Raw genomic sequence first — 120,765 nt, forward strand, 5'->3', positions numbered from 1 at the left:
AACTGGATTGACTCTTATCTTAGGCCACGCAGTTGTAGTGTAAGTGTAGAAACTGCTGTTTCAACTCCACGCCCATTACAATGTAGCGTTCCTCAGGGTAGCTGTTTAGGCCCCTGGCTCTATCTCACTTACGCAGGAACTCTATTTAATGTCATTCCCCAGTCAATATCAGTGTATGGGTTTGCTGATGACCATATTGCCAACAAACGCTTTCGACCAACTTCAGTTGAAAATGAGAAACAGGCTATTCAAGAACTTGAAAACTGTGCATTCACCATTGATAACTGGATGAAACAAAACAAACTTAAAATGAATACGTCAAAAACCGAATTCATCTTATTCGGTAGTAGACAGCAACTTGACAAATGTTCAATAACAGAAATTGACATTGCTGGTGACAAAATCAAATCAGTACATTGTATAAGGTACCTAGGGGCGTTCTTAGATGAAAATCTTACTTTTAAGGATCATGTCAAGAGAAAATGTCAGACCGCAATGGTTAATTATCTTAGAATAAAAAATATTAGAAAATACCTTACTAAAGAGGCTACTGAAATTCTGGTATTATCACTGGTCATTTCACATATAGATCATTGCAATGCAATATTGTATGGTATTCCTCACTGTGAAATTCAGAAAATGCAAAGGATACAGAACATGTGTGCCAAACTCGTTTTAAGACTCAGCAAGTACGACAGTTCAAAACAAGCTTTGTTCCGACTACATTGGCTTCCTATCAAAGCTAGAATTGAATTTAAGATTTTAAATGCCATGTTTAATTGTTCAATCGGCCAAGCTCCATCTTACTTGACTGAATTATTACTGGAACAAGTACCAAAACGTAGTTTAAGGTCGTCAGACTCTGTTACAGGTTGTTACGAGGTACCATTTAACAAACGTAAAACATTTGGCGACAGAAGTTTTCAAACTGTAGGGCCGAAACTATGGAAAAAACTACCAGTAGAAGTGAGAAATTCTGATTCGGTAGACACTTTTAAGAAAAAGCTCAAAATACTGTTTTTTTAAAAGCTTTGAATCATGGTTCTGATTATTTCTCTGTTGGTGGACTGAATATAGTAGAGACGCTGAGTATACTCTACTATGTAGTGTAATCGACGTATGCTTTATACGCAATGTTGTAATTTGCACTGTACAGAAATTTTGTCAAATATGTCGTGTTTCATTGTTTGATACCATTATGTATATAATTTATCATGATTTTTCGTTTTTAATTTAATGTACAACGCCAGTGAATATATTATGTGTAAAATTAGGCGTTTAATCAAATAAAGCAGATTCAGTTTTTTTTCAGTTTTATATTTGTATGTGAATTATACTGATGAAAGCGTTAGCCGAAACGTTGATGAGATCAAAAAATATATATATACATGATACGTGTTGTTGTTGAAATACCTATCGCATTATAAAAACATCACTGCATAAAGTAGAAAAAAACATCTGAACACGTATAACTTGATATTGCGTGCACACGTAATACCTAACACGTACGCATGTATTAGTTTAAAAAACATCACCGAACGTATTGGTATAAAAAACATCAACGCACATATAAGTATAAAAAACTTCTGCACACGTATAACTTATTGCGTGCGCACGTAATTCCTAATAGTATTAGTTTAAAAAACATCACCGCACGTATTGATATAAAAAAAAACATCAGCGTACATATTAGTAGAAAAAAACATTTGCGCACGTATAACTTATTACGTGCGCACGTAGTAGATAATACATGCGCACGTATTAGTTTGAAAAAAAAACATACACACACGTATAACTTATTACAAGCGCACGTAATAGCTAATACGTGCGCACGTATTAGTTATAAAAAACATCGGCATACGTATTGGTATAAAAAAGCATCAGCGCACATGCAAGTTAAAAACACCTATGCACGTATTGGTATAAAAACATCTTCGTACGTATAAAGTAATACGTGCGCATGTAATAGCTATTACGTGCGCACGTATAAGATTATACGTGCGACGATGTTTCTTATTCTAGTACGTGTGCACGTACTATATGTGCGCTGATGATTTTTATACTAGTACGTGCGCACGTTTTAACTATTACGTGCGCATGTATTAATATAAAAACATTTATGTCACCTCTGAGCCACCGTAGCATCAAGGGATGAGCACTGATATCGTTCCATACACTACTGAATTCAAATACCATTAAACATGGTTTAAAACCCTGTAAAATATCCATTAAAGTAGGAAAAACCGTTAATTAACCCCATTAATTCTTGCATCACTTTATTTAACAGGTTTCACAATATTAATTGGTTACATGTTAAAATACCATTAAAACACCAATTCTTGACCATGAATCATGCCATTAAAAATTTAGTTTGGTAGCTGAAAAAGTTAATGGCTTTGAAAAAATAGTGAAATTCTGTATATTTTGAATTTAACAGGATTATTCATGGCCCTTAAATTTGATTTAATGCCCATTAAATGTTCAGGTTCTGTACGATTTCATTTAAGAGTAAACTTAATGGCTCTTAACAGCAACGTGATGCCCATTAAATCCTACATTCTGTAAAATGTGATTCGTATATTTTTTTTTTTGGTTTTTGGCGTGCACTCCCATTGAATGCTTAAAATTATAAAACGTTTTATTAACAGAGGTTACGACCCAACTGTTTTGAGACATACCGCATGTTTAGTGTTCAACCCGTTTACAGTTGGACACTACGCTTCCCTCTTTGATTGTGTCTGACGGAAGAGGGGGAGGACTCTATGATGAGCAGTTTTTAAATCCTACCAGGACTGAACTGGTTTGATATCTGTCTTCTGGCCTGTTTCGTCGGGCCCTTAAGGGTGTTTCTCTTGTTGCTCTGTCTTCTGAAAAGGCATTGAGTACATACTTTTTTTGGTTCTAAAGGTTTGCTTTTTATATATTTATACACGAGCATTTTTGTGTTTTACATGCCATGCCTTTTTGTTTCCATTACGTGTGTTAGAGATTCACCTGGAGGGGATTACTTTTATTTGCACTGTCCCGTGTCTTTGGAACATGGTGGGGGGGGGGGGGTAAGAGTGAGGTTGGGTGCGCACCATAAACCGGTTTAAGCTCCCCAGTGGTGTTTTTGCCACTGACCGTTCCAAGGCGGTGCCCCACTGTGTTCTTTTGTTTGTTCGTTTTGTCATCATGTGTTGGCTTTGTGTGTGCGCGCGTGTATGTGTATGTGTGTGTGTGTTTGTGGTGTGCACGTCTGCGTGCTGTGGGTTTCGTTTTGGGGAGGCTGCGTTTTTGGTACGTGGCATTCCCTGTTTGATATTTGTCTTTGTTTTTTCAGTCCCATATTGTTCTAAAATGGACTTTAATCACAATAAATACATACTACGCACACATCGTCTATAATATATCATGATGTTATATTTAGTTGCATTAAAGTTATTTCCCCTTGATGCAGTTACGCCATTTTTTTTCAAATGTTTGCCAAATTGTGTTCCTACTAAAATTCGGATTTATTTCAATGAAAGTCGGATGAAAACATACTAATTAATTTGATAACATCAATCTACATTTTTTTGGTGAGGGTAAATACGTATTGATGCATGCCACTTTTTCTGGGTTTTTTTTGTTGTTGTTTTTCCTGTCCAAATAATCAGCATTTGTATAAGAAAAAGGGTGGGGTAAGGAATTTACATTATAAAGTGTGTTCAGACCAGTTTAGATTTTCAAATTTTCCAATCCTTGAGTAGAAACTAAGGTTTATAGAGAAGTGAACAGTACACATGATTATGAAGATTTACAGTCTGATTTAAATTCATTTGGGGTATGGGCAGATCAATCGCTTCTTCGTTCCAATGAATCAAAGAGTGTGGTACGTTTGATTTTGGAGGAGTGGAAGCTACTTGTGATGGAATCCCTCAAACATTTAATCTTAGCTGTTTAAGTGCATGCATCTGAGCACAAAGTACTGAAGTAGAGCTAAATTGTGATTGCCCATTGTGCGCTGACATTGTCATCAACAGTTGCTTTTTGAATACACCTGATGCCTAATGTCTGTACCAATAAAAACTTGGTCAGAATGTTTGTCAATATTATAATGTTGAATAGTTAAAACTACCCACATGGTCACTTGATCTATTAAACCGGTACCTGTAAACCCTTCTCAGTACAACACAATACAATACAATATTCATTTATTTTCTCATTTCATATGAACATATGACAGAATAAGGGTACAATATGATAAATGTTTGTACGAGGCTGTTACATGTGTTTACATTACAAAATAATGAGAGAAAAAAAGAAGAAAGAAATATTCTTTTAGCATTTTACAAAACAGTATATATGTATAAATACTGTTGCATGTGTAGTAATACGTAGTTTAAATCAATACGGCAAATATAAATATGAAGTTGATTATCTTAAGATGTCTAATTCTGATGGCAAATTTTCATGGCACTTAATCTGATATACCATTAAAAAATTACGAACCCATTAAAATTGAATCTGACATATTTAATGAGACCATTAATCAATTGTTTAATAATTAACGGTCATTAACAGAGTATTAAAAAAATTAATGGCCCCATTAGTTCTTACTAATTAATGTGGAATTAAGGGGTACTTTTTAATGGCACATTAATTTCATGCCAATTAAAATTTTTTATGGAGTTTTAAGAAGCCTGTTAACTTATTTTAATGGTTTATTTTAAGCAGCTTTTCATGGCCATCAAAGTCATATTAACGAGGTATATTTTACCAGGGCTTTTATATACTTATTTCATGGCTTTTTAATATATGGCATTAAAACTATGGTCATGAAAATCCCATTAAATAGTAAGAAGTAATGGGTGAATTTTAATTGTGACCTGTTAAATCTCTGTTAAAACGTTTGAAAAAATTAAGGCCAATTTCATGACCCTTTTAATGGCATGTGCATCTAGTAGTGATAGATGCATTACTATATACTAAAGCTCAATTTCTTTGAAATAGCTACGGGTTTCTTTTCGCGACGCCGGTATTTGGCGAATTCAGCATATATTAACTACTCAGTTTGAAGTTAATATGATTTTTTTTCATTTGTTATATGTTTTGCAAAAATGTATGAAATATGCATTTCTCATAGCAAAAACGAACTTGCAATGGCAAATCGATCTTTTGTTATGGCAGAGTATCTTGCTTGACAAGATAATTCTGCCACGGCAAGAAAATTCATCATTTTGCAAACTTTTTGGACATATGCTAGATTAAGTAGAATTAAAAGGTTTTGTTTCATTATCTCGTTTTCTTTCTTAAATATTGCTATGGAAAATTTCTCCTTGTCATTTTTAGAAAGATATATATGTTTACTTCTAAAAAAGTCATAGTGGGGGCTGCTAGGACACAGCTTTAGGTCTGAAAAATGGCTTCAAAATTGCTGCCAATTACTTGAAAATGTCACTTACCCTTATATATACACTACCTACTACTTCTTTATGTCTAAAGACATACTTTTCATAGTTTTAATCACTTACTGATGTGTTATATTCATTATTTTAAACAAAACAACAATTGACTTTTAAAAAATTGAATTTCTGTTGCAATAAATTAATACAACAACAACATGTTTTTTTTTAATCTAATAGTATATTTTTCATTTTAAAAATTCTGATAATGGGACTTATCTCGATATTTTTACTGAATACGATTTAAAACACTACTCAAATAAGCTAAAGAGATCTCATTTTTGTGAATCATGCGAAATTAATTTGGGTGCACATTCAAGTACTATTAGCCAACCTCGCACAGCTTTTTATCGATAGTATTTATAATTCAAGTTTATACGTATGGCTCATATTTTATTTACATTATAATAGATAAGTAAACTCAATAAATAAGAAATTTTGTTGTTTTTTCTTAAATATGTGAATGAAGTATACAAAGACTAAAACCGGAATTGTAACAGTCTTCGGATAGTCACTATCATCCGGATTTTTCATGATTAATTTAGACATGTTCTTAAATATGTCACTTTATTACAGTAATGTACTAATGTCTATCTCACGGCCTTTTCTTATCTATCTAACACTTTACGTAGTAAATATAAATGAAAACAGATCTACAAATACCAGACTTTTCAGGACAAAAATGTGTATCATTACAACACTACTTTATGAAAATTATATTTGCAATTGTTATGAGAAAAATATAAGGCAAGTTTCTGGTGGAAAAGTGATAAATCTTCCTTAAATGCAAAGTCCAGAAATTTATCACTGGTTATAGAAAATGAAGACAAGCCAGCAAAAATATCCAATCATGTATGAAGATTATCAACAGTTTTGAAAAGTAACTCATTCCTACATATATTCTAAACAAAATATGATGATGATTATTTTATGTACTATAATGTCTTCAAACACAACAAAATAGAAAATATAGTGAGTGGATTCAGAATGTTTCCCTGAAGCAATTTTGAATTTAATTTAAAGCTCACGTGTTCACGTGAGTGTACAATTGCCACATACACATGTTCAAAAATGGGATATAGGAATATATCTTTAATTGAATTTTAATTCGCCAAACATAAAAAATATGAAACGCTCTGTAACAAATACACTTAAAAGATTATATTTGATAGTTTTTATCTGATGATATTTAAATTTCTTATAACAATTTTGTTATTACATTTTTGTATTCCATACGTCCATACCAGGTCACACGTAACCCTCTTCAACCGTCCCACATCCCTTTTATTTCTTGTATGTTCATTTCATTTAAACGTCTCCACCTTTCTAATATCTCAAATGATTTTTTAGAATGCCTCATACCCTTTCCCAACACAATTTCACAAATATTTTTGTTTCTTTTTGTTTTGACATTATTTTTTTTCACACTGTATCTTATATCGAATATTGTTTCTAAGTACTTCCAATACCCCACCCACAGACACTTCTAACGTTCTTTTCTAATGACGGTTGTTATGTTGCTTCTTAGTACCCAACCCAGCATTACACTCGTTTGCTCTTTAACTTCTTGCTCTTTATGTCAACGAAGTCCAGGTGAAGGAATGAATCACATTTGTCACGGCTCTAGTAAAGTATTTCAATAGCCAAGGAAAGTGACCAGATGAGCTAAAAGTTATATTATACATGAAAGGGAAATATAGTTATTTTTGTAAAAACAATAACTTTCAGAATTAAGAAATACAATTTAATTTATCTACTTGTAAAAGATGTAGAATGTAGTAATATTTCCTACATAAAAGCGTAATGGTATGATAAAAAACAAGCAGACTATTCACCCATAGTTACTTTTTAGGCTGAGTGGTCACACATACATCCGTAACAATTTCTGGTCTGTATAACTTCTGGCCGCAGGAAATATTTCGACTTGGACTAGCTTTGTTTTAATGTACTGTTTCTATACAGTATCACTTCAGCGCAAAAACGCAGTTATCTATTACACAACTAGTGCGACAGTGGCGTTGAACCTAATGAAGGGTCGTTTTCTCTTCTCGGAAAAGCTTTCTTGATATGCTTTTATTACAAAGTACATATTATGCATGTTTATGGTTACAGTGCACTTGTAATGTACTTGCAAATAATGCCACTTAAATGTTTAAGTACGCTTCTTTATACTGTGAAGCGAAAGTGATAGTAACAGGCGCAGCGACTGCAAGGCGGCATCTCCGATACATGTATATATTTTTGGAAAATAAATGTTATTAACCAGGTTTTCAACGAAAACCTGAGTTATTAGATTGGGGTATGTCGTTGGTTGGGCGGGCGGCGGCGTCAAACTGGTGTTTCCGGTCAATAACTTTTGTTTCGGTAAAGATATTTGAATAAAACTTGGTATGTATGTAGCTTATATCAAGACAAAGGCTGGGATTGATTTTGGGGTTTCTGGGGTCAAGGTCAAGGTCACTGTTACTTAAAATAGAAAAAGGGTTTCCGGTCAATAACTTAACTTAGGAATGAGCTATCATGATGAAACTTGGTGTATAGAAAACTTATATAAAGTTGTAGCTTGGGATTGATTTTGGGGTTTCTGGGATCAAGGTCAAGGTCATTGGTACTAAAGTTAGGGTTAGGGTTAGGGTTTAGGGTTAGGGTTAAGAGTTAGGGTTTAGGGTTTAGGGTTTAGGGTTAGGGTTGTGCTTTAAAGTTGTGCACTGTGATTCAGTATACTTTTTTATTCTTATGAAAAGTGTTGAAAACCTGGTTTCGTGGCATTGCCGCGTTTCTTGTGTTCGCATTACAATTAAATGTAATATTATTTTCCTTTTCTAGAAGACAACTACCCTCTCAGCTTATAATTAGAATGCACTATTTTTCATATTTTATCATATGAGTCTCGTTCAAACTGAAACTCGGGCTAGCCTGAAATACTGTTCTTATTCCGTTTTCTGTTAACCAAGCAGCTTGTTTAGAACTTGCTTATTTGCTGACCAGATAACTTAGAAGACTTTTCCCAGGATATATAGCTTTGCTTATCTTGTCTAGACACAAGCTTTTAACGATTTTTGCGAATAAAGTTTCATAAAGCGGTGTACGTTACCTTAAATGTTTAAGCAATACCGCCAAGACATAGTATTCATTGAAAAGCATTGTAAATATTTTTTCAGTATTTTGCTACATCAATGATAGTTTGCCAATATAGCACAATAAATATATGTTTATGTTTTACTCCTGATATATAATAATGTTATTTCCTGAAAGTAATATATTCATTCAATTAATGTTTCTGTAATTTCTTTTGTCAAGTAATACTGGTTTATTGTTTTTCTGTGTTTTTTTTTTTTTTGGTTTGGTTTTTTGTTTTTTGCTTGAAACCTTAACTATATTACCGCATTTTCTTTTGCGAATAATATTTTTATGTTAATTTTAAAGTCATTATTTCTAATGTTTCAATTACATTATTTTGTTTATTGAACTTAAATTTTATTTCTATGTACACCAGTTACATTTTAACGAAAAAATCAGTTGCATCTGTGTTACAAAATAGTGTCACTGAGTAACACGATTTCTTTTAAGACAGTAAAATAAATAAATAAATGAACAGATTCAGTTTGTAAAGGTATTCTTTACAATAAATACATTTGTTTACTATGTTCAAAGGTTAAAGAAAAAGAAACACTAATTAAATTTCTTATCTTATTCTACAGGTTCGAATGTATTTCTTGAACAAAACGAACTGTGCGTTGCAATGGGCGATTCAAAACGAGGCAAACTTTGGAGGGAAACTAATATGCCCGGAAAAGGTGTTCCTTTTCGACGGAAATGAACTCGACATGTTTACTGAAACCAAGTATGTTCAATCTGAATTTTAAAAAATAAATCAATTACATTCCATTTGAATGTTTAAAAAGGTTTATAATAGCTTTGTTTATAATATATAACTCCCATATTATTTGTCATGAGTATGCAGTATATTAATTCTTGTTATAAACTATTTTTTTGGTAAGTGTTGTTTTGGTATTTTGCCAGAGGCTTGAATATGTGTTTATTAATGAATCCACTTTTCTTGATTTCTCCATTTATTGCGCTGAATGTATAGGTTCGTGTGCAGCATTGACAGCGCATTTCTAGCCATGTGGTTATGCATATTCTCTCTCTTGGATAGCTGCTTTATCTGATTTTCCTTCCGTACAAAAATGAATGTTTTATTGAACTTTAATCCTTAACACATTTTCTTATACGTCGAAAGACGACAAAAGTTTAATTAATATGCGTTTACATGTAATAGAAATTTTATAAGAAAGTGTATCGCTTTTTTTCAATGATGCATTTATTGCAAATATGTCTCACATTCAATTGTTACAAACTTTATTATCTGAAGACTGTTGTGACTAAGCTACATACATGGATATGCAAAAATAAATTTCAATTTTTACCGCAAGAAAAAAAAACTAATTCAATTAATAAATAAATTATCTAGTCTGTTTATTTAATGAAATCAGGCAACAACGATAGAAGTTCAATCCCGGAACTATGTACGTAAATTCATTTCAAACGTACAGATGCCGCCTGTTTGGCGTGTTATAACATTTGCAACTTTCCGAGGGATTGGTTTTAGGAATCCTTCATATACTAAAGTACTGAACAAAAATTCATTAACACTAACATGTAAAAGGCTAAATTAAATTAATATATCTTTCAGCCATCCTTTCTTTCAAACTTGTTTTAATTATGCGTTACAGAACCGTAGCATGTTTATGTGTTGGGTTTTACGTCACACCGTCATAATTATAGGTCTCTTCTGCATAAATCATAATATAATTCGTCGAAACAAAACAACATTAGCTTAAAATTAGTATGTATTTGCATTAAACTATTGAAGCTTGAAGTTTTCAATTTATCATTGGCATCTTTCGAAGGCAGTGAAATCTCAAGCGAAGAAATGTACATGTACATTGCTTTTTTAATGTTCAAAATCAGAAGGTCATTTTGCCAATTGGCTTTGGTAATAATAATCATTTTAATATCAGTAAATATCAACAGTGTCTTTAGGAGTGAGTGGTTTTGCACTTTCAATTACCTGTTAAGAACAGACTCAGACTCACTGCCATTAACTTGCCTGGTTGCATTCTATGGTTTTAAAGGATCTTCTATTAGATTTTATTAAATACCACAACTTCAGTTTTTAAATCAAAAGTGGCGGTTCTGTACTTGGATTCATTATTTTGATATTTTCTAGTCCTATAGGATCATTGAGTTGATTCATTATATGTATTATAGAATTCTACTTAAGCGGGTGCTAGGGAGCATTAAGGATACCTCTAATGAACAGACTCAGTAAAACCGAGTTTGCCATTATTTTGCTTTTTTGGATTGTGTGCCTCCCAAAGTTCTATTTTGTTATTTGTCAACGTCATCTTTATAGATTTACTCGTATTTATCTTTTTATTCAACTCATCCACATTCTTATGTTAACAGCATTGACTTCTTTTTCAGGTATATGTCTGACGGATGGGAGCTAGTCGACAGCCAGAACAGTGAGAAAGTCTCTTTTATCAAAATTTGGCATGGTCAGTGTCCACACATATCAGTTTGCTTCCGTCGGTCAACGCAGCAAACTCCAAGGACAACATCACTTGCTATAGAAATGAGTTTACATGTGTTTACGTTTCAACGAACTTTAGAGGAAAATGGCGAGAAAATGTTCATTCAAGTTTTTGAAGATGAAAAAACGCCTTTCACACAAAATGAGATCAGGTGTAACCACCAAATAGAAATTCAGATAAACAACTATAACGATAACAGTTGTGAAACAACTAAACTGAAAACTAGTCATGATAACATGGTAGCTGAAAGACCACTGGCTTCGACGGGAGGAGAATTGCCGACGAGATTGGCAGAGTCGAGTTTAAACTGTGATAAAACAAACAATGCTGATAACCTCAAGTTTGTTATAAATAACAAATTCTCCGCTTGTTCAAAGACGGAACATTATAGCAGGGTGCTCACTGATGGTGCTGAACCGCGGTTGTTTCCGCATTATCTCCGACAGCGTTTAGTACTATTATTAGATCCGCCAAAGGGTCCATATGGTCAGGATTGGAAGGACTTAGCTTCAAAATTAGGCCTGGATGCATGTATCCCAAAGTTACAAACACAGATGCACCCAACTGCTGAATTGTTGAACGTGTTAGAAAATCAAGGAAAATCGTACACAGATGTTATAGCTTTATTTAATGATATTGGGCGTATGGACTGTGTTGAAGAAATGAAGAAGTATTTCGAGACAGGAGTGACACACGCTCATTTGAGTTCTCGCGAACCAATCGAAAACACATGTAATGGTTATGAACGAGGAGAAAGTCACCTCCGGTCGGAAGAGTCCCCTTGGACAGGAAGTTCAAGGCATATTTGGCCTAGTCAGTTTTCTAGTCGTAAAAGTATTAATGAAACTTACAGCAAAGACATATCTGACAGTCATAATTAAATAAACACTCTACCATACATTGTTTATAAAATCATATCATTCATATATGGCACTTGTTATGTTTCACACATACCATTAGACTAAGTGTTAGTCTTCTTTCTGTCAAGCTTTATAGATTTTTGGTAATAATTAATATTGATTTTTGGCTGAAACTTCGTAACACGGGTTGGTAAACTCAATCTTGGGCCTTTTCAACTTCGTTTATCATTGATTAAAAGAATAAGTTCGCTTGAAGATAATATTTTACATGTTCGACTTCAAAGTACAGGTTTATATACGTGAATTTGTTTTAGATATATTAGCTAGACTATGTGCATCTTTCATTCATTACGTTGGGACATTCTTTTCTGTATATAAAAGAAAAGTCATAATAGCGTACATATTTGTGTCAGTTGCAATTTGTTTATTTCCAGGGCAATCACTCTTGAAAAAATAAACGAAAAAAAAACAGATATGAGTTTGACTTCTAAACTAGTCAGCTGGTCGCCGGGTTGATGATATTACTATTAGTCTCTCCTATAAAAACATATTTGAGTCGCATAATGAGAAAACCAACATAGTGCATTTGCGGCCAGCATGGATCCAGACCAGCCTGCGCATCGCTTTCAAAGCCTATTGCAATATGAGAAACCGTTAGCGAATCGCAAATCTACTTGGTTTTCTCATGGTGCTGCTCAAAATATCTTATTAAAATATGATTTTCTAATATACTATACACATCTATGTATATGTTTATTTAAAATTGAATTCAACGTGAGGAAAATATCTGTAAATGTTGTTTCAATACGTATGTTCAAAAATGCGTGCTTTCTTATGACAAGTTTTAAAGTTAATTATTATGTTCATTACCAGTGAAACAATTTGACAACTAAGTAAGGTTCTTAGCGGGTCTGTCTCTGTATGTCCTTGTATAAAGCATGACATTGGCAGTCTTTTTGTGGTTAAATTATCATCATCTACCTCCTTAAGCGGAAAGCATTTGGTAAATTACTGACTTTCTAAATTTGGTGTATGTTCCACTCTTATTACAGTGATATTTTCTTGAATAAATGTTATGCATCAATCCGACTTTTCCGGTAGGCAACGGCCTGTAAGAAGTAGTTGGCACTCAAATCTGGTACAATATTCAAAAGGATAAAATAATATGACATAAAAAGCATAGCTCTCTGTGAGACGAATTTAATATATTCTTCGAAAATAATATTTACCGAAAAGTCATAAAATCGGCAATAAGTTTGTTCACTTTTTCTTGCATAGGGCCATTCATCTTTGTAAGTTAGAAAAACAAACTGTGGAAGGTCTCTGTATTGGTAGATTGAAATGATTTGCTGCCATTATTATTTCATCCCTTAAACCTGCAGAGGAGGGTAAAATAATTTTTATATGAACCCTACCACTGAAATTAATTCTCAATAGTTTACATTGTTTACTCATACCCGGAAATACATGTTTTTACTTTTATTGTATATTAAACTTAAGATGGTAGTTTAAAATAAACAAAGATTCTGATGTCACATACATACTTTAATAAGAAATAGGTACATAGGTCACGGCATTATGTCCCAACTATTTAAGGTGGCCGGTGGTCTAGTGGTAACACGCTTGACTGCCAATCCAGAGGTCCGGGGTTCGAATCCCGGTCCAGGAACTGGACATTTCTGAGATGCTTTTGAGTGTCTCCCACCTGAATGAGGCCTGTACTGGTTCTTCCCAGGTCTTCGCGTGTATCGGTGCTATACACCAGACTGTCTATTCGCAAAGAGCTAGGCTAAATTAGCCGGACAGGCCTGTATCTCTGTCTGTCTGTATCTCTGGGGACTTTATCTCACTCTGTACCTCTGGTCAGATCGCTCTGTGTCTGTACTAGTAGAAGATGAATTTCGCACCCTGTGTGGCTGCGTTTACTATATGTAAAGCGCCTTTGAACGTGAAAAGTGAAAAGGGCGCTATATAAATCTGTTATAATAATAATAATAATAATATTTAATGTAGCGCTACAGTTCTGTGGGTTTGTAACGGTGATTCGCGCAAATGTATGACGAAATAATATATAGAATGGAAAAGAAAAACAACCCCAATTAGTGAACATGACCTTAAAGCTAGAGTTCTTGGCCTTGCTACTCTGAATGTTTGTCTTGAATACAAAAAAGACAATAAATCTTAAAGAATACAAATGAGAGTTATGTTTCTGTTTACTGTGAACATTTCAAGGCTCCTGTAGGCTGGTATTGATGTCTTATGCTCATGATTTTGTTTTAAACTTGAAACTTAAGTAAAACTCGCTTAAAACCGTTGAAAAAATATGAAGTAAATATATGTTTGTTTTCCACGAGAAAACAATTTTTCCTTTCCTTTTGATCGACATATTTTTATGGTAAGATCTTGTATGTAACATTATAATATAATATAATATAATATAATATAATATAATATAATATAATATAATATAATATAATATAATATGATATAAATTTATTTTCATGACAAATACGCTCAAAGGCGCTTTGCATACAACAGCAGCCACTCAGGGCGCCAAATTCAACCCCACCAGTACAGACGCTGAGTGATCTGACCAGAGGGACGGAGCGAGAGAGAGAAAAACAGAATAAACACACCGTATTTCAGTATCCCAGAAGTATTTTGGTGCTAGACCGGATTTTGAACCTCTAGATTTGGCAGTCAAATGTGTTATTACTAGACCATCGGGCCATAATATTATTTGCATAAGATATTTCGATCTTACACAGCAACAAAAAAGTGCAGTGTTGAGCATTATAATGCTGGTCACGATTGATTCTGTCTTTGCAACCAGTTTAGATCATGATTCTGCATTTGCAACCAGTGTAGATCATGATCATCCTGCACATGGGTGCAGTCTGATCAAGATCTGCACTGTTAGACATTCAGTCAGTATATTTTTGGTTAGCATCCCTTTAAACAGTTAATGGTACTGTCCAAATTGAAAGATGGTACTGTCCAAATTGAAAGATGGACAAGTTCATCATAGAAATTTATATTGAAACTGGTTTATGGAACCAGCCTGTTTAAACACCAATGTAACGTTTTTATCTTGTTACGTCAATGCCACATATACACTTAACCAGAACCGAACTGAAAAATAAAAAACCTTACTATCAATGGGCAATATAATATATGTGGAGACGGAATCGAAAAGTTAATTGAAACAAAAGCGAAAACATAAACGCATAGAATTCTGAGTTGGATCAGCGAAATTGGTCCGAAAAGGTGAAAATTGTCATTTTTCCACAAGATATTCGATGTTTTCTTTGCATATGATAATACAAAAAGTTGGTCAGAACGTCATCCATGATACTCATGCAATTTCTAAACATGCTTGCGATCTTCTCTTAATTTGTCTCCTTATTTATGGATCACATGAATCCGTTTCATTCCCTGTCGTCGGTTTTGTCACATTTTTATGATTAATATCCAATCACTAATCATTACCACCTATATATGAAGGTCAGTTTCTATTATAAAACTACTAGTGCGTTCTGCATATTTTTAGCCGAGAGATTAGGATAAAAATTCGGCGTACATATGGAAGCCCTAGCCGAATACGAAACGAAAAGTAAATTACATCGGTTAAATTAAATGAAATTAATTAATGAAGGACTTTAATGAAATTAATTAATGAGGGACTTTGCTGAGTTTCAAATTGTCTCCCTAATTGGATAACGTCCAAGATGATAAGTAAGTAAGTAGGACCCATCATTTGGAAACCTCTGACTTTATCGCTGTTTTGCCTACGAGATATCTCAGTTCTAATGTATGAGATATCTTGCATTTTTGTTAAATGTCTGGAATGTTAAAATTATACACTTGTATCTTTACAGAATATGTAGTTGAAGGAATTTTCAAATCAACAGTCATGATCTTCATTTACATCATATTGTTACAAATAACATAGCGATAACAAACGAGTAATCCAAGTGAAAGGACCTACTAACTTTAATAGAGTATGAAAGGGATATAACTGTCCAAAGTCTCCCATTGCATTCTATCCTTACACATGATCCTCTTACATTTTCAAGTATACTTTGACTGTTTCGCCGTATAATGAAGAGGAATATGGTTGTGGCTCTAACAAGATATCATCAGAAATATAGACTATAACAGATTATTCTATACCTATTTTATCTATCCAATCGCGAACGTTCATTTGCAACACGTGACCGTACAATATATTACGGTATTTGGATGCACGTGCGTACAAAAATCCTGTATTTTCTGTATTTGGACGCACGCACGTACAAAAAGTCTTATATTTTCTGTATTTGGACGGTTCAACAGTCCCATGTTAAACATAGGATAAAGCCCGAAACGCGTTAAAATGTTCCGAATATAAATCAGATGAAGTAGGCGCTCTATGTACAGAGTTTGAATATGCGTTTTAAAATCTGGATTTGGGTTTTTTTGTTTACAACACACAAAAACGATTCAAGGGATAACAATGCTATCTGATTCAGGTATTAAAACGTTCGTTAATAATAAAAAACTTAAAAATACAGTAAAAGGATCATCAAATGTTGGAATATTTGAAAAGTCGCTAAAAGAAGCCGTTCCGGACGAAACCTAGAAATTGGTATCAGCCCTGACTGTCTGAATAGCTACATTGTACCCCAGCAGTTTTTATTTAACGGTTAAGAAACAAAATGGAGAAGATTATGAATGGCAGCGGACGGGCGGTCAGCATCCAAAACATGCCTGCCCTATAATTCAGTTTTCGTCGGCTCTTCACCAAACTTGCTGACAATGTTTGTGGGCATTACATCTCGGCCACTTTCGATAACCAGCCAAGTTGTACCAGCCACTCTTTGATTATAGTCCTTGAATTACTCGAAAAACGGGGAATTTAGCCTTGTCCGCTCTTTTAAGTCGAACAGTTTTCATCCGATCTTCACCAAACTTGCTGACAATGTTTGTGGGCATAATATCTTAGCCAAGTATTATTACCACCCAAATCGCCAAATGGCTGTTGTAGGGAGGTTGCACCATATACTTTTTTTAATGATGATACGCAGAAAAAAGCAATATTTAATGAATTACGTATATTTCGTATGAAGTGAAATAAATATAGAATAAAAAGGTTATTTAAGGTCTAACAGTGTTCTGTATAATATATAGTTGCACTCATACCAAGCTGGGAAAAACTAGAAAAGGCAGGAATACAGTATTCAGTGAAACATTTTTAATTTGAACTATTATTATAGTAAGATAAAATAGATATAGAATAAAAAGGTTATTTAACATTGTACTGTACAATACGAGATATATTTGGACTCGTACCCAGCTGAGAAAACCATATTGAACTCGCCTAGCGGCTCGTCCAATATGGTTTTCTCAGCTGGGTACTCGTCCAAATATATATCCGTATTGTGCAGAACAATGTTAAATAACCTAATAGTATAATGTAATAACTAATCGAGTATGTAGAGCTGCAATCACAACGAAATGTCATGAAGTACTAAAAACTATTTTATCAAAATTAGTGGCATTACGTGTTCCTACTCTGTTCTCATGTCTATTATTTCAATTGTTGACCACATATTCAAGATATATATTTACATGTATTAGACCTGCTGTGTAGTTATTGTTCATATCTTCAAATATAAAATGTTTGGCATACACTTTCTTTAAATTTGTGTACATATCACGGTTTTTACCGTCTAAGAACCAAAACAGAGCACAACGCTTCCATGTCAATATGATTGCCTCGGTCTTTATGCTAAGGAGGATTCCGGAGATGACCGAGGATTCTCGATTGGCTTACATGTATGCAAATTTAATAAGAATACTTGTACTGAATTGGTTATATCCATTTAATAACGTATTCTCCGTAAGCGATTTCGGCATTTTCCGGTTGGTGATAGTCTAAGATAGAATAAGTTAACGGCCGAAGAATATCGAAGTAGAATTCGAAGATTACGTAATCACACGGAAATTGCCGAACGTCATAATGGGAACACTACCTAGGACTTTATATGAACTACCTGTTTCATTGTGTACAAATCAAACAAAGATGTGAAAGAAGGATGATGAATTATTATTTCATACGTTAAAATTCAGAAATAGAATATTTGTATGGTAGTATTAAGATAATGTCAAAAGACAAAAGCATAAAAGTCTTATAAATGATTTGTATAAAGTTATTTTCGAAAGTCATTGAATACGTTTCTGAAGTTTCTAGTCCATGTTCCAGTTCGTTTTGCCATCCATATCCATCGGTTTACTCGTCCTTTAAGCCTGAAATAGATATAGTAAGTATATATTACACTTTGCTAGAATGAACTAAATATAAACAAGCACTGGCATCATCTTAGCATGTCTTTAGGCAAATTATTTAATTGAAAGAATGTGAACTGAATATCTAGTGTTGTAGCTCATGTTGTTTGTCGATTGTATACTACGTTAAATACAAAAGGGTCACGGCCCTAGGTAGCTTATCTTAGATACATTGCTTGCTTTTAATTATGCAAGGGAAATATCTGTGAAATTATCATGAAACAGTATATTTGTACAATCTTTGCAAAAGACCAGGAGTTTCTGACAATGAATTTAAAACTGGGTCTGCCGTTTCTGGTAAGAACAGTTTTAAAGTTTGCAAAATTCACATAAAAGGAAGACGTGACCATGCACCCCGGTGGGCATTTTTTTACAAATCAAAATAATGTGAACACTCATTTCATGGTAGAGGGTAAACAAGTACCATTTGTTTGAAGGTACTTTAAAATCAGACATGCTATTCCATACAAGAAGATTTTTAAAGTTTCCATTATATACATATAGGCAAAAGTGACTATGCCCTCTGGCAGCCGTGTTTTTGACGAATCAAAATAATTTGAACAATTTTGTTAGAGATCGAGTCACAAAAAGACCACTTGTGTGAAATTATTTTGAAACTAGGCCAAAAGGTTCAAATTAGAAGATTTGTAATGTTTCCAAGGCATACAGGATAAAGTGACCACACCCTCTGGCGGTCATGTTTCTGACGAATCAAAATTATTTGGACAGTCTTGGTTGAGAGTCACAAAAGGACCATTTGTGTAAAATTATTTTAAATTCGAGCCAGCTGTTTCATTCAAGAAGACTTTTAAAGTTTCCAAAATATACATATGGAAAAGTGATAGAGGGTTACATAAGGACCATTAGTGTGAAATTATTTCAAAATCAGACCAACCATTTAAGAGGAGATGTTGTTTATTTTTTTCTGCTTTTAGACCTGACGGCTCCTATATGCAACCAAGCGGAATAATCTGAACAACTTGAAAGGGAACCACGCAAGAAATGTCCAGTTCAAATTTCATCAGCTTCCACCAAATGGTTTCAGAGGAGATGTTGTACGACTCCGGACGGAAGTCGGACGGTGAGTGTTCACAATAGCTTATTTCGAGCACTTCGTGCTCAGGTGAGCTAAAAAAAGTAAAACCCATATCGTAAGAAAACGATCTTCCAAGTTTCCCTGTTTCAGGATCGCAAGAATGTTTAAAGTTATTGATGAATATATTATCAAAGTGCTGATTCGGAATTTTCTTTAAACGAATGCTTCTTACTTTCAGAATTAAGTTATTCATTTAATTATAAAAAGTAAACAAAATACAAAACAATAAATTGCATGTCATCCTCTTGTGATGTAGCGTCCAATCAGAACTCGTAAATGTTTTACCTTTAATTCTTCAAGTTTCTGGAGCATTCTTAGCAGTTCTAACTTCTGAAGTAGACGTTTCCTTCTCACAATGCCTCCTTCGCTACCATCGCCTGCGCCACCTTCTTCTCCTTTTCCATCACCACCTTCTCCTCCTTCGCCACCATTACCTTCTCCTCCTTCTCCACCACTATCTTTTTCTCCTTCGCCACCACCACCTTTTCCTCCTTTTCCTCCTTTTCCGCCATTACCATCGCCTCCTTCCACAAAATTACCTTCTCCTCCTTCTCCACCGCCTTTTCCTCCTTTGCCAGCACCACCTTCTTCTCCTGCGCCATCACTTTCTCCTCCTCCTCTGCCACCACTGTCTTCCCCTTCTACGCCACCACTACCTCCTCCTACGTCAGTGCCTTCTCCACCTTTACCTTCATTTTCTGACATTAGCTCATCAGCCAACCTTTCCATGTCAGCTTTAGTATTTTGTAAGCTTGTCGCGACAGATTCCACACGTAATCGTAATTCTTCGGTTTTCACTGCATTCATGTCTAACGCATCAAGTACTGTACTAATATGCTTCTGTGCTTCGGTGATATCGTAATCTTTGGTTAATGCTTCAATAAATCTACTAATTTTTTCCTTTATTCTCTCCCAAACTTCTTGTAGGTCATTAAGGGTATCTCCCTGTTCTTCACCAGCTTTTCCACTTGTCGGTCCTTTTTCTGAATCCCCGTCTTCAGTATTTGTGTTTGGACCTTTACCATCTGAAATGTTATATACCTTTAATTACTGATTACTGAAAAATACAGTTTTATCAATTCTGACACAATAAAATACATGCCTACTTACGATAACAACTGCATGTAAAATTATTTCCATTTTATATTAGTTTTCTTGATATACATGTAGTAAATTCATTTAGACATGGCTGCCGCTTCAAGTGAAAGTTATCATTGAAACACCAATTCATGTTTTTCAGATTCAAGTGATGCATGCATTTTAATACATGTCTGCTTAAAGTCTTATGAGATTTATAAATGCGTATGTTTAATAATTTTATTAACAAGAATTAATTCAACATGGTACAAAATGTTCCCTCTGATAAAATTTTGACAAATTGAAAAGGGGCGTGCTTCAATAAAAGATAAAACATGAAACTTATCACGGTATTCGCATGTGTTTCGATTTTCATTTGAAATGGTTTAAAAGTGTACAAAAACTTAGTCTAGCAAGGTTAAGATGTAGTTCTAATATTGATAATTCCAAAAAGGGTTATAAATCAAGAAACAGAAGAACTATGATAGTCCTAAATCACTCAAACAACTTTGATCTTTGATATTTGTGATGGTCCGTAGTATATTGACATAAAACATAGTGTGTTCAGTATAAAGCAGCAGGGAAACCAGACATATAAGATATATGACTATGCTGTTATCATTAAAGAAATAGAGATAAAATACTTTAAATCTAACATCAAGTTCTGTACAGAAAGATTTTCTTTCGGACAGATTGAAGTATAGACCTTTTTACCCAAGCTACGGTAACTATGCAAATTCCACGAATGTTTTGATTTTAACGCGCATGCGCTCTTTACGTGTGACAAAAAGACTCTCAACGATATGAAAACCTACACAAAATCACCATTTTATTACGAATTGTTTTGCCACTATAAGGTTGATTTCAGTCAAGTAATTTATTATACAGTATGCTTTGATTAAAGACATGTATGTTTTTAATCATATCTTACCTGAAAAGTCTGCTTTATTTATATTTTCGTCAGAAAAGAACAACCATTTCCAGTCCATTTCCACACATCTTACTAATATAAAACGTGTTCCTTACACTTAAAGTTTAAAAATGTCATATTTGAGTGTAGGACAAAATCCCCTGCGGACAAACCCCCTTCGCTCATTTTTGCATAGGCGGACAAAACCCCCTTCATCAGTTTTACAAGGAGGACAAAATCTCCTTCGCTGAATTTTACAAAGAGGACAAAAACCCCTTCATGTTTTTTAAAGGAGGACAAAACCCCCTTCGCGTTTTTCACAAGGGTGACAAAAGAAAACGCGAAGGGGGTTTTGTCCTCCTTGTAAAAAGCGCGAAGGGGGTGTTGTTCACCTTGTAAAATTCTGCGAAGGGGGTTTTGTCCTCCTTGTGAAAAAGATGAAGGGGATTTTGTCCGCCTTTGCAAAAATGAGTGAAGGGGGTTTTGTCCGCAGGGGATTTTGTCCGGATTGATGTACTTTAATGCATCCGGTCATCAGAACGCACTCAGATTAATATATCACGTGGCGGAGCCCGGTTAGCGGGGACAGGTGTTCTACTTACATTCTTCATCTGTTGTTAAACGATGTTCCTATTCTTTGCGGAATCAAAGTTTATCTTAATTTTCTATTAATTTACGGGTAACGCACGATACATTTTCGATTTGAAAATGATACAGCATGTAAACATAGAGATAAAAAATAGAAATTTATATTAGGTATTTTCCTTCAAAATGTAGTAATTGTCCTTCGTTTGATTCATATCTTACGAATTTAGATTTTTTAAACCGCTTTCATCGTTATAGAAGGAAATGTCCATCAAAGTTCCAAAGTACATTCTTATAGATTTTAAAATACTAGTCTAGATATCACGTAAAGTGTTTATTTTTGATTCACAAAACAGCTCCGCCACGTGATCTATTAATCCGAGTGCGTTCTTATTATGGCATTGATGACCGAAGGCATTAAAGTATGTCACATCAAAGCCATCTTATATGCTTCAGTAACTTTTATGTTCCACTCTAATTAGGGGACACCATCGAAATTAAGTTAGGGTCTTGATTACCTAGGTGACCTATATTTTATCAAGCCATTTGCATAATAGTTCCGTAATAATTTCCGGTAGCAACTTCAGTGACGTGGAGCCATGACCCCTATGTAGATATTATTCAAGTCGGAGAAAAATATATACAACAACTATTTGAAGTTGTGGAAAAAAATAGATGAAATGAAAGAAAATATGACATTTTTAAATGTAAGGAACAACTTTTATATTTGTATGATGTGTGGAAATAGACTGGAAATGTTTATTCTTTTCTGACGAAAATAAGAATAAAGCAGGCTTTTCAGGTAAGATACAATTAATAACATACATGTCTTAAATCAAAGCATACTGTACAGTAAATTACCGACTGAAGTTATCTTTATAGTGGCAAAACAATTCGTAATATAATGATAATTTTATGTAGGTTTTCTTATCGTCGAGCGTTCTTTTGTCACACGTAAAGATCGCATGCGCGTTAAAATCAAAACATCCGTGACATTACATAGCGACCAAAAGTTTGTGTAAAAAGGTCTATATAAAGGTTAATTTTGATTGACAGGAATCTGTAAGTGGAGTTGAGTTAATAAAATAGTTTAACAGACTGTCTGACGTACAGACTGGGTCTTCGTAACTTTGGCATAAGAATAGCAAGTCCGAATAATGGCACCACTGACGATTATATCAATGTATATTGAAATCCCACACGAACGCATGGAAATCTCCTATATAAGTGACCCCCCCCCCCCCAAATACCAGACTTTTTAATCCCCAATATACAAGATCCTGTCTGGTCCACTCTGATAAGGGTCCATAAAACCCCTGTAGACTTGACATGTAGCCTAATTATTGTCAGAGAATCATAAATTTTATTGCCTACAGGTAAATTGGTTATTTCCTGTGTTTTGCATTTTATTAATTGAAATGCTGTTTTTGTTTTTTTTAGTCTTTTTTCAGAATGTACACAAAATTATTTTAATTGATAAGATACTAATTTTGATTGCTCAGTCATGTTGAGTTATGTCCTGGCTAATTAAATTATAACTCTTATAGCAAAGCAATTCTCACTATAAAATAATTATTCAAAACTTAATAAGAGACATTACAAGTTTGTTTACTCAATGATTTTGATCTGTTTATCAAAAGTAACAAAATAAAAACGAAAAAAAGATAATTGCTGGATTTTATTAGAAATTAAAGAAGCGTTCAGTTGCATTTTTAATAGATAAAGAAGGTATATAGACAGAAGGATGTTATATATTAAAAATGCTTAATTCCTCTTGTGTTGTCTAAATAATGTTAACTTTCTTTTATGTATAATAAAATCCAGCAATAAAGATATATCATTGTTCAAAATACACATTCATTTATTACTTCTAACAGCTATGTGCCTGAATGCATTTTTTATATTTTTGGTAATAAAAAACAGCAATAATGCGATGTAATTGTTAAAAAACTTATACTTTATTAAAAATATGATAAAACACTGTTGTATCTTATCACTTTGTTTATTTAGCCCTAATTCAATCAAGCTTTCTAAACTCGTTATAAAGGTGAGAACTGATTTGCTATAAAGGTGAGAAATATCACCTGCAATTTATTTACTGCACAGTAGCTATACAGTAGCTTATTATGATAAACAGAAGCAAGTCTACCAATGGTCCTGACTTGTGTATTGGCCCTTATCGCCAATACGCAGACCTTATCATCTCCATAGGCCACATACCAGGCATACCAGAATCAGTGTCTTTAATATGTGACTTATGTATCGTTTGACATGTTAAAATGCCTTTTATTTTTGTTGACTTTATCTTTTCAAATACTACATTGCAGTGAAACAATGATAACCGAAACATTTCATGAAAATGATAGCCATAATGTTTCTGTAACAACCTAAAACAAAACAAAAAAAAACAAAAAAAAAAAAATATAAAAAAATAAATAACTTCTCTTAAGTTAAAAAAAATTGAATTACATTAGGCCTACCTTACCTTTTTTAAACCAAACACTCTTTTTCCTACTAGAGCAAAAATACTAAGATAATTTGTATCTAACAGTAGATGGTCTGCTGTTTGTAAGGTTATTTGCCAGTACCGGGCATCATTAACTCAAAGATGGCTGCTTCCACGATGATACAAAAAATTACTTGTTTGTTGAAAACATCCACCCGAAAATCATCCAAGTTAAGATGCTTAAACCATGTCTAGTCTTAGCATTTGTTTACGTAGCTGCCTTAGAGCTGTTGTTGACCAGAAAAAAATATCCATACAATTCCTTTGCTTTGGAGTGCAAGGCTAATCATATCTCAGGTGTTCAAGTGTTTTTAAGTGTTAAAACATTCATATACAAATGGTATTTTATGTATATAAGAATATATACGAACAAGCATATAATTTGCTTCTATTGACGGTTTCCAAAGTTGATAAAAGTCGAGAAGCAGTCAATGAAATAACAAGGTAATTCTGTATCATAACGAACACAAAGTTTGCTGTCATGTTTATTATAATCACTGCATTTACAGAGAACACTTAAATATATTTGCGAAATACTTGTTATACATCCTCGCCTCAATTTTCTTACACACTTAAGGTTAAACTAAGAGCTCTGTGGATGTAGGACACGGATGTTTGTATCCTGTAAGAAAAGGTACTTTGCCAATTTAGTCTAAACCATAAATGGACCTTGTAAAGGGCATGCTGCTTTGTTTAAAGTATAATATAACCAGTAAAGAACAAAGAACCTTAACTATTCGACCTTTAAATGTGACCTTGCATTCCCTTTTGAATATTCATCCTTGTTTAACTTTCCCCTTCAACCCCCCTACCCCACACCCTTTCTACCATTTACCCCTCCCTCTCCCTCTATCTATATTTTGCATTAATATCAAAATGTACTTAGTGGATTTTTGAAGCAACTCGTCTGTAACATTTTTCCGTTACAGCCTCTTTTTGTTCTTTGCAAATGCGTTACTCTGATGCTGCGTTTGTGGTGCTCTATGCTTCCGAGAAATCTACCCTTACCAATTATCTTTTATGTTATGTTGAATGGTTTTGCCACATTATTTAATTATCAATCCATAAATACAGAAGTTAAAGACCAAACAAGAAAAAAATAAGTTAAATTTTTGGCCCCTGAGTATGTTAAGTAAATTCAATCTACATCCATTTATAAAATGGTAGATACTAAATTTTAGACTTGCCTGTGACATTGACCTTTCAGCTAGGAGTCTAGGTCTTGCAAGCAGCACATTGTCAATCTAAGCCAAATGTAATATCCATTCTTTCACACAAAAAGGTATATATCGGACACGTTTGTTAACGTACAGGTGACATTTACCTTTAAGAAAGATGTCTGTGTATTGTGTGCGACATATGGTATAACTTATGGTGCAGGATTATCCCGAGTTATTTGAATATCAATGCAGTCAGAAAAGTCATAGAACGGAAAATAAAATTGATCTTAAAACTTAGACCTCTAAATGCGACATTGACCTTTGTGATAGTGTTATAATAGAGAAGTTTGTGCCTAGTTATTTGAATATTTATACATGAATACACGGAAGTTGGTAGCACTTTTTCTATATGAACCCTAGTTACTAGTGTTGGGGTTGCTGCATAAAGAAACAAATTGTTGCCTTTTGTACCATTAGGCGTATTGGTTGGAATAACAGTCATACAAAAACAGAATTCCTTCACAAAAAAAAACATAATTGTGATGCCGCTTTTAAATATTATATGATATAATATAACATTTGATAGTAATTTATTATCCGTAGGTTGCTACATGTGATAAAAATTATTGCTTTACTTTTGAATTTTATATAGTAAAGAATCCTAATATTCACATATTAACATGAATAAATAGTATCAGATCTGTAAAATAACAATGTGTAAATCTGTTCCCATGGTTATAATAAGAAATCATGTTAGGAGCATTTTAGTAATGTACATTAAATGTTTGAAAAATAAGCTACAACCATTTCGGACTAAATATCAAAAGTAAATAAACACGAACATTCTAGCATTAACATTTTATGGACGAAGAAAGCCTTCAATTTAACACAATTTAACCCAAGAATTGGAAAGAGTCCATAATCAATGATATGTTTACGTAATTTTTTATTGATCCTTAGCATAAAACACACATTAATTACATATATATTTAAGATCCATACTTTTACCTACACTTTACGTTGTATAAGCTGGCACAAAGTAAAAAGTGACAATATATTAGTGATTCTACACTAAAAACAACATTTTTAGGCTTCTTTGCAATTTTCAATCTGCTATAACTTTTGAACCGATCCTCCAATTAAGCTGAAAATCGGAGTGCTGCATACTATTTTTAAATGACATGGCGATTGCTTTTTACAAACTGATGAAAAAACTTCTTTTACAATTGTATTCAATTCTCATTCCTTCTAGAATACCAAAACTACAATCTATCAATGTAATCAAAATGAACAATATTCAAAATAAAGCAGTTATTAAAAACACACGTATAATGAAAAAGAAATCAGGTGTTAAATACTCTGATAATTACAAGCAGCAGAATAAAAGAAATGTTTATGAAACTAGAATATTTCTTAAAACGAAAAATAGAGGTAATAGTTTCCACACTGCACTGTGGTTAGTAAGTCTGCGTGCCAGACTAAAGTCATTAAAAAACAAACTTTCATATTTTTCATATCTTTTCAGGTAGCTTTTACGTAAACAACGATTTCCTCTGTTGGTACTGCTTAAGTAGCTTAAGTGCATGCAGACGGCAAAGAATACAAACAACATTCACTTTATATTTATAACAATTACTAACAAGGCGATCAGTACCAATGATGGATGCTCCCCGAAATCACTGCACACAAGGGGCTTTTCAGTCACGGAGGCTATGTTAAGAAAAAAGAGTACTTGGTACCTTTAATACTTTTTGAGCTATCCTTCCGAAAAGAAGTGTGACTGACTGCCAGACGGACAGAAATACGGACGGATGGTCAGACAGACGGTCAGACAGACGTACAGACGGACAAGATGGCGACAATATTCCCCCGTTTGAGAAGCATAAAAATGGTTTCTTTTTCCTTAGGTTGATTTCTATATATATCTTTAACCTAACAACAAACATCTGTATAAAAAAGAGCCGTTTGTTAAACACCATGACGGCTTTTCGGAAGCAAAAACGTAAGTGTTGACCTTAGAAAAAAACAACTAGTACTACCTCATCTACTGACTACATGCAACAGTCCTATTTATATAAATAACCAGAGCGCTCTTTGGATATTCCACATTGACCTCTGATCTACAAACACCCAAAACAATTGGGAACATCTACTGATCATGGATAAACATCCTAAGAAATTTGACGGGCGTAGGCTAAAAAACTGTTGTGTTATTGAGCGGAAACCGTTTCCAGGTTCAAGGTCACTATGTAGTCATTGAGCGGAATCTATTTTCAGTCTTCAGGCTCTTGTGACTTAGACAACTGACCTACCGATACCCAATATAGAATAAATCCTCTACTGACCATATGCAATCATCCAATGAAAATTAACAACTTTAGAACAAAACAATGCTTTAGTTATTGAGCGGAAATCTATTTTAGTCTAAAGGTCTCTGTAATATTGACCTTTCACCCACCGATTCCAAATCAATAAGGGTCATCTTGTTACCACAGGCAATAATGCTATGAAGTTTCATTGATGTAAAAGTAAGCACTCTTATGTTATTGATCGAAAATCAAATGGTCTGCCCAATGTTAATGTGCAAAACAATATACACCCTCTCCGAAGGGGCTGGAGGGTGGGGATTGCATAATAATAAATGTATAACAACGTTTTGAAACTGCAACATCTTTAAGTCTTAGAAAATCTATAACAAGTATTCTCTTTATCATATTTGTATATGTGAATGAAATTATTATGAAATATGTAATCAATCGTTTACGAGTTTATGTTTCGTTAAAATACTGGTAATTTCAGAATGACAAACAATACAAATATTTAAAACACAATTTCTACCAAGATTTGTTGGACGTAGGATAGTTTTAAGAACACTGTTGTAATATACGTGGAATGCAAGATCACAAACATGTACATTACGTAAAACAACTATACACTGTAGACAATATGGCACTGTACGTAAAATATTAGGCAAATGAGCAAACCACGGCTACTAAACGCTAGCGCCACCACCAAATTGTGGTGATAACGAAAAGAGCTATCGACATTTCCGTGGTGCAGCTATCGCCCGTTTCTACTGGTAAACACATGAGTAAAATTTATATTTTATCTTATATTTTTATTGATAGAACTTTTTTCGAAAATCGGAGAATGTAGTTCCGCGTAACAACACTTTTACTACAGGTTGGCTGTAATTTCATTAAAATAATATGCAAATTGTGGTGTCAGGAGCTTTTCTCCCGAATCTGACAGTGGCACATTTTCATATCGGCCAGTATTCGAACACCATTCTGATGAATAGACACACTGTAAGAACATACCTGCGCATGCAAATGGTGCAGAAATGATAAATAATTATATACGCACACATCATGAATAATTGAATCTCGGGTTAAAAGAAATATACCAGGATTTTTAAAAGTGGTGGCGCTATAACTCTAGTGATGGCGCTATACAGTAGTGATGGCGCTGTTACGGCATTCAATAATACGAATTGCTGACGCGTCCGGAACAAAACAAACACAATATTCTCCTCTAACTGATAATTTTCCTGCAAGGAATTTTGTTACTAAAGAAAGAAAAACACGATCAAAGTTTATTTACCTTCATGAAACATTCTCTATCCAAGAAAAAAAAGAACAAAATACTCACAGACCCTTGGGACTCTTGTAGTCAAAGTAAATATTTTCCTTTGTTTAAAATGTTAATGTAGAATTATTTCTAACCTTTAAATATTGTACTTAAATACAGTCGTAAGTGTACTTTAAATTCAGGTCAAGATAAATAATAGCTATACCTTTATTTCAAACAAAGATTTGTGTCCAGGAAATAATTTGAAGATAGTGTAGAATTTATTTTTTATATTAAGATTCTGAAAGTTACTTCCCTTTGTTTTTATACGTCGTTTGCATGTCATTATAAACAAAATACCTTACTTTCACAATTCTTTCTGAAATGTGAGTACAGTACATTTTCAATTCCAATCGATTAAATATGATTAATCAATAGAGCTTAGATGTACAATCTGAATCCATAAATATGTAGATTATTTTGCGATCATATAGAGGTTACTACATGTATTTCGTTTAGAAACGTAATTTGTGTATAGTGTGGGATAGATTGATAACATCGATTATTGTAGAAATTTCCGTGGCTTGCAGACAGACATTTTCATAAATTAAAATTGAATATATTAGCCACTAATCATATACAACAGCGCCACCACTACTGTATAGCGCCACCACTTTCAAAAATAGTCGTGTTTTAACTTTTTACTGTGTTTTTCGTAATTCTTTGGTGTATGGGAATACGTGTAATTCATTTCTACACCTTTTGCATGCACAGGTATGTTCTTACAGTGTGTCTATTCATAGGAATGGTGTTCGAATACTGGCCGATATGAAAATATGCCACTGTCAGATTCGGGAGAAAAGCTCCTGGCACCACAATTTGCATAATATTTTAATGAAATAACAGCCAACCTGTAATAAAAGTGTTGTTACACGGAACTACATTCTCCGATTTTCGAAAAAAGTTCTATCAATAAAAATATAAGATAAAATATAAATTTTACTCACGTGTTTACCAGTAGAAACGGGCGATAGCTGCACCACGGAAATGTCGATAGCTCTTTTCCTTATCACTACAATTTGGTGGTGGCGCTAGCGTTTAGTAGCCGTGCAAACATGATTTTGTATTGCATTAAACAACAAAGTAGTATAAATGAAAATGTTTTGCATTTGATAACATGTAATAAATATTTTGGCACTGTCTTATCTATAGACAAACTAAATATAACAGATCAGTATTGCATATGAATAATATCATTAAAAGAGTGATGACATTTTAGATTAATATCTCATTGTATAACTGCAGTTTATGTAAAATATCTTAACCTTTTCAATGCTGACAAAATATTTTGAAACAATCTGCATATATAGATATTAAATACAATATAAGTGGCTGTTATATTTACCCCTTACGATTTTAACATAAAGCGATTTTACCTCTCTTTCGTTGTATGTGAATTATTCGAGTGCCAAGCGGTAGTAAACAACATTTTAAATATGATAAATAGTCGTACTTACGTATGTGCTGGGCTTAAACACTTGATCTTTATGATTGAATTTAATCAGTTATGCTTCAGCAGTAACATCATAAAAATACGACATAAAATTATGACGTCATACAAATGTGACGTCATACAAAAGAGAAGATCGTAACACAGGATCAAAGAACAAGATATGTACTTTTTACATTTGATTATACTATTCATAAATAGTTTAAGATCTGTAAGGTTATTAGGTTATAAATACTTCCATTGAAAAGAAACAAATATCAAAAAGTTCCGTATCGCTGAAAAACTTTTCAAACCGTGGGGTTTAATTGGAATAGCATATGACCCGAATACTGAGTTGAAAGTGTAATACTGTAAAGTCCGAATTATTTGCGTTGTTAGAATTTAGATAATGAATCTGCACCAATTATTTTTCCAACTAATAAACTATCGGCATTGTAACGCATCCGACCTCCTGAATATATTTCATTAACTAATAAAATATAGGAACAAATTATTATTCCTATATTCAAATTAGTTACTACAAAAAACTTCGAAGTACAGATAAGAAGAAAGTTTGTTATTTGGCACACCTCAAAATTGCAAATGCTTTGCGTATTTTGCACAATTAAACTAGAGCTGTCACAGGAGAGACGAATTTTACCCCCACAAAACGGCCTCGTCACAGGAGTAAGCCAATGCCAAAGTCGAATATCAAAATCAATAGGGTTCTTTTGCTAGTCCTGATCAACCTCTCTATTAGGTTTTCTCTTTATCATATTTATATATGTTAATGAAATTATTATGAAATATGTAATCAATCGTTTTCGTTTTTATGTTTTGTTAAAATACTGGTAATTTCAGAATGACAAATAATACAAATATTTAAAACACAATTTCTACCAAGATTTGTTGGACGTAGGATAGTTTTAAGAACACTGTTGTAATATACGTGGAATGCAAGATCACAAACATGTACATTTGTGTAAAACAACTAAACCCTGTAGACAATATGGCACTGTACGTAAAATATTTGGCAAATGAGCAAACATGATTTTGTATTGCATTAAACAACAAAGTAGTATAAATGAAAATGTTTTGCAGTATAAAATAGTGTTTAAAAAGCTTTCATTTAGTCATTGTTTCCATTAAAAAGAATCTGTCACTGGTGTAGGTATGGATGGAAACATGAGGTTGTCGGGTAACTGTATTTGCGGTAACCCGGCAGAGCCTCGTTACTGCCTTAACAGTTACCCTCGAGCCAGGTATTTCCATCCATTCTTTCAAGCAGTGAAAGATTCTTATAGTCTATAATAGATTTCTTCAGAACATATTCACAAATAGGCCGACTATAACTGTTTCCGGACTAATTTACAAAACAATGAATCCGAAGTGTTACATGCCTTTAACGTTAAAGGTGGTCAGACATATATGAGCAACATATTATAACATTTTTTTTTCTTATATTCGGTTTGAAGTTTATTTAAGGAAAAAAGCTCCGTGACATAGAATAAAATCCCTATTAGATAATAAATGTATAATAATTTTATGAAGTTTGTAATCATCTCCCCTTCATATGGAAATATTCAATATAAATTTGATTTTGCATTTGTATTAAGTAGATATTGGGACCTTTCAATAAAATGAACTAAAAGTCAACTTTTAAAACCATGCGTAGCTTCCTAATTCATTTTTCTCTATATAGTTTGTTTGCACAACCAATATATAAAGTTTCCTTGAAATAAAAACATATATCTAGAAAAATAATATATTGTTCCCAGATAAATTCATGGTGGCATATTTCTGCCGCTATCGCGATATTTCAAAAAGTTATCTTGATAAAGCGAAGATTTCTGGAAAGATTGTATCAACAGTCGGACGTTTCCTGGAATTATTATTGCGATAATTTTCTAACGTCACAACACGTCTGACGTCATGTTCGTTTACGCGTGTCTGTTTCCTGCGCTGAGATATAAAAAATGTTGCAAAATGCATATCTCAACGTAATTAAGCATAAAATAAAAAGAAAATTTGTTTGTTTTTCTTGAATATAGAATATCTCATCTCATTGTGAGAAAATTTTCATATTTTCGCGCTACGCGCTCATGAAAATATTTGAAATTTTCTCACATCTCAGTGAGATTTATTCCATATTCGCTCAAAGTAAACAGATATCCTCTATATCTTGATATTTCCAACTTTTCTGAAAACTTTATCTCAATATCCTAAAGTTTCCTGGAAATAAAAAGCATATATTGATAACAATAATTTATTACGATAATGTTTTCAGAAAAAATGCTCATCTTTTCTGAAAAGTTTAGAATGTTATCGTGATAGCTACCAAGTATCTCGTGGTAGTTTTAAGCACTAACATTCACAAATTTCTTGGAAAGTTTACCTAGCTATCTCGTGGAAGAAATGTGCCACCATAAAAACGCAAACAATATTTTTTTTTTAGAATTTATTAGTATTATCTTGATAGCTACCTAGTTACCTGGTGGCAGAAATAATTCCCGGCCAACTTCAATTCTACAGAGACGTATAGGATTTGACACACTTCTGCTTTTTTATGCGTTATTGGCGTTAAATTTCCCCAGAAAGTCAATTAAGCAGGCTAAAAATGTCTGAACTGTAGAGTTAATATGAAGCTATGCTCGGATAGCACCGACCAATTCACAAATGAGCAAAAAAATAATAATAATAAAAAAAAAAATAATGGCCGCTTATACATTTACCTGAACTCGACTGTGCTCCCCTAGAAAATGTTCCTTTCCGGCAATGACTTTTAGTGTGTCAGTTTTAGGACTGTACTCATACAAAGTGGAGACTGACGGGTGTTTGTTGTATAGAAAATGTGCTGCCTTTGCTACAGTAGTGTCTCCCTCCATCGCTATAATCGCCTGATGGTCATACCTTTAATTATAAAAACGAGAATTTAATCTAATGGCCATACCTTTTATCATAAAAACACAATATAGTCGCTTGATGATACATACCTTTTAATATAAAAACGGCAATATAATCGCCTGACGCTCATATCTTTTATTATAAAAACGACAATTTAATCTGATGGTCATACCTACGACAATATAATCGCCTGACGCTCATACCTTTTATCATAAAAACGACAATATAATTGCCTAATTGCCATAACTTTTATTATAAACACGACAATATAATCGCCTAATAGCCATACCTTTTATCATAAAAACGACAATATAATCGCCTAATGACCATACCTTTTATTATCAAACAATTTGATTTGTTATAAGTTCGATAAAAAAATAACTATGCTGCGCAAATGCACATTATAAATCAGGAGCCTTTGTTAGGGCCAGTAGCATGTACTATGATAATAGAAAAATAGAAAAAACTGTAATACAAGACGTTTCAGAACCGTCTGAATTAAACTCAGAAAACTCAACTACACTCGGCATCACTGACCGTTCTAAAAGCATAAAACTGGAAAAAAAGATTTTCATTTACCGTATGTCGGCTACCAGACATTATTCTACGTTTTCCGGATAAATGACGTTACGCCGTCACATCCGGTTAATCTACCCCAAACAATTTTTAACTGAATATTTAAAAATAAAGTTTACCTTGTTGTTGCATCTTTCAGTTGCACAGCTCGAATTTCCTCCGTTCTTTTGTCCATAATACTTCTCATGTTACGTATATCCTAGGGAAAAAAAGCACTAGTTTTAGCAAAGAATGTTGGCGAAGTTAAGGAAGGGTTCAATTATGAAAAATATATGTATTCTCCGATACAAGGAACAGCATTTATTAGCATGGTGGTATGTTTAGGACATGCGTTTTTTTTAAGATTAAATTATCTCTTGCGCACGACATCTTATCTCGAACGCACGACGTCTTGACATCTTATCTCGAACGCACGACATCTTATCTCGAACGCTATCTTATCTCGTGCGCACGACATCTTATCTTGAGCGCACGACATCTTATCTCGTGCGCACGACATCTTATCTTGAGCGCACGACATCTTATCTCGTTCAGCGAGTCGACGTTTGCCGGGGTAATATTTGGCAGGGCAAAATTCGATGAGGCGGGGCGACATTCGGCTCGGCGACGTTTGGCGGGGCGACGTTCGGCGGGGCGTCATAACGACGTTTGTCATTCTGTCGCAGCGACAGAATTAAATAACAAAATGACACAAGTCAGTCTCCATAACCAACATCTAAATATTTTAAATTCTTTAACCATTACTTTCATTTTTATCCTTTTGGGAGCAAGTTTCTGATTATAGAACTCTTAAACAATATGCTTCCAATACTTTAGTATTATACACCTCCGCACTTTAAAAACGCACCACTCAGAAAATGGGTCATAAAATTTTATTTTATATGACAATTCCATTAGTTTTATGTGATTACATAAATTCATTATCTGGTACACAAACAAGGAAAATTTAACAAAAATCGGTTAACAAAAACTGTTCATTTCGTCCTATTAAACAACACCACCCTCCAAGTCAAAATTCACAGACGACCAGTATTTTATTAGAGATCACGAATTTATCAATTTTATATTATTTGACAACTCACATGTACAGTGCACATGCAAACCGTGCTAAACGTCTTACCTGTGCATAATAAGTCACGGATGAGTGTTTTGAATAAATATAATTTTAATTAAGTGACTAGTGTATTCACCCTTGTTACCCGGATAATACAAAATGATATGATAATTCCAAAATACTACAAACTGGATGAACTGTCAAACTTGGTAAGGACATTGTTTATTTCAATATTTTCTAATTACTCATTCTGATCGTTTAAAGTGTTATAACTGATTCAAAATAGTTTACAAGCTGTACCATTTGTACTGAACAATCATATGGGACATATTATTCACTTTGGAAACCCTTTAACAATGTTTACATTTTGCTTTTGAGAACGAGTTTGGCGATTCAAACCGTTTTCAACCTCATTTTATGGACTTTCGGTAATGAATGTTATTTTGTAATTTTCAGTTAATATATAAACAATGATATGAACATGTTAGGAAGTTTTTATCTTAGATCAAATAACCCAGATTTACAAATATATAAGCATATGTATTAGTCGATGGATACTTACCAAAGTGTTCACAGAAATTTTGAAGATAAAGCCCAAAATGTTATATGGATAATAGTCAACATTGTAAACTGACACGAAAAAGAAACGCAACAAGTATTGTAATAGTCAATATTTATAACCTACTGATGTTTAGCCATACAAATTTATATGTGTAATCAAAGTAAACATAACAGAAAAAATTTTATCATCAAAAAAATGAATATCGTCTGAAATCTTATTTCTTTCCATGCTTCAACGTCAGTGCAGTCAATAACGCGTATAGCCACCATTTCTCTGTATGACAGCCTATACAAGGGTGGACTTGAAGGTGGAATTTATTGTTGCCCTTACTATGACTCTGCCACCATTGTACGGATAAACCTCACACTCACAGTTATTTGCGAAACGTTCGTTGCGGCGTCTGTATATTCTGACCTATCCGTCAGCGTGATGGAGATTAAATCTTGAATCGTCGCTAAATACGACAGTTCCCCACTGACGTCGTCGGTTATTTAGAGCCCAGCGTTGCTTTTCTTGACGATGACAAGAGCCTGACATCGAGTTAGAGGACGAAAATGAATCCCGCGTTTACGCAAACAATCTATGACTGTGTCACGGTGAATTGGTCGTCCGGGATTTTCAATTACAACATGTGACGTGGATTGCGACGTCACAAACACAAAGCTGTCACGTAAATGACGTTGACGTATCATATTATCTTGATATATGCTTGTCAGACGCGATGCAACTGAACGTGGACGGTCACCAGCTGTTACTGTAATGTTAACGTCAAAATTGTTAATTTTGAAAAATTGTATCTGTGAAATTCCACCGATTAAAAGTCCCAAAATTCGATTTCTCTCTGCCATATTTAGCCTTGGTATTTGAATAAGAAATTTAATCGGTGTTGAGTATACTCCTTGTAAATGAGGCAATGTATAGATTAACTTTATACATCGAGGCTTGTCTGCACTTTTAGGTCATAACAATACTGCGGTAAACACCGAAAATAGCGGTTAAGTCACGCCTAATTGGCGTTGAATTATACACAACAAAGTTTGTATTGATTCGCCTCGTGGTAAAATAGCATGAGGTTCACGAGCATTTTGTGCAGCGCCATTTAGATGACAGGAAGCGAAATATGGAATATAAGTACTGATGTATGCTCTTAAAATGAAATCGTGAGGAAATATAATTGTTGCCTTTATTTTTCGTGTAAGTTTAGTTTGATATTTGCATATGGTGTTCTTCAGGTAGAATTTTGTATATTAGATAGGTATGAAATGTGGTAACTTATTGCTGTAGCATGCTCAGTGCAATGTATTATACTCGTGGTCAGTAAGAGAGGTCTTGGTGTACCAATATGTACACCTAGGCATTCAGAATGTGAACAGGGTTTGTTATTAGTGATTATAAAAGGTAGTTGACAATCAAATACATGTATGTATTTTATATGGAATATGGAGACCGTGGGATAAAAAGGGACAGCGGGAGGAAATAATACTTATGCATTTGTGTACTTCATACCACGAAGGTGCAAGTTGTACACTGCGCCTGTTACCAGCATAAAATGTTAACAGACTCATATCATTATGTTGTTACAAAGAAACTTATCAAAACATGTCCACGCACACAAAACTGGTCAATCTGTAATGGGATGTCAATGAAAAAAAAATCAATTATGGCTATTATCCACTTTCAAAGACAACGCATGTAGGGCATTATCCATGGCCATTTTTGGCTATTATCCATTTTTCATACACAGATCTATATAAATGGTTTTGACATGAAAACGGCAAAGTAAACAACTTACTGTAAACTATGACAGATAGTGAAATAGTAGAGTCGTATATACAGTGAATTACAAGCATGAAAAACAATTCTAAATATTTTTTTTTATGATTTTTCAAACTAAACTTACATGGTTTTTGTAAACTATTTAACATATTGTGTATTGTATTCACAAAAATACAGTAAAATAGTTTGAGTTCCATGGAAACAAATCGCCATTCGTTCTTTTTGCAACATCTGGGGGTTAAAATCACTAATCAAGCCACAGCAACTTACCGAAAAACGTGAAATTTTCAAAATCGTTTATCGGCCATTTTATAGCATGTTGGAGTTATCACATCATCTTGTATTATCCCGGTAACAAGGGTGGTATTGGAAAAAAGACATTTGTTATCATTTAAATTAATATTGGTAGACTTTATGCGTGAAATAAGTAATAAAAAACCTCAAAATTCCATTTTGTGAATTTTGAAACTGAGGGGTACCAGATATAAACATCTTAAATAAATAGTTTTTATTTATAGATCTTTTTCATTTTTGCACATCTTATGGAAGAGATATTGAGATAACTATATAATACAAGAATGAATAAATTGGTCCACTCAGAAAGTGTAATTTGTGTATTTATTAAGTGGTGCGTTTTTAAAGTGCGGAGGTGTACTCGGTCTTAAATGGTATATATAAAAATAAACGTTAATTTTTATTGTTTTTTTTTTTCTTCATAATTTAAAATTTTAGGTACTATGTCTAAACGATCTTGCTATAAGCTGACTCCATTCACATTGGTTATATAGAATATATCACAGAGATGTCATAGCTCAATCACCACAAAATCGGACTGAATGGCTTGTACCCAAACATTTGTTTTGAAGACATCATGAAAACAAATGTAATCTAGCGTAACGACGTATTAGTTTTGATGTATTGTTTTTAAAAGTTCGTCAATGAGCCTGAAATTACAAACATCTCTTTTCACAAACTGAAATATTTGAAATCTATGAATCTTCTTATACTAATATTTAAAACAAGAGGGTCATGATGACCCTGGATCGCTCACCTGAGTAATATGAGCTACATGTTTCAAATGTCAAACTGATGATTTTTAGAAATTTTTGGGAAGATTTTCCGATGTACAATAAAGTAACCCCTGGGGCGGGGCCAATTTTACCCCGGGGTTCATGATTTGACAAAAGTTTGTAGAAGCCTACTAGGCAATGTTACATATCAAATATCTAAGATCTAGGCCTTCTGGTTTATTTTTAGCAAATTTATGAAGACCTTTCCCTATGTACAATCAAGTAACCCCTGGGGCTGGGTCAACTTGACCCCGGGGGACATGATTTGAACAAATTTTGTAGAGGTCCACTAGGCAATGCTACATGTCAAATATCTAAGCTCTAGGCCTTCTGGTTTAATTTTAGAAAATTTTGAAGATATTTTTATGTACAATCAAGTAACCCCATGAGGTGGGGTCAACTTGACCCCTGGGATCATGATTTGAACAAATTTTGTAGAGGACCACTAGGCAATGCTTCATGTGAAATATCTAAGCTCTAGGCATTCTGGTTTATTTTTAGAATTTTTTTTGAAGATTTTCCTATGTTAAATCAAGTGACCCCTGGTGCGGGACCAATTTTACCCCGGGGGTCATGATTTGAATAAAGTTTGTAGAAGTCTACTAGGCAACATATTACATATCAAATAACTAAGATCTAGGTCTTCTGATTTATTTTTAGCAAATTTATGAAGATTTCCCTATGTACAATCAAGTAAACCCTGGGGCTGGGTCAATTTTGACCCCGAGGGTCATGATTTGAACAAATTTTGTACAGGTCCACTAGGCAATGCTACATGTCAAATATCTAAGCTCTAGGCCTTCTGGTTTATTTTAAGAAAATTTTGAAGATTTTTCTATGTAAAATCAAGTAACCCCACGGAGCGGGGTCAATTTGACCCCGGGGGTCATGATTTGAACAAATTTTGTAGAGATCCACTAGGCAATGCTACATGTCAAATATCTAAGCTCTAGGCCTTCTGGTTTAATTTTAGAATTTTTGAAGATTTTTCTATGTAAAATCAAGTGACCCCTGGGGCGGGGTCAATTTTGACCCTGGGGGTCATGATTTGAACAAATTTTGTAGAGGTCTACTAGGCAATGCTACATGTCAAATATCTAAGCTCTAGGCCTTCTGGTTTATTTTATTTTTTTTAAAGATTTTCCCATAGAAATCTATGTAAAATCAAGTGACCCCTGGGGCGGGGTCAATTTTGACCCCGGGGTCATGATTTGAACAAATTTAGTAGAGGTCCACTAGGCAATGCTACATGTCAAATATCTAATCTCTAGGGCTTCTGGTTTTTGAGAAGACGATTTTTGACTCGGCTAAAGGCTGAAAGCCTTTTGACGAGTCCTTGCTGTTCAGCGATTCTCTAAATGGACCGAATAACACGTGAAGGGATGGAGTTCCATTAGATTTCTCAAACTTCAAACAGTTCACTGCATGAATGAAGTTAAGTTGTGTCAATTCCCTTTTCTATGACCAATATACGATGTAATCTGTCATATTTATGACTTGTAATTGTGCAATACTCGAATGTAACTCATTAAGCATAAATGTGCATTTTAAGAATTGCGCAGGCTTACAAAGCTTGGGTAACATCCAGCGAAAGACAAAAAATAGTTCCACAGGGCTCCAGATAAGATGCGTATTAGCGTAAATTACGTATAGAAATAATGCAAATACGCATGTCTAATAAGTTCTAAGCGTATAAAAACGTATATAAAATTACAGAAACGCACACAATGCTTTTTTAAAAACAAAATCTGAATCGTTTGGATGCGTTAGGTAACATAGCCGATCAGCCTTAATTCTCTCACATTGAACGTAAACACGCATCGTGTGATTTCTATAAACTTTGCGTGGGTTGAATTTTGCAGTCAGTAAACGGATAAATTGTCGGAAGAAGAAGCTCTTACTGGTTTGTTTAGTTACTATTGATATTAAAAATGATTTTAATTCTTATTTTTCGAGAATTAAACAAATCGGCGACACATTAAATTGTATTTTCTTGTAGTTTTTGAAATCGAAAGTAGATCGTCTATGTTTGGCTGCTTTCACGAAACGAAACAACTTTTTTATGAAAAGATTTAAATAAGAGGTAATTTAACCGTAAACTTCAATGTCAGATACTGCCAATTGCTGCTAAATGTCTTCGTATAATCACAATTTGTAAAATATATTGTTGAAACTGGAGAAAAGTGTAATCGTATCCGGATATAATATTTTGGGTAAATATCGAGCTGTGTTATGAAATTTTAAGAAAAAAACTAAAAACAAACTGAAACTGGTAGACTATACTGTCAGTACATCAATCATTAGCCGACTCAGGCCCTTCAGGCCTTTGATTGAAGATTTTCCTATGTAAAATAAAGTGACTCCTGGGGTGGGGTCAGTTTTGAACCCGGGGTCATGATTTGAACAAACTTGGTAGAGGTCTACTAGGCAATGCTTCACACCAAATATCTAAGCTCTAGGGCTTCTGGTTTTTGAGAAGGAGAATTTTAAAGTTTTTCCTTTCGGTTGCCATTGCAACCAGAGTTCTGCATGGAATTCAATTCTTTGAACAATTTTTGTACAGCTTCACCCAAGGAACATTTCTGCGAAACTTGGATGAAATTGGCCTAGCAGTTTATGAGGAGATGTCGTTTAAATTAAAAGTTTACGGACGACGGACGCCGGACTGTGAGTGATCAGAATAGCTCACCCTGAGCCTTTGGCTCTGGTGAGCTAAAAAAACAAGCGAAGTTAAAGTTGTTTTATTGAAGCATGATTGAATTCAAACACAAGCCGTCAGAAAGTCTCGATCAATCCACTATGCAGTGGTCTCCGAAATGTACCACAAGGGGAGGTAACCGCTGAGATGAGCTGCCGTAACGTGTTCAAACGCAATGTTCAGAAGCAATTGTCGTAAAAGTTGTTAAAGTGGATTGATTACGTTACCTTCATATTCCTAGCGATTTGTTTTTCGTCTCCATTCCATGTATTGTCGTTTTGAAAAACCCGCCATATCGCCTTTCTGGAAAGAAATATGATCAAAATCAAAGTTTAAAGATCATATCCTTATCCACAATGTGTACTTTTATGATTAAGTGAACAACTGAAAGTTCCAAAATTATGCATACAAATTTTATTGTCGCTGCAACTTCTCGTCAAAAAACAAATGATTTGATATCTCAGAGCTTAAAAAACCCTTACCTTGCTGAATTTCTACAATGGACTGGTCCATCATTCAATTTAGGCAGTACCACCTATTATTCAAATGGATGTTCACGGAAAATTTACTGACTGAATAGTGAACAGTGCTCTGAGTGCAGACCATGACCAGCAGGCTTATCTTGTTCTTCACTGATCGCAAAGACAGAATGCCAACTGCAGGCTAAAGGTTAAACTAAGTCAAACATTTATTTTTCCTTCACCCAAGGGTCTCCTAAGGGACATTGCAGACAAAAAGGAGGTAACATAAAGAACCTTAGGAAGAAACGGAGGATGGAGTGTAGAATTCTAACACTTTTAAGATTTTTTATATAAACAAGTGTATTGTCTTGTCGATTAAAACACGTTTCGCAAAATGATGTACTTTTGGCTATTCCGCTTAAAAAGGATTCCAGATTCGTATCCCTTTCTGGTATAATTCGAACGTATGAGTGGAAAAATATTTTAGTTTTGAGTGTTTTGTTGGCAAATAAAACACGTTTATTTGCTTCAGATGCGTCGTAATTAATTAGATTAGATTATTATGCAGCTGAACTCAAAACCGTGTTTTATTTCCAACAAAGCACGCAAAACTTAAATCTGTTGTTGGCAAATAAAACACGTTTTTTTTTCTCGATCAGATGCGTCGTAATTAATAAGATTAGATTACTACGCATCTGAATTCATAACCGTGTTTTATTTCCCCCAAAAAAGCACGCAAAGCTAAAATCTATTTCCCATTTTGAAAAAAAAAACATACGTTACCAAAATAAACCTCCGTTTGTGCATTAACTCTTTGGTTTTACTCTTGAAGTTTGATTATCATTATACAAATTTTGCATCCGTATATAATCAACGATCAGAATTATATAAGGAATCCATTGTTAAACATTTGAATTTTATAAGTATTTTTTTCTTTTTTAAAAAATTAGGTTAGAGACTACTAATTATTTTCCTATAGATTTCCATAAAAAATTATAGTGTGTATTACCTTCTAAAATCGCCACATGTATTATATAATCACATTTTTAAAGATCTGTCTTTGCAACAAAATAACTGATGAAAAACATGATAGTATCCGAGTATTTTTCGCGTGGATGAAATGACCTCCTATTTACGTCGTTGTCATGTTAAACTGAAAATGACTTTTCATAAATCAAGGATCGATGTTTTTATTTCACATTTGTTGACGAAATCGACGGTTTTTAGCAAAATGTAATGAAAATATATATTCATAACAAAAACTATTTGACATATATATGAATAATCTGTGTTGTACAAATGTTACATGGATATTACTTAGTCAGAAAAATATTTCCATATTTTTGAAAAAGGACAAGTGTCCAAAAATTCGAAATAAAGAGTAAAATATCAACACAGATTTGAACTATACTTGCCTTCGGAAGATTTACAGACATATTGTGTATATATGAAAACCTTGTTTTTTTTATTGATTATATAATTATTGGTAAGTGGCTTTCCTAGTCCTTTGGGATCAAGGAGTCCATTCAACATATGTGTTATAGAGTTCCGCATAAGCCGGTGCTAGGTGTGTGCGTGTGGGGGTGGGGGTGGGGGGGGGCGGGGTTTTGGAGGGGAGGGGAGTGAGAGGTGTTGCATTTTTCATTACCTCTCATGAACAGACTCAATTAAACCGAGTCTGCTATAATTCTTCTTGGTTGCTTTCTTTGCTTTCAAAGGGTCTTTTTACATATTCTATTTACTAAGGACACGCATGAAATATCCCCTTAGTTTATGTGAGCCACGCCATGAGAAAACCAACATAGTGGCTTTGCGACCAGCATAGATCTGAGCAGTCTGGTCAGGATCCGTTATGTTCGCTAACAGTTTCCCTAATTGCTATAGGCTTTGAAAGCGGACAACATGGATCCTGACCAAACTGCGCGGATGCAAAGGCTGGTCTGGATCCACGCTGGTCGCTTTCAAAGCCACTATTTTGGTTTTCTCATAGCGCGGTTCATGTATTAATTTACGGCTACCTCATATCGTCCGATCTGCTGTCATTCATGGCTTTTACCGTCAGCCGGAAGTTATGCCATTTCTCTCCAATTTCATGCCAATCTGCAAATAATATTTAAAATTATTAAAAACCTTTCAATTTCTTAGAGAAATGCGGTTTGTTTTTCGTAAATTTATACTAAGTGACGGAAATCAAAGTCACAATTGGAGTTAATATGTCGTAATTAAGAAATAAATTATAAATAGCAAAATAGTGCTTCAACACTTTTTATGCACGCTTGGCGGTTATAGGTCGGGCGTAATAATTGCAGGTGGGCGCAGCCCGAGTGAAATTATTTGTACGACGTATTACCACCCGAGTGTATAAATAGTGTGAAAAGACGGTCGTGCTATAAATTATTTCGATTCTAATATGCCCTTATTCTAAGGCAGTAGATACAATATACGAGCGCTCTTTTTTGGTCGCAGCTAAAACTTTGACGTCACTGCACGTTAACATGACGTCATTCTAGCGTAAGAGTGTTTTAACAGAGACAAGACTAGTTTCAACTTTTATGTCTTCATCAGAAAGAAAACAAAATATACCGTCGAATTTACGTCCGTTAGAGCTGCCGAAAAGGGCAAATATTGTTACAGTAGTAGATTTCAACGCACGTATTGATAGCTAGATAGGGGTCAGAATGATACGGCGGGTATTTAGTTACTCTTAATTATGCCTTGGTATCTCCTAATTAGAACTTACCATCTCCTTATTAGAACTTATTTTCTCCAATCTCCTAATCTCACTATCTCCTATTTATTGGTATTTCCTAATTAGAACTTTCTATCTCCTATACATCTATTGGTATCTCCTTATAACCTACTGTCTCTTAATTATGACTTGGCATCTCCTTATTAGACCTTAGTATCTTCTGAACAGACCTGAGTATCTCCTAATTATGACTTGGTATTTCCTATTAGAACTTACTATATCACAATTATGACTTGGTATCTCCTTATTAGAACTTTCTCCGTCCTAATTATGACTTGATATCTCCTAATTAGCACTCACTATCTCCTATGTATTGGTATCTTCTAATTAGAAACTTCTAATTAGAACTTACTATCTCCTATTTATTACTCGGTATCTCCTAGTTACGACTTGGTATCTCCTTTTATTAGAACTTATTATCTCCTAATTATTACTTTGTATCTCCTAATAAGAACTGAATATTGACCAGATGCGACTATTTTTACAACCTGCAATCATAGTTAGTCGTCAGAAATCCATTCAATGCTGACATTGTTCATACAAAAACTTTAATATGTTATCTAATTCTTTCATTTGGATTATTACAATACACTTTCAAGTTTGATATACATTCATAAGGTGTAGATCCCTATTATTAAAGATTTCACCTACAACGGAAGCTTCAGGAACGGCGATTACGGTGACAAACGACAGTGATATAACGAAGGCGGCATTTCTGATAAAACTGACCTCACAGACGCCGGCGATCATCCCGACGACTTCACTAGCATATGAACGAGTATATAAAGGGCAATTTCGAAACCGATTATATTGACAAACTGACAGTCCTCGCGTGCACATCTAAACAGCAGCTTCACGTTCCGACGTTGAACGTAACGTCGACATATATACCGGCGACTACAGTACCGACGGCGGCATTGTTGATGTGCACGATACAAACGACGACGCAAACGAAATGAACACAGATATGGACGATGACCTCCTGAAATTTTTGTACGATACTGACGAGGACAGCACAGGCAGCAACGGCGACACCGACGGCACGACTGAGTAGGTGAAAGGATAAAAGAGATAAAAGGACCAGTCTTGCTGTACATGAGTCACTAAGTTCAACTAAGAAGATACAAAGTTATAATTACAAGATACTTATTCCTAATTAGAAGTTTGAAAGTCATACTTAAGAGATAGCTCGTTCTACGTAGGACATAAAACTTAAAAGATCAACATACACTCGGAATTCAAAATAATTTTACGGCGTTTCGGCGTTATTCTTTTTTTTTTCGGCGCCGCCGTTTATTTTCGCTTAATGTGCAAAATAAGCATGTCTCCCTGGACCAATAAAAACTCGCCTTATCGTCTATGAAAAAAACAACGCGCGGGAGGGCCAGTAAGAAATCACATGTAATGTCTGTGCCGATTGGTCGAAACGTGGGATTCCCCGAGATTTCAGGTTCATATCTTCATATGTAAAATATTGTTTGGTTCACATGCGAGCTATTTCTTCTTTTTTAAAGTTCTAAATTAAAACATTTGCAACTGATACAGGAGATTAAAGGTGGGTGTTAGAATTCTGCCTTAACTGATCCGCGAAAATAATGTTTCAATTAAATCTAAATACATATATTGTCGAATTGATATAGCGAGGCAGAGAAGTAAAAGCACAAAATTACTTGGCCTAGGTCGAAACACAAAAACCTCCTGACCTGTGACGACATAAATGTAGTTACAGATATTGATGTGTTACTGCGCGAAATTTCGCTACCACTTTAAAGCATAATAAATCAATGATATTTGGAATGTAGATCTACACTTAATAATTAAAAAAAACAACACGTCAATAGAAAAGAAAGGTGTAGAAATTACAATGTGTTCAGATAAAACTAGGATTTTTTTTTTGAAATCCCAAGCCTCAGTTTGTGAATGGCACAACAATAAACCTTTATTAGTGTAAATGATTCGTTTATCTTTTTTAAAGATATTTCTTGTTTATTTTTCCTAAGAACATAGGGCCATCTGACTCAGTTTTATTTTATACATGTGGCACAAAGACAGGCTCATACTCTTTGGTTCATATTACAATATAAGTAGAGATAAAGTTTATTTGAGACTCTCTGCTTTCTGCTCCCGCCCCTCCCCATGCCTGTTCTCCACGACTGGGCCGGCCTCACCCCGTGCAAAAATTATATTGTGTGTATTGACGATGTTTGTAGTAACCATAACTTCCTCCCGCCACCAACCCCGCCACCTACCATTAGTCGCACTCCCAACCCAAGACAGAAGGTGTCGTTCTCTCACCATCTTAGACATACATTGTACTGTACTGATAAAGAAACTGTATCTGGTGCATCATTTAAGGTGGTATCACGTTTTGAATATCCGGTGAATAACAAAAAACAAAACAAAGAATATTCAGTTCTTTCCAAAAACCTTTATGTTATAGCGATAGGAAATAGGCGCTTCCGCATAATCGGTATGTGTCGCGCACTAAACTGTTTACGTATGCACCGGTTAACAACATCGATGTGTTCCGGCACTCGCAGTCAGAAAGGTAAGTTTTATTTCTCAAAATATTCTGTTAAGTACTATTTGTCAACTTATAAACACATGTTCAGTCCAAACTTACGATATCAAAGATTGAATTAAACCCGGATTTTTTAGCGAAGCCATTTGAAATCAGTGATTTTATAGGTGTGTAGTTCTGTTCTGTCATTCTCTATTCATAACTTGTGTTTACACGAATCTTCAAAATGTGCATATTTATGTGGGTTTCATTGGTGAACCGGTGGCGCATGGAAGCTAAACATACTGTTAATGGCAGTTGGTAAGTGGGAATGGTCAATTATTTATGGTTTGTTTTTGGTTTGCAAAATAATCAAAATGTTAGTTTGACAGACGACAACAACAACAACTCGTTATAGTTTGTTTCAAGACATCTAGAAAATAGAATCATTTCGATTTTGTTCGATGATACAAACTGGAGCATATTATGATCTGTTTGTTGGATGATTTTAACATAATGTTTTAACTGAAAATTGTTTTATGGTACTAGAAAAGGGTATTGCAGTTTTTCCTTGAGTACCTATACTTTCGGATAAAAATTTTTTCGGATGTAATATTTGGCTACTGTAGTATTATGTTTTTTCTTATGTTTAAAAAAATGAGACATGCTGGGCAGTTTTCCTGATTTTATTTTGTTATAAGTTATACATTAAAATAATGTACGTGTCATTAGGATAAAAATAGAGCTGCATTTGGCAACATAGTAAAGATTGAACGATTTTTTTTTTGGAGATACCAAGGAGGCGCCCAGGTACATCCCGGAACTAAGGGCTGGATACACAACCGGTAGGGGGGCACATGAGTCTAACGACTAGAGTCTCCGAAAGGAGGTACATCAGATAGATATATAATGGAGTGTTTCATATGATAAATTACGTTTTAATTTTATTAATTACTTTGTATATTTCAGAAGCTGTGTGTTCACTGTTGGCACATTGAATGATTGACAGCATTGGATAAATAATGCTCTATTGGATAAATACGTAAGAAAATAACATTTCAATATTTAAGGCAAATGATTTATACATTTGAAAGGATATGTAAATTCAAACTATTTTAGAGAATTTATAAATGACTGCCTCCTTTGTAAAACAAGATTTATTTTTATTTTTAAACTGATTGTTACTGTTATACTCAACAGTTAACATAAGAGAATAAAAAATATATGTGATATCAATGTCTTTTTGCGTTTGACCTCCTTTTAAAGGCCAGTCTGGTGTAGGCCCTACACCCAAATTGTAGGAGGAGCTTCCTAAAAATATGTGAATGTGAGTGAGGTCAAGAAACGGTCAGTTTGCTCCTTCCAGGTGAATCAGCTGACTGACCCTGATAAAATATATTAGTAGAGTATTTGATCCCTGTTGGTCAGCTACAAATGTACATTAGGTCAGAGGAAGTATTTATAATTTACTGCTGGAATTTAGGTGACTGAAGAAAAAATGGAAGATGCATAAGTGAATTGTGTTACTCTTAAACTCGTTGAATAACAGTTGAATTCTAAACATTGAAGGCATTTTAATTGTAGTGTACAAAGAATCACTTTCAGGACTTTCTATAATAAGATATCTTCTGGATTTAATTGGTACATGTATATTATTTAACTTTATCACATTTTGTGATTAGAAGTGTGAATAGTCTTTGATATAGACTTGTGAAATGTTAAAAGTACAACATATTCACCCACTGTAAACATCAGTAGGAATTACAGTAACAAATCTGAACTAATTTAAACAATAGTAGCATGATACATATCTTATGAATTTGTTTTTTGACAGAGTAATAGACTAGGGTCATTCATCCTTTTTTTTACATAATTTATAATTACCATTGATTATCTAGAATATCACTGGAACTGCAAGATTATCAGTAAAGTAGCCAGTGTGATAAATCACTATTGAGTATAACAAGTGCCTTGTTACCTGACATGACTTGTGTGTTTACATTTTCCTGCTGACTGCTCTGCTTTATCACATGACCAATGTCAGAGCTCAGATTTCAAATTTCAACTGTCAAATTTTCAAATTCTTGTTATTTTGCAATCAAAATAACTCCTATGAGATATTTTTGTATACCTTAAATTTAATATCTTTAAAAAGATTAGAACTTAGAGAATTGATGAGGCAAAATATATTTAATAATTTTCATTATTATTTGAGTTATTTAGAAAAAATTGTCAAAAACTGAAGGATGTCTGAATGGTTTTTGAATATGCAATGATTGACATCTTGTGGGTGGAGCCTTTCCTTTTATACTGAGCCCTGGGGTTTAAGCTGCCATTTTACTAACTTAAATATGGACGTTAAAAAGATTAAAACGGTGGATAGGTAGTTTTAGGTAATAAGGGTTTTAAGTTTTAGATATGAAGATAAAACTATATTTCAGGTAAAGTACATTGGACAGCTGAGATTGTGGTGTGGACAGCTGAGATTGTGTTTTGGACAGCTGAGATTGTGACTTGGACAGCTGAGATTGTGGTGTGGACAGCTGAGATTGGTGTGGACAGCTGAGATTGTGGTGTTGACATCTGAAATTGGGATTTGGACAGCTGAGATTGTGACTTGGACAGCTAAAATTGTGGTGTGGACTATTGATATTGTGGTGTTGACAACATATTGTGGTGTGCACCTGTGATATTGTGGTGTGATAGTTTAAAGTAGCAAAGGTATAAAGCATGTATTATATTATTACATTTCATTATAGTTTGACTATACAAAGGAGAGCTTTTATACTTACCCTGAATTTAACAAGACTTAAATCTTCTGCAAAGTACTCTGAGTTCTGTGAAAGTCACCGATGTCAATTGACTCAGTTGTAATGATTATTTGAAAATTGAATATTTAAAAACGTAACACAGGAATTAGCTTTAACTTACTCCAGAAACAACAGTGTTAAACATTCCTGTCTGATGTCTCTCATATGACAAAACTATCTTTTAAAGGTAAATTTCAAAATTTAGTACTCTACATTTCAAGAGTATAATTATTAACTGAAAATGAAATATATGGGTAACCAAATAAAATGCCAAAGATCTAAAAGAAATGAATATTCCATACTAATTATGTTAAGAAAGGATAACTAATAATTTAATTAAATATGTACACAATGTCAGTTTCAGTACAGTTGGTTTTTAAGTCCAAATGTGCTAACTTATACAGGGACATTTTTTTTTTCAATCTGAATAAATCATAGGATAGATTGTTTTATATAAGAAGGGTGATAGGTTTTAGGTATGTAGATAAAACTTTATTTCAGGTAAAAAACGTTTGACAGCTTAGATTGTGGCGTGGACAGCTGATATTGTGGTGTGGACAGCTGAGATTGTCATGTCGACTACTTATATTGTGGCTTGCAGAGCTGATATTGTGGTGTGATGGTTTAAAGAACTAAAGGTATGAAGCATGTATTATATTATTACATTTCATTATAGTTTGACTATACAAAGAAGAGCTTTTATACTCACCCTGACTTCAACAACACTTAAATCTTATAAAAAGTACTCGGAGTTCTGTACAAGACACTGATGTAATTTGACTCAGTCATAGTACTTATTTGATAATTAATTATTTAAAGACATGACACAAGAATAAGCAGTAACCTGAACCTGAAACAACAGTGTGAAACTTTTCTGTCTGATATTATAAACTGATAAGACAGATCATCATGTAAAGGTAAATTTAAAATAGAGCAGTAGAATTAAGTGCAATTTAAATATAAGGCTGACTCAAGAGAATGATAAAGATCTGAAACAAATCAATTTTGTATACTAATTTTGTTAAGAAAGGACAGCAATTAAAACAGTTTACAGTGTTGTTTCAGTATAGTTGGTTTTTAAGTCTACAACTGTTGTATATTGACAAAATTAACAAAATCATATGTATTACATATATAGAATTTTGAATGCAGCCATATCTTTTAACATTATTATGTAAAAAGATTGTATTCATGTTAATAAGTTGAAACATATATGGGAAATTCAATTTTAAAACCTGTATTAGTGATATGATAAAATTATTGGAAATTAAATACTTTGAATACCTACAAATTTCTGCTTGTAGAACAAAAAAAAAGATGTTACATTGTAATTAAGTTGCCCAGGACAAAGTTTACAAATAAATTTTATTTGTGTTGTCTTCTTGACAACTCTGATCAAACATACAAATACACCATGATGACAACAAAAATATTTTATTTATTAAAAATGTTTCCAAATATTGAAATGTATGATGTCATTTTAGTGATATACATAATTTATAGCACAAATGACATCTAGTATACAGGCCATGCATGGCAACCTGATATCCCTTTTATGATTTTAAAAAGAAATATCTGATTTATATAAAACCATTGCAAGTCTTGTTCTGGTGAAGGTAACTTCTTCCAATTTTCATATTTGAATGTTTATTTTTGACTTTTTTTCTTAAAAATTTGGTATTTTTAATTTAGAATGTTTTGCCACTAATGCAGGTTATGAAATTACTCATATCTAATTCTTCAATTGTGAAAAGTAATATTAATTATCACAAAGTAAAATGGTGAAAAGTTTGAGAAATGAAAAACTGATCCTTATGCTAGTGAGATAATTTATAAAACAGTAAAGAAAATAAAATAGATATGCATATTAGAATTAAGAAAGATATTTTGTTTGACTTTAATACAGCTTTTGAGGTACATTAAAAAACTTTTGAATTGCCAAAATGTCTGTGTCATACCAAGAGGTGCTAAATATCTTTATAAAATCAAACAAGGATTGTGCTAAAGTTCATGAAATTATTTGCTCAAAATTTGGAATTCAACCAGAAAAAGTACATGCAAAGAGCCTCTATGGCAAATTGAAAAGGGCTTTAATAAAAGCTAATAGATTGAAAAATTCAACACAGGAGGTGGAATATACCAGATTTCTTACATCATTCTTCAAACTACCTGAGAGTTGTGCACTTAAAAAAGATATTGAAGAAACCAAGAGGGAAGAAAGTTCTGAAAAAATGAAAACAATATTTGAACAAAATACAAAGATCAGAAAACTTACAAGTGATGTAATGCTGCTTAGACAAAGACTAAAATCAATAAATTTGTCAAGGCTTAATCAAAGAATTAAGAGGCAGTCATTAAGGATCAGAACACAAAACATCCTTATAAGTAAATTAAGAAAGGAGCTGAAAAAGATTTTGAAAAGAAATCAGTCGACTAAGTCTACACAGTGTAACACTTTTAAATTTGAAATACAAGAAATAAAGGAAAGAATCGATGAATTAAACGAAGAAAATGAAAAAAATACCAGAAAAACATCTGAACCAGGAGTATTTGATTGTAGGACTGAAAGCACAGGCAAGCCCTATAAGGACATTGTAAGGGAAGTATATTATGATTTAATAAGTTTGAATGTAGGAGTAAATAACATTGAGAAAGTTATTTCAAAAGTGTTAAAATTAGTAAATGTTAAAACAAGCAATCTTCCATCTGAAAGGACAGTCAGAAATTTTCAAACTGAGTTGGGCATTTTAACCAAACATCAGTTGAGTGAAGTTATAAACAGTAGTGAAAACTTAACAATGCATCGGGATGCAACTACTAAAAAGGGAAGACATTTCTATGGGGTAGAGATATCTGGAAAGGAACAGACTTATACAGCAGCGTTAAGAGAAGTGCCTGATGCAAAAGCTGAGACATATGTTAATGTAATCAGTGATTTACATTCGGAAATTAATCAAGTCAATAATGAATCAGATTGCCCAGTATTTTTTCAAAAAAGTAAAGAATTCTATGACAGATAGATGTGCAACAGAAGAAAAAGTAAACAAGATACTACAAACGGAAAACAATATGAAAATAAATTCTTACAAGTGTTCTGTTCATCCTGTGTTACAATTTCAAGACATTTGTGAAAAAGAAATCATTGTAATAGAAAAAGAAAATTGTGAAAATCTTAAGAAAGATATATCTACTGGAAATGTAATAAAGAGTACATCAAAGCTTTTTTTCAAAGATGGTACAGGGGATCCAAAATTGGCAACAGCTTATATTAAAAGTAAGGGATTTGAGAAAGTACCTATTGAAAATTTTAGAGGTAATCGCTTCAACACCTTTTTTTACAATGCTTTAGGTATCTTTTTACTTAGAGTACACATCACTGATTATCTCCAACAAACAAAGACTTCACAGAATTTCATTCAGAAGATAATTGTTGAAGGATTAAACAATAAGTTAATCATTAACATGCTCTGTGCATTAGCTATAATTTACAAAGTGATAACAGAACCTTACATGAAAATGACAATGAGGAATGACTATAGTACTTTACAAATGGCTTCATTTTATCAAAGGTTGATTGATGTTTTATGTATCGGAGTAAATGATCCAAGGAGTATCATTATGAACAAAGTGAAAATAGAAGTTGGACCGCAAACGGAAAGTGATATACACATTTCAGATGAAATCCTTTCAGTAGCATCAGACAATGCTTTCATAGAAAATGTTGTCAAGAGATTTTCAAAAGTTTTAATTAACAAGTGTAAAAAGACCTTTGCAGATTACATTGAAGGTGGCAAATTTCAAAACCCTTCAGAAAATGTTATTAAAGAGTCTGAATTTTGTCCACAAAATAATATTACAGTTGAAAGGCTTATGGCAAAATTGGATTCAGGACTCAATAAGGCACCTAATATTAATATAAAAAATTTAGAATCAAGAATAATTTATCAAAATAATAATACAGGACTATGGATTGAGAGAAAAGATCAAAATGAAAAATTCAAAATCATATCAAAAGCAAGAATGGAAAGAACTCAAGTTCAGAAAATAAATAATGATAAAAGAAAAGAAATATATGAGGTCTCTATTATAACAATTAATGAAAGAAAAAGAAAAAAAATTGAAAGTGAAGAAAGAAAAAGTGCAAAGGCATTAAAACTACAAGAAGACATAAGTGTGCATGGGATTGCAAATAGTGAAAAAGAAACAGAACATAAATTAAATAATAGGTCAAACAAAAAGGAGAAACTTAATTATCTAAAAACACAAATCAACAATTTAAAGAACTCTATATTTCTGCATAATAAAACCTTAACACAATTTAGTAAGGCTGGAAAAGTGCTAGGTGTTGAGGAACTGAAAATCAATTTATTACATCTCTTAAAGAAGAAGGAATTACAATCACAAATATCTGACCCTCTGGAATGTGTAGGAAAAGGAATTTATCATATTTGGACAGAAGAAAATGGAAATGATAAGTCATACTCAGGGAAAATTCTGTCTTTCGACAAAGGAGAATTTAAGGTGATTTTGGCAATTCAGAAATTTATTAACTAATTGCATGTGTTCGTTTAATTTCACTGACAACAATGAAAGACAATGATAGAGGTTCCTTTATTTTTATCTTTATGCAATTAAACCTGTCATTACCAGTCAGGTAAAAGAGAGAAAACTGTTTAGTACATTTGGCCAAATTACAAAGACAAAATTAAAAGCTGCTTAATGAAGATTTACTATGCTATTGCACAGATTTGATTGCATAGAAGAGCACAAACAATGCTATACTGATGAGCGATACTTTTTTTTAAACAAAGTTGTAATTTTCCCCTTAATTTTCATCTTTTTGTGAATGGTAGAAGGCTTATAATAAGAACTTGGATACCACACATCTGTTAATTTTTCAATGAACATGATTGTATGAATTCACCTCACTATTAACTTAAAAAAACTCTTTTTTCAATAACATAATGCACATTTGGTATTAAGATATTATATTGACAGATATAATAAACACATATAATGTTTAGACTCACTTCCCTTGGGACAATGGTTTAATTCTGATGTTGTTTTTAATGGATAAATATTCTAATCAAATTTTGAGATGTATCAGACAATTGTTTTTTTACTGTAAAATAGTAACAGTTTATGTATTTCTTCACCTCAATACCCAATACATCGACTTCAAATAAGTAATTTATCAGTTAGTTATATTTCTAGTAAAACTGAGTAATGAATAACCATTCTGATGCTGAATATGTGTTTATATGTGCATCTTATAATGTCTCATTTATTTTTCAGATTAAATATGAAGATCATAGTGTGTTTGATGTAAGCATAGACGAGGTGTGTGAGGACCTGAGAAATGGCACGCTTCAGTTCATATAGGTATATTATAAGGGTTATAAGTTGACATTCGGATAACTTAGATAAGCAAGGAAACATCAACAATCCTCAATAGCTACCAGTAGATGTATGACAATAAAGTAGCCAGTGTGTTTTAATAACATTATATCGTTTATCTGCAAAAGTAACATATGAAAACCAAATTTTATGCGTATTAAATAAATTATTTGAACCGCGCCATGAGAAAACCATCATAGTGGCTTTGCGACCAGCATGGATCCAGACCAGACTGCGCATTCACGAAGTCTGGTCAGGATCCGTGCTGTTTGCTTTCAAAGCCTATTGCAATTAGAGAAACTGTTAGCGAACAGCATGTATCCTGACCAGACTGTGCGGATGCCCAGGCTGGTCTGGATCGATGCTGGTCGCTAACGCATTATGTTCGTTTTATCGTGGTGCGGTTCATTTATAAAAATCAATTTTTGTTAATTATTTTTGTATATATTTGTTGTTTATTTATTCAGTAAATGTTAATATATTCAATTTCAGATTTATTCCTTACTACCTTCCTGTCAACTATATCTTCCACAGCATGATTCAATCTAGTCCCAATCATTGCCTCTGGTTACCTCACCAGATGGTCCGTCCACAGAGTCACAAGCAACAGATACTAAAACTCGGCAAAGTACATGTACTTCAGACTTCCAGAGGATATTGTTAACAATGATGATTTGATGTTAAAAAGAAAATGTATTTGAATAGCTATATTTCTCTTGTGTCACTTGGGTGTCAAAGGTCATTTTAGAGATTGTCCGGGCTGTAACTTTGCAACGCATAAACGGGCTTAAATGTTTGCTCAGCTAGACAGTGTTGTGTTGAACTCCCAGTCCTTTTGACCGCTGGTGGGCTCGACATGTTTCCTGTGGGCATTTAGTTTATATTGCATATACTTCAAGTAGATACACATTTTAGAATACCGGTAGATAACCAAATAAGAAAGAAAACATTTTTTTTATTTTACATAATAGCAAAATTTGGAAAATTTTAACTTCAACTTTCACTGTTATATTATTATATAATCACTTATGATGAGTATGAATGCAATATAGACACTGTAGAAAATTAATCCCGCATTTTTGAAGATACAATATCTTGTTATCTATTATTGTCAATCATTGGTATGTAAGATTTTTGCCATAGGTTTGAATAGCTGACAAGCATGGTAGAAATTATTATTAACCATTAACGAGCTAAATTTCTATAATTAACATGTCCATCTTTCAATATGGACACTATAATTAAATGAAAGGGATGGCTACCAAAACATACTGACTGAATGCAAACAGTGAAGATCTTGATCAGGCTATACGGATGTGCAGGCTGATCATGATCTACACTGTTCACAAAGGCAGAATCAATCGTGTCCAGCATGATAAGGGTTAAATCCATTGTTTTTACTGCCTCCTTTTTTGGCTCATTATTGTACAAGTACATATACAGCATTGCTTTTCTAACCATGTAATAATGCATATGATTGGTTTTCAAATTAACGAAGCTTTTTCTCCTCTCTCACCATACTTTAAATAAGTTCAGTTTTAGAAAGTGTTTTGGGGAAAATTATATTCAAATCAATGTAGTCAATGAATGTGTGCAGTTTCAGGTGAATGGCTCAAGCAGTTTTATATAAAATTATATAGTAAATTTTGTCCCCTGTGAATCCTAGAAAGTGTGACATTTTATATGAAGGGTAGTTTTCAACTGTGATTTATTTTTTCAAACCAAGCATTATTGTAACAGCTTTAATTTTTTATGTAACTCAAACACTGCACATTTAAAAGAAAATACTTTTTTTCATAAACTACATTTTATTCTTACCAATGTGTCAAATCTAGTGATGGAACCCCCTTCACAAATAAATATGAAAAAAATAATAAATTTAAATGTTGATCACTTCAATTTCATAACCCTATCGCTTTTCTTATGTCCTAATGTTTTACAAGATATTAATATTTTCAGCTATGAAGATACAATTAATATGATTTTTTGTTTGATAAATCAATTTAGCAGAACCTTGATGAATGTTTATACACCCCAAAATGTCCCCTTTGCACCATTTCAGTTGTTAAGTGTCAGATATAATTTGAGCCGCTCCATGAGAAAACCAGCATGGTGGCTTTACGACCAACAAAGATCCAGACCAGCCTGCGCATCCACACAGTCTGGTCAGGATCCATACTGTTCGTTAACAGTTTCTCTAATTGCAGTAGGCTTTGAAAGCAAACAGCATGGATCCTGACCTGACTGAGCGGATGCGCAGGCTGGTCTGGATCCATGTGGTCCCAAAGCCACTATGTTGGTTTTCTCATGGCGCGGCTTATTTTATTTTTTAAATAGAATGTTATTTTACTTTACTTTTTCCTTGAAAGGGAGTTACAATGGATATTAAAGCAGCTTTTGACTTCACATGTAAAGGATTGTTTAACATTCACAAAGCCAAAGCTGTGCATCCTTTTTTAACATTCATAAATTACCTTAGCATTACAGTAATATGTACTGGCAGTTCTATATTCTGAGCAGTGTGTACACAATGGTTAGGCAATACTTGACGATTTAGAATTATGTAAGAAACCCTGGAAAATTTATAAATCATTCTTTGCTTTTTGCCAAAGTTGTCTAGTTTCAAGTTAAAAAGTTACTAATACTACTTCTTAAGCTGTTAATTTTACCTCCATATGTTAATGGCCGCTAGTGAATATTGTGTAGTTGAAAGAATTTTGATTACTACTGATTTATTGTATAAATATTTTTGGGCTGCAATTTGTCCCCTGTGTATCTTCTCAGTAACATTATAAAGTATGTATGTATTTACTATTCCACAACATACATCATGTGCCCTGACCTGCCATATTTGGTTAAATCAAGTTTTTATTGTTTTAATCATCGTTTATTTTAATATTTACAATGATATTGAATATTTTTACTGAATTTTGTGTATGACAGAATATTTATGCTGAACCCTTTATATAACATAAGGTTTTTTATACTGTATTCTGTATATAGCAACATTATTTGTTTGTGAACTTTATTGTACAATATCAAAAGCATTAAAATGTTTTAAGCTGTCAAAAATTGCTTTTAACTATTCCATTTCTATATTCAAACACAAAAATGGACTATAGCAAAACCAAGAGGTCATTTGGGTTCAAATTATGTTAAGGTTACTTCCCTTTGCAAAAAACTGTAAAGCAAGCTAGAGTTGCAGTTCTTTCTTAATCACAGGAATGTTTTGTTAGAAGATAATTTGCAATAAAATATTAATTCAATTATGATAGATTGTAAATATATGTTGCTGTTTTAAGTATACTGAAGGACTTCCAAACATATTTTTATATTTTCTAATCTTTAATTCTGCAGTTGAAAAAATATTGTTCTATCTCTACAAGAAAGGAACAATTTTTATATCTTAATATTGAGGTTTGGTACCTTTATTACAAACAATAAACTAAAACAATAGAAATTCACACGTGACTTCGGTGTCCTCAACAAAGCCATTTCAAGCACAAATATAAATGTGGAATGTAAAAGAAGTTACACACTACAATATCCTACTTAAGATACTTACAAAAACAATGCATTTGCAGAATAGAGAGATAAAAATAATTTTGACAGCTCGTGAAAACTAATGACAAATTTTGACAGGTATATGATGACTCATGACTTAATATTTTTTTCTGTTATTTCTAACTTCCAGTTTGATTTTCTTAAAAATGGGTATTCTATATTGTAGCTTAGAACTCGTGAATTAAAAAAATATAAGAATATATTGTTACCTTACTGCTGTTTTGTCTATCCAAGTCACGTACGAATTCCTATTGTTTCAGTCATTTGTCACTAATTAGAGCAACTCACAGTGTTGCAATCATACAAAACACATCCCTTGTTTTCACATAGATATTGAGGATTTATCTAATGAGCACGTATTGGAAACACAATTTTAATACCGATTGTGTATTGCAATAATGCTAAAATATCTCAGCCGTGACGTGTCCTTAAAGTGAGTTAAGTTTACAGTTGGAACTGCTATCATCAACATTAATTTCTGATGATGAATTCATTATTAATGCATACAATTTGCAAAACTAAACAATAAATGTACATACCTAGCTCAGAAATGCAAGCCCTGTCAAAACACGAGCCTACATCCACGTGATCTTCCGGAAGTCCTATTGTAATACTCGTGCAGAGCGTGAAGAACGTGCAAAACACGAGACTCGTCATCGTAAACGTCACCATACTTCACAAAAAAACCCTGCCTGTTTAGACAGCCTATTGAAAATAGAAAAAAAAATGTTTCTGTTTCATTAACCCAGTCCATAACAAGTGTTTTAGTAAATATCAACATTATTTTGCAAGAGCCAATTATGCCATACATAATTTAAATGTCCCCACGGGTTGTAGATATTTTTTTAATGTTACAGACATTTTTATTTTTAATTATGACCTAAGAAAAATTTCGATTTTTGTTTTGAAATTTTACAAAATAATTAAAAGGTAAATATTTATTTTATTTTAACATAATATATCATAAATCTTTCCAAAACACATCCAACATTTAAAATTTAAAATCGTTTTCGCGTCTACAATGAAAAATGATGCGAAATCTTTTTTACCACATGAATTAATCATAATTATAATCCATGTATAATTTCGAAATCTCTTTGTTCCTTGCAACAAACTGTACAGGTTTAAAATAAATTAATTACATGTATACAGATAGCGTAATGTACTTACATGCTTTATTTAGTCTCATGAAATAAAATACAAAGAATAAATCTGCGCCGCAACAAATATATAATGTACTGACTTATCCACCTTTTTCTATAACACAGTGATTTTCCATGATTTCCGTTTTCAGCATTATACAAAATCACTAATTGTGTATTTCATTTTAAACAAATCTGGCGATATATTATAGATTTTTTTTTCATTGTACAAATGGATTTTATTGTTTAACAACTGTTTCCAAAAGGGTATTTTCCGTCGAAAATTTCAGCATTTTTAAGTCATAAAATTTTTAAAAGTTGAATCAAATGCTCGTTTAAACCTTATGAAAATTTCTGAAAAGTCTAAGAGTTAGTGTAAGAGTCTAATTATATTAAAAATATATAAAAACACAAGGAGTTTCCATGACAGTTACATTTTAAAAAATATTAAATAACTCCTAAAAAATGTTTCTATTTGAGACATATAAAATACATAACCCATATATCGTGGTATTGCTGAAACAAAATCCTTGTTAGTTTTTGATGTATCCATTGTGTTTTGACACCCATCTGCACTAGCTTAAACATGTACGCATGTGAAATGCATTTCACATTTGGTCTGTAATTTCAATTTGTTATAGAAATTAACATAAACAATTAAGAAGAGAGAGAGAGAGCGCGCGCGCGAGAGAGAGAGAGACAGAGAGAGAGCGAAAAAAAAACGACTTACCCCAGTGAAAGTCACAGAGGCTTTGTAAAAGCGGAGTGAACGAAGATTAAACACAAAGATAACGAAACATATCCGCATGTTGCTCGTTTGTGTGAATGTTTCAACCCGGATCTAATAAATTCTTCAAAACAACTTAGTAATTTCTTCGTAATTGAATACGTCTGTTGATTTCAGTTTTCAGACTGACCATATGCCATTTAATTTGTTTGTGTGATTAACTTATAAACAAAATTTTAGAAAAAAAAAATATATATATATATCAGTATGTATTGCATATTTGAGCCGCGCCATGAGAAAACCAACATAGTGGGTTTGCGACCAGCATGGATCCAGTCCAGCCTGCGCATCCGCGCAGTCTGGTCAGGATCCATGCTGTTCGCTAACAGTTTCTCTAACTGCAATAGGATCTGAAAGCGAACAGCATGGATCCTGACCAGACTGCGCAGGCTGGTCTGGATCCATGCTGGTCGCAAACGCACTATGTTGGTTTTCTCATGGCGCGGCTCATTTGTTAGTTTCAAATGAATATACCAGGCTTAATATTTTCACGATCAGTGTAGCCAAGAGTGAAAATGTAAGATCTGGTATTCACTAGTGAACATTTTTTATTGAATGTAAAAAAAAACAAGTTTTCCTTATTTCATGTCCGTAAATATAATGTATATGTACCTATTTTTCTGTAGTTCCATGACAGAGAAAACAATATATTCACGAACATTATCAAATATATTTTTCAGTATGGAGTTTCCGGATACACTTCACTGTCATAATTCAGTAATGCACTACAACCCATATTTATGAAAGACGTTATTAACACATTCATAAATTGTAGAAGTTTTTTTACTCTATTTTACAGGGCCGAGTTAGTCTTATATCGGGTTCTTCGGATGGACTATTGGTAACACGCTTGACTGTCAATCCAGAGGTCTGGAGTTCGAATCCCGGTCCAAGCACTGCAATTTTCTGAAATGCTCTTGGTGTCTCCCACCTAAGTAAGAGGTCAATACAGGTTCTTTCCGAGAAAGGCTTCGCGTGTATCGGCGCTATAAAGAAACAGACTGTCTATTCGCAAAGAATTATGCTAAATCAGTCGGACAGGTGTGTCTAAAATTATTTCTCACTCTGTTCTGGGGGCTGTGTTTCGTTCTGATCCTCCGACAGATTGCTCCGTGTATATACTAGTGGAGGGTGAATTTGTCGCCCTGTGGGTGGTTGCCTTTGCGCTATGTAAAACGCATTTGAACGCGGCGCTATATAAATCCTGAGCCTGAGCATTTTTGAGAAGTATTTTTACTTTTCTAGATGTCACGAAATACTGGCATAACAATGAGATTAATTTCTTTCTTAAACTATATTTTAAGCTTTTCGGTCCCATAGAACAATTAGGTTTTCGAAAAGCCTTTAAGTCTGGTTCCCAGCGAAGTACAGTCACATGATAAGTACGCTAATCAAAGTCTGGTTCCCAGCGAAGTACAGTCACATGATAAGTACGCTAATCAGTTTTTTTCTGCAAATAATTGATATTTTAGACTTAGTCTGTAAGCCACTTAATTGTTAAGTATATTTTGTTTCAAATTGATATGAAATACATTGTTGTAATTTTCCTAAAAAACTACAAATTTTGATCTTAAGACCATCGTAGACAGTGGTACCAGACCAGAAAGTATAAGGCTGTGACTAAGGTAGCAGTTGGTAGTTTCCAGCCACAGATTCGAATTGGCCAGGGTCAAAATCTGTCATTAGAGATAAAACCTTGAAGTGAAGGTTGTTTTGATGTTTGAAATATTTGTTGATGTGAGTTTTTGATTAACAAGTTTAAGAATGGTATGTTGCAGAAATTATGGCAGATGCGAATGTAAGCTTGATGATATTATTTTCGTATAACTGCTTGAAATGCGTATATACCACTATCAACATTCAGCTTCTCGTGAACTGTCAAATATTATATAGGCCTCACACAGTTGAAAATAGTGAAAAAAGTAATCGGTTGACAGGTATTTTTGTCCAGCTCTGCAAGTAATACTTGAAACTGAGTACAGAATGCAAGTGGACATTTGGCTCTATCATTTCCCCTAACATTTTATTAAGGCCACGTAGAAAAATGGCTAATTAGGTGGCTTGTGGATTTAAAAAATCTATGCTTTGTATGAAGTTTACTATGTATTTTATTTCTTCTTCAAGTAAGATGTAAACTGGTATCTTTTTATTTTCAGGTCTGCATCTCGTAAGATATCAGAAGCCGTCTGACTTGGCCACATCCCTCGGAAGTCCGAAGTACTAGAAAAAACCGGCATCTGCTACCTAAAAACAGAGCTGGTGCGCCCGTGATATATTACAGACTCTGGTATATACCGGATTAACTAAATTTGAACGAAACATTTCTTAAATGTATATATTTTGTAACCGTGGTGATACTAACCTAACCTTTAGTCAGTATATTATGCATATTATACAATAAATGCGTGCGGACATGCAAAAAACGCGTAATTTTGCCGTGCACTCCTATTTATAATCATTCCGGGCATGCGCAGAACGGCTGCGCCAACTCTGTAATGAGAAACATCATAAGTATAATACCTGTCAAACTGTACAAATTATCGAGAACTGAAAAAGTACTAGCCCATTCCATTTTTTTTATCTTCAGTTATGTAGAATTTACTCTTGAAATCACGCTCTTACATATCGCACAGAAATCCCTTGTAATAATAATTAATGTTTGTTAGAAAATACGACAGATTCTGCCATGCCAACATCCGCTAACCTGGCAATGTGCACATGTAAAGCGAAACGTCAGCCAATCAGAATATCTTTTGTCGTGTAAACCGGATATAATGCAGGGCAAGAAATGCATGAGTAAACAATTTACATAGATAAAAGAGATAAAATGTTGCCGAGAATCTTTTTACATCCATTTGATGTTATGATTTAACTGTGTTTTGTTTTAGTAATCAGTTCTAACACGACCCACTTTATTTTCTTTTTTAAACAAAGAATTCTGAAAATTGTGTGTTACTATGCATTAATTCACTGTTCTGACGTCATAGCGTTAAACAAACTTAAATCAGGCAATCATGTTGTAGATGAGATGTCTTCAAGTCCTTGACAACGCGTTAAAATGAAATAATATATCCCAAACAGTGAAATGATCTTGAATAAAACCATAGCACTGAGTGAAATATGGGATTAAATATAATATAAATAAAATCATGTGCAGATTTATGTTTCTAAAATTTCAATAATTGAGCCGTGCCATGAGAAAACCAACATAGTGGGTTTGCGACCAACATGGATCCAGATCAGCCTGCGTATCCGCGCAGTCTGGTCAGGATCCATGCTGTTCGCTAATGATTTCTCTAATATCAATAGGCTTTGAAAGCGAACAGCATGGATCCTGACCAGACTGCGCGGATCGCAAACGCACTATGTTGGTTTTCTCATGGTGCGGCTCAAATGATTCATACAATATGACAATTCCAACATCTCCAACAATTCATGTATATCTATATTTGACATATCAGCGAGATTCAGCAAAGATTTAGAGTTTTCCGTATTAACGTATGAAGCCGGGTTATCTAAAGGTATCTAGATTGTGATATGTATAACGGTAAAAAAATGATATTGATTAAAAACGAAACGAAAACGAAATATCAAGATCATTTTCCATTTAATACACTACACAATTGATATAATATGAATGGATACATGACTAAAGCACGGATGACCGTTCTTGTAAGCAAGAAAGCGAATGGGCCTTACAAGATTCGGCCTGTGGAATCTTCGCCGAAATTGGCAAACCCATTGTAATAACATATTTATAAACAATTTGATATTTGATAATAATGATATTAATACAATTATACGAGGAATCTTTCAAAATATCTGCCATACTTAATTTACCCATCATACAAAACTTTTTAACTATGTTAAAACAATTAAGTAAATTAAAAACTGACTTTTTAGATCGGTCGTAGAAATCTAGCGATGTGCGTTACCATGGCAATGTCTGATGATATCAGTTCAACAGATCAATATCATAAAACCCAAAGCAGTAGTGTTGTAAGGGGCACAACATAATGATGTAAATTCAAAAAGGACACTATACCGTAGGCAGTATTTTTTTCACTGGCTTGATCTGATTTCTTGTCCCCGCATTAAATAACTTAGTTTTAAACCGCCAAAATATTGTCTAGCATTAGCATTGATATTCGCTTCTGTTATTTTGTAATACTTCTACTTTACGGGCAAATTTACCCATAGCTAGCGAAGGAGGATACTATAACGCAATATGAGCCGCGCCATGGGAAAACCAACATAGTGGCTTTGCGACCAGCATGGGTCCAGACCAGCCTGCGCATCCGCGTAGTCTGGTCAGGATCCATGCTGTTCGCTTTCAAAGCCTATTGCATTTATAGAAAACCGTTAGCAAACAGCATGGATCCTGGCCAGGCTGCGCGGATGCACAGGCTGGTCTGGATCCGTCCGTGCTGGTCGCAAAGTCACTATGTTGGTTTGCTCATGGTGTGGCTCATATGTTTAAAGGCTAGTTATTCACATCTTTGATTGGACAGGTAAAATATCTTCTTATTTTTTGTACACGATTGGACTTAAAATGTAAATCTGACTTCGAGAAAGAACAAAACAAAAAAAGTAAAGACCAGGTCAAAGTTTGTAAAACACAGAAGGATCTCTTTTGTCTGTCTAGTTAGTTATATCAAATGCCTGTCAGATGTTTTTGCATAAGTATATACGTCATTTTCCAAAATTTAAGATAACAAAAACACAATTCGTAATCAAGCATTAAAATCACTACTGTTACATTTTAATGTAATTCCGTATTTAAGCATAATGTCAGTTTCTCCTTAACGTACCTTTTATATTGAGAATTAAAAACGCAAAATATGATGGGGTTGATGACACTTTTAAAGAATGGAAACCTAAGTGCCAGCTCCATACTAGTGTTTAGTTCGTCTTCTGTTGTGGCAGACACCGCTCGTACTCCGACAAAAGCAATGAAATATGGAGTGAAACAAACTACAGCGAGTCCAAAATCATGCCGCTAGAGAAGTCATGAATGCTTTCTATGAACAACCAAGTGCTGAACTTCTGAAAGAATTACACTGGCTTCCAGTTAAGGCTAGAGCCATGTTCAAAGTCCTAGTAATAGTCTTCCGTGTCATCAATGGTACAGCTCCAGTATATCTGAGGGAAATGTTTGTACCTACTCGACAACGGTACAGACTACGCTCACAAAGTGACACTAACTTTAACATCCCCAGACAGCGAACAAAATTAGCAGACAGATCTATGGCCGTCGTCGGTCCCAAATGGTGGAATGATCGACCTAGCTATCTGAAAGCCATTCAGTCTGAAGCCAGCTTTAGATCAAAACTGAAAACACATTTGTTTAGTCAGTTTCATGAAAAAATGAGTGTATACTCTTGTAAAAATACAAAATATCAGTAGTAGTATAAAATAGAATTTATACATGTCAAAATCTCTAAATCTATGTTCTAGAATCCTGTTCATATTTTGAATGTATATACTTCAAATGTGTTTTATGTAATTGTAAAGCGCAATAGAGTATTTTATAATTTTTGCGCTATATAAATGCCATGTATTTGTATTTGAAACATATCACTAGTCCCACGGTAGGCGGTAACGTTACGTTTACGCGTAACTGTCGCTTGTTCAACAGAAAAAAAGTCTCTAGAGCTGGCATTACTTGGTTTTTGACTATCATTTAGGGCAATTGCTAACTTCCATCGTGGCTGTTTGGATGGAACGGTATGTATTGCCGCCGTTTTCCTGTCGTGTTTTCGAACCGTTCGCCAGATATGTAAAGACAAATGTAATGAAACAGAACATGTCTAATACAACACCACTGACATGGAAAGTATGAAGGACACCATTGAGGTTTGGTTCGTCCGTATTCCTACAGTAGTGGTCAACCACAATCGAAATAGAATCATCTGAAGTAGAGGTGTTAAACTTCACAGGCCCCTCAGTCCGGGCCTGGATCCGGGCCTGTATAATATAATTATAATATAACGATTGTTGGGAGTAATTTAACCCCGTAGAAGTAGAAGTAATATAGATCTAGGCCTATTTTCTTTTTTTGCTTTAAATCAATTTTAATATGAAAAAAAAACCTCTTAGTAAAAAATAATTGTTACTAGGCTACTCTAGAGCTATTTAAATTAATAATTATATAAAATAAACTATTCTGCGCTAACAATATTAAGACCCGTTTAAAACACCTTTATATACAGTATCGATTTAATTATCCGTCTTTATCTATATGGTCCTCTTCTTTAGCAGTTTCCTAGATTTATTCTATATCGTCAGCTAAGTCGTCAGCAGTTTAGTTTGATCCAACAACAACAACAATGGCGGAGCCATTTCAAAAGAGGCAGAAAACTGAGGAAGACGCAGATTTTAAGCAGATCAATGACTTCTTGCAAAAAGACAAAAACCGAAGTTACTTAAAAATGATTTTGGATCAAATTAATTTTGGTGTAGGTAATACAAGTGTGTATTTTGTTCAAGTGAGGGGTGCAAATGCCAGTGTGAACAGCAAATTTAGCACCGCAACGATTGATGCTGATTTCATCAAGAAAGGGCAAGATCAGATGTTATTTGTGCCACTTGCTCTATTTTTTGGACGGGGATTCGGTATTCTTTCAAGTTTGGTAAACAAAGATGAGGTACCAGAGGATATGGATGAACGTCGGGCTCTTCTAGGATTGATCAAGTTTCTAGAAAGAACTGCAGGTAACCACAAGAAAGATAACTCTTGCAAAGCCTTGATTCAAGATTTCTTGAAAATGTGTCAAAAAAAATTTGAAATGCTTGCATTTACTTTTCAAACCTATCTTATGTTACATTGACCATATCGACATTATAGGATAAATCTCGTTCTCCGGTACTTCCGTAAATAGGATCAGGGGGCTGGCGGGATTATCTGATAGGCAGCGGCTAGGTAGCCGGTTGCGGCTAGGTAGCCGGTTCAGGCTACCTAGACTAAATGTCTAGGTAGCTGGCTCTATATACGTATCGTATATGAAACATGTAAGTAAAGGTAGCTGGCTTTAATAAACTGTATCTATAAAGGATTATAAGGATCTTTATATTAGTTTAATAAAATACATTTTTTGTGATTTATTGTTTATTATTTGTGTTAAATACCTGTTAATTTGCCGTATTTACGCACTTATATCATATCGGCAGAAATTTTGTTATGTTAGAATGTACTCAATACATGTATTCAAGATGTAGTGATTCAATCTTTAAAGAAAACAAAACAAACAGTTAAGAAAAGATAAAACAAAGAGTATCATCATACATAAAATGATGCGGCTCTACTGAACGTAATGGCGTTTGATCATTTCCTATGCCCTTTTTAAGCGAAAATTTTAAGTAATCATCTCTTTCACACTTATATGTGCGTCTTTAATTAATTAACTAATTACTTATTTATTTCTTCGCCGATCTGTCTCTAATAAGTCAATGATCTTGACTGGTTCTAATTGTTTGTTTGAACATTTATTCTAAGGTAGTGTGATAAATGTGAAATGTATAATTACATGTACATATCAAAAGACTAAATTCTAAAGGATTGCTGGCAATTGAAATCATCTATCAATTTTTAGCTCATCTGATTTTTTGAAAAAAAATGATGAGTTATTGTCATCACTTGAGCGGTTGTCGGCGTCGGCGTCGGCGTCTGCGTCGGCGTTGCCTGTTTAAGTTTTATGTTTAGGTCAGCTTTTCTCCTAAACTATCAAAGCTATTGCTTTGAAACTTGGAATAATTGTTCACCATCATAAGCTGACCCTGTATAGCAAGAAACATAACTCCATCTTGCTTTTTGCAAGATTTATGGCCCCTTTTGTACTTAGAAAATATCAGATTTCTTGGTTAAGTTTTATGTTTAGGTCAACTTTTCTCCCAAACTGTCAAAGCTATTGCTTTGAAACTTGGAATACTTGTTCACCATCATAAGCTGACCCTGTACAGCAAGAAACATAACTCCATCTTGCTTTTTGCAAGATTTATTGCCCCTTTTGGACTTAGAAAATCAGTTTTCTTGGTTAAGTTTTATGTTTAGGTCAGCTTTTATCCTAAACTATCAAAGCTATTGCTTTAAAACTTGCAACACTTGTTCACCATCATAAGTTGACCCTGTACAGCAAGAAACATAACTCCATCCTGCTTTTTGCAAGATTTATGGCCCCTTTTGGACTTAGAAAATATCAGATTTCTTGGTTAAGTTTTATGTTTAGGTCAACTTTTTCTCTTAAACTATCAAAGCTATTGCTTTGAAACTTGCAACACTTGTTCACCATCATAAGCTGACCCTGTACAGCAAGCAGCGTAACTCCATCCTGATTTTTGCAATAATTATTGCCCCTTTTGGACTTAGAAAATCATTTTCTTGGTTGAGTAATATGTTTAAGTCAACTTTTCTCATAAACTATCAAAGCTATTGCTTTAAAACTTGCAACAGTTTTTCACCATCATAAGTGGACGCTGTACATCAAGAAACATAACTCTATCCTGCTTTTTGCAAGAATGATGGCCCTTTTTAGACTTAGAAAATCATGGGTAGGACAATATTTCTATTACACAAAAAAAAATCAGATGAGCGTCAGCACCCGCAAGGCGGTGCTCTTGTATAACATAGAATTTTTGGGTTAAAGTTTTGTAATTTACTGGCCAAGTTCTAATTCAGAGTCAGGCACTGTAAGGGTCGAGTGAGCTGTCTAATGGAAAGCTCTTGTTCTGTTTTATTGTATATGAAAGAGGCGCTATTTTTGCTTACGGCAAAATGTTGTCAGGGGTGAAATTTGAAGTTATATGTATTTAAGGTATTGGACCCATAATAGAGTACCTCCTTTTTGAAGAGTATTCAATTCCTACCATAAACCTACTTCGACTGCAGTTTTCAGGTGGGCGTAGGTTCAAGCCCCACTGGGACCAAAATTTTTTTTCCATATTTTCCTTTTTAGCTCATCTGATTTTTGGGAAAAAAAATGATGAGTTATTGGTGTTGGCGTCTGCGTCGGCATTGCCTGGTTAAGTTTTATGTTTAGGTCAGCTTTTCTCCTAAACTATCAAAGCTATTGCTTTGAAACTTTGAACACTAGTTCACCATCATAAGCTGACCCTGTACAGCAAGAAACACAACTCCATCCTGCTTTTTGCAAGATTTATGGCCCCTTTTGTACTTAGAAAATATCAGATTTCTTGGTTAAGTTTTATGTTTAGGTCAACTTTTTCTCTTAAACTATCAAAGCTATTGCTTTGAAACTTGCAACACTTGTTCACCATCATAAGCTGACCCTGTACATGAAGAAACATAACTCCATCCTGCTTTTTGCAAGAATTATTGCCCCTTTTGGACTTAGAAAATCAGTTTTCTTGGTTAAGTTTTATGTTTAGGTCAGCTTTTCTCCTAAACTATCAAAGCTATTGCTTTGAAACTTGGAACACTTGTTCACCATCATAAGCTGACCCTGTACATCAAGAAACATAACTCCATTCTGCATTTTGCAAGATTTATGGCCCCTTTTGGACTTAGAAAATATCAGATTTCTTGGTTAAGTTTTATGTTTAGGTGAACTTTTTCTCTTAAACTATCAAAGCTATTGCTTTGAAACTTGCAACACTTGTTCACCATCATAGGCTGACCCTGTACATGAAGAAACATAACTCCATCCTGCTTTTTGCAAGAATTATTGCCCCTTTTGGACTTAGAAAATCAGTTTTCTTGGTTGAGTATTATGTTTAAATCAGCTTTTTTCATAAACTATCAAAGCTATTGTTTTAAAACTTACAACAGTTTTTCACCATCATAAGCGGATGCTGTACATCAAGAAACATAATTCTATTCTGCTTTTTGCAAGAATGATGGCCCTTTTTAGACTTAGAAAATCATGGGTAGGACAATATTTCTATTATACAAAAAAATCAGATGAGCGTCAGCACCCGCAAGGCGGTGCTCTTGTTAATATTTATTTTTTTTTCAATTTACAACAAACTACAAAAATTTATTAAAAAGTTTACTTTTAATTAATAAACATGCCATTTAAACACGCCGACGACGATAACGACACTTTGATCATTTAATGATAACATAACATAACATCGGCCGATATCATACGAGTGCGTAAATACGGCGAAATAAACTGGTAAATCACATATTTTTAGCCCACCATCATCAGATGGTGGGCTATTAAAATCACTCTGCGTCCGTGGTCCGTCCGTCCGTCATTCCGTCCGTCCGTCAGTCCGTCCGTCCGTCCGTCCGTTAACAATTTCTCGTTATCGCATCTCCTCAGAAACTATTGGGGGGATTTTGACCAAACTTTGTCAGAATGATGTATTGGTACCCTAGTTGTGTCCCTTTGAAAATCAGACTGGTTCAACAATTTATGAGTGAGTTATGGCCCTTTGTTTATTTCTATAATTTATATAGATTTATATAGGGAAAAACTTTGAAAACCTTCTTGTCCAAAACCACAGAGCCTAGGGCTTTGATATTTGGTATGAAGCATCATCTAGTGGTCCTCTACCAAGATGATTCAAATTATTTCTCTGGGGTCAAATATGGCCCCGCCCTGGGGGTCACATGGTTTATATAGACTTATATAGGGAAAAACTTTGAATAACCTCTTGTCCAAAACCACAGGGCCTAGGGCTTTGATATTTTGTATGTGACATCATCTAGTGGTCTTCAACTAAGATTATTCAAATTATCCCCCTAGGGTCAACTATGGCCCCGCCCTGGGGGTCATATGGTTTACATAGACTTATATAGGGAGAAAATTTCTTGTCCAAACCACAAAGACTAGGGCTTTGATACTTGTAATGTAGCATCATCTAGTGGTTCTTTACCAAGTTTGTTCAAATTATCCTCCTAGGGTTAAATATGGCCCCACCCCGGGGGTCACATGGTTCATATAGACTTATACAGGGAAAAGCTTTTAAAATGTTCTTGTCAGTAACTACAACATTCAAACTAGGACCACATGTATATTTTTGAGTGGCAAGATGAACCTTGACATGAGTTGACCTTGATTTTGACCTAGTGACCTACTTTCAAATTTCTGTAGCTACAGCCTTCAAATTTGGACCACATGCATAATTTTGTGCACTGGAAAAAACTTTGACCTTTATTTTGACCTAGTGACCTACTTTCACATTTTTGAAGGTACAGGCATCAAATTTTGACCATATGCATAGTTTCATGTTTCAAAATTGATTTTGACCTAGTGACCTACTTTCACATTTCTCAAGCTACAGCCTTCAAATTTGGACTACAGGTATAGTTTTGTGTGCCGAAAAAAACTTTGACCTTGACATTGACCTAGTGACCTACTTCCACATTTTTGAATGTACAGGCTTCAGATTTGGACCACATGCATAGTTTTGTATTCTGAAATAAAATTTGACCTTGATTTTGACCTAGTGACCTACTTTTACATTTCTCAAGCTACAGTCTTCAAATTTGGACCACTTGCATAGTTTTGTGTACTGAAATGACCTTTGACCTTTACATTGACCTAGTGACCTACTTTCACATTTTTAAGGTACAGGCTTCAAATTTTGACCAAATGCATAGTTTTGTATTCCGAAATAAAATTTGACCTTGATTTTGACCTAGTGACCTACTTTTACATTTCTCAAGCTACAGCCTTCAAATTTGGACCACATGCATAGTTTTGTGTACCGAAACAAACTTTGACCTTTACATTGACCTAGTGACCTACTTTCACATTTTTGAAGGTACAGGCTTCAAATTTGGACCACATGCATAGTTTTGTATTCCGAAGTAAAATTTGACCTGGATTTTGACCTAGTGACCTACTTTTACATTTCTCAAGCTACAGTCTTCAAATTTAGACCACTTGCATAGTTTTATGCACCGAAATGAACTTTGACCTTAAGATTGACCTAGTGACCTACTTTCACTTTTCTGTAGCTACAGGCTTCAAATTTTAACCACATGCATAGTTTTGTGTATCGAAACAAACTTTGACCTTGACATTGACCTAGTGACCTACTTTCACATTTTTGAATGTACAGGCTTCAAATTTGGACCACATGCATAGATTTGTGTTGTGTACGGAAATGAAATTTGACCTTGAGCTAGTCAGTAAGTCTTGAAATTTGGAACACTCAAAAATATCACATTGGTGGGCGCCAAGATCACTCTGTGATCTCTTGTTAGTAAATATATATATATAATAAGTCACAAAATTGTAATTTATTTAACTTATACAATGATCCTTTATAACAAAGTTTATTAAAGCCGGCTACCTTGACTTCTGTGTTCATATATGATATGTACATATATAATAGAACGGGCTACCTAGACCCTTAGTCTAAGTAGCCGGAACCGGCTACGTAGACCTTTGGTCTAGGTAGCTGGAACCGGCTACCTAGCCACTGCCTATCTGATATAACACGTACAATATTAGCGATTATTTTTTGCCAGAAGATAAGGATTTAGGAAAAGTCTTACTTTCTCACAATGAAAAAATACTGTTTTACAATCTTTGCACAAAAAATTTGTTTACCTTGAAAAATGCAAATAATTTCACACCATCTGTATCAAGCTACAGAAGCGGCAGTGTAGAATAAAATATTCATAATTTTAACATGTCCAAAACATTGTGGAATGATACTAATTTCACTTGGGTATTGATTACATTTTACTCGGACTTTATCAGTCAGGGGTGTAACTGTTTCAAGTTACCGCAGTTTATAACCCATTTGAGTTATTGCTTATATATATTTTGTATATCTTGTTTCAGTTGTCATAAAATATTACAAAGCCCTCCTGTGTCAATTCCTCATTTTGAATGTGACTAATGCAATTATTTCCTGAATCCTTGAACTCTTATCTTTCCAGCTATGCAGTAAAAAATTTTACGCAAGGCTGATAAAGTTTTAAGCAAAAGGTTTAAAACTATAAAACTCTTAGCATCCCATTAGGCTGATCAGGTCATGATCAGACTAAAAGAGAATTTGATTAACCACAGATTGCTACTTATTTCACTGTATAGGTCACTTTGTCAGAACAGCAAAAAGACTTTTTTTTGAATAACTTACCTGAGTTAACTTACAGTTTATAACTAATACAGATTATAAAATGCTTGAAAAAATAACTGAAATAGGTTACATAACTTAAAACAGTTACACCCCTGACTGTTTATCATAGACTCCCTGTGTAAAATCTCAAACTTTAAAACTAAAATAAAGGTATTAAATCCATACATGTATATTATCATGATTATTTCAATGAAACTTCAAGGTTTTGTTGTTTGTAGCATCATCTGGGGCTTGTGCAGTGAAAAATCTAAATTTAATTTCTAAAGTAGTGTGATATTTATTTCTAAAGTCACTATATTTTCATTGTAAATATACTTTGTTATACCTAAGTGGAAACTGGCAGGTACTTGAAAATGCAGCTCTCTGATTGGTCAGTTAGAACCCCTTATGTTCAGTGATGTTATGATAAAGTTATGAATAACGTTTCAAAAATAAAGTAAACTTTGGGGATATTTTTGCTACATCTTAATTAAAACAATGTATTATTATAATCTGCAATATTTTTATACATTAAATTTTCTTTGTTTAAACCTTGAACATTGTTGAAAAAAGGATAATCTTAAACACTACTGCTATATAGCGTAATGGCCAATAACCCCCTCACCGTTAAACCAGAATTGAATAGATAGATAGATTTATAGATAGATTTATTCGTGAATATATATGTCATGGATACACACATAAACAACATAATTACAAAACATACATTCAATTATCACAGAAATAGCTATGTCTTATATCTCAGAATGATATGAAGGAAAAATGGATTAGCTCTTTTATATATTAATTAAAAAAAAAAAATTGTGACATATATATCACAGGATAACCCATAAAGTAATTCTACTTATTTCCAATGGGGTCCTTGTGAAAAATTATCAAGGTACAAAATATTGGCTGTTTAAATACAACATTGTTCTAAGAAAGACAGCTTACTAACATAAAAGAAGACCTAAATCAAGAAACAGGTATTTATTGGTGGCTGATACCGGTACACGGGATTTATCCTATAGATAATGTCAGTATGGAGAATAGAGGGTATTTAAAATACTGTATGATTTTTAAGACTTAATAATGTGTGGATTAGAAACACTGTTTTCCAAAGTGCAGTCTTCGTCATAACTGGGTTGCCCGAAGTCAAGGACAAGTAAACCCTGTTTCAGGCAAGCCAAATTTTCCAGGTGGTTGCCAGAACGGACAAGTGCATTTTTCCGAAATTTAAATTATCCTTTAATTTTCACAATAACAGTGTTCGAAATTCGCGGTAGTCCGATAGCCAGTGGCTACTGAATTTCAGCTCGGGCTACCGATTTTCTGCATATACAAGCCTGACCAGGCTACTGAATTTTCCTAATGTGATTAAAAAAACATGCTACTTAAGGTAAACAAGTATAGCATCGTGATTTCATATATGAATTAATATGATCTCCATTAATAAACTCTTACTGTTCAAGAATGCATCACGCATCGTCCAGACTGAGGAACTGTTGACAATCAAATGCAAAGTGTCAAAGACGTAACCGCAGCGCTAATTGGCTGAATGCAATCAACTCTAGTGTAACGGATAATTCGATTAACTTTCACACTTCTCGCGAAAATCGCACAAGTACCTGAAGTAGGCGGAGCTTACATTATGCTATTGACGTGTGTATGTGTGTGTGTATTCGGCACACATTGACATTTTGCAAATTGTCAACTGTCTGAGTAGCAGTATTAAATTGGTTCACCAGTGCGTTAGCGGTTAGATTGGCAAGGAGCAGGGCCTCCTCCGTCGATCGACAATGTCACCATTTGCGATAATTTTAAGAATTTGGCGCTAAATTTTGCGAACTGGCGAAAATAAGTGGTGCATAGTTTTTTTTCCTCGTCATTTGTTTTTTCCATAGTAATATAAGCGGCCCAAAAATTGGTTCCCGATACACGTTTACCTAGGCGCTGGTAGTGAAAAAAGGCGGTGTATTTGACAATTTGACTACTGAAGTTGGTTTACACTTTGAGAAGATAATTGCGTAATAATGTGTGAATTGATGGTTAATCAGTAATCAGAACATCTGTCAGCTTGTATGTTCGAACTCTGCCGAGATTTCACCAAAATAAACGCCGATTACGTTGTACTTTATGTGTTGCGATTTTTACAAAAAAGATCGACACGTTAGTGGCATGCAGTTGTATGACTAACGGATTTTTAATAAGTACGAAAGATCATTTAATTTGTTACTTTTTGCAAATATATTAGATAATTTTGTAATTCCTCAGTTTTCATAAAAGATTTTAACGATGGACCCGAAAACAAAAACACAACAGCCTCAATTTGTATACTGGACCTGGTTAGTTTCTTTGAAATGTTCAGAAACTGGAAGATATCACTTGCTACCATGGCTTCTTAAAAATCATTAGATGAGTGTTCAACTCGACCTTCTAAAATAGAAAAAATTTCGAATTTTCCTTTCCAACAATAAATGAGTCCTGGAATATTGGTAATTCATGGATAGATATGATTCTTAAACTAAGGAAATGATTTGTGTCATTTGTATCCAACTTGATGAGTATAGGTCACTTCTCAGCTATCTGGATTGGGAGGTTGGGGCTCAGCCTGGCCCTGGACCCATTGTATTTTAAAAGGGTTTATAAATCAAAGAAACAGTCTGATGCAAGATTAGATTAGAATCTAATAGAGGTATTATATAATTATGTTGTTGTATTTTGCCTTTTGACAATTTTTTTTTTAATTATGTCTCCTCCATACATTGTTTTTGCCTTTGCTGTTCATCTGTCCGTCCATCTATATTAAACTTGTCCGGCTCTCACAGGTCGAACTGCTGGCCGGATTTTGACGAAACTTCTCAGGACTAATCAGTACCAACCCTAGTTGTGCATATCACCGGCACATTCTGCTTTGATGCACAAAATGGCCGCCATGCCAAAATTAGAAAAAACTTGTCCGGCTTTCACAGGTCAAACTGCTAGCAGTAGCTGGATTTCGACAAAACTTCACAGGAGTGATCAGGACTAAGTCTAGTTATGCATACCGCCAGCACATTCTGATTCGCTGCACAAAATGGCCGCCAGAGCTAAAAATAGAAAAATCTTGTCCGGCTTTCACAGGTAAAACTGCTGGCAGAATTTCAACGAAACTTCAGAGAAGTGAGCAGTACCAACCCTTGTTGTGCATATCACCGGCACGTTCCGCTTCCCTGCACAAAATGGCCACCAGAGCTTTAAAAATAGAAAAAATCTTGGACGGCTTTCACAGGTCAAACTTGACAGAATTCGATGAAACTTCTCAGGAGTGATCAGTACAAGCCTAGTTGTGCATATTGCCGACGCTTCGCTGCACAAAATGGCCGCCAGAACTAAAGGTATACATAGAGGGGAGGCATATGTTTTGTGACAAAAACACCTAGTTATCTCTGTAAATATTTGATGGATTTGCTTTAAACTTAAATTATTTATTCCTCATCATCACCCACATCATATGGCACTAGGGCCATAACTTTCACACCAATATTTCATGAATTATCCGCCCTTTTTACTTAGAATTTCAGGTAAAAGTTTTGATGCACTTTCACTCTATCTCAGTTATTCCTAAATGGATTTTATTCAAACTGAAAGCATCATATGACACAAGGCCCAAACCTCTGTTACCAATATTTAATAAATTAAATCTCCCCTTTTACTTAGAATTTTCAGGTTAAAGTTTTAAAATGCACTTTCACTATATGTCAGTTATTACTAAATGGATTTAATTCAAACTTAAAATAGTTGTTCAGCATCATCACTCACATCATTTGACATGTTAGGGCCAAAACTCTTGCGCCAATATTTCATGAATTATCCCCCCTTTTTACTTTCCCCCTTTCTACTTAGAATTTCAGGTTTAAGTTTTGATACATTTTCGCTCTGTCTCAGTTAATACTAAATGGATTTCATTCAAACTTAAAATATTTGTTCCTCCTTATCATCCACATCATATGACACAAGGTGCATAACTCTGGCACCAATTTTTCATGATTTATCCCCCCTTTTACTTAGAATTTAAGGTTAATCTAGATGCATTTTCACTATATCTTAGTTATTACGAAATGCGTTTGATTCAGACTTGAAGTAGTTGTGCCACATCATCACCCCACATCATGTGTCACAAGGTACATAACTCTTGCACCAATAATTTATGAATTATGCCCCCGTTTTGCTTAGAATTATACTTATATAGTGTTTTGATACACTTTATCTTACTCAATATTTTTAGCTCACCTGTCACAAAGTAACAAGATGAGCTTTTGTGATCGCGCAGCGTCCGTCGTCAGTGCGTAAACTTTTGGTTGTGACCACTCCTATTTTCATTGGATCTTTATGAAAGTTGGTCAGAATGTTCATCTTGATGATATCTAGGCCAAGTTCGAAACTGGGTCATGTGCGGTCCAAAACTAGGTCAGTAGGTCTTAAAATAGAAAATCCTTGTGACCTCCCTAGAGGCCATATTTTAATGGATCTTCATGAAAATTGGTCAGATTGTTCACCTTGATGATATCTAGGTCAAGTTTGAAACCATGTCATGTGCGGTCAAAAACTAGGTCAGTAGGTCAAAAAATAGAGAAACCTTGTGACCTCACTAGAGGCCATACTTTCCAATGGATCTTCTTGAAAATTGGTCAGAATGTTTACCTTGATGATATCTAGTTCAAGTTCGAAACTGGGTCACACACCGTCAAAAAGTAGGTCATTAGGTCAAATAATAGAAAAACCTTGTGACCTCTCTAGAGGCAGTATTTATCAAGGGATCTGTATGAAAGTTGGTCTGAATATTCATCTTGATGATATTTAGGTCAAGTTCGAAACTGGGTCAACTGCGGTCAAAAACTAGGTCAGTAGGTCTAAAAATAGTGAAACTACATTTTGTAGTTGGTGGTTTTCAATGAAACTTAGCCATAATGAACTGGGTTGCGTGTGGACAGGTGAGCGATTCAGGACCAGCATGGTCCTCTTGTTTTGACACAGACTCAAGCTATTGTGCAATATCTTCATCCATCATTGGAGTCATTAAACACTCCAGTGACAGCTCCAGTTTCAGCAGATATGCCCAGTTTCACTATCCAGCATCGAAATAGTAGAGCATGCTGTCTCCTGTGACAGCTCTTGTTTGGAAATGTATTTATATCTCTTCAAATCAAGTATAAGATTTGTCAGAAAATAATTAAATATACTAGTAGTTAATAAAATAAACTTGAGAAAAGCTATGGTACCATAGTTCACAGTTTATTCTTTGGCTAAAAGGTTTTTAACCCCACCTGCTTTGGGACTCTTTCAGTTTGTTTTAAAGAGGGACCATAAAGCCCTTCAGTATTTGTCTGGTTGTTCGATGCAGCTTGTGTCCTGAGATATAATATTTTTTATTGAACACATTTTCAAAACGAGATCTATTCATGACATTCCTTCTCTCATTACAGAGCAGTCAGTTCTTCTTGACAGAGACAAGAATCTGCAGCAGCATTAGCAATAATCTTGCTCAGCATTTGTTGGTACCACTTGTACCACAAAAAACCTATGTAATGATTCCTTTTCTGGTCTACAATATGAAAAATGTTGTTCAGTTGAGCAATCCATGAATGGAACAGAAGGAGATAACTTTCATATGGTATGTATTCCTCTCCAGTTACATGTATCTGCCATAAAAGTAAGCAGTTGTTAGTGTCACAATATTGAGTCTAGTTTATTGGTACATGGTTTAATACTTTACCTGTTAAAGGGACAGGCAATGTTGTTCTTATGTTAATTCCGTCTGCTAGAATTTCTTAAACCATTTAAAGAAGTGAAAGAATTTTCAAAATTGGCTTAAAAATGAGAAAGTTATGTGCATTTAAATATTTGATCAAATTCGTGGCCAATTTGTTTCCATGGCAACAAAAATCAAAATGGCGGATATATTAAATTTCTAGCAACATATATGAACTGTAATTATTTCTGTAAAACTATTTTTCTACATTTTCATGCTATAATGAAAGAAATTACCATAATTTACATCTTACACTCAAGACACTTATGAAATTAATCTATTTTAAAGGTTTTTTTGTTAAATAAAGAATTCAGCAGTGTTTAAATGACGTCATAAATACACTAAAAGGGGCTGCCCCCATGATCAGCCGGTTACTTAAATTTCAAACTGCCATATCTTTTTCAATAGTTATCCGATTTTAAAAATTCTTTGAAAAGGCTTGACTGGCTTATTTTCAGGCTTTCCTTGTCCTTTAAGTTCTTTGTGAATCTAGTGGTCCTCTACAAACATTGTTCAAATTATCCCACTAGGGTCAAATACGGCCCTGCCTGGGGGGTCACAGGATTGTGACCTCTTCTAAGAAGGAAGGATATAAATTTGTATTGTTTTGCAGATGTCGGTCAGTCTGTCGGTCGTTTGATCTGTATGTAGACCGATCAGTTTTCTGGTGATAACTCACGAACACTTGGGCTTAGGATCATGAAAAAGGGAGGTTGGTCATGACCAGCAGATGGACCCCTTTGATTTTGGGATCAGTAGGTCAAAGGTCAAGGTCACAGTGACCGGAACAGTTAAACAGTTTCCGAGTGATAACTAAAAAATGCTTGGGCCCTAGGATCATGAAACTGAGAGGGAGGTTGGTTCTGCCCAGCAAATGACCCCTATTGATTTGGAGGTCAGTAAGTTAAAGGTCAATGTCACAGTGTCCTGAAGTAAAACGGTTTTTGGATGATAACTCAAGAACGCTTAGGCCTAGGATTAATATCATTATGAAAGTGGAAAGGTCAGCCATGTTGGCTCAATTCAAGGTCAAAGGTTAGAGACTTCAATTTTGTGTCCGCTCTGTATCTTCTAAACCCCTTAGGATTTTCATGAAACGTTGGTCAAATGATCACCTCACCAAGACAATGTGCAGAACTTTTGAGTCAGTTATATTTGCTGAAGGTCAAGGTCACAACTCAAGGTCAAAGGTTTTAGCTCTGCATCTCCTAAACCCCTGGAAGAATTTTCATGAAAATTGGGTCAAATGATCACTTCATCAAGACGATGTGCAAAAGCCATGGGTAAGCCGTGTCAGCTCATGGTCAAGGTGATAACTCAAGTTCAAACGTTTGAGCTCTGTATCTCCTAAACCCCTTGAATGATTTTTGTCGAGTCCGCTTGCGGTGAGCTCGATAAATTATAGTCGCTCGATAAATTATAATCGTCATTTTTGGCAGGTCGGTGTATGTGTGTGAGTCGGTGCATCGGTCTGATTTTATCCGGACCATAACTTTGACATGCATCGACTAATCTTGTTTATATTTGGCATGAATGTTTACCTCAATGAGGAGTGTCATGTGCAAACCCCATGTTCCTATCTCAAAGGTCAAGGTCACAGTTGGAGGTCAAAGGTCAAGTTGAAGTTTGTCCTGAGCATTTCTTCTCTCTTCATGCATGGTAGGATTTTGATGTAACTTTGCATGAATGTTCACCATTATGAGATGGAGTGTCATGTGTAAGAACCAGGTCCCTAGGTCTAAGGTCAAGGTCATACTTAGAGGCCAAAGGTGCTGGCGGGCTCGACATTCTGCCCGTGGGGATGCAGAATGTATTTCTAGTATTGAATATTGGGTCAAGTGTTCACCTCATCAAGATGATGTGCAGAACTCATGAGTCAGCCATTTTGACTCAAGGTCAAGGTCACAACTCAAGGTCCAAGTTTGAGCCTTTCATTTTGTATCCACTATGTATCTCCTAAACCCCTTGAAGGATTTCAAATTCATTGGGTGTCGTCATACATGGACTATAAAGTAATCTTAACAAATTCAATGTCCCCCCCAAAATACCATTACCCCCTTTTAAACAGTGGCGGAGTATACAGCTGTCTTTCAGATGCCCTTTTGACATTTGCTTCAGATGGCATATTTTGTGGCAGTTTAGCACTCTTGTTCTACTTTTAGCGGATTTATTACTTTAATTTAAGATCTTCCTTAAAAGTTCAAGGTCAAAAGCGTACATATTTATGAATGGCATTGTTAACTGAAAAATAGAACCTTTTATACCAGAGAGGTATAGGCCTGTCAAATTTGCTGAAATGAGTTTCTCTGTAGCATCAGGTGAGGAATATACAATGTACTTCATTGAAGTATGTCAAATTAAATATTAGTATTAAAGTAAGATTTTTTTCTCCTTTTCAGTTACATAAGTTGAATCTGTGACATTTGGCACTGGCAATATTGAGCATGTAATGAAAGTATCTGTTTGGGTTTTACAGGCTTTTCCCTACGGCTGGCAAAGGACGTGCTGATGTCTTGTTAATGGATGCTGAATACCATTATCCGTAGTTTAAATTTTTCAGGTGTTGAAGGGGATACTGCATCTGTGGTGTCTGACTCATCAGTGGACGAAAATGAAAGTGACACATTTTCACCAGATAGTATTTCACAAGTTATAGCTCAGACTATAGTTTATTCATTTGTACAGCACAAGAAAAATCCTGTGTCATCAAACTCAATGGTGCCTGGAATAGGAATTTGTTCAAATAAGATGGTTTTGTACCTTTACGATTGTGTTGAAGATATTTTACTTGCAAGTGGTCCAGTACGTCTATTTGCAGACATGAAAGTCAATACCCGTGCTATTATTATTCTCTGGTTAGCATTAAACTATAAAATTTTTGGTAATACAACCCTTCCTGAGTACAAGAAATATACTTCGAAATTTCATGAGCTTATTGGTCCAGTAACCTTGAAAAGGTATCAGGAGGAATCTGAACAGCCTTTTGAAAGAAAAGTAGAGAATGAGGATTTTTTCAAGACCCACGATGATCTTGAGGCAAAAGAAAGACATTTTGGGGATGATGCTCCTTTAGCAACTGAAGCTGTGCCTGAAAATATAAAGACTATTCCATTGAAATTACTACTTGGTTTGTAGCCTCCTGGCAAGAGGCTTTCTCAGATTTGTTTAAATGAAGGTACTCACCCTGAAAGGGACAGAGCTATATAGCTAAAGTATTGATCACTGTCAGATCCTCTGCCAATTGTTAGCTCCACTTAAGGTCCTGCTCCGCTATTGGAAGAACAGTTTGAACTACATTATGTTGAGGTCTTATATGTATATGTTATGCGAATGTGCTTCAAAATACGCTGATAGCATAATTTTTATTAGCTCACCTGTCACAAAGTGACAAGGTGAGCTTTTGTGATCGCGCAGCGTCCGTCGTCCGTCCGTCCGTCCGTCCGTGCGTAAACTTTTGCTTGTGACCACTCTAGAGGTCACATTTTTCATGGGATCTTTATGAAAGTTGGTCAGAATGTTCACCTTGATTATATCTAGGTCAAGTTCGAAACTGGGTCACGTGCCGTCAAAAACTAGGTCAGTAGGTCTAAAAATAGAAAAACCTTGTGACCTCTCTAGAGGCCATATTTTTCAAAAAATCTTCATGAAAATTGGTCAGAACATTCACCTTGATAATATATAGGTCAAGTTCGAAACTGGGTTACATGCCATCAAAAACTAGGTCAGTAGGTCAAATAATAGAAAAATCTTGTGACCTCTCTAAAGGCCATATTTTTCATGGGATCTGTATGAAAATTGGTCTGAATGTTCATCTTGATGATATCTAGGTCAAGTTCGAAACTGGGTCATGTGCGGTCAAAAACTAGGTCAGTAGGTCTAAAAATAGAAAAACCTTGTGACCTCTCTAGAGTCCATACTTGTGAATGGATCTTCATAAAAATTGGTCAGAATATTCATCTTGATGATATCTAGGTCAGTTTCGAAAGTGGGTCACGTGTCTTCAAAAAGTAGGTCAGTAGGTCAAATAATGAAAAAACCCTGTGACCTCTCTAGAGGTCATATTTTTTAAAGGATCTGTATGAAAGTTGGTCTGAATGTTTATCTTGATGATATATAGGTTTGAAACTGGGTCAACTGCATTCAAAAACTAGGTCAGTAGGTCTTAAAATAGAAAAACCTTGTGACCTCTCTAGAGGCCATACCCTTGAATGGATCTTCATGAAAATTGGTCAGAATGTTCACCTTGATGATATCTAAGTCAAGTTTGAAACTGGGTCACGTGCCATCAAAAACTAGGTCAGTAGGTCAAATAATTAAAAAAAACTTGTGACCTCTCTAGAGGCCATACTTTTCATGGGATCTATATTAAAGTTGGTCTGAATGTTCATCTTGATGATATCTAGGTCAAGTTCGAAACTGGGTCAACTGCGGTCAAAAACTAGGTCAGTAGGTCTAAAAATAGAAAAACCTTGTGACCTCTCTAGAGGCCATACTTTTCATGGGATCTGTATGAAAGTTGGTCTGAATGTTCATCTTGATGATATCTAGGTCAGGTTTGAAACTGGGTCAACTGCGGTCAAAAACTAGGTCAGTAGGTCTAAAATTTGAAAAATCTTTTGCCCTCCCTAGAGGCTATATTTTTCAATGGATCTTCATGAAAATTAGTCAGCATTTTTATCTTGATGATATCTAGGTCAAGTTCAAAACTGGGTCACATGAGCTCAAAAACTAGGTCACTTTGTCAAATAATAGAAAAAACGACGTCATACTCAAAACTGGGTCATGTGGGAACAGGAGAGCGATTCAGGACCATCATGGTCCTCTTGTTTACATTCTTTTCGTATTAGGGTAAATAAAAATGACATGCTTTCTGAATGTGGGCTGATATACGAATGAATAGTTGATTGTATAAACTGTTTTTCTATGAAGCGTTTGCCTTTTTATCTCACCTGAGCATGAAGTGCTCAAAGGTGAGCTTTTGTGATCACCCTGTGTCCATCGTCCGTCCGGCGTCGGCTTCAACAATTTGACTGTTAACACTCTAGAGGTCACAATTTTGGCCCAATCTTAATGAAACTTGGTCAGAATGTTACTCTCAATAAAATCTTGGACGAATTCGATATTGGGTTATCAGGGGTCAAAAACTTAGGTCACCAGGTCAGATCAAAGGAAAAGCTTGTTAACATTCTAGAGGCCACAATTTTGGCACAGTCTTAATGGAAGTTGGTCAGAATGTTACCCTAGATAAAATCTTGGACGAGTTCGATATTGGGTCATCTCGGGACAAAAACTAGGCCACCAGGTCAAATCAAAGAAAAAGCTTGTTAACACTCTAGAGGTCACAATTTCGGTCCAATCTTAATGAAACTTGGTCAGAATGTTACCCTCAATAAAATCTTGGACGAGTTCGATGTTGGGTCATCTGGGGTCAAAAACTAGGTCATCAGGTAAAATCAAAGGAAAAGCTTGTTAACACTCTAGAGGTCACAGTTTTGGCACAATCTTAATGAAAGTTGGTCAGAATGTTGCCTTCAATAAAATTTTGGACGAGATCGCTATTGGGTCATATAGGGTCAAAAACTAGGTCACCAGGTCAAATCAAAGGAAAAGCTTGTTAACACTCTAGAGGTCACAATTTTTGTCCAATCTTCATGAAACTTGGTCGGAATGTTACCCTCAATAAAATCTTGGACAAGTATTATATTGGGTCATCTGGGGTCAAAACTAGGTCACCAGGTCAAATCAAAGGAAAAGCTTGTTAACACTGTAGAGGCCACATTTATGACTTATCTTCATGAAACTTCGTCAGAATGTTAATCTTCATGATCTTAAGGTCCAATTTGAATCTGGGTCATGTACAAAATGTAGGGTCAAAAACTAGACCACCAGGTCAAATCAAAGGAAAAGCTAGTTAATACTCAGAGGCCACATTTATGACATATCTTAATGAAACTTGGTCAGAATGTTAATCTTGATGATCTATAGGTCAGATTCAAATCTGGGTCAGGTGGGGTGAAAAACTAGGTCACTAGGTCAAATCAAAGGAAAAGCTTGTGAACACTCTAGAGGCCACATTTAAGACTGTATCTTTATGAAACTTAGTCAGAATGTTAATCTTGATCATCTTTACGTCAAATAAAAGTCTAGGTCATGTGGGGTCTTAAACTAGGTCACTAGGTCAAATCAAAGGAAAAGCTTATCAACACCCTGACGGCCTTATTTATAACTGTATCTTCATGAAACTTAGTTAGAATGTTAATCTTGATGATCTTTAGGTCAGTTTCGAATCTGGGTCATATGGGGTAAAATGCTAGGTCACTGGGTCAAATCAAAGGAAAAGCTAGTTTACACTTTAGAGGCCACATTTATGACCATATCTTAATGAAACTTGGTCAGAATGTTAATCTTTATGATCTTTAGGTCAATAGGTCAGGTGAGCGATACAGGGCCTTCATGGCCCTTTTGTTAGTTCACCTTTTCGTGCTCAAAGGTGAGCTTTTGTGATCGCCCGTCTTCCATTAGCAGTCCGTCCGTCATCTTCGACAACAATTTGACTGTTAACACGCTAGAGGTCACAATTTGGGCCCAATCTTAATAAAACTTTAGTCAGAATGTTACTCTCAATAAAATCTTGGACAAGTTCGATATTGGGTCATCTGAGGTCAAAAACTAGGTCACCAGGTCAAATCTAAGTAAAAGCTTGTTAACACTCTAGAGGCCACATTTATGACTATAATTATCTTCATGAAACTTTGTCAGAATGTTAATCTTGATGATCTTTGTGACCCAATATTTATGAAACTTAGTCAGAAAGTTTGGCTTGATGATTTCTAGGTCGGGTTTGAATCTGGGTCAGATGGGATCAAAAACTAGGTCACCAGGTCAAATCAAAGGAAAAGCTTGTTAACACTCTAGAGGCCACATTTGTGACTCTATCTTCATGACCGTCGTTTATATGACTGAAAAATTGTTGAAAAAGACGTTAAACCCGAACACACACACACACTGTCTTCATGAAACTTGGTTATAATATTAATCATGACAATCTTTAGGTCAAGTTTAAATCTAAGTCAAGTGGAGTCAGAAACTAGGTCACCAGGTCAAATCAAAGGTAAGGCTTTTTAACACTCTAGAAGCCACATTTATGACTATATCTTAATGAAACTTGGTCAGAATGTTAACCTTGATGATCTTTAGGTCAAGTTCAGATCTGGGTCTGGTGGGGTCAAAGGAAAAGCTAGTTAACACACTAGAGGCCACATTTATGACCGTACCATTATAAAACTTGGTCAGAATGTTAATCTTGATGATCTTTAGGTCAAATTCAAATCTGGGTCAGATGGGGTCAAAAACTAGGTCACCAGGTCAAATCAAAGGAAAAGCTTGTTAACACTCTAGAGGCCAAATTTATGACTGTATCTTCATGAAACTTTGTCAGAATGTTAATCTTGATGATCTTTAGGTCAAGTTCGAATCTGGGTCATGTGGAATGTGACCTACTGACCTACTTATTTGTTTTTATGCCCCGGCATCTGCTGATGCGGGAGGCATATAGTATTTGTCCGTCCGTTCGTTCGTCCGTCCATCCGTCCGTACGAGGTTAAACAAATGGGACCGTTTCGTCTAGCATCAATACCCCTAACTAGAATGACTTGATACTAATGCAGATGTAACCTGTGACCATTCCTCATCTTCAGACATCACCTGACCTCAGTTTGACCTTGAAGTTGACCTCGTTTTGGACTTGGGTTGCTTTGTATCGACAAGGATGCCACCGGGGGCATCAAGCGTTTATTGAACGCAGCTCCTTGTTTAAGATACAGCCTTGAAATTTGGATTACCTATACAGTTTTGTACGCCGATCTTTAAAATGACTTCAGTGACCATGAATGTGACCTACTGACCTACTTTCTTCAGGTGAGCGATACATGGCCTTCAGGGCCCTCTTGTTTACTATTTTAAGACGGTTAAGTTTGATGTAACTTGACCTTTGAATCAGTGACTCCAAAATCGTGTATTCACAGCGGAAGAATGCATTGTTTGAAAAATTTAAAGAAGTCGAATGCTAAATTGAAACAAATAAGGCTTAAAAGAGGTAACAAGAAATGTCTCGCTTTCACTTTGTTCGTGTTTTACAGTGCGTTTTTAGCTCGACTATTCGAAGAATAGTCTAGCTATTCTACTCAGCCTGGCGTCGGCGTCGGCGTCGGCGTCACACCTTGGTTAAGTTTTTGCATGCAAGTACATACAGCTATCATTTAAAGGCATATAGCTTTGAAACTTATTTATTCTTTTTCTAGGTCAATTACCAACCTCACTGGGTCAAGTTCCATAACTCTAACATGTATTTTGAGCAAATTATGCCCCCTTTTGGACTTAGAAAATTCTGGTTAAAGTTTTACATGCAAGTTACTATCTCCAAAACTGATGCAGATATTGAATTGAAACTTCACATGTGTCTTCGGGGTTATAAAACTAGTTGATAGCACCAAGTCCCATAACTCTGACCTTCATTTTGGCCAAATTATGCCCCCTTTTGGACTTAGAAAATTCTGGTTAAAGTTTTGCGTGCAAGTACATACAGCTATTACTAAAAGGCATATAGATTTGAAACTTATTTTTTCTTTTTCTAGATCAATTACCTACCTCACTGGGTCAAGTCCCATAACTCTGGCATGTATTTTGGCCAAATTATGCCCCTTTTGGACTTAGAAAATTCTGGTTAAAGTTTTTGCGTGCAAGTACATACAGCTATTACTAAAAGGCATATAGATTTGAAACTTATTTTTTCTTTTTCTAGATCAATTACCTACCTCACTGGGTCAAGTCCCATAACTCTGGCATGTATTTTGGCCAAATTATGCCCCCTTTTGGACTTAGAAAATTCTGGTTAAAGTTTTGCGTGCAAGTACATACAGCTATTACTAAAAGGCATATAGATTTGGAACTTATTTATTCTTTTTCTAGATCAATTACCTACCTCACTGGGTCAAGTTCCATAACTCTTAACATGTATTTTGAGCAAATTATGCCCCCTTTTGGACTTAGAAAATTCTGGTTAAAGTTTTACATGCAAGTTACTATCCCCAAAACTAATGCAGATATTGAATTGAAACTTAACATGTTTCTTCGGGGTTATAAAACTAGTTGATAGCATCAAGTCCCATAACTCTGATATGTCCCCTTTTGAACTTAAAACTCTTTTGATATTTAACATTTTGGGTAATAATTTCCAGCTTCTGTGACAATATTTCGAATAGTCGAGCTTGGCTGTCTTATGGACAGCTCTTGTTTATTTTGTCTGTTACATATTGTATAAATTGCCTATACATTGCTTAAAGCTCACATGGATGGACTGCTTATGGCAAGATTGTACAATAACCATGGCAGTATTGCATAAAATCTTTGGCAATATTTTCAGATATAGTTAAATGTGAAATATATATATTTATAATATCTGATCAGAAAGAAATTTAAACAAAGGTACCGTTAAGATTATTTTATCTCTAAACCTTGGTTTTGTTGTTGATAAAATACAAAAGAGAAAACTAGCTAAAACAATGCATTGTTCAGACATTCAACTGCCCAAAGCAATCGCAATATCAGTGTGAAAATATTTGTTTAAAGTAAGTATAAAATGATGATATCTAAATCTTTGAAATACACAAATGACTTAAAAAACATTGGCGATTTCTGTCTTTATGCACTGCTGTTAAAGTAAGTCCTTCTTTGGATACAGATTTCTTGCAGTAACACTAAATGTGAGATAACCTGACTATATAATTTGAAAATCAGCTTCGATACGCCAAATTTACATGGTTTAGCATAACAATCTCATAACATAGTCGTAAGACTAATCAAATATCTATATAAGATGCAATACAAATTTGATTATTGTTCATTACAATTACTAGGTGTGGAATTAAATGTCATTATTGAAGTTAAATCACGTTGAGAATTTATAAGCCCGAAGCTTATCATTCAAATTGGGAAATGTTGAAACGCATACTGATTCATAAGCCTTAAGTATTTAAAAAGATACTTCAGAAGAGTGATCTAAACTTTAAATATAATGGATACTATGCGTGTTTTTAAATAATGTTACATGGATACAAATTATCTTGAGTTAAAAATTAATTTTAGTCATTGCTCTAGCGATAGGAAATAGGCGCTTCCGCATAATCGGTATGTGTCGCGCACTAAACTGTTTACGTATGCACCGGTTAACAACATCGATGTGTTCCGGCACTCGCAGTCAGAAAGGTAAGTTTTATTTCTCAAAATATTCTGTTAAGTACTATTTGTCAACTTATAAACACATGTTCAGTCCAAACTTACGATATCAAAGATTGAATTAAACCCGGATTTTTTAGCGAAGCCATTTGAAATCAGTGATTTTATAGGTGTGTAGTTCTGTTCTGTCATTCTCTATTCATAACTTGTGTTTACACGAATCTTCAAAATGTGCATATTTATGTGGGTTTCATTGGTGAACCGGTGGCGCATGGAAGCTAAACATACTGTTAATGGCAGTTGGTAAGTGGGAATGGTCAATTATTTATGGTTTGTTTTTGGTTTGCAAAATAATCAAAATGTTAGTTTGACAGACGACAACAACAACAACTCGTTATAGTTTGTTTCAAGACATCTAGAAAATAGAATCATTTCGATTTTGTTCGATGATACAAACTGGAGCATATTATGATCTGTTTGTTGGATGATTTTAACATAATGTTTTAACTGAAAATTGTTTTATGGTACTAGAAAAGGGTATTGCAGTTTTTCCTTGAGTACCTATACTTTCGGATAAAAATTTTTTCGGATGTAATATTTGGCTACTGTAGTTTTTATGTTTTTTCTTATGTTTAAAAAAATGAGACATGCTGGGCAGTTTTCCTGATTTTATTTTGTTATAAGTTATACATTAAAATAATGTACGTGTCATTAGGATAAAAATAGAGCTGCATTTGGCAACATAGTAAAGATTGAACGATTTTTTTTTTGGAGATACCAAGGAGGCGCCCAGGTACATCCCGGAACTAAGGCTGGATACACAACCGGTAGGGGGGCACATGAGTCTAACGACTAGAGTCTCCGAAAGGAGGTACATCAGATAGATATATAATGGAGTGTTTCATATGATAAATTACGTTTTAATTTTATTAATTACTTTGTATATTTCAGAAGCTGTGTGTTCACTGTTGGCACATTGAATGATTGACAGCATTGGATAAATAATGCTCTATTGGATAAATACGTAAGAAAATAACATTTCAATATTTAAGGCAAATGATTTATACATTTGAAAGGATATGTAAATTCAAACTATTTTAGAGAATTTATAAATGACTGCCTCCTTTGTAAAACAAGATTTATTTTTATTTTTAAACTGATTGTTACTGTTATACTCAACAGTTAACATAAGAGAATAAAAAATATATGTGATATCAATGTCTTTTTGCGTTTGACCTCCTTTTAAGCTGCCATTTTACTAACTTAAATATGGACGTTAAAAAGATTAAAACGGTGGATAGGTAGTTTTAGGTAATAAGGGTTTTAAGTTTTAGATATGAAGATAAAACTATATTTCAGGTAAAGTACATTGGACAGCTGAGATTGTGGTGTGGACAGCTGAGATTGTGTTTTGGACAGCTGAGATTGTGACTTGGACAGCTGAGATTGTGGTGTGGACAGCTGAGATTGGTGTGGACAGCTGAGATTGTGGTGTTGACATCTGAAATTGGGATTTGGACAGCTGAGATTGTGACTTGGACAGCTAAAATTGTGGTGTGGACTATTGATATTGTGGTGTTGACAACATATTGTGGTGTGCACCTGTGATATTGTGGTGTGATAGTTTAAAGTAGAAAAGGTATAAAGCATGTATTATATTATTACATTTCATTATAGTTTGACTATACAAAGGAGAGCTTTTATACTTACCCTGAATTTAACAAGACTTAAATCTTCTGCAAAGTACTCTGAGTTCTGTGAAAGTCACCGATGTCAATTGACTCAGTTGTAATGATTATTTGAAAATTGAATATTTAAAAACGTAACACAGGAATTAGCTTTAACTTACTCCAGAAACAACAGTGTTAAACATTCCTGTCTGATGTCTCTCATATGACAAAACTATCTTTTAAAGGTAAATTTCAAAATTTAGTACTCTACATTTCAAGAGTATAATTATTAACTGAAAATGAAATATATGGGTAACCAAATAAAATGCCAAAGATCTAAAAGAAATGAATATTCCATACTAATTATGTTAAGAAAGGATAACTAATAATTTAATTAAATATGTACACAATGTCAGTTTCAGTACAGTTGGTTTTTTAAGTCCAAATGTGCTAACTTATACAGGGACATTTTTTTTTTCAATCTGAATAAATCATAGGATAGATTGTTTTATATAAGAAGGGTGATAGGTTTTAGGTATGTAGATAAAACTTTATTTCAGGTAAAAAACGTTTGACAGCTTAGATTGTGGCGTGGACAGCTGATATTGTGGTGTGGACAGCTGAGATTGTCATGTCGACTACTTATATTGTGGCTTGCAGAGCTGATATTGTGGTGTGATGGTTTAAAGAACTAAAGGTATGAAGCATGTATTATATTATTACATTTCATTATAGTTTGACTATACAAAGAAGAGCTTTTATACTCACCCTGACTTCAACAACACTTAAATCTTATAAAAAGTACTCGGAGTTCTGTACAAGACACTGATGTAATTTGACTCAGTCATAGTACTTATTTGATAATTAATTATTTAAAGACATGACACAAGAATAAGCAGTAACCTGAACCTGAAACAACAGTGTGAAACTTTTCTGTCTGATATTATAAACTGATAAGACAGATCATCATGTAAAGGTAAATTTAAAATAGAGCAGTAGAATTAAGTGCAATTTAAATATAAGGCTGACTCAAGAGAATGATAAAGATCTGAAACAAATCAATTTTGTATACTAATTTTGTTAAGAAAGGACAGCAATTAAAACAGTTTACAGTGTTGTTTCAGTATAGTTGGTTTTTAAGTCTACAACTGTTGTGTATTGACAAAATTAACAAAATCATATGTATTACATATATAGAATTTTGAATGCAGCCATATCTTTTAACATTATTATGTAAAAAGATTGTATTCATGTTAATAAGTTGAAACATATATGGGAAATTCAATTTTAAAACCTGTATTAGTGATATGATAAAATTATTGGAAATTAAATACTTTGAATACCTACAAATTTCTGCTTGTAGAACAAAAAAAAGATGTTACATTGTAATTAAGTTGCCCAGGACAGAGTTTACAAATAAATTTTATTTGTGTTGTCTTCTTGACAACTCTGATCAACATACAAATACACCATGATGACAACAAAAATATTTTATTTATTAAAAATGTTTCCAAATATTGAAATGTATGATGTCATTTTAGTGATATACATAATTTATAGCACAAATGACATCTAGTATACAGGCCATGCATGGCAACCTGATATCCCTTTTATGATTTTAAAAAGAAATATCTGATTTATATAAAACCATTGCAAGTCTTGTTCTGGTGAAGGTAACTTCTTCCAATTTTCATATTTGAATGTTTATTTTTGACTTTTTTTCTTAAAATTTGGTATTTTTAATTTAGAATGTTTTGCCACTAATGCAGGTTATGAAATTACTCATATCTAATTCTTCAATTGTGAAAAGTAATATTAATTATCACAAAGTAAAATGGTGAAAAGTTTGAGAAATGAAAAAACTGATCCTTATGCTAGTGAGATAATTTATAAAACAGTAAAGAAAATAAAATAGATATGCATATTAGAATTAAGAAAGATATTTTGTTTGACTTTAATACAGCTTTTGAGGTACATTAAAAAACTTTTGAATTGCCAAAATGTCTGTGTCATACCAAGAGGTGCTAAATATCTTTATAAAATCAAACAAGGATTGTGCTAAAGTTCATGAAATTATTTGCTCAAAATTTGGAATTCAACCAGAAAAAGTACATGCAAAGAGCCTCTATGGCAAATTGAAAAGGGCTTTAATAAAGCTAATAGATTGAAAAATTCAACACAGGAGGTGGAATATACCAGATTTCTTACATCATTCTTCAAACTACCTGAGAGTTGTGCACTTAAAAAAGATATTGAAGAAACCAAGAGGGAAGAAAGTTCTGAAAAATGAAAACAATATTTGAACAAAATACAAAGATCAGAAAACTTACAAGTGATGTAATGCTGCTTAGACAAAGACTAAAATCAATAAATTTGTCAAGGCTTAATCAAAGAATTAAGAGGCAGTCATTAAGGATCAGAACACAAAACATCCTTATAAGTAAATTAAGAAAGGAGCTGAAAAGATTTTGAAAAGAAATCAGTCGACTAAGTCTACACAGTGTAACACTTTTAAATTTGAAATACAAGAAATAAAGGAAAGAATCGATGAATTAAACGAAGAAAATGAAAAAAATACCAGAAAACATCTGAACCAGGAGTATTTGATTGTAGGACTGAAAGCACAGGCAAGCCCTATAAGGACATTGTAAGGGAAGTATATTATGATTTAATAAGTTTGAATGTAGGAGTAAATAACATTGAGAAAGTTATTTCAAAAGTGTTAAAATTAGTAAATGTTAAAACAAGCAATCTTCCATCTGAAAGGACAGTCAGAAATTTTCAAACTGAGTTGGGCATTTTAACCAAACATCAGTTGAGTGAAGTTATAAACAGTAGTGAAAACTTAACAATGCATGGGGATGCAACTACTAAAAAGGGAAGACATTTCTATGGGGTAGAGATATCTGGAAAGGAACAGACTTATACAGCAGCGTTAAGAGAAGTGCCTGATGCAAAAGCTGAGACATATGTTAATGTAATCAGTGATTTACATTCGGAAATTAATCAAGTCAATAATGAATCAGATTGCCCAGTATTTTTCAAAAAAGTAAAGAATTCTATGACAGATAGATGTGCAACAGAAGAAAAAGTAAACAAGATACTACAAACGGAAAACAATATGAAAATAAATTCTTACAAGTGTTCTGTTCATCCTGTGTTACAATTTCAAGACATTTGTGAAAAAGAAATCATTGTAATAGAAAAAGAAAATTGTGAAAATCTTAAGAAAGATATATCTACTGGAAATGTAATAAAGAGTACATCAAAGCTTTTTTTCAAAGATGGTACAGGGGATCCAAAATTGGCAACAGCTTATATTAAAAGTAAGGGATTTGAGAAAGTACCTATTGAAAATTTTAGAGGTAATCGCTTCAACACCTTTTTTTACAATGCTTTAGGTATCTTTTTACTTAGAGTACACATCACTGATTATCTCCAACAAACAAAGACTTCACAGAATTTCATTCAGAAGATAATTGTTGAAGGATTAAACAATAAGTTAATCATTAACATGCTCTGTGCATTAGCTATAATTTACAAAGTGATAACAGAACCTTACATGAAAATGACAATGAGGAATGACTATAGTACTTTACAAATGGCTTCATTTTATCAAAGGTTGATTGATGTTTTATGTATCGGAGTAAATGATCCAAGGAGTATCATTATGAACAAAGTGAAAATAGAAGTTGGACCGCAAACGGAAAGTGATATACACATTTCAGATGAAATCCTTTCAGTAGCATCAGACAATGCTTTCATAGAAAATGTTGTCAAGAGATTTTCAAAAGTTTTAATTAACAAGTGTAAAAAGACCTTTGCAGATTACATTGAAGGTGGCAAATTTCAAAACCCTTCAGAATGTTATTAAAGAGTCTGAATTTTGTCCACAAAATAATATTACAGTTGAAAGGCTTATGGCAAAATTGGATTCAGGACTCAATAAGGCACCTAATATTAATATAAAAAATTTAGAATCAAGAATAATTTATCAAAATAATAATACAGGACTATGGATTGAGAGAAAAGATCAAAATGAAAAATTCAAAATCATATCAAAAGCAAGAATGGAAAGAACTCAAGTTCAGAAAATAAATAATGATAAAAGAAAAGAAATATATGAGGTCTCTATTATAACAATTAATGAAAGAAAAAAGAAAAAAAATTGAAAGTGAAGAAAGAAAAAGTGCAAAGGCATTAAAACTACAAGAAGACATAAGTGTGCATGGGATTGCAAATAGTGAAAAAGAAACAGAACATAAATTAAATAATAGGTCAAACAAAAAGGAGAAACTTAATTATCTAAAAACACAAATCAACAATTTAAAGAACTCTATATTTCTGCATAATAAAACCTTAACACAATTTAGTAAGGCTGGAAAAGTGCTAGGTGTTGAGGAACTGAAAATCAATTTATTACATCTCTTAAAGAAGAAGGAATTACAATCACAAATATCTGACCCTCTGGAATGTGTAGGAAAAGGAATTTATCATATTTGGACAGAAGAAAATGGAAATGATAAGTCATACTCAGGGAAAATTCTGTCTTTCGACAAAGGAGAATTTAAGGTGATTTTGGCAATTCAGAAATTTATTAACTAATTGCATGTGTTCGTTTAATTTCACTGACAACAATGAAAGACAATGATAGAGGTTCCTTTATTTTTTATCTTTATGCAATTAAACCTGTCATTACCAGTCAGGTAAAAGAAGGAAAACTGTTTAGTACATTTGGCCAAATTACAAAGACAAAATTAAAAGCTGCTTAATGAAGATTTACTATGCTATTGCACAGATTTGATTGCATAGAAGAGCACAAACAATGCTATACTGATGAGCGATACTTTTTTTTAAACAAAGTTGTAATTTTCCCCTTAATTTTCATCTTTTTGTGAATGGTAGAAGGCTTATAATAAGAAACTTGGATACCACACATCTGTTAATTTTTCAATGAACATGATTGTATGAATTCACCTCACTATTAACTTAAAAAAACTCTTTTTTCAATAACATAATGCACATTTGGTATTAAGATATTATATTGACAGATATAATAAACACATATAATGTTTAGACTCACTTCCCTTGGGACAATGGTTTAATTCTGATGTTGTTTTTAATGGATAAATATTCTAATCAAATTTTGAGATGTATCAGACAATTGTTTTTTTACTGTAAAATAGTAACAGTTTATGTATTTCTTCACCTCAATACCCAATACATCGACTTCAAATAAGTAATTTATCAGTTAGTTATATTTCTAGTAAAACTGAGTAATGAATAACCATTCTGATGCTGAATATGTGTTTATATGTGCATCTTATAATGTCTCATTTATTTTTCAGATTAAATATGAAGATCATAGTGTGTTTGATGTAAGCATAGACGAGGTGTGTGAGGACCTGAGAAATGGCACGCTTCAGTTCATATAGGTATATTATAAGGGTTATAAGTTGACATTCGGATAACTTAGATAAGCAAGGAAACATCAACAATCCTCAATAGCTACCAGTAGATGTATGACAATAAAGTAGCCAGTGTGTTTTAATAACATTATATCGTTTATCTGCAAAAGTAACATATGAAAACCAAATTTTATGCGTATTAAATAAATTATTTGAACCGCGCCATGAGAAAACCATCATAGTGGCTTTGCGACCAGCATGGATCCAGACCAGACTGCGCATTCACGAAGTCTGGTCAGGATCCGTGCTGTTTGCTTTCAAAGCCTATTGCAATTAGAGAAACTGTTAGCGAACAGCATGTATCCTGACCAGACTGTGCGGATGCCCAGGCTGGTCTGGATCGATGCTGGTCGCTAACGCATTATGTTCGTTTTATCGTGGTGCGGTTCATTTATAAAAATCAATTTTTGTTAATTATTTTTGTATATATTTGTTGTTTATTTATTCAGTAAATGTTAATATATTCAATTTCAGATTTATTCCTTACTACCTTCCTGTCAACTATATCTTCCACAGCATGATTCAATCTAGTCCCAATCATTGCCTCTGGTTACCTCACCAGATGGTCCGTCCACAGAGTCACAAGCAACAGATACTAAAAAATCGGCAAGTACATGTACTTCAGACTTCCAGAGGATATTGTTAACAATGATGATTTGATGTTAAAAAGAAAATGTATTTGAATAGCTATATTTCTCTTGTGTCACTTGGGTGTCAAAGGTCATTTTAGAGATTGTCCGGGCTGTAACTTTGCAACGCATAAACGGGCTTAAATGTTTGCTCAGCTAGACAGTGTTGTGTTGAACTCCCAGTCCTTTTGACCGCTGGTGGGCTCGACATGTTTCCTGTGGGCATTTAGTTTATATTGCATATACTTCAAGTAGATACACATTTTAGAATACCGGTAGATAACCAAATAAGAAAGAAAACATTTTTTTTATTTTACATAATAGCAAAATTTGGAAAATTTTAACTTCAACTTTCACTGTTATATTATTTATAATCACTTATGATGAGTATGAATGCAATATAGACACTGTAGAAAATTAATCCCGCATTTTGAAGATACAATATCTTGTTATCTATTATTGTCAATCATTGGTATGTAAGATTTTTGCCATAGGTTTGAATAGCTGACAAGCATGGTAGAAATTATTATTAACCATTAACGGGCTAAATTTCTATAATTAACATGTCCATCTTTCAATATGGACACTATAATTAAATGAAAGGGATGGCTACCAAAACATACTGACTGAATGCAAACAGTGAAGATCTTGATCAGGCTATACGGATGTGCAGGCTGATCATGATCGACACTGTTCACAAAGGCAGAATCAATCGTGTCCAGCATGATAAGGGTTAAATCCATTGTTTTTACTGCCTCCTTTTTTGGCTCATTATTGTACAAGTACATATACAGCATTGCTTTTCTAACCATGTAATAATGCATATGATTGGTTTTCAAATTAACGAAGCTTTTTCTCCTCTCTCACCATACTTTAAATAAGTTCAGTTTTAGAAAGTGTTTTGGGGAAAATTATATTCAAATCAATGTAGTCAATGAATGTGTGCAGTTTCAGGTGAATGGCTCAAGCAGTTTTATATAAAATTATATAGTAAATTTTGTCCCCTGTGAATCCTAGAAAGTGTGACATTTTATATGAAGGGTAGTTTTCAACTGTGATTTATTTTTTCAAACCAAGCATTATTGTAACAGCTTTAATTTTTTATGTAACTCAAACACTGCACATTTAAAAGAAAATACTTTTTTTCATAAACTACATTTTATTCTTACCCAAAGTGTCAAATCTTGTGATGGAACCCCCTTCACAAATAAATATGAAAAAAATAATAAATTTAAATGTTGATCACTTCAATTTCATAACCCTATCGCTTTCTTATGTCCTAATGTTTTACAAGATATTAATATTTTCAGCTATGAAGATACAATTAATATGATTTTTTGTTTGATAAATCAATTTAGCAGAACCTTGATGAATGTTTATACACCCCAAAATGTCCCCTTTGCACCATTTCAGTTGTTAAGTGTCAGATATAATTTGAGCGCTCCATGAGAAAAACCAGCATGGTGGCTTTACGACCAACAAAGATCCAGACCAGCCTGCGCATCCACACAGTCTGGTCAGGATCCATACTGTTCGTTAACAGTTTCTCTAATTGCAGTAGGCTTTGAAAGCAAACAGCATGGATCCTGACCTGACTGAGCGGATGCGCAGGCTGGTCTGGATCCATGTGGTCCCAAAGCCACTATGTTGGTTTTCTCATGGCGCGGCTTATTTTATTTTTAAATAGAATGTTATTTTACTTTACTTTTTCCTTGAAAGGGAGTTACAATGGATATTAAAGCAGCTTTTGACTTCACATGTAAAGGATTGTTTAACATTCACAAAGCCAAAGCTGTGCATCCTTTTTTAACATTCATAAATTACCTTAGCATTACAGTAATATGTACTGGCAGTTCTATATTCTGAGCAGTGTGTACACAATGGTTAGGCAATACTTGACGATTTAGAATTATGTAAGAAACCCTGGAAAATTTATAAATCATTCTTTGCTTTTTTGCCAAAGTTGTCTAGTTTCAAGTTAAAAGTTACTAATACTACTTCTTAAGCTGTTAATTTTACCTCCATATGTTAATGGCCGCTAGTGAATATTGTGTAGTTGAAAGAATTTTGATTACTACTGATTTATTGTATAAATATTTTTGGGCTGCAATTTGTCCCCTGTGTATCTTCTCAGTAACATTATAAAGTATGTATGTATTTACTATTCCACAACATACATCATGTGCCCTGACCTGCCATATTTGGTTAAATCAAGTTTTTATTGTTTTAATCATCGTTTATTTTAATATTTACAATGATATTGAATATTTTTACTGAATTTTGTGTATGACAGAATATTTATGCTGAACCCTTTATATACATAAGGTTTTTTATACTGTATTCTGTATATAGCAACATTATTTGTTTGTGAACTTTATTGTACAATATCAAAAGCATTAAAATGTTTTAAGCTGTCAAAAATTGCTTTTAACTATTCCATTTCTATATTCAAACACAAAAATGGACTATAGCAAAACCAAGAGGTCATTTGGGTTCAAATTATGTTAAGGTTACTTCCCTTTGCAAAAAACTGTAAAGCAAGCTAGAGTTGCAGTTCTTTCTTAATCACAGGAATGTTTTGTTAGAAGATAATTTGCAATAAAATATTAATTCAATTATGATAGATTGTAAATATATGTTGCTGTTTTAAGTATACTGAAGGACTTCCAAACATATTTTTATATTTTCTAATCTTTAATTCTGCAGTTGAAAAAATATTGTTCTATCTCTAATTGCTCTTTACGAGCTGACCTTCGCAAACATTGGCCTGAAGACAAGGCTCATGAATGTCAACATACAGACATAAATAATGCCGCACTATGAGGCAACACAAACACGCACACAGTGGTAAAACAGTCCCAGTTTACTTTTTACACACAAATCCATGTGTACAGAGGGAAGGAAACCTTGCGTATAGGTGGCTAAAAGGAACTAGCGACACTTTCAAGATTTGTTTTGAAGTTACATAATGTAAACTCGGACACCTTTTAAATGTCTTCTAAACGAATAACATATTTGAATTGTTTCTAAGTAAGGTCTTCATAACTCCAGACCTAATTATTCACTTTGACAACACTCCAGACAAATACACTTAAAGCAATACTCGTTAAAATTAAGCAGGAGCAGTTTATCGCAAATAAAATCTAGTGATTATTTTGAAAAAAAAATGTGTTTAACATTTGTTTTGTCAAGCATAATAAACACGTGAAGAATAGTTGCTGAAATGCATATTTTCATGTAATATACATGTAAAATACACAATTCACTCAATGGAAAATAATGTAACATTTTGTATTTATAGGCATACTTAATTCTGCTTAAGATCTGGGTTTTTTTTTCAAAGATCGATTTGCAGTTTGATTTTTGTAAATGCAGTAAATGTTAAACAAAATATTTCTAATGTGATAATTTCAATTTAAAGTATTTCATATATCCTCAATTCCACATAAAAAGCTATTAAAATGTAGACTTATTGGGTAGATGATTTAAATCATGCTAGTGTATGCGTGTGCGTGTGTATATGTGTGAAAGGGGAGGGAAATGGTCATGAAAATGAAACGCAATATTACTCACAGTACTTGCATTTTATAAAACAAAATCTTTTGACGACTACTGTTGTTTTAATCAAACTGTCAAGCTATGATTTACATGATATTTGTTTACCTCTTGAAGCCGAAAGGGAATTTTTGTCGATAAAAATTAACATAATTTGAATATCTTAAGTGAGGATCGATTGATGAATTTGTGATAACAATTCAGTAAATGAAACAATGAAAGCTTATCTTAAATATTTTGTTTTCGGTTTTACCAGAATTTGAATAACAATCTCATTTCGTAGGCCTTAACAGGCTGTTGCAATGAAGAACAAAACTTTAAAATCAGTAAACATTTTCAACTTTCACTTTTTCAAAAAATAATGTACATATAGTCAACATATACGTCCCTGTATCCTAACAAATGATTATATCTCGTTTCATCAAGGATAATTTTGTGACTTTGTTAAGATTGTACAATACCGTAAATCGAATAATTTGTATTATTTAGGGATGGGAACGAATATTCGAAAATCGGTCGAATATGAAAATCAGATTCGAATATTCGTAAATTATTGTATTTTTTTTTCAAAATAAGTATCATTGATTTTGGGCCATATGAGCATGCTAATTCTACAGAATAAAACCATGTCATGTTTGTTTATCGCGTATCAAAAGATGTCCAATTAACAAGAAAATGGCAATGCATAATTGGCAGGGGCCATCGTTACGGATTAACAGTTTGCAACAGGCGTCAGTGTGTCATATGCATGCCAAAAGATGTCCAATTAACAAAAAAATTGCAATACATAATTACCTGGGGTCATCGCTACGGATTAACAGTTTGTATTAGGCGTAAATGTGATATCTTTTTATCTTTTGATCATTTTTATTGGCGCCTGTTTTATGTAACAAGTTGTAGAATTTTTTTTTCGAAAACAATACCAAACTTGTAGATGTTGTCGATCTTTTCACAATATTTTTTGTACGACGTTTCAGACCATCCGCAGAATCGGTTTTTGTCCGCCATCGGCCGTATTTGAATTAAATCTTGAAGTACTTTATAATAAAATCAAGAAATAACATATTATTGATGCAAAGGTTCATGTTGAAGGAGGTTTAAGTCTGCCTTACTTGGTTTTTACACGACGATTTTTACACGCCGATTGAAAATTTTCAAAATGGCGGCAGTAATACAACAGCGCGTCACGTGTTTAAATGGGACGATCTGTTATTTTTAGATAAAATTGCGACGGTCTAAATTATAATCGTTTTGATTTTTTGTATCATTTTGATGCTAAAACACTGAATTAGTTAAATCTGTTCATGATTATACTGACACAATCGTGAAATAAAACGCTAGGATCGGCGGGTTTGCTTGGTAGGATCGGGTTACCCGAAACAAACATGTTTTGGCCTTATTACGTAGGATGATCCACGCTTTAAACAAATGAATACGTTGTTTATATGCCAATCACTTAATAAGAATTTAAAGCTTCCATTAAAACAAACCGAATATTCGAATATGGCAAACCGAATATTCGAATATTGATTTCAGTATTCGTTCCCATCCCTAGTATTATTTCTTTCTTTGATAGTGTTTAAACGTAATAAGATACGACCAAAGCAAAATTTGTTAAACAAAATATACGACCATCAGAAAACTTGTTAAAATATAATACGTTAAGACAAAAACAAAATTTGTTTAAACATAATATCATACGACCAAAATAAAATTTGCTAAAACATAATATAATATGACTTAAACAAAATTTGTTTAAACATAATAATCAACGACCAAAACAAAATTTGCTGAAACGTAATATGAAACGACCAAAACAAAATTTGCTAAAACATAATATGAAACGAACAAAACAAAATTTATTTGAACATAATATGATACGACCAAAACAAAAATTTCTAAACATAATATAAAACGAGCGTAACAAAATTTGCTAAAAGGTAATATGAAACGAACAAAACAAAATTTGCTAAAACATAGTATCATACGACCATGATCAAAACAAAATTTGCTAAAACATAATATGAAACGACCAAAACAAAATTTGTTTAAACATAATACGATATGACTTAAACAAAATTTGCTAAAAAATAATACGAAATGACCAAAAGAAAATTTGCTAAAACATAATACGAAATGACCAAAACAAAATTTGCTAAAACATAATACGAAATGACCAAAACAAAATTTGTTTAAACATAATATGATATGACTTAAACAAAATTTGCTAAAACATAATACGAAATGACCAAAATAAAACTTGCTAAAACATAATACGAAATGACCAAAAACAAAATTTGTTTAAACATAATATGATATGACTAAAAACAAAATTTGTTTAAACATAATATGAAACGACCAAAACAAAATTTGCTAAAACATAATACGAAATGACCAAAACTTAAACAAAATTTGTTTAAACATAATATGATATGACTAAAAACAAAATTTGTTTAAACATAATATGAAACGACAAAAACAAAATTTGTTTAAACATAATATGAAATTACCAAAACAAACATATTATGAACTGACCAAAACAAAATTTGTTTAAACATAATATGATACGACCAAAACAAAATTTACTAAAACAAAATATCATATGACTTAAACAAAATTCGTTAAAACATAATATGATACGACCAAAACAAAATTTACTAAAACAAAATATCATATGACTGAAACAAAATTCGTTAAAACATAGTATGATACGACCAAAACAACATTTTGTAAGACAGCATTATTGGAGTGCTTATCATTATACCATTTACATAAACTGCAACAATCATGTGGCACCAAGACATCATCAACCCTTATCGGTTTAAAAACAATTCCAAACATTTAACTGAAGCAAAAGTCTAGATAATAATAAAATGTACAATGTTTGTTCTCCTAAATATTCTTAATGGTATCGGGTCACATATGTGTGATGTACAGTAATTGTTTTTCTAAATAGTCCTGATGATATAAACTGTAGAAAGGACGCATGAGCTCTGTCACAGCCCGGAGCACTCAAAATAGATCTGCCCCAAAATCTGACAGAGTCCACATCTCAGAAACATTTCCTGTGTAACATGCTGTATCAGTATTTACTGATAACTTTTTCCTATAGATGTCTGTATTGTACTTCGACATATAACACGCGCATTATGAAATAAAATGACTAAACTCTTATCATTTAAAATATACAAATCGGGGTGTTACCCCGTCACAATCATAATAAAGATAATGTCTGTTGCACACTATGTTTATACGAGACGTTTCTGTTTTGAAGATCATTATTTACTGCATCTAAATACTTTTCATGTTTCTTTAATAAGAGAATTTGCTCAGTCTTGACACTGACATGTAATTCATACGATAGTTGAGTATCACAAAATTACTATATCCAAGGATATGTAGCTGTTGTAACAGGTACACAAGATTCATTATTGTTTTTCAACATACTAGTGCCTCCGGTGCTTTCAGTATATGTAACAAATATCTTAAGAACTCTTCAAATCATTTGCTCCTCATCGATGTGGGTTCGAGCCTTACTCGGGGCGTAGAATTCTTCATGTGAGGAAGCTATCCAGCTGGCATACGGAAGGTCAGTGGTTCTACCTAGGTGCCCGCCCGTGATGAAATATTCCTTCACTATCAAAGCTGGAAAGTCGCCATATGACCTATCATTGTGTCGGTGCGACGTAAAATCCAACTAATAAAAATGCTCGCTTTTTATAAATAACGAAAGAGTGAAACGTCCAAGCTCTCCAGGAACAGCAGCAATTGCAAGGCTGAGGACGAGCCACAAAGAAAATTTGACACAATCTGAGATGAATCAATATCTAGGCCTGCACAAAGTACAATATAATTATCACATCTACTTTTGTTGAGAAAACCACATCGCAGGTAACTATCATGCCTTTATCCTTAAACACGTACCACAAAAGAACTGTATTTTTTGTATTTTCAATCTGGTAATTATACATGATTATGTTGAAAAAAGGGAAATATAAGTATACTTATAAACTGACGGTGAAATATTCTAGGCCAAGACAAGGTATTCTATGTATAAACATTTTTTTTGAATGAATGTAGCTGTACGCACAGTATTTGATGTATAAAGATGGGTATAGATCACACTTTGTTTCTACAGGGTTCAATAGTTATTTATCTTTGATTTAAAACATCATTAAAAAGATGAAATTGTGAAATCACATTAATACAGGAAGGGCCTAAATTGAAACGGGTCATTTTGTAGTATAGTTGTATATAATTTGAGATGATTTTCAGGAAGTTCATGCGGGAGGAAAATGAGGGTCACTAGGATAATGCGGACTTTAAAGATAGCAAAAAGCCAGGCCTGTAACTTTACACACTCAAAACACCACATTTAACTGCATATTGAGTCGTGTGAAAATGCAGTAATTTATTCAATAATTTGGATTATTTCAGAATGGAGCAAGATATTTACATTTTAACGCCGTACTAAATAGATCGACAAAATGCAAATATCTTGTGAGACTTCTGTGTCCCAAGTTTGATATCTTCATTATCCAAGTTTTAAGTGTATAAACATCTAAAACGAGCCATTCAAGGCGAACGTATGTTGTTTAATTGAAAAACATTCCCTTTCTATTAATGTTCCAACATACACATTCGATTAAGAATGAATAGAAAATCACCCGTTCGTTAGTTGTCAATTAAATTGAAGGGATCCAAGTTATTTGAAAATGCGTAAAACAGATTTGCTTATTACTGTTACAGTTATGCTAGCTAGGAGTCATGCCAAATAAAGAAGATGAAGTTGTAAAACTTTGAAGGACCATATCTCTTTTAATGAGTGATTTACTAGAATGGAGGAAACAGTATTCTGAACGGACACCATTCATTTGTATATATGTCGACATTTCCTGTCGAAGTTTTTTTTATATAGTTTTTGCCTTTCCCAATTAAAACTGAACTCAGTGAATGTGCGGGTTTTTCTCTACCCTTTTCATTTCATCAGACAAAATACAACAACCCTAGTTCAAAAAGTTAAATTTGGAACGACTTAAACGTTATGGTATATTATCCTTATAACTGATTTTATATCAACGCCTTAATCACTGAGATATGTAGATTTATGACATCCTCTGGGAAACCGTTACGTCTTTAGGCGACAAGGGCGACATGATAGCCGTCTTTTTGCCTATCAGACAACAAAATCACCACGTGATCGCATGTTGTATGTCATAAATATTTTCTATATAACCCGGCTTTTGTAATTTCCACACTTTGTTTAAAGGGATTTATATTTCTGATAAACAACACGGTGGTATTATCGTTCTGCCATGGAAAGTAGTGTTAATATTCGTCGCGATTTGCACACTGCTTGTTGCAAGTGTGAGCGGACACTGACAGCGAGGTAAGTTATATTGATTATTCTTATTTACCATAGTCTGTTTTCGATTTATGTTCTAATATTCTAATATATACATAACTGTTCATTTTATACGTCATACATTCTGTTACTTTTCCATTCCAGTTTAATTGTTTTTTGCAAATATTCTCTATTTCAGTACTTTTGTATTTCATTCTTCTCTACGACTAACCATCGTCTCCCGATTAGGGCCGTATGAAATAAGCGCAAAATCACTTCAACATGGTATTTATTGTGAACAATTATTAATTCATTCAACTTGAATCAAAAGTAGAAAACGACGTGATTAACTGAATCTGAGGCAATATATACTGATTTTTCCTTTCTTTTAATGCAAAATATTCTGTACATCGCCTCTCGAATAAGCCCGTTTAAGCCCATTTTCAATGCAGACAAAATTACTTTAAATAATTCATCTTCAATCAAAAGCAAAAACAATGTGATTGGCAGAGTTTGAGTTTTAGGCAATATTAATCGACGTTGTGTAAAATATTCTCAATTTTTCCCTGTTTCTTTTATGCAAATATTCTCCTTTTATTTCTTTACTGAAAATAATGTAATTGAATGAGTGTAGACAATGTTTAAATTTAAAACTGCCGATTTTCCTGTTTAGTATATGCAGATATTTTCTGCTTTCATTATTTTCTATAAGTGACAATTGCCTTAGTCCGTTTTAAATAAATGCAAAATCACTTTTACTTTTTTTTACGTATTTGTTTTAAACATGTATTAAATATTTAATTTGAAATAACATTATTGACTGCGCCTTACATAAAAAAGATTGACATTGTGTAAAATGTGCCGATTTGTGTCCAAACGAATACTTTAAAGAATAAATGAGACTTTAAAGATGGACAGTTTGTAGATAATTAAGGACATTTATTGTATAACAAACCTGTTCATGTTGAGGTTTGGACATTTTTTGACATTTTTTTTTTCAGTCGCAAATGTTTGTAAAAATTTTCTATTGTGTTTATTTAATTTCAGAGGAAATTGAAGAAGAAAGTGACAGCGGACGTGCAGGTAGTTTTGTTAATACGATAACAATGTCATACATTAAGTCATATTGAAGTCCGTTTCTAGAAAAAAAACAAGGGTAGTATATGTCGGACAAAGTTGCTTAAATACGCCATATTTAGACATTTCTGTAAATGTTTGACTGTTTTAAATTGTCATTATATTATAACGAAGTAATTTGAACACTTACTTTAAATTTATATATGTTTGGAATTATTTTGCATGCAAATATTTTGCACTATATAATTACTAAAACAACTAACTTGTCATTCTAATTCTTTCATAATTTTCCACCAAAATAAGTTATCCTTTTTAATGAAACGGATCTGTACGGAGAAAGAACATTGGTAATAACGAATTTAACAAGAAAGTAATTTCATTATAAACCGGTAATAAATGATAACTACCGGCTTGCTAGTAGACTTTTGATTAAAAGGTTGATCTTTAACTTTAATTCGTACCTAGTTTATCAGTTATCATAAATCTTGCCTTTAATTCATTGTAGTTTTTAACTTTTCTGAATGTACTAACGTGAATGGGTATTAGTTATCCAGGTAAATGACCTGTACTTTAAAATTATGATCTGTAAGATGATCGTTTGGAAGCATACAACGCAATTAAAAATAATGTCGTTGAGATTCAGTCTGTTAGTGAGAGGTAACGATATCGTTGAGATCCATTCTGTTAGTGAAAGGTAACGATATCATTGAGATTCAGTCTGTAAGTGTGAGGTAACGGGTTGTGCAACATACCACAGAATTAACCTTTACCCTGCTAAATTTCTAAAATGGACTGGTCCATCTTTCAGTTTGGGCAATACCATTTATTATTTGAAGGGGTGTTCACTGATTGAATAGCGAACAGTGCAGACCATGTGCAGGCTGATCTTGGTCTGCACTGGTCGAAAAGGCAGAATCACTTGCCACCAGCAGTCTGAAGGTTAAGCGAAGCTCTGTCAAACAAAATGTTGATCGAAAAGGACAGGATATATATAAAAACACAAATAGCTTTTACTGCGTGAACTTTCTAAGTTAAGTTTTAAAGACTATAATTCAAAATATTATTACTACTTATTGTACAGATAAGTCCTGTCTTACAGCGATTGATCAAGACTGACATACTTCCTATTTCATTTAATTACACCGGATGTTAATGTTAGTATTTTTATGTATTATTTAGTTGCCGAGTTGGAAGACACTATGATAATGAAGAGTGAGAGGCGAGCTCCCCAGGCAGCAGCACAGAAATAGGAAAAATGGATGCGAGCTCCTAAGAAAGCAGCTCTGAGTAACATCACATCAGAATGCACCTACTTGTTATTTTATGTATAACGATTGGACCAATTTAGTTAATATTCTTTTTCAATGATATGGAATGTTGACCCCGAAGTGTTCATATTCTTTTTCAATGATCCGAAAAGTTCTCGTACAAATGTTTGTTTATATTAATGCTTCTGTTATCTTTAGATGTATTAATTAAATAATTTATACAATAGTAAACTGTAATAAAATGACAATGTTGCACAAAAGAGTTCTGATTTTTGTCTCCTATAAATTGCTTTGTATCCCTAGACAGTGTCCCCAAAAGTCCAGTTACAATCATCCATACCTTACTTAGATAACTGCACATTTCAATATGTAATGTATAAGGCAGGTTTATAAATGAAAAAAAAAAAAAAAACAACCCAAAAACAAAAAACAAAAAAAAACCCAAACAAACAAACACTCTCTAGTTTTAATCATATACTTTAAACAATCTCTAAACATTTCTTTTTCTTGTCTCCCTACCTGAGACCGGTACGTATTGCATGGAGTGACAGAATAGTTCCATTGTACATGTAAAACATACCCGCTTTTTGAGCAAAAGCCGATACATGACACATATGAAAGAACACAAGTTGCCACGCTAGTTCGGTTGAAAAGTGTTGCATCTTTCTGATATCATATCACTTCGAAAAAGACAGAAGAGTAAACTTGTCTCTACACGATTGCAATGCCATCATGTTTTCTATATCCAATGTTTGCTACAAAAAAAAGGATTAATACAAAATTATATAAAATAAGACCAATTAATAGTATATAAATAAAGTCTGTAAAAATGATCATTCGGAAGCATAGACCGAAACCAAACAAAAACAAAGCAGATTAGGTTTGACTTGCACACCCCTCACCCCTCACGCCACCCAGCTCCAGCTTAAGCGGAATTGGTTTACAGTGAAATTGAATGTTTTACATGATCCAAAATGACCAGAAAATATAACAACACTATACCCAAGTACTGGGATACTTTTTACGACCGCCTTACAGTACTTATTTAACTATACAACTGTGGTTCTACCCAGGTGCGCGCTCGTGATGAAATTATGGACAGAGGGGCACCACGGGTCATTTTGCACCACCAAAAGCTGGAAAGTCACTATATATATACAATTGTGTCGGTGCTACTTTACACCTAACAAAAACAAAACAAACAAAACTTTAGCTGGCTTAAAACCTGAATCACTATGTTATATATTTTTATTACACACTACTTTAGCTTGTCAAACCCATATCTTAATAAGTCAATTAAAGGCTGAATCGCTATGTTGCATACCCGTATTAATCAATTTATTCTTTATGAAATGACAAACTATAGTTGCACAAACAATCGAAAGACGATGAAACACATTTTTAAGATTAAAACTCAATCAAGCAATATATAATAAAGACTCCTTGTTTGACTAATCTGTTGATTTGAGGTTGTAAAGATTCAACGTTTACATTGATTCACTTCGTTTCCGTACCTATAAACGTTCATACTTTGTCGATCAAAATGCTACTGTAATCCATTTAGACACGTTGGCGATTAAGGGATTGGACCCGTAATGACACTCGGCAATTTATTGATTACGTACTCTAGTTATGCCATTCGGCATTCTTCGTACGCAAATGAAGCTGAATGCAAGCACGGCTTTCCGTAAGAAGCGGAGAATGCCGAAGTTACATACGGATAGTACGTCAATTGCCGAATGTCATTAAGAGTCCACTACCTTAAAAAATCCTACACTCATCATCGTTAGGTAAAACTTATAGCACACGTAATATAACTTTACACAGTTCTTTATTACTTAAAATGAAGACTCGGACCGACACTCAGTTTCATAGAAAGTACCTATTTTTTATCCAGACAAAGTTATCAACAGCTGAAGACAGTATCTAAAACCTGGGCTCTTGGCTCAAAGGTAAATATTTTTCCTTGTCCGGTAGATAAATCTGTCATTCGTCAATGGATTTTATTTCACTTGGCACAAAATTAATGTTCCCGATAATGTTGCATACACAAATCCAGATCCCTATCTCAAAGGTCAGAGGTCACACTCAAGGGTCAAAAAGGCAACATTGATCATTTTCTGTCTAGTCTGCAAATTAGTTTAAGTCACGTTTATTGTCCTGTCTAGCTTTTTTTTTTGTCCATGTATGGGTATTTTAATAACTTTTTGTAAATATTCAACATAACAATATGATATTTCACATGGACCCAAATAAATGAAGTACTGGTGTATTTTCTTCAAGATTACTACCCTATAATATGATGAAGTGATTTATTACATTTTGTTTTCCCTTTTTGCCCAAATAATTCCAAGATGAAATATACATCAGTGACATAATTTTTATCGGATCGCTAGGTTAGTGTAAATGAAGTAGTTTGTCCCTTTCCAGCAGGGGATTTGTATTGTATGACAATACTTTCAGATGCAAAACTTGCCATAAGTTCCATTTATTCTTTTGAAACTACTGTAATTCCTGACAACTTAAACTTATGAAATCATAGCTAACGAAAGTTTCAACGAAGCAGATTTTGCAGAATTAAAGATGTGTGTGTGTGTGTGTGTGTGTGTGTGTTCGGGTTTAACGTCTTTTTCAACAATTCAGTTATATAAACGATGGTGTGATAGCAGTGAGCACAATGCTCAACTTTATAGTGCTGCTTCACTGGAATATCACGTAGTAGACACGTGGAATGATACCTAATCCAGTCACATTATACTGACACCGGGCTGACCAGTCCTAGCACTATCCTCTTAATGCTGAGCGCCAAGCGAGGAAGCTACTAGTACCATTTTTTACGTCTTTGGTATGACGCGGCCGGGGATCGAACCCTCGACATCCCGTACTCGAAGCGGACTCTCTACCACTAGGCTACCGAGGCGCTTGTTTCATTGTAAATAAACTGTCATTTAGTAGATTAAAAAAGCAACACATTTTCTTTGGTATTGAAGCTTAGGAAAAGCAGCGGCACCAGCAAATATGACAGTAAAAGTTGGCAAAGAGTTATATTAACATATCGTATAATTAAGAGATAGTCCCATAAATTCCCATTTGATCGATGTTAGGATATTTCAACAATCTGCAATAAAAGGCAATTTTTAGTACTGCATGTAGCTTCGGAATTCATTTATTTCCAGTCAAAGGGATGTAATGATAATTTACAAATTTGCCTTTCCAATTCCTTTGACAGAAACATACGTTTATAATTATCATTTCCTAGACTAAATCACAGGTGGCAGTAACGTACCTAGGATATAGTATGGATCCATGAGCCATATGCACTTAAATTTACTACAATTATAATGTTTTCTTAGGAAAAAAGTGACAAAAAGCCATTTTGAAAAAAAATTTGCTCCTGTGACAATGAGCCATGAGAAAGGTGATCAAGAACAGTTTGACATGTGCATTGCTTCCAGGTCCGTATTTTTTTTCAAAACAATATTTCCTTATCAATGGTTGGCCGCCTTTTCGGTAAAAGATTAATCTTTCAGAAAAACCTTATTTCAAAACCCAGTTCCAAACCGTTTACGCATCACGAGCGAGCAACGGCATACGAAACGATAGTGATTTCTCCACCCGAATAAATCCCACACATTTTTCGCACCGAAGTCTCCCCCGTAAAACAAATCAAGTACACCATGTCAGTTAAAAATAGCACTGCAAGCAGTCAGAATAGGCTAAATGTAAACTAACAAGACTAAAAATAAGGTTCAATTCTACTTAATTACTTACCAGTTGTTACCTGCGGCCTGGAGGCCGCAGGTATATTGGAATGCAACAAGTAGTAAAGCACATGGAGACTGGGTGATTTCACGAGATATTTTACCGATATGCGATTGGCTTATCGGATTTATGGAACGCCGTTATTGCAATAAAGCTGGCACTCTGTATGATATATATAGAGAAAGTCTTGTGACCTGAATTCCTAATTCATTATTTCATATAATTTATTCAAACTTTCAGCAGTGATCAATATTGATACCTAGTTGTGCATAAGGGATTTTTTTACATTCCTCTTTGTTTAATTTCTTGGATTATGGTCTTGAGTTGTTTTGTTTTGCTCTATATGTCAATTAAGTCCAGGTGAAGGCATGCATCACATTTGTGATAGCTCTAGTAAAGTATTTCAATAGTCAAGGAATGTGGCCAGTTGAGCTAAAAGTTATGTCATACATGAAAGGGAAATATAGTTACTTTTGCTCATAACAATAACTTTCAGAATTAAGAAATATATATTTCATAGGTCTACTTGTACAGCATGTAGAATGGAGTTATTTTTCCTATGTAAAGCGTAATGGTATGATAAAAAAAAAAACAAGCACTCATAAGTTTCTTTATAGCCTGGTATAACTTCTGGCCGCAGGAAATCTTTCGACTTGTTATTTATTTGAATTTGGTAAATAATCCTCGTGAGCCATCGCTGCTTGTTTATATTCGGGTACTCTTTGGATTTTATCGCTACGTTTGAAATACGTAAACTGTCTCCACCAATGAAAACGTTCTTTACAACCACCGTCTTGTCAACGGTAATCATGGCAGGCGAAGGTAATTTCCGAAAGCGAAAATGTTAAATAGCGAATTTGTAAGTAACAAAGTAGGATTGTTACTTTGTGTTTAGTCTGTTATGAACGGTTATTACGTTATTTTAAGCTCGCACTGTGAGCTTGATGTGTTTTAGGGGGGAGAATTCGATGCGAAAAATGTGTGGGATTTATTCGGGTGGAGAAATCACTATCGTTTCGTATGCCGTTGCTCGCTCGTGATGCGTAAACGGTTTGGAACTGGGTTTTGAAGTAAGATTTTTCTGAAAGATTAATCTTTTGCCGAAAAGGCGGCCAACCATTGATAAGGAAATATTGTTTTGGAAAAAAATACGGACCTGGAAGCAATACACATGTCAAACTGATCTTGATCACCTTTCTCATGGCTCATTGTCACAGGAGCAAAAAATTTTTCAAAATGGCTTTTTGTCATTTTTTTCCTAAGAAAACATTTTAATTGTAGTAAATTTAAGGGCATATGGCTCATGGACCCATACTGTATCCTAGGTACGTTACTGCCACCTGTGGACTAAATATGTTTACCAAATTTATAACTGTATCTTGGTCGGGTAACAAGGATAAGAAAGTCTTATTTAATAATACCTCCACCTGAAATCTAATAATTGTGTAACTCAATATCCATTTATAAATTGCCGGTCCGTGGTATTCGCTATATGACTGGTCTATGTTCAACACAAATTTACTGGGATAATAAACCAATACATTGTAAACCAAGCTATGAAAGTTACTTCCTTAATTCAAGTAATAAAAACACTTACTAGTATTTGAATAGCTTTCCGGCAACAGTCAAAAATATTATTCCCAAGTCCTTGGGACCTCGAGTATTAGTTTTGGCAGTGACCGGCAAGCCATTCCATAATTGTATATTAAGCCCTCAGTGAACACAATAATTGACATTAATCATGTATTAAAGTTTTGAACAAATCCATTGCTTGACCATTGACCTGTACGAAAATAGGACCTGTTTTACAGTTGTAAAACGTCTGTAAAAGACGTGTATTTTGAAATTACAGCTGTAAAAGACTTGTAAGTGGAGAATAACAAGAAATACGGTTGAAATTTATAGGTGTTAAACAATTGTAGGTCTCAAAAATACAGCTGTAAAAATTTTAGTTGAAAGTTACAGCTAAGTTTAAAGGAAATAATTACAAGATTGTCATATATTTTCGCGATATGGAAAGTTTTATAAACAAGATATGATGCATAGTTTCTACTTTGTATCCTACCCTTTAAGTTTGCAATTGTTATATAGTAGAAACATATTTGATATTGTTCTTTACTTACTAGATCATTTAGTTTGCCATTTGTGTAGTAATTTCTACCCTTTCCAGAGAATTACTATTCATCCTAAAACTTTTTGTACTTCTGCTTTCGTCCCTTAAAATAATGTTCCCTTTTTCAACACCTGTTATATTTCTACAGCTGTAACTTTTAGGCATATTTACAGCTGTAACTTTTTCATTTTTACAGCTGTAACTTTTTCACATCTGTATCTTATTTGCATAATTCGACTTGATTAACAGTCGTTTTACAGCTGTAAATAGAAATATACAGCTGTAAAATCTATGTTGTTATACAAAATCTACAGGTGTAAAATTGAAATAATCATGACTACATAATTTTGTACAAAAATACAGGTCTTTTACAGCTGTAAAATTTCGTACAGGAAAAAATCTAATTAACCACCTTTAAAGTGTTTTCTAAAACAGCAATGCATCTACCGATAAATAAAATAAAATAAATAAATAAATGTCTTTATTATCAGATGAGTTCATATGATAGCTATTTATACAGTCAAAATATCGAGGAATTAGATTTTATTGAGGGCAATCATAACGAAGAGTAAAAGCGATAAATGCTTTCAGTGCTATTTTTGCTAGGTTAAAATTCATGTTCTTCTAAGAGTATCTATTGACATGGTATCCGAATATAAAAGTTAGTTTCTTAATTTAAAATATCTTAAACTAAGCCACTTTAAGTTCTAAAACCGCACATTTGAATTTGTTTTGATGTGCATGTATATAATCTGTAAGTCGACATGAACGTATATGCTATGCACAGGCTTATGTGTTTAAAGGGAGAAAACTATATGAAATATGATTAAATACCTTCTTATAGTTATCAATTTTTGTCCGAGGGTGATAAAATCGATTATGGCACTAATGGTCCTCCATGGAAACCATTGTAGATTTCAGCACAAGGCTTCCATGTACTTGATAACAGGTGTTTACTTACCATACTTTGGAAAATCGATTTAATCTAGTTACAACTGACCAAGTTATACATTGTTGAATTACACACAGCAATAATTACTTTCTTATAATAAAATGTGAAGAAAAACAGTTTTAAGGGCATATATTTATGCCAGGGTTTCTTTGTTGTAACTCGAGAACAGATGTTTTCTAAGTTGTGTAGTTTTCATGGTAACGACATTAAGAACAGTTTTTCGGTTGGTTTAAATTTGAAGGGGCTTGGAATTGTATTAAAGACAATAACCGTCCAGATAGGCCCGTTGTTGGTGCAACAATGAAAACATTTCTGTCCTTAGGTATATGGTAAAAGAAGCTGGTCGATATACTATTTCTCAAATAGTACACACTACAGGCATTTCAGAACAGACCGTCTATCAGATTCTGACTGACAATCGTTTGAAATAAAGAAGTATTTGCTAGATACACCAAACATATTTGGACATCAAATCAAAAGTCCAAGCGTTCAAATTGGACCAAAACAATACAACTGCTGAAAAATAACGAATCGTAATCCATCCCTATGAACATTTTTGAGCTGATTTCTTGAGATGAAACTTAGGTTTATTATATTGAGGTTCATGAATAACAAACAATGGCGGAATGAAAGTCAAGCAAGGGCGGTCATTTGAAAACAGACAAAACATGCCAAGAAGGTCTAATATGCCATTTTCGTCATAGTAGTACCCCGTGGTACAAATTCCTAGCAAAGATGTTAAACAATTCTAGGCAACTTCTACAGAAATGAAGTACTAACAGCTGTCAAAACATTCTATCAAAAGAAACGTCCAAGTTAAGAGTTGAATGGCATACAGCATTTTTATGACAATGTACCTGCCAACTAATGTCATATTGTACAGTTTTTCTTTGAACAAGAAAGAAAATGTTATTTAGTAGAGAAAAGTAGAAACTTCACAGGTCGCTCAACACGACAAAAACGAAAATGTTGCAGGCTCGGTTTGATTGAGCCTGTTCATGGACGGTAGTGGAAATGCATGCTACCGTCCACGCCCTCTAGCCTCGGGATGAGCAGAACTCACACATGCTAAAAGTACAAAAAACAATTTAGAGACATCCGCAGATGTATTCAGACGGTGGTGAACATGGAACCTTCAATGATACACGTGTTGAGGCGTGTATTTCCATTAAGATCGGCGTTTGGTCCCCAGATAAAGTAAAGGGTTTACCCTAAACGAGAAAACAATGGGCAGAACTAAACAAACTGGAATTTAGGAAGGGGATCTGAGGTTATGGAGCCTGCATATCACAGGAACTGTCAATAGACAAAATTAAAAAGCAGGCACCACATCCAAGGGGTGATTAAACAATACTCAAGGCTATAAAAGCGGGAGTATTGGAACCACCCAGGCCGAAATGGTCATGTTGAGAAACTAAAAAGTACCAATAACATGACATAAAAGTGCACGCACGTTTTTTCCTGACATTTGTCCCTGTGACGTTTTCTTGTTTCATTTGCTAAAGAAGTGCTCATAGGCAAACGCTTTGCCACAAGTATAGCCCTTAATGCTGCAATTTTTGTGTTTCATCAATATACCAAGGGGAGACTACTTTGCAGCATTTAGTTCACTGATAGCAAGACTCCATGCGTGTGTTTCTGTTCAGGGAGAATAAATTGAAGGGAATGGCATGAAAATTGTCTTGATCTCAGTAATAATTTAGGCATACGAAGACCAATGACAAAATTTATTGAGTCACTCTCATATACATATTTATCGTTGGTATAGGACCTTTTCTGTGTCGACTTTTCTTAAAGCATATCTAATTCATTTATTTCAAACATACTTATTCCATTCTATGAACGAATGAAATTCTCGTGCCCCGTAAACGCTAATCTGTAACGTAAATGCTGTCTTTGCACCGTTTTATACGATTAAAGAGAGAAAACTTGATAAATTTGATTAAATTCATTTACACATTTATTATTCGTGTGTTGAGTGAATGGGCCGTATCATAACGTTCCTGTATACTGGTAGAAAGTTTCATAACCTGTAACAAGGCCAAAAATCTGCCCGGAGACACAAAAAAAGATCGCCATCCTGTTTCGAAACCAATATTCTGGAGTGGAGAACAATTGATAGTTTTTCGGGGATTTTCTAAAGTAATTTCTTAAAAATTCAATGTTATTTTCCATTGTCTTGAGTGATAAAGGAAGCATCTGAATTAAAGTGACATTTTATAGTAGCATTGACATTTCGGATTGAAAAAATATTATATACTATAAACTAATCATGTTATATATTATCAACCACAGTAAGTCGAAATATAAGGGAAGTTGGTGGTTTAGTTAATAATTTCCATTTTATATTTTTTTTCTCAATTTTGACTTTTATTTAGATAAACGGAAACATACATTTGGTTCCAAGTATTTAGAAGGTATGTTTAATATTAATAATTTTTTTAGGGTATCAAGACATAATAATTTAGGCAATACACAACTAATTTAACAATAAATGAACAAATTTAAGGCATCACTTATACTGTCAAGACAACTGAGAATTCATACACAGAATTCTTGTATACATGTTGTAGCTAAAAATAGGTCGGTGCAATGAAATATTCTGTTTTGAAACAAGATATACGTCTATGTACGAGGGTTATACATTTTTTTTTGTAATATTTTCATGTAGTGATTCACAACTTTGAAAAATTTAATATTTTTCATGTGTTATCTGTCTGCTGATTACCGTTGCTGTCCAACTACTATACCTTTTCTGTCGTTATAATTAAGCGGGGTAGGTACGACTTTAGACGGATAAATAGCTATTTTTCTTTTTAATAGATTATGAAGACTATTCACTAAATATCCAGAAAAGTGGCCTGGATTCTTCACATATAATCAGAAGTCGATGAAACTTATTTAATGTAGATATAGGAATGTTTAGTTGATATGCATGCTTTTCTTTGAACGAATAATGAAATGTTAATCACCATATCAATGTCACGTGACGTCATTCATCATAATGTTGTCTCGTTTCTTTTTTGCAGTAACTAAAGCATTACTTGCCATTTACTTATTTTCCAAGCTACGTTCACAGGCAATATTAGACCTAGGATAGACGAAGTATATCTTACATTTTAAAAATTGAAGTCGTTTATTTAATGATATTACGACAAGAGTAAACTGTCTGGCGGTACATAGTTAGTATCGGCTAAAATCAGTGTTGAACGGAGATTAGCGAAAGCATTAAAAGTCTTGTGATATGAATCAAAAATCTAGAAAAGAGACATTCGTTATACTGCATAAGGCTAAAAGAAAAATACCTTGAAGAAAACAACACTTTATTCAGTTGTATGAAAGGTATGATAGACACCAGTAGAGTATCGAAACCATAACTGATCGGAAAAGAACAGAAAACCTTGAAAACAAAACTAAACACAAAAATAAAGAACCAATATGTGCGGATAATTTAATGTTTAAAGCCCATGTATGAAATATTTATCATGTTACAAATGACGCCAGACTAAATCATATGCTTCATGGTCAGTATTAGACCGGTATCTAAGACCAAGAAATATAATTTGCACACCCATGCCCTGAGAGGAAGGAGTGGGAGATATGATTACTTGGTATCAGTGGAAAGCTTGGAATGCCATCTGTAACTTAAAAGTTGTTAAAATCGTTACCATGATTACAGCTAGTATGATACGTTACTTTTAATATAATTAAAGAACTTACTAGGTTTATTGTAACAATTTTTGTATATTTCAATTCCCTGAATAGTAAAACGTGTATTATGTATAAGTTGCTTGAAATATAAGCTATGGATTATTGTAAGTTTAAGTCATATACCTTACTCCTTTCCTAAAATACAGAACTGTACAATACATTACCCAAATATATCATCATTAAACATGTGTCTTTTAGCACCAACGATTTAAGATTCGTGTTAAACATTTGAAACTGTATGATCATAAAATCTTATTGCAAACATCACAAAAAGAGATATAATTCACTTCATACTGGTAGACTATTCGTGTGTAACAGTACTTATTGTATACACCTTACCTTATTTAAGGTATCCGATCCACAAATAGGAACATTTCGATGCTTGGTGAACCCATGTTTTTTTTATCATTTGAAAGAGGGGTGTCTGCTGAACAGGAATTCGTAAATAAGATGACCATAATATAAGCACGAATCACGACAGTCATGTTTTTGACTGCGAAATGATAAATCTTACACTGCTATAGTCGGTAGTTGAAGTATCATTAAAACCTATACAGCAAAAAAAAAAAAAAAAGAATTTTCTATAATATATTTTGAAATGTAATTTATATTTTCTTTTTCAGGATACAATACGCTTTTAAATGATAACAAACTTATATGAGCTTACCAGGCATCAATATTGTAATAACAATGTTACACGGAACGTGCTTATTTGTTGACCGGATTACTTAATTTTTATTACAATACTGAATATTGTATCAACCTAAAATGCATGACCATTATTATTACTAGTATATCATGAGCGATTTAGATACACACTAATGTCTACAATACCTATATAAATTATGTTAGTATTTCACGTCATAACGTTATTAAATCGAAAAGTCAAACATGGTCAGCTTTTAACGAGAATTTGCAAGAATTCTCTCCCTTAATTATTGACTGTGTTAAAGCAATTCCCTTCAAATTGGATTGTCTCCCTTACATTAGCTAAAGTTGTCTCAATCATAACCCAAGTCAATACTTTTTGTCATGGATTTTGCATTGATCTAAAATTTTGCTTTAGGTAATACACGACAATTAAGCTCGCATGTCACTCCATAGAAAGCAACAAAACATGTTGCTAGTTTTTGATATAAATCAGGTTTTATAGATTCATATAGAAATATTATTCTTGTAAAGATATAAAACATTTCTGTAAAAAATTATGTTAGCTTATGATATAGCGAAATTCGTTTATGAAATAACTCTCGAATTTCAATGTTTAGCGGGATTCAAAGTTTCAAAAGAAAAGAAAAGAAATTTATCTAAATGTTTTCATTTTCTGTTACAAAATATCACCGTTTAAACAGAATTCCTATAGTTTTTTTCCTTTCATAGATATTTTTTTCTAATTCACATATATGATAGGAAATTTTGCGCTGAAAACAATGAACAAATAAAAACAATGGATCACCTGGCTTGCTTTTGTAAAAAAATGTTTTGAACACACCCACTG

General features: G+C 33.8%; 4 protein-coding genes and 1 long non-coding RNA gene across 5 annotated transcripts; 3 read left to right on the plus strand and 2 right to left on the minus strand.

Annotated features, from left to right (window-relative positions):
* Nucleotides 1-6,990: 6,990 nt before the first annotated feature.
* Nucleotides 6,991-11,973, plus strand: LOC123539644 (uncharacterized). Its single transcript, XM_053526592.1, has 2 exons — nucleotides 6,991-9,270; nucleotides 10,917-11,973. Exons 1-2 carry the CDS (start codon nucleotides 9,134-9,136, stop codon nucleotides 11,905-11,907), a joined length of 1,128 nt encoding a protein of 375 aa, XP_053382567.1. The 5' UTR covers nucleotides 6,991-9,133; the 3' UTR covers nucleotides 11,908-11,973.
* Nucleotides 11,974-17,953: 5,980 nt separating this feature from the next.
* On the minus strand, nucleotides 17,954-20,352 carry LOC123539998 (uncharacterized). Its single transcript, XM_053526593.1, has 2 exons — nucleotides 19,595-20,352; nucleotides 17,954-18,174 (listed from the first exon to the last, which is right to left on the minus strand). Exons 1-2 carry the CDS (start codon nucleotides 20,114-20,116, stop codon nucleotides 18,169-18,171), a joined length of 528 nt encoding a protein of 175 aa, XP_053382568.1. The 5' UTR covers nucleotides 20,117-20,352; the 3' UTR covers nucleotides 17,954-18,168.
* A 12,767-nt stretch (nucleotides 20,353-33,119) lies between these two features.
* Nucleotides 33,120-60,700, minus strand: LOC128549587 (uncharacterized). Its single transcript, XM_053526594.1, has 6 exons — nucleotides 60,600-60,700; nucleotides 59,267-59,432; nucleotides 43,726-43,807; nucleotides 41,474-41,549; nucleotides 34,206-34,285; nucleotides 33,120-33,516 (listed from the first exon to the last, which is right to left on the minus strand). Exons 2-6 carry the CDS (start codon nucleotides 59,397-59,399, stop codon nucleotides 33,327-33,329), a joined length of 561 nt encoding a protein of 186 aa, XP_053382569.1. The 5' UTR covers nucleotides 59,400-59,432; nucleotides 60,600-60,700; the 3' UTR covers nucleotides 33,120-33,326.
* Nucleotides 46,892-55,838, plus strand: LOC128549588 (uncharacterized). Its single transcript, XR_008367805.1, has 6 exons — nucleotides 46,892-47,004; nucleotides 47,926-47,998; nucleotides 49,398-49,677; nucleotides 50,268-50,404; nucleotides 55,062-55,148; nucleotides 55,656-55,838. It is a non-coding gene; the product is annotated as an uncharacterized LOC128549588 (long non-coding RNA).
* Nucleotides 60,701-66,923: 6,223 nt separating the features above from the next.
* Nucleotides 66,924-79,206, plus strand: LOC128549286 (uncharacterized). Its single transcript, XM_053525850.1, has 2 exons — nucleotides 66,924-67,370; nucleotides 79,160-79,206. The coding sequence occupies exons 1-2, from the start codon at nucleotides 66,986-66,988 to the stop codon at nucleotides 79,204-79,206; spliced, it is 432 nt and encodes a 143-aa protein (XP_053381825.1). The 5' UTR covers nucleotides 66,924-66,985.
* Nucleotides 79,207-120,765: the final 41,559 nt, after the last annotated feature.

The sequence above is a fragment of the Mercenaria mercenaria genome, chromosome 16 (genome assembly GCF_021730395.1).
Source record: "Mercenaria mercenaria strain notata chromosome 16, MADL_Memer_1, whole genome shotgun sequence".
In the NCBI taxonomy this organism is placed as follows: Eukaryota; Metazoa; Mollusca; class Bivalvia; order Venerida; family Veneridae; genus Mercenaria; species Mercenaria mercenaria.

Bases quoted from the DNA above. Each gene is read 5' to 3' on its own strand.
- LOC123539644 (XM_053526592.1), top strand. From the start codon at position 9,134: ATGTATTTCTTGAACAAAACGAACTGTGCGTTGCAATGGGCGATTCAA. The intron at 9,271-10,916 runs GTATGTTCAATC...CTTCTTTTTCAG, and splicing joins GACATGTTTACTGAAACCAA to GTATATGTCTGACGGATGGG.
- LOC123539998 (XM_053526593.1), bottom strand. From the start codon at position 20,116: ATGAATGCAGTGAAAACCGAAGAATTACGATTACGTGTGGAATCTGTC.
- LOC128549587 (XM_053526594.1), bottom strand. From the start codon at position 59,399: ATGGTGACGTTTACGATGACGAGTCTCGTGTTTTGCACGTTCTTCACG. The intron at 43,808-59,266 runs GTATGTACATTT...TATTATTTGCAG, and splicing joins GGCTTGCATTTCTGAGCTAG to ATTGGCATGAAATTGGAGAG. The intron at 34,286-41,473 runs GTAACGTAATCA...TTTTTTCCCTAG, and splicing joins AAATCGCTAGGAATATGAAG to GATATACGTAACATGAGAAG.
- LOC128549286 (XM_053525850.1), top strand. From the start codon at position 66,986: ATGGCGGAGCCATTTCAAAAGAGGCAGAAAACTGAGGAAGACGCAGAT. The intron at 67,371-79,159 runs GTAACCACAAGA...CTCTCATTACAG, and splicing joins GTTTCTAGAAAGAACTGCAG to AGCAGTCAGTTCTTCTTGAC.